Raw genomic sequence first — 144,179 nt, forward strand, 5'->3', positions numbered from 1 at the left:
GTTAAATTGTTTGTCTTATTTCTTGTTTGTTTAACAATAAAAAATATTTTGCATCTTCAAAGTGGTAGGCATGTTGTGTAAATCAAATGATACAACCCCCTCCCCAAAATGTATTTTAATTCCAGGTTGTAAAGGCAACAAAATAGGAAAAATGCCAAGGGGGTGAATACTTTCGCAAGCTGCTGTATCTTCCCTCTCATGGGCTAGAATGGTCTCACCTGATTTTGACTCCTCCCGACTGCCTTCGATTTTTTAAGACATTTATTTCCATTGTTAGAGCGGCCACATGAGTATATTGTCAATATAATGGATAATCTGTGTGCAAGGCAAACGCAGCGTTCCATTGGAAATTAATGTACTTCAGGTGTACCAAAACACAATGACGCTGTCGGTCTGATCGAGGCATCACCCTCTGAGTTTCGACAGCAACACTTGACAACGTAGGGCCCTCCGAGCGAGTTGAAGGAGAGGGTCTGGTTTGGGATCATAGCGATCGATAGAGGACTCATCTTTATATCTGTGTCATTATAGTGTCCGTGACCGCATCGGCAGCGCCATTGCGTCTAAAACCCATAGGAATCCCCACCCAGTTGAGTACTGTGATTACTTTAAAATGGCAGAAGCATGGTGGAAGCCCTCAATGGTGCTGCCCATGCCAAAATGGACTTTTGGCCACTAGAGGCCTCTATCATTCTCTACGTTTGAGATTCACCAGGTATTTGTGTGCAGTACATCATCACAGACTCCACCACACCACAGCATTGTAAGTCTATTTCATTTGTAATGGTTAAAGCTTTTTGTTGTAATTGTTAACTTGTAAAAACATAGCAATAGAACTTAATTTATCAGAAAGTCAATTGAAAATCAATGAAATACATTGCATAATTTAGATTTTGTTTTATCATTTAAACAGCAAACTTTCAAATATTTTGGCCCTATTTAGAGTCATCTTCTGTGCTATTTGAGCGGAATACACTTCATATTATTGCAATAACGATTCGATTTTCATTTTAACCAATAATATTAACCTTTGCTCCAATTGTGTGTTTAATTTACATGTGAATTTTGATTTTGCGATCAAAAAGGTTTCTTGACATTACTCAAATTATTTGAAATATTGCAATAACAATATCAGGGTCTAGCAGGATGAACACTTTGGCTGTTCCAACAGACAGGGGGAAAGGCTGGTACCTTTCCCTAATGGCACCAAACACCAAAGGACCAAAGTTTGCCTGGTTGGACCCATCAAGACTTTACTGTAATTCCTAGGAACTAGTGATACACCTTTAGTTACCATCCTGTTTCTTTTTTATCCTGATCAGTCTTTGTTAATTTCAAGCATACCCATACCATGATGCAGCCACCACCATGCTTGAAAATAAGGAGGCAGTTACTCAGTGATGTGTTGTGTTTGCCACAAACATAGGTTTTGCATTTAGGCCAAAAAGTGTATTCCTTTGCCATGTTTTTTTTTTTTCAATATTACTTTAGTGCCTTATTGCATATGCACAGGATGTATGTTTTAGAATTGTTTTATTCTGTATATTTGTATTTATGTCTTTATTGTGGAGTCACTACAATGTTGTTTATCTATCCTAATTTTTCTCCCATCACAGCCATTGAACTCTATAATTGTTTTTAAATCACCAATGGCCTCATGGTGACATCCCTGAGCATTTTTCCTTCCTGTCCGGCAGCTCAGTTCAGAAGGACGACTGTATCTTTGATGTGTCTGGGTGGTTTAATACATCATCCAAAGCATATTTATTAACTTCACCATGCTTAAAGAGATATTCAATGTCTGATTTATTATTGTTACCCGTCTACCAAGCACTGACCTTCTTTATTAGGCTTTTGAAAAGCACCCTGGTTTTTGTAGTTGAATCTGTGCTTGAAATTCAACACTTGACTGAGGGACCTTACAGATGGATGTATGGGGGACAGAGGAAAGGGTAGTCATTAAACAAATCATGTCAACTCCTATTATTTCACACAAAGTGAATCCATGTAACTTATGTGATTTGTTAAGCCAAATGTTGATCCTGAACTAATTTAGGCTTGACTAAAAAAAGGGGGGTAAACACATATGCAACGACTATACACTCACTGGCCAGTACATTAGGTACACCTATATAGTACCAGGTCGGACCCCCCTTTGCCTCCAAAACAGCCCGAATTCATGGATTCTACAAGGTGTCGGAAACGTTTGTTGCTCAATTGGTATAAAGGGACCTAACGTGTGCTAGGAAAACATTCCCCACACCAGTACACCACCACCAGCTTGTACCAGACAGGATGGGTCCATGGACTCATGCTGTTTATGCCAAATCCTGACTCTGGCATTAGCATGATGCAACAGGAACTGGGATTCGTCGGACCAGGCAATGTTTTTCCACTCCTCACATTGTTAAGTGTTGGTGATCGCGTGGCCACTGGAGCCTTCCTTTTAGATGATAGGAGTGGAACCCGGTGTGGTTGTCTACTGCGATAGCCCATCCGTGACAAGGATCGATGAGTTGTGTGTTTCGAGATTCTGTTCTGCACGCCACTGTTGTACTGAGCCCACCTTTGTGGCTCACCTGTTAACTTACACGATTCTTGCCATTCTCCTTCGATCTCTCTCATCAACAAGCTGTTTTTTGCCCATAAGACAGCCGCTGACTGGATGTTGTTTGTTGCACTATTCTCTGTAAACCCTACACTGTCGTGCGTGAAAAGGCCAGGAGGGCGGCCATTTCTGAGATACTGGATCCGGCGTGCCTGGCACCGACGATCATACCACGCTCAAAGTCACTTACATACTGACCAGACCGGACACGTCGCGTGCGCGAGCGTCGCAAAATAAATGTAGAAATCCATGTTATTCAATTATTGCACCCACACTGCTCGCGCGCGCAAACGAGCGTCTGCGTTGCCAAGGGCTAAAATAGAACTCCTTTCTATTTCTGACGCAGATCGCGTTGAAAGTCCTGCCTCTCCCATCTCCTCATTGGTTTATAGAAGCAGGTACCCACGTGCCATCTCCTCATTGTTTATACCCACATATGGGTGATTAAAAGACCAACTGTTTTGCCGGTCGTTGTGGTAATACTATGAAAGTTTAGATGCCAATCACCATATAAGTTCAAAGATGAAAAAGCCTGGGAGGAGAGATGACTAGAAACGATTCGGTTGACCGTTTTGTGTTGATTAATTGTCGGAGTAGAGGACCTTGTGCATTTCAGGTAAAATAACAACTCAATATTTATATCCCAGGACAAATTAGCTAGCAAGTTCAAGCTAACTAGCTAAATTGCCATACATGTTTAATGCTTTTTGACCTGTCCCCAAATTAATGTCATTGGTTCAGAGTTTGTTTTGATATTTTAACCTGCGTGTAGTGATCGCGTTTGGTGTAGGAGGGACAAAATAAATTTATGCACGTGGGCAGCCGGTTTGGGTTGACATTAATTTGGAACAGGTCGAAAAGCATTAAACATGGATGGTGTACCTAATAAACTGACTAGCGAGTGTATTTTTTTACATTTTTTAAAATTAATTTGTAAAGATCAAGATCAAGTATTTTGTGTAGATCAATGACAAATCACAATTAAATATATTTCAATCCCACTTTGTAACGGAAACAAAATGTGAAGAAATACAAGGGGGTGAATACTAACTATAACTAATTTCCAATGCAGTGTGTAGAATTTTGATTTTTCCCAGTGCATATACTGTAAAGATACTTTAAGGAAACCAATAGCAGGTCAATCTGGTTCATTCTGTATCTAATCCAGGCACTGTCAGATTGTGTGAAGGACCTTCTCTGTCCATTCCAGAATGAGGCCATTGACCTGGTCGCGGGTATAGATGCAATGGGATTCATCAATAATGTTTCAGGAAAACATACGATCTCAACGAATATGCTCATGTGTTGTTGCTGAAGTGTGGCTGCATGCGATTTACTGCATACTAATTTTATTTCACATCCAGCAAGCTCCACTGAAAGGGCAGGAAATCTAACCACTCTGAATTATACTTAATTTAGGGGTAGTACACATTTAGGTCCTGCTTGGGGAATTGCCACAATGACACGCTTTAAGAGTAAAATATCACACCATGCAACACAAAACAAAAGCCGTGCAAAATCAATCATACTATGTGTAAAAGGGATCTGTATGGCTTGATCTACATGGAATGCTGCTGTCACTACAATCGGGTTTATAAGTCTTCTGAGAGAAAATATTGATTGGTGAAATTAACTCTCACAATCTCATCAATACAACAACAGTCTATCTGTGCTGTTTCTAAGGTGTCATTTTTATCTTGGTGGTTTTCAGAATCGTCTGTGGCCACAACCCTTGGAAAGGGCTTTCTGAAAGCAGAACACCTGTGCATACAAATCCAGAGCAAAGAGTACAGTGACTACTCAAGCAGAGAGAAGATGGAGGTTCACCTGTATGTGTTAAGGCCAGCTGAGTCACCATCACACTGACACGATTGCTTTCCTTGGTGAATAAGTCACCATTCAGAGTCTATGGCTAATGAAGGTCTATCACTCATCTAATGTTTCAAGAGTCCTGCCTTGTTTGTTAAATCCAGAGGTGAAGGATAAAGAGACAGACTCATTAACATGAATGTAGCAAGACAACATACAGTGTGATAGACCAGCTCAATGAACCCACAAGCTAAGAGGCAGTATGGCCTGTTTTGGCTGACTGTTTGTATTTGTTTCAATGAATGCAAGCATGGCCTCATTTCCTGACATAACCACTACAACACATAATCTAGTGTTGGTGCAGGAACCAAGGGCCCTAGTCTGTAGCAAAGAGTTTGTATAGCCACTGAACACCTTTGTATTTAAGTAAACATTTCCCCTTCAAGGAGATTCTCTGAATGTGTTTTGTCCTGTAACTCAGTAGGACTGCCGGTGTGCATACTGTGAGTTAAGAGTATGAATATAAATACAGTGGACATCCCAAATAGCACCCTATTCCATTATTTTGACCAGTGCCCATAGGGCAAGTAATGCACTATGTAGGGAATAGGGTACCATTTGGGACGTATCCACAACCACTAGTTGTGTGCTGCAGGGCTCCAGGTACTGATAGTGGACCAGTGGATAGAGACCGGCGGAACCATGAAGGCTGCTATCAAACTGGTGGAGCGGCAGGGAGCTACTGTTGTAGGTCAGTGTGTAATCACAGTGCCAGACAATGTCTCATTGTAGGTAGGCTAGATTTAATCTGTTGTATCAATGAAAAGTGCTAAAAATATATACTTTAATCACAACTGTATATGTAAAGTTTTCTATGTGAATTATAATCAACTAAAAGTAATGCATATTTGCAGGTGTTGCTGCTGTGGCCATTGAGAACAGCGAGGGAGGGAAGTGGATCAAGGAGAAATACAAGCTCTCACTGCATCCCGGAGGAACTACAGATTCAAATTAACAAACAATATCTCGACTCCTTCCAAGAGCTTTGCCAGTTAAATGCTCAAACTCAATGTCATGCAGTTCCGAGCAGGGTAGGCAATCTCTAACTGTGCTGACCAGGATTCTGTTACTCTAGTATGGTGCTTTGTCCAAGAAGTCACTAAGATCATGTATTGCCTTGGAGTGGTGAATGCATTCAATTATTTTGGCTTCTATACAAGCATATTGTGTATATATAGTACCTAGTGAAAGTCTAAACAAATTCAATATAAAAATGGATTAACATTTTTTATTCTACAGATCCACATATTCAAAGTGAAAGAAATTACAGCTGTGAATCATTTTGAATAATATTCTACCAACTTTGTACAACTCTTAGGGCAACATACACGCCAGTTTATTAGGTACACTACCCTGTTCACAAAAATGGTGTAGTCCTACAGATAGTGAGTCACGTGGCCATGGCTTGCTATATAAAGCAGGCAGACAGGCATTCAGTTACTGTTAGATTGAAAGTTAGAATGGGCACAATGAGTGACCTAAGCGACTTTGAGCGTAGCATGATTGTCGGTGCCAGGCGGGCCGGTTCCAGTATCTCAGAAACGACAGGCCTCTTGGGCTTTTCGTGTACAACAGTGTCTAGACTTTACCGAGAATGGTGCGAAAAAAATTATAAAAAAAACAATTGTGACAGTCCTGTGGGCGAAAACAGCTTGTTGATGAGAGGTCAAAGAAGAAACTACAGGTTTGTGGTGGCAGCATCATGTTATGGGTATGCTTGTCACCAGCAGGGACTGGGGATAGGAGGAAAATAAAAATGTATGGAGCATAACCCAGGTAAAAAGTTATAGGAAATCCCACCTCAGTCTTCTGAAAACCTAACCCTGGGATAGATGTCTTAAATTCAACAACAATTACATCTTTGGCATTACAATTTGGGTATCAGAATGGCTTTCCAGGTGCTGAGTGTTCCTAAATAGTCCATCAATGATTCCCAACCAAATGTACTGAGCTTGAGCAATTTTGACAAAAACAATGGATATACAGTATGTTGCCCTAAGAGTTGTGTAAGGTTGATAGAATCTTATTAAAAATGATTCACAGGTGCTTCCATCAAGTATTAACTCTGGGGTGTGAAGACATACAGTATGCAATCAATGCATCCTCATTTTGTATTCCTTAGTAATTTAATATATATATATATATATATATATATATATATATATATATATATATTATTCACTTTGAAAATGTAGAGTAGGTTGTGTAGATAGATACTGTAAGAAAAATATGTCATTGAATAATGTTCTGTATAATTTTAAGGCAGCAAAATTTGAAGACTGTACAAGGGGTGTGTAGACTTTCACTAGCAACTGTATGTATAAATTGTGTCATTAAGAGGCCCTGGCTAATATGACAAACAGTTAAACATAATTTAATAACAGATTAGTGATTCATCCTATATAGAACATTCAATAATAACTTAGAAGTATTTGTTTTATAATTATAAAGTCTAATTACCAGTAAAAAGTTGTTTGATTTGATACAGAGCAGTGATTGTAAAGCTTACATGTATATTTTGAGCTAAGTGTAGTAATTTGTGATATACAGTATCTTTATAGAGCTAAAACTTGCACCTGCAATTAAACATTACAAAAATGACTGAAATAATCTTTGTCTAAAAGGAAAACTAAACATATACACTTTTCACTCTGATTATGGTATTCAACTAGAGGGATAATATAAGATCAGTCATTCAAATATCACACATCATTAAAAATCAATAATTCTCAGTTATATTATTGTATCCATCTAGTGTAGACGAGGTACATCTGACTAATACACATCTCTCATACTGTATGAATGCAGTTGTGCTGTTAAAAATAGGATTATGTAATCATACTCCTTAGCTAGCATAATATAACATCCCAGGAAGGAGTCATGAGTTTTAATCTATGCAATAGTTACAAATTGTGCAAAAAACATGTCGCATGGAAACAACACTATACAAAACAACGCTGTAAAAAATCTAATAGGCCTAATGGTGGAGTGTCTTAAAAATATCCATATTGGGTATTTGAATACATCCATGATTGTCCATACTCCATAGCTATTAAAGCAGTACCTCGATCACAATATCTGTCAGGACTCAAGAACTGGAATTGTACAGTATGGAGTACAATGACACAGAGGAAATTCTATTCCGAAACTCTGGATAGGCAAAAATGAGCCAAGCACCACAGGAATCCACATCCAACCAAGAAGCTGTTCTTTCCGGGCCAGCAGAAATTAAAATCAAATGTCTGTGAAGGCAAAAGTCTCTGTCTTGCCTCACTGCAAATTCCATGTCTCTGGGGGTGGTCATGGGTTCTCAGTTTCTCTTCTGAGGAAATTATGCTTTTTGCTTTGGTACCTTTTTACTGTAGTAGTCATGTTTGTCTTCATTGACAACAGTTTGACTGTTTCTTCTTTGATGTTGCATACAGGTTGTTTGAATTACTGTTAATTTCTGAAACAAACAAGAAACTCGCATGAAAAAAGGCTCTTATGTGTTTCTTATGTTACTCATACAAGGGTCTGTATGTAACCTAGTTAGGGTTAACGTGGCAAGAGAAGTGATGTTATTCGTATTACATAATGCATGGTGCCATATTTTAACAGTGCACAGCTGTGTACTCACTGATAACGTCCCCAATGTGTCTTGATCCACTCTTCTCTAGCTCTGCCAGAACGTTGACCTCAAATGCCAATGATGCAACACGGAAGAAAAATTCCCTCACATTTTCCCCTACAACAAGAACAGGAGGGGAAAAAACATGAAGTCACATTTGTTCTTCAGATGTTTAGACAATTAGTTAACACAAATTATAATACCGTCTCACAAACAAGTAGGCTGTATCCTGTCTTATTACTACCAGTCTCAACATTGATCTGATGTATTAGCCCACCAACCAGTCAATGACGACAAGGCCCAATACTCTGCTTTGATTTCCTCAGCCAGTTTGATGGCATCCTGTTCAATCTGAGAGTACTGAGCAGGAGACTGAGAAAATAACAGAGAGAAGAGGGAAACACAATAGATATACAAAACATATTATTATTATTATAATAATAATAATAATATACAGTATTCCATTAATTTTTAGTATCCAGTATATAGTCTGAACTTCGACTTCTGGAAGTTGACATGAGCGGAGAAAACGGATCAATTGTGCCTCTGCAGATTGTATATAAAAAGAGTGAACACATACACTCAGGTCTTTCTTTGTGCCCACCAGGAAAAGCTGGACATTGGTAGGATCATTCTCCTTCAAGGCATCTTCAAGCCACTGCCTGTGGATAAACATAGCGACATTCAAATATGTTAAATGGAATTTACAGAGCACACGTGCAGCTGAAATGTTTATTCATACTCACGTCAGTTGAATCTAATTTATTTTACCTTGCATGGCGCAAAGATGCCACATCATTTACATCAAACACAATAACAATCGCTGGAAAACAGAATTAACTTCATTAGTAAACTCAAACCTCATCAAATCTGTCCCTAAAAACATGGCAACACGTTTTAGATTGTAATAAATTATAAACATAAAAACTGTTCAAAGAGAAAGTTTCCTTACTCTGAGCTCCCCTGTAGTATGTGGAGGCAATACACTTGAACCTCTCCTGCCCCGCAGTGTCCCATCTGTAGAGGAGAGAGATATTGGTGAGTGAAGGGACACAGATTAGCTCTGGGGATTAAGACTGTAGAACACACCAGTAGAGTGAGACTCACAACTGTAAACTGAAAGGCACCCCCAACACTTCAAACCGCTCCATCTCAAAGTCAACACCAATGGTCGCCTTGTAGTTCTTGTCAAATGCATCCTTGCAAAACCTAAAAAGCGTAAATTATTAGGAAAATCCGATAACAATCTGTACTTGCAAACAACCTATAAAAAAACACAACCGACGGTATTCCAGTTTGGTGTATGCACTGCATTCCATCTGGTTATTAATTCACCAAAACGGCCCAGTTGACTGATACTGCAATCAAGTACTACGCACCAGGAATATCTAAACTTTGCTTACCTATTAATCAGACAGGTTTTTCCCACGGCCAGGTCACCAACCACTATGACCTTAGCGATTTTAAACCTACTGGTTTAAAATCGGAGGTGCCACAGACATAGAGACAATCAAAGATAACAATGAGACAACATACCACCCTCATAATACCATAAGGGCATTATGATATACTACCTGTATATCTTGAACATGAAAAGGCTTTGTGGCCTACCCACCCTACTGTGCCAGTGCGTTGCTCCTGGCAGGCAGTCTTCACTTTGGAGTTGAACTCATCTTTAGTTTGCACAGCAGCCTTCTTACTGTAACACTAGATTAAAACATAATGAACACAGCTTTATGAGATTGGTGGCCTAAGCAGCCTAGAAGGCAAAGGAACTAAGTGTGCAAGCACAGACAGGGTAGCACATTCAAATGACTGTTTGACTGCTAGCATGTACTGTATGATGCTTACCTGAGGAAGCTGGGCAATGACGCGGTCCTTTCGAACAGGAGGCAGCACACTCATGGATGGCACTCGGACAGACATTAGGCCAAGATAACAGTCAGAGGGACCTACAGGGTACAGAATGAATAAGTGGAGGGGGCAGAGAGAGACTTAGGTTTTGTCATTGCTTAATTATAATCACCTTTATAATAAAGCATTGCATGCATATCATCGCATTTGCATAGTGGTCTAGACTAGAGCAGTAGAGTAGAGGTGCTAGCAGATTATTTATTTTTTAGTCTAGTGTCCAGGAAAAATGTGGCCGTTTATAAATGCATTTCATGCAATTTTATGTGACAGGAGACTTTAGCTGAATCTTTTTTAATACCACACAAATTATTGAAATTTCAGGCTACTTTGACACTGACAAACTGAGAATGTAAGATCATTAAAAATGACCTCGTCTTCAATCCATCAATAGACTAGGCCTAGGTGTGTGGAGGAGACACACATATTGTACAATATGAGGGGGAAATTATAGCCCTAAAAAAGCTTTCCAGTTTCACTAACTCACCGGCGATGGCCGATGCACTCATGGCAAAAGCTTCTCTATCGTTTTAGTTTGGAAAAACAATGCTGTTTGCCGTTAGGCCTATTTAGAAGATGATCAAATATTTTCTTAGCCTACAGATAAGTAATTTTGTTTCAGCAGGAGCCATTTGCTTTCCAACCTGTGCTATCCCACAATTCTATACTGAACTATAAACGCAACATGCAACAATTTCACTGATTTTACTGAATTACAGTTAATATAAGGAAATTAGTAAATTGAAATATATTCATTAGGCCCTAATCTATGGATTTTATATGACTGGGCAGGGGCGCAGCCATGGGTGGACATAGGTCCATCCACTTGGGAGCCAGGCCCAGCATATCAGAATTAGTTTTCCCCCAAAAAAGGGATTTATTACAGACAGAAATACTCCTCCGTTTCATCAGCTGTCTGGTATCAGATGATCCCGCAGGTGAAGAAGCCGGATGTGGAGGTCCTGGGCTGGCGTGGTTATTTGAATTTTATTTTATTTAACTAGGCAAATCAGTTAAGGACAAATTCTTATTTACAACGATGGCCTATCCCAGTCAAACCCTAATCCAATTGTGCGCCGCCGTATGGGACTCCCAATCACAGCCGGTTGTGATAAATCCTGGAATCGAACCAGGGTCTGTAGTGATGCCTCTAACACTGAGATGCAGTATCTTAGACCCCCTGCGCCACTCGGGAGCCCCGAGTAAACGTGGTCTGCGGTTGTGAGGCCAGTTGGATGTACTGCCAAATTCTCTAAAACGACATTTTGGTAGAGAAGTTAACATTCAATTCTCTGGTAACAGCGCTGGTGGACATTCCTGCTTCTGGTGGACATTCCTGCTGTCAGCAGGACAATTGCATGTTCCCTCAAAACTTGAGACTTCTGTGGCATTGTGCTGTATGACAAAACTGCACATTTTAGAGTGGCCTTTTATTGTCCCCAGTACAAGGTGCACCTGTGTAATGATCATGCTGTTTAATCCGCTTCTTGATATGCCACACATGTCAGGTGGCTGGATTATCTTAGCAAAGGAGAAATGCTCACTAACAGGGATGTAAAAAAATGTGTGCACAACATTTGAGATAAGTAATATTTTTGTGCGTATGGAAAATGTCTGGGATCTTTTATTTCAGCTCATAAAACATGGGACCAACACCTTACATGTTGTGTTTATATTTTTGCTGAGTATTTGAAATATTGCAAATGCATGCTGTTCACTGACAGATTTGCCACGCAATCCCGACTGTGGGCAATGCCTTGTGATTGGACTACACACAATCCACAGCTAGGCTATAAAAAAAGAAGCTATTGGCCCCCTTGGGTAAATTATAGGCCTACTCCTGGTGTAGTATTGTGAATTAATTTAATTTATTTCTCAACATATGGCAGTAATTCTATAACTTTGGCAAATGTATTTCAATTTATCTACTGTGCTGTAGCACCACCAGCGCCCTTCCTTCCCATAGCTATGAGTCTATAAGGAAATAAATGATGAAGCACCCTTCCCATAGCTATGAGTCTATAAGGAAATAAATGTGGCTCAGTTGGTAGAGCATGGTGTGTGCATGGTGTGTGCAACGCCAGGGTTGTGGGTTCGATTCCCACGGGGGGCCAGTACAAAAAAATGTAATGCATGAAATGAAATGTATTCATTACTGTAAGTCGCTCTGGATAAGAGCGTCTGCTAAATGACTAAAATGTAAATGTAAGTACAACTCTGGAGAGATGGTAGTTGCAGGCTCATGTCTATCAGAGTGCCTGTAGCCTTTCTCGCACCACAGCAACTGCAAAGAGTTGGTCTCTAGGCTACAATGTTGAGCAAATCATAAACCCGGGATGGCCCAAACCAAATAAATTCAGGCGCGGGCTGAAAACCTACGTTTTCACATTAGGCTACGTGTTTAGGGTGCTATGATAATTACAGAGGCGGCAACACGAATTAACTGATCGCTTTTATTCGAATTTAAACATTGCAAACAGTGGAAATTATGTATCATGACACGAGATTACCGGATCGTTGCAAATAGGTTCCGGAACGAAACAGTCCAAAACTGAGAGGTTCCGGATCATGTTCCGACAGGATTCGGCTCAAATTAAGTACTGGGTTTTGTTAACATGACAATTATGAGCAAGAGTAGCCTATGCAACATGTGGGATGACGCACCACTACACGATTACAATTTTACGCTACTGCTACTCTCTCTTCATCATATATGCATAGTCATTTTAACCATATCTACATGTACATACTACCTCAATCAGCCTGACTAACCGGTGTCTGTATGTAGCCTTGCAACTTGTATAGCCTCGCTACTGTTATTTTTCACTGTCTTTTTTACTGTTGTTTTATTTTTTTACTTACCCACTGTTCACCTAATACCTTTTTTTGCACTATTGGTTAGAGCCTGTAAGTAAGCATTTCACTGTAAAGTCTACACCTTTTGTATTCAGCGCACGTGACAAAAACTTTGATTTGATTAGCCTATGAGTCAGTAGCAAGTAACTCGTCTGTTCTGGAGATGATCCACTAATCTCTATTTTAATCCTATTGTTCTGTGCACAAAGAAAAATGAATTACTGTTACAATAATATAGCTAATTCATATTGAACCGATAATAGATTGTAAAAAAGGATTGTTGTTCTTTATAATTGTAATCATGCTTCATCATAATTCACATGATAAGAAGCAACTCTAGCCTCTTCAAGAACCAAACACGTGGACACATTGAAACATGATCTCCCAAAATGGTTTAATAAAAACCGAAGTTGTCTACAAAGGAAAAATAAAAGCTGCTAACGAACGGAGTCCATGCTGGGATGTCACTGGAGCTACATACCTTGGAACGGGACTGGATGGAGTTTTCTCGTCACGCAGCGTAACCCTTCAGTCAATAAAGAAAAGCTTTGACTTTTAGTTTGGTTTCAAGATTTGAGGATTTACATAAATTAATTAGAATCTTTCAAAAAAGCTCACCGTATTCGTTCACACCAAATAAACCAGACCTACGGAAGTGAGTGGGAAATAACGTAGTCTGCAAATTATTTAGGTTTTTAGGCGGACCTCTGACTCAGCTCCAGGTTCTCGTTGGAATTTGGGAAATAAAGTCTTTGCGAGTTGACTCCCCCTGGCGGCAGATATCATCGGACACAATGTAGCCCAAACACGCATTTATTTTCTAATTTGTTGCATCATTGTTCATTATACAAAATCTTGTAGGCTACAATGCAACATTATAGCCATTGGCGTCATATTCCAGTGATAGAACGCTGGGTTTTCTGTCCTTTGATATTTACTACAGGCCCATGTTGCTTTGCCACTTTTTCTATTTCTTTGCTCATCGACACTTCCTGTCTCGTGGATACATGGTGTCGGGTGTCTTACCAGTAGTAGCCAATGGAAAAGTACAATTAGGCAGGATTTTAACTCCACATCTTGCAAAATACAGTATGTTTTGTTGCTTCTTTCCTGGAGGTGGTATATTCGTCTTGCATATGCACCAGCATCAATAATCTCTTTAGTTTACACAAAACAGCTCTAGAGGGCGGCATAGATCCATAAAATATTTTATCTTTACGCAATTGGACTATAATTCAAAACAGTTAAACAATGTTTTCCTTCCTTAACTAATGGTATTTATTTGTTCAACAGATCACGAAGTAGCGTTCAACAAACAAAAGGCTTTTAAAGGGCTTTAATAAGGCACATCAAATCAAATTATTAAAATCAGAGATGTCATCTTCGAGTCAAGCAATTGCTTCATAATTTATTATATGTTAAGGTATATTTTACTTTTTACAGTAATATGTATTTTTTTTTTACTATACAGAATAAAAATATAAAACGCAACATGCAACAACTTCAATGATTTTACTGAGTTACAGTTAATAAGGAAATTAGTCAACTGAAATAAATTAATTTGGCCCTAATCTATGGATTTCACATGACTGGGCAGGGGCACAGCCATGGGTGGGCATGGGATGGCATAGGCCCACCCACTTGGGAGCCAGATCCAGCCAATCAGAATGAGTTTTTTCCCACAAAAGGGCTTTATTACAGACAAAAATACTCCTGTTTCATCAGCTGTCCTTCTGGTCTCAGACGATCCAGCAGGTGAAGAAGCTGGATGTGAAGGTCCTGGGCTGGCGTGGTTACACATGGTCTGTGGTTGTGAAGCCAGTTGGACGTACTGCCAAATTCTCTAAAACGATGTTGGAGGCGAAATTAACATTCAATCCTGCAACTCCTGCAGTCAGCATGCCAATTGCACACTCCATCAAAACTTGAGACATCTGTGGCAGTACTGTGATACAAAACTGCACATTTTAGAGTGGCCTTTTATTGCCAGCACAAGGTGCACCTTTGTAATGATCATGCGGTTTAATCCGCTTCTTGATAATCCATCCACCTGACAGGTGTGGCATATTTTGGCAAAAGGAGAAATGCCAACTAACAGAAATGTAAACAAATGTGCACACAAAATTGGAGAGAAGTAAGTTTTTGTGCATATGGACCATTTCTGGGATCTCTTATTTCAGCTCATGGAACCAAAACTTAACAAAAAAATGAATGCAAAATGTAAAGTATATTTGGCAAGAGCCCGTATAGCTCTTCAAAACAAGGCACTGACCGTTTATTGTACACAGTTCTTCTACAGAGATTTCTGTCCACATCATTCAGTCTAGCGTCACATTTATACAGTGTTGGGGAGTAGTGAGCTATCTATGTAGTTCAACTAGTAATTTTACTATATTTGCAGTAGCTTGGTGGTAGTTGAACTAAATTCAAATCTTTGTAGTGTTTTCAGTAGTTTGTTACTTTTTTTGCCATGTAGTGGTGTAGCTAACTCATGGAACTGCACACCACTTTTATTTGAAAAAATAAAAGATGGGTGAAGTAGGCAATAATTTCCTGTCTTTTTTGGCATCAAACCTGCCTCATTCAAATCAAATCAAATGTATTTATATAGCCCTTCTTAGATCAGCTGGTATCTCAAAGTGCTGTACAGAAACCCAGCCTAAAACCCCAAACAGCAAGCAATGCAGGTGTAGAAGCACAGTGGCTAGGAAAACCTCCCTAGAAAGGCCAAAACCTAGGAAAAAAACTTAGATAGGAACCAGGCTATGAGGGGTGGCCAGTCCTCTTCTGGCTGTGCCGGGTGGAGATTATAACAGAACATGGCCAAGATGTTCAAATGTTCATAAATGACCAGCATGGTCAAATAATAATAATCACAGTAGTTGTCGAGGGTGCAACAGGTCAGCACCTCTACTGCTCCTGCTGTCTCTAGAGAGTTGAAAACAGCAGGTCTGGGACAGGTAGCACGTCCGGTGAACAGGTCAGGGTTCCATAGCCGCAGGCAAAACGGTTGAAACTGGAGAAGCAGCACGACCATTCACACTTGAAACGTGTTTAATTAGCTAAATTACACATTGTTACAATATGACCCCAAAGTGATCAGTTCTTGAAATTTGTAGTCTAAGTCATATAAGATGTACAATGTTTCTACAAAGTAGTTTAGATTAAAGTTGTCTGTTAACTTTGAAAAAGCAGTTAATCATTTTTTTGTAACTTTAGTAACTTTAGTTACGTAAACTATATTTTTCTTAAGGGTGGCTTTAGTGCACCTTAACTTCTTCCAGTGTGAAGAAATTGGTAGCTTGGTAAACTAAACTCAGCAAAAAAAGAAAATGTCCCTTTTTCAGGACCCTGTCTTTCAAAGATAATTAGTAAAAATCCAAATAACTTCACAGATCTTCATTGTAAAGGGTTTTAACACTGTTTCCCATGCTTGTTCAATGAACATAAACAATTAATGAACACGCACCTGTGGAATGGTCGTTAAGACACTAACAGTTGCAGATGGTAGGCAATTAAGGTCACAGTTATGAAAACTTAGGACACTAGAGGCCTTTCTACTGACTCTGAACAACACCAAAAGAAAGATGCCCAGGGTTCCTGCTCATCTGCGTGAACGGGCCTTAAGCATGCTGCAAGGAGGCATGAGGAATGCAGATGTGGCCAGGGCAATAAATTGCAATGTCCGTACTGTGAGATCCCTATAACAGAGCTACACGACGGACAGCTGATCGTCCTCGCAGTGGCAGACCACGTGTAACAACACCTGCACAGGACAATGCATCACACCTGCGGGACAGGTACAGGATGGCAACAACAACTGCCTGAGTTACACTAGGAACGCACAATCAGTGCTCAGACTGTCCGCAATAGACAGAGAGGCTGGACTGAGGGCTTGTAGGCCTGTTTTATGGCAGGTCCTCACCAGACATCACCGGCAACAACGTCGCCTATGGTCACAAACCCACCATCGCTGGACCAGACAGAACTGGCAAAAAGTGCTCTTTCTCTGACGAGTCGCGGTTTTGTCTCACCAGGGGTGATGGTCGGATTCGCATTTATCATCGAAGGATACCTGGCCCGGGTATCCTGGAAGGATATTGACCTCATTCCGTCAGTAGAGGATGCCTGGTTATTCTTTAAAAGTGCTTTCCTCAGCATCTTAAATAAGCATGCACCATTCAAAAAAAAATTGAACCAGGAACAGATGTAGCCCTTGGTTCACTCCAGACCTGACTGCCCTTGACCAGCGCAAAAACATCCTGTGGCGTACTGCATTAGCATCGAACAGCTCCCACGATATGCAACTTTTCTGGGAAGTTAGGAACCAATATACACAGGCAGTTAGGAAAGCAAAGGCTAGCTTTTTCAAGCAGATATTTGCGTCCGGTAGCACAAACTCCAAAAAGTTCTGGTACACTGTAAAGTACACCATGGAGAATAAGAGCACCTCTTCCCAGCTGCCCGCTACACTGAGACTGGGAAACACTGTCACCACCGATAAATCCACGATAATTGAGAATTTCAATAAGCATTTTTCTATAGCTGGCCATGCTTTCCACCTGGCTACCCTTACCCCAGTCAACAGCCCTGCACCCCCCCCCCCACAGGAACTTTCCCAAGCCTCCCCCATTTCTCCTTCACCCAAATCCAGATTGCTGATGTTCTAAAAGAGCTGCAAAATCTGGACCCCTACAAATCAGCAGGGCTAGACAATCTGGACCCTCTCTTTCTAGAAGTATCCGCTGAAATTGTTGCAACCCCTATTACTAGCCTGTTCAACTTCTCCTATCGTCTGAGATCCCCAAAGATTGGAAAACTGCCGCGGTCATCCCCCTCTTCAAAGGGGGAGACACTCTAGACCCAAACTGCTATAGACCTATATCTATCCTACCCTGCCTTTCTAAGGTCTTTGAAAGCCAAGTTAACAAACAGATCACCGACCATTTCGAATCCCACCGTACCTTCTCCGCTATGCAATCTGGTTTCCGAGCTGGTCATTTGTACACCTCAGCCACGCACAAGGTCCTAAAAGATATCATAACCTCCATCGATAAGAGACAATACTGTGCAGCTGTATTCATCAACCTGGCCAAGGCTTTCGACTCTGTCAATCACCACATTCTTATCAGCAGACTCAACAGCCTTAGTTTCTCAAATGCCTGGTTGACCAACTACTTCTCAGACAGAGTTCACTGTGTGAAATCGGAGGGCCTGTTGTCCGGACCTCTGGCAGTCTCTATGGGGGTGCCACAGGGTTAAATTCTCGTGCCGACCCTCTTCTCTGTATACATCAATGATGTCGCTCTTGCTGCTGATGATTCTCTGATCCACCTCTACACAGACGACACCATTCTGTATACATCTGGCCCTTCTTTGGACACTGTTAATTAACCTCCAGACGAGCTTCAATGCCATACAACTCCCCTTCCGTAGCCTCCAACTGCTCTTAAATACAAGTAAAACTAAATGCATGCTCTTCAACCGATCGCTGCCCACACCTGCCCGCCCGTCCAGCATCACTACTCTGGACGGTTCTGACTTAGGTATTTGTAGTTGTCCACATATTCTGTGTCTGGTTAGACTGTAAACTCTCCTTCCAGACTCACATTAAGCATCTCCAATCCAAAATTAAATCCAGAATTGGCTTTCTATTTCGCAACAAAGCATCCTTCACTCATGCTGCCAAACATACCCTCGTAAAACTGACTATCCTACCGATCCTTGACTTCGGCGTTGTCATTTACTAAATAGCCTCTAACACTCTACTCAGCAAATTGGATGCAGTCTATCACAGTGCCATCTGTTTTGCAACCAAAGACCCATACAGTGAGGGAAAAAGTATTTGATCTCCTGCTGATTTTGTACGTTTGCCCACTGACAAAGAAATGATCAGTCTATAATTTTAATGGTAGGTTTATTTGAACAGCGAGAGACAGAATAACAACAAAGAAAATACAGAAAAACGCATGTCAAAAATGTTATGAAATGATTTGTATTTTAATGAGGGAAATAAGTATTTGACCCCTCTGCAAAACATGACTTAGTACTTGGTGGCAAATCCCTTGTTGGCAATCACAGAGGTCAGACGTTTCTTGTAGTTGGCCACCAGGTTTGCACACATCTCAGGAGGAATTTTGTCCCACTCCTCTTTGCAGATTTTCTATGGGATTAAGGTCTGGAGACTTGAGCCACTCCTTTGTTGCCTTGGCCGTGTGTTTTTGGTCATCGTCATGCTGGAATACCCATCCACGACCCATTTTCAATGCCCTGGCTGAGGGAAGGAGGTTCTCACCCAAGATTTGACGGTACATGGCCCCATCCATCATCCCTTTGATGCGGTGAAGTTGTCCTGTCCCCTTAGCAGAAAAACACCCCCAAAGCTTAATGTTTCCACCTCCATGTTTGACGGTGGGGATGGTGTTCTTGGGGTCATAGGCAGCATTCTCCTCCTCCAAACACAGTGAGTAGAGCCGATGCCAAAGAGCTCCATTTTGGTCTCATCTGACCACAACACTTTCCCCCAGTTGTCCTCTGAATCATTCAGATGTTCATTGGCAAACTTCAGATGGGCATGTATATGTGCTTTCTTGAGCAGGGGGACTTTGCGGGCGCTGCAGGATTTCAGTCCTTCATGGCATAGTGTGTTACCAATTGTTTTCTTGGTGACTATGGTCCCAGCTGCCTTGAGATCATTGACAAGATCCTCCCGTGTAATTCTGGGCTGATTCCTCGCCGTTCTCATGATCATTGCAACTCCACGAGGTGAGATCTTGCATGGAGCCCCAGGCCGAGGGAGATCGACAGTTCTTTTGTGTTTCTTCCATTTGCGAATAATCGCACCAACTGTTGTCACCTTCTCACCAAGCTGTTTGGCGATGGTCTTGTAGCCCATTCCAGCCTTGTGTAGGTCTACAATCTTGTCCCTGACATCCTTGGAGAGCTATTTGGTCTTGGCCCTGGTGGAGAGTTTGGAATCTGAGTGATTGCTTCTGTGGACAGGTGTCTTTTATACAGGTAACAAACTGAGATTAGGAGCACTCCCTTTAAGAGTGTGCTCCTAATCTCAGCTCGTTACCTGTATAAAAGACACCTGGGAGCCAGAAATCTTTCTGATTGAGAGGGGGTTAAGACTTATTTCCCTCATTAAAATGCAAATCAATTTATAACATTTTTGACAGGCGTTTTTCTGGATTTTTTTGTTGTTATTCTGTCTCTCACTGTTCAAATAAACCTACCATTAAAAAGCCCCGCCTTAGCTCACTGGTCACCATAGCAACACCCACCCGTAGCACACGCTCTAGCAGGTATATTTCACTGGTCTTCCCCAAAGCCAACACCTCATTTGGCCTTCTTTCCTTCCAGTTCTCTGCTGCCAATGACTGGAACGAATTGCAAAAAAAATTAATCACTGAAGCCTTTTCTCCCTCTCTAACTTTAAGCCTCAGCTGCCAGAGCAGCTTACCAATCACTGTACACAGCTCATCTGTAAATAGCACACCCAACTAGCTTATCCCCATATTGTTTTATATATTTTCTTTAGCTCTTTTGCATTCCAGTAGATCTACTTGCACATCTGCACATCTCTCACTCCAGTGTTAATGCTCTATTGTAATTATTTCACCACTATGGCCTATTTATTGCCTTACATCCCTTATCTTACTACATTTGCACACACTTGTACATATATTTTTCTATTGTGTTATTGACTGTACATTTCTTTATCCCATGTGTAACTGTGTTGTTTTTGGTCGCACTGCTTTGCTTTATCTTGGCCAGGTCGAAGTTGTAAATGAGAACTTGTTCTTAACTGGCCTTCCTGGTTAAATAAAGGTGAAATAAAATATTTAAAAAAAACAGCAAGATCTGGCTAATCTGGTGCAGTCCATGAGGAGGAGATGCACTTCTGTACTTAATTCAGCTGGTGGCCACACCAGATAGTGACTGTTACTTTTGAATAATGTGTCCCTCCTCCTTTGTTCAGGGACACATTATTCAATTTCTGTTAGTCACATGTCTGTGGAAATTGTTCGGTTTATGTCTCAGTTGTTGAATCTTATGTTCATACAAATATTTACACATGTTAAGTTTGCTGAAAATAAACGCAGTCGACAGTGAGAAGACATTTCTTTTTTTGCTGAGTTTATTTTCAGAGTAGCTTCCCCAACACCTTCTATAGACATACTGTGGGGGCTATCCAGGGAAGATTGTTGAGAAGGAACTGCGGTATAGGCACTACTATGGCTTACCAAGACTCAAGGCTAACCCATCCTCTGGACCTGTCCGTTTGGTGTCCGTTTTCACTTTGATAAATAATTTGAAGAGAAGCAATTCTTGTAACCTCAATAAATAAAAATTGACCTGACTGTACATTGAGCTACTTTCCAGGGGATACATGCATTTCACTACGTTACATTTATGGAATAAATGGTCGCTGTTGAAAGAATGCCGCTCACCCATGTATTGGTGTTGACCTTGAGACCAAACAGGGAAGAATGAAAGTGAAACAGATGTATTGTCTGACAGTTTGTTAGTGTCAGATATTGATTGTACTATACTATATTTACAAAATCCTATTAGTGGAAATTTCAATAAAACTGTTGCTAAGCGACACCTGACAGAATTTGTTGGGTGGGATGTACAGCAACCAAGGTGGTGCCTGTTATCCTTGGCAGTTTGCATACAGTAGAGAAACATGCATGTATGCATGATTGTTAGCATTTTTTCTGTTAAAGAGCATTCCACATGAATCATGTAAATTCCTATATTGTAAACAATTGTATTAGCTATGATCAGAAGCAAAAGTGGCACAGTATCCTGGAAGTAATTTATTAGGGTTATCCCAGTCAGTGTGAACAGACCAGTCTCTCACTGTATGCTGCCCTGTTTGTGTGAGTGGGATCTTCAGCCACACTGGGCATAATCACCTCTTTTCCTGGCCGCCTCTCACTACAACACGAGCCATTTAGAGAGAGCTTTTTTGTTGTTATAATAATACTAATAATGAAGACACAGCTTGACACAATGCGATGAGATGTGTAACTGAACAAACACACCATCTGGTATACGGTCATGTCACTATCGGTGTCATTCACTGAGGAACTTTTTGACGTTGTTGTGGGTGCCATTTTGCTCCATGAGAGCCCTGCTCCGGGGGAAGAAGTCGGCGCGGAGAAGACGATAAAAGTAGATCAGGATCATGGTGTTCATGAGGGTCATGGTAACTAGGAAGTAGCCTCCTTTGTCCATCCAGGAGTAGTTCTGGACTATGTAATATGTGAGGTAGAACTGTGCGCTGAGCCGGAAGACGATGTAGGTGAAGAGGTTGAGGAACTTATTGATTTGGTACAGAGGGGACGACTGCTGTGATGCTAGCTTCAGCATTAGCCTCAAATGCAGGGTGACACTGTTAACCTCCACAAAGAGAGCCACCACAGCACCGGCCACATAGAGGTGCGAGTATAGAGAATACAGGAAGCACCAGAGCACCTGAGGAAGGGAAGGACAGAGAGAAAGTAGTTAAAATATATACCAACGGCACTCCGCTGTAAGGCAATTGGGATACCATAATCTTTGCAATAGTAAAACTAGGGACAAATTAACAATTTATATTTAATATACTATATGATTAATGGATCACCAAAAAAACAAAACAAAAAACACTAATCAACCAACTAGTGGTCAGAATATTGGGACAAATACTACATGACCAAAAGTATGTGGACACCTGCTTGTCAAACATCTCATTCCAAAATCATGGGCATTAATATGGAGTTGATCCATTTGCTCCTACAACAGCCTCCACTATTCTGAGAAAGCTTTCCACTAGATGTTGGAACATTGCTGCGGGGACTTGCTTCCATTCAGTCACAAGAGCATTAGTGAAGTCCGGCACTGATGTTGGGCGATTAGGCCTGGCTCGCAGTCGGCATTCGAATTCATCCCAAAACGTGTTTGATGGGGTTGAGGTCAGGGCTCTGCAGGCCAGTCAAGTTCTTCCACACCGATCGATGAACCATTCTGTAATGACCTCGCTTTGTGCACGGGAGCATTGTCATGCTGAAACAGGAAAGGGCCTTCCCCAAACTGTTGCCACAAAGTTGGAAGCACAGAATCGTCTGGCAGGGGTGGGCAATTCCAGTCCTCGGGGGCCTGATTGGGGTCACAGTTTTGCCCCAGCTAATACACCTGACTCCAATAATCACCTAATCATGATCTTCAGTTTAGAATGCAATTTCATTAAATCAGCTGTGTTTGCTAGGGATGGAGAAAAAGTGTGACAATCAGGCCCCTGAGGACTGGAGTTGCCCACCCCTGAAAGTCATTGTATGCTGTAGCATTAAGGTTTCCCTTCACTGGAAATCAGGGGCAAGCCCGAACCATGAAAAACCACCCAGACCATTATTCCTCCTCCACCAAACTTTACAGTTGGCACTATGCAATTGGGCAGGTAGCCTTCTCCTGGCATCCACTAAACCCAGATTTGTCCGTCAGACTGCCACATGATGAAGTGTAATTCATCACTCCAGAGAACGTGCTTCCACTGCGCCAGAGTCCAATGGTGGCGAGCTTTACACCACTCCAGCTAACGCTTGGCATTGCACATGGGGATCTTAGGCCATGAAAACCCATTTAATGAAGCTCCCGATGAACAGTTTGTGTGCTGACGTTGCTTTCAGAGGTAGTTTGGAACTCAGTAGTGAGTGTTGCAACCGAGGACAGACGATTTTTACGAGTTACGAGCTTCAGCACTTGGCGGTCCCGTTCTGTCAGCTGTTGATGCTCCTAGACATTTCCACTTCACAATAACAGTACTTACAGTTGACTGGGGCAGCTCTAGCAGGGCAGACATTTGACAAACTGATTTAATGGAAAGGTGGCATCCTATGACGGTGCCACGTTGAAAGTCACTGAGCTCTTCAGTAAGGCCATTCTACTGCCAATGTTTGTTTATGGAGAGTGCATGGCTGTGTGCTCGATTTTATACACCTGTCAGCAATGTGTGGCTGAAATAGCAGAATCCACTAATTTGAAGGGGTGTCCACATACTTTTGTATATATAGTGTACACTGACTGATCAGAGACACAGGGAAGCTCAGCTCAATGTGTGCCTCAGATCAGTGGCAAGATGCCCTGTGTTCAACACAACACACATCTCCCCCATACAATGGTGGGTGTTGTTCCCTTGCAGTCAGGGATGGGCACACAGGAGCATTCATTTAGATTACAGAATAGGGCCTCACTGTGGCACCTTTAAAAGGTCATTAAACAACACCAGTGAATTAAAATACTGTATCTAACCTTCAGACAATCTAGCAGTAGCTGCTGTAACAATAATACAAATATATATATATATATATACACACACAAAATAAAAAAAGGCCATATTTAAATTCTTACCAGGTACAAACTGAAACAATAAAAGGTAAATTATCTTACCAGAACATGATGAATTAAGAACTCCCAGGATCCTCTTGCATGTCCAGTTAGAATGATGTCACCTGCATCTTGTACAAAGTATCCTGTCAAAGGAGAGTAAAGAGCAATGCCTCAGTCGAGGCCTTTTTGAGCGTTCTAAATAAAATTGTATTCATCACAAACAGGTGTAGACTTAGTGAAATGCGTACTTATGGGCCCTTCCCAACAATGCCAAGAATTGTTTTCTCCATTGTTTTCATTTTCGATGTGTGTATTGTTAGATACTACTGCACTGTTGGAGCTAGGAACACAAGCATTTTGCGACACCCACAAACATCTAAATGTGTGCATGTGACCAATACAATGTGATTTGAAAAGTAAAACATGTAATAATAAATACACAATGAGTAACGATAACTTGGCTATATACATGGGATACCAGTACAGAGTTGATCTAAGAGCCATCTAATCTACATATATCAGCGGAGAGAAATATATTGGACCGTACTGGCATAGTCCATCCTAATTATCAGCACCATGGACATTTGTGTTACACTTGAAAGGAAAACACAGGGAAACCGCTTTAGACTGGATTTCAAAAATGAGTGTTGTGTGAACCTCTATATATGGCAATCTGTCTCAATGGAATGGAAGGTTTGCGGTTGTCAGGCTGGCTCTCCTCAGACCTGCAGCTTCAGTTACACATGCATGCGAGACACACAGAATAATAACACCCAACACTGGTCACATCTCGTCATCACATCTTTCAGCAGGGCTTTAGACTGCTGGGTTTTTAGGGGATTCGTTTTGGTGCCCATAGCAATCCGAAGGTGTGGCCCATCCCCTATTTGAGTCCGGTGAGATGGGCAGATCTGCATTGCTCATTCTCTCAATCTGGCTGCCACTGAAAGGTGGGAGAGTATTTATTTTCCCAGGATATCCCAGCTATTATTAGGAACAAAAGGAGCTGTCAAGCTCAAGATTCACTCCAGGCCTTTTAATTAAAAATAAAAATGGATCAAGTCAGACTGAAGCCATTATAACAAAAAGTTGAAGTGTTTACACACTCCCCACGATGAACCCCACTCTCCCACACCAGTGGTGGTCAATGTTAATGAATTCCCAGTTGACCTTTATTTAACCCTTTCACACACACAGGTCTTTTAGCAGCCATCTTAAAGGGGTAGTGACTGACCTGATGAGATGCAGATGAGCATGTAGGCCGGGGCCGTGTAGAAGGAGTGAATGTTGGTTGCCAACTCAGGCGAAATGATCACACTGGAGAGGACAGGGATACATGGTTATGGACAGTTAAGTTTGAGTTCCTCTCATTCAGACACAGGGCTCACTGTGGAGCAGGGTTTCCCAGACTTGGTCCTGGGGGCCCGTTTTGGTTTTTGCACTAGCACTACACAGCTGATTCAAATGACCAACCCATCATCAAGCTTTGATTATTTGAAATCAGCTGTGTAGCGCTAGAGCAAAAAACTAAAACGTGCAACCAGGGGAGGCCCCAGGAGCAAGTTTTGTAAACCCTGCTGTAGAGAATAGCCTGACTAAGCAGACTTAGTATCATGATCTGGTAACAGCGATTCCCCTGCTTCTTTACAAGATGATTTGTGCCTTCACAAGGTCTATAGCAAAGTCTACGGTGAGACAGTACATTTCCTTGTTAATGCATGACCTGATGATTTCTAGCAGGTCAGGGTGAAAACATGTATAGCAATAATCAGTGAACTACATGAACAGCAGCTTGTCGAATATAACTGCTTTCACTTTATAAAACATCAATTACTAGCCTAAATTGTATAGTCTGCCTATGTACGCATGTGTTGTCAGCTATGCAAGTAATGTAGGTACTGTGTAATATACACACACACACCAGTCAAAAGTCTGGACACCTACTCATTCAAGGGTTCTTTATTTTTACTATTTTCTACATTGTAGAATAATAGCGAAGACATAAACTATAAATAACATATGGAATCATGTAGTAACCAAAAAAAAAAGTGTTAAATCAATGTATATTTTATATTTGAGATTATTCAAAGTGGCCACCCTTTGCCTTGACCGCTTTGCACACTCTTGGCATTCTCTCAACCAGCTTCATGAGGTAGTCACCTGGAATGCATTTCAATTAACAGGTGTGACTTCTTAAAAGTTAATTTGTGGTATTTTTCCTTCTCAATGCATTTGAGCCAATCAGTTGTGTTGTGACAAGGTAGGGGTGGTACAGAGAAGATATTTGGTAAAAGACCAAGTCCATATTATGGCAAGAACAGCTCAAATAAGCAAAGAGAAACAATGCATCATTACTTTAAGACATGAAGGTCAGTCAATAATGAAACTCAAGAACTTTGAACGTTTGTTCAAGTTCAGTCGCTATGATGAAACTGGCACTCATGAGGACCACCACAGGAAACGAAAACGCAGAGTTACATCTGCTGCAGAGGATAAGTTCATTGGAATTAACTGCACCTCAGATTGCAGCCCAAGTAAATGCTTCACAGAGTTCAAGTAACAGACATCTCAACATCAACTGTTCGGAGGAGACTGCGTGAGTCAGGCCTTCATGGTCGAATTGCTGCAAAGAATCCACTAGTAAAATGACACCAATAAGAAGAGACTTGCTTGGGCCAAGAAACACGTGCAATGGACATTAGACCGTTGGAAATCTGTGGTGGTGTGATGGTGCTTCGCTGGTGACACTGTCGGATTTATTTAGATCAGCAAAGGGTGGCTACTTTGAAGAATCACAAATGTAAAATATATTTTGATATGTTCAGCACTTTTTGTTACTACATGATTCCATATGTTATTTCATAGTTTTGATGTCTTCACTATTATTCTACAATGAAGAAAATAGTAAACATTAAGAAGAACCCTTGAATGAGTAGGTGTGTCCTAACTTTTGACTGGTACTGTATATCTACTTGTACTACATAAACAGTGTGTGTAACATAACATGTTATGGCTCCGATCTGGCCCTAAATGGAGGATCGATTTGTAGTCCTTCAGAAGTCCCCACCTCACATAACAGGTTTTACAACAGTCATCTAGCCAGCAGGTTTTTCCAGTTTACCTACTTGCTCTCCTCAAAAATGGGCTACATCACCATTCTCATGAGTGGATATTATTTTTTTGTCTTTGGCATGACACCAATTTAGTTAGGCTAATTGACTTGAGTGGATTCTGAAGAATATTTAACTTTTCTTATGTCAAAACAGATGTGCTTTTAAACTTCCACAATCTGATTAAGGCGCCGTCTTTGCGGACTCAATATCTGCCTCATTTGCAATAACCTGACACATAGATAGTTATTAACTACAAAGGGGAACATTTACTGCCCTAATCAGCTACTCTAAACTACAAGCATAAAATGAATACATCTCGCTGCCTATGTAGTGTCGCAGAGCTCAATAAGTATTTGTTTCCTGAGAAGGCCATTGGGTAGGCTGTACTGTGGCATTTCCCTCCCAACTTGAAAATTCCTTAGTCGCCTTACATCTTCCTGTCTGAACATGCTCATCCCTCTCCTCCTGTCCCCTGTCAGTGACTGTTACGGCTCCACATACCCCTACGTAACACATCATGTGGATCCACTGTGAATGAACAATGGTGTCCCAGTGCAGAGAGTGACTCACCAGGTCACAGCCCAAGTCCCTGTCAGGAGGGAGTGGACCATAGAGACCGAGAGGTTCCTCCACTTCCAGGAGCGGAAGTCATCCACCGCCACCGCTTTGGGCACAGGCAGGTTCTGTAGTAGTCGGTGGGCCACCCGGAACATCAGAGCCCACACCAACACAGACAGTCCAGGGTGTCGCTGCAACACAGGAAGCAAGGCCTCCATCTTCTCCTCCCCCTCTCCTTTTTACTCTCTTCCTCGTTGTGCTTCGTCTGTTTTGCGTCAGCTGCTCCTCTCCACGGCTCTTCTCACGCCTCCACGGTCCGTTGGTGAGTATGTGTGAGGGGAGTGTTCTCCTCAGGACAGTCACAGTTCCAGGAGTTTGAAGGGAGTCGTTTTTATAGATGTGGTCTTTACCCCTCGTGCTCCTTTCAGAACTACTCGGAGAATAGGCGCAGCGTTTTCCACTTCTTCCCGGGCTCAGAGGGGGAGACTAGCTAGGACTCCCTTAAAACAGCTCATTCAAATTCTACAGATCTTTTCCCCCCGCTCGTAGTGTGTTGCCACTCAACCAGTCTGCTTGTGTCTGACTATGACTAGAGAGAAGGGGGAGTGGTGGAGAGGGAGTGGTGTGGGTGGCCTGCTTCCAGAAAACCAGAGAATCAAGGAGGGGCCACATCTTACGTAAAACACAAACAAGAAAGTTGAACTATATGACAGTGTTAAAAACATTATTAGGGTATAGAGTGTAATGTTGTCACTTAAATCATTACTATGAAACATTGTTCTTTGATGTTTCTCTGGAGAAACAGTCACCGTCACAGAGCAGGCTGTATAAAATGTGAATTTGAGGTTTGATACAGACATTTGTCAACTTCGACTGAGTTTGGTGGTAGCCACAGAGAGCACAGCTCTGAAACTCTCACTAAAATGGAAAAGCAAATCTATCAACTAATTTGTTTAGCTTAACAGCCAACTAACACTCCCTCACTTAGTGAGAAACTGTGCTGCTCCATAAACCACTGTCTTGTGCTCCCCCGCCACCTTGCTCCCCCCTCCACTTTTTCCATAAACAGAGCACACATACTCCCCACAGCTGGCCTCTCTGGCCCAGTTGGGGAAGTGAGGAGGGGGGGAGTAGTGGCAACATACCAGGGCCTGCACACTCAACCAACGCACCACTACATGGGGTGTATTCATTAGGGCAAACCGTAGCAAACCATGTAAGGTGGAAGAAAAATAATTCTGCATTTGTTATTGGAAAAGTTCAGGTTAGCCCCTCCTTTGAGCCTATTTGGTTCCTAGTGAACCCATGTACACATGCCTTTTACATTCAGCCCTGTGTGTACAACATGTCACACATGTGTCAGTTACAAGCCCCCACATACAGTACAAAGCAAATACTAAGTGGTTAAATTCATTAGTTCAATGTCTCAACACGCCTTCAAAACAACAGTGGCTTTCCCTGTCATTTTATGAAGACTATATGTAATTAGAGATTTGGAGGAATGCATAAAAGTTATGAAGATGCATATGTAGGATATAAAGCATGATGTTGCAGACCCTGTGTAATGTGGGGGATTTGATAGATAAATAGTTCAAGGGTATGGGCACTCAAACCTGAAACATACTTACAAATCTTGATCCATAGAATTTGAACTAAAGCACAACACCCCCACTCTCGTCCTCGTTTCATACAATAACCTTCACAAGGTGAAGGGGAAATTCCTGAATGGTACAAAATGCCAAGTTTGTATACACAAGGCAGGCCTACTTGGAAGCCCCACCCTTAATTACAATTCCACACACCTGCTGCTGACAGGGCAACAGGGGTGCATTCAAGAACTAACCTGTTGCACTTGTATTGATAATGCTATTGTAGTTAAAACAGCCATACACTCAGTGCCATTCTCTCTTAGACCCATTATGTTATCATTAGCCCCTACAATCTTGGAATTCAAGACCTTAGTACACTGGCACCCTAATTAAGGCAAAATGTGGTTGTGTCTAGTCTGTAGCTCAGTTGGAAGAGCATGGTGTTTGCAATGCCAGGGTTGTGGGTTCGATTCCCACGGGGGGCCAGCACTGGAAAAAAATAAAAAAAGTATGAGATGTATGCATTCACTACTGTAAGTCGCTCTGGATAAGAGCGTCTGCTAAATGACTAAAATGTAATGTTATTTTGGTATGTTGCTCATTCCCAGAGATTCAAAGTTCAGCATGGACACATGAAAACTAAGTCTAGGGTTGAGTGGAAAGAATGGGACAATGAGTCCCTTAAACTAGGATTGAAACTAGGGTTGAATATTGACAGAAATAAATCTGCCACATATCAGTTTGCAAACAATGAATAAAAAAAAATTCAGTTAATAAAGCTGCATACAAACATGGTTTCTTTTTGCTTTCTTGAGTAAGGCAGCTCCAAAATGCAGGTGTTTCAGCCTAGCTCAGTGCTTTTTGTGGTGGTGGAGCAGCCAGTGGAAAATACGAAGCGTAGGGGTTGGTAATGTTCTCTAGTTGTGCCGTGATTGGGTCAGTGTTCTGTCACTCATGAGGACACTACGTCACTGCAAAATCTATTGGTAAAGCTTGAAAATTCAAGCCCCTTGCCATAGAGTTATATTAGAAGTGCCCATCCAAGAAGGCTCAAGGTCATTGGCCACAGATAAAATGACGTCAAATCCCGTTATATCTACCGTAGATATGATTAGACTGATTATGCCAACATCATACTTTCAAAATCTTAGCTAGCAAGCTAGCAGTCATCATCATGAATCAAGTTGACAATCTACTTGCAAATCCTTTTCGAGCCTTTTCAATATGAAGAGAAATTAGATAAAAACGTATCGGTGCTCATCGGCCATTGGACATAAACATTACACAACAAGTTGGAAATCGCAAAATCAACTATGAGTGATTTGGAAGGAATCAGTGGCTAACTGCAAGCGTTGCAAAGCAATCATTAGCCTGCTATTCAGTGGAGTGGGTGTGTGGTCCAATCTGGGTTTAAGGGTCTCTTTTCCAAACTTAAAAGGAGAAACATTCAACACGATGGGCCAGAAAAGGTTGAATACATTGGCCATGTTGTCAATCCAGCATGACTTCTGCCGTGTTCAAAACAACTGGGAAATCTCAGACTTCAGTGAGTTCAAGACAACTGGGAACTCGGAAAAAAACGAGCTCCGACTGGGAAAATACGTTTTGAACGGTCATCAAACTCAGAATTCCAAGTCGGGAACTCCGGCCTCTTTCTAGAGCTCCTACCTGAAGATCACTGACGTCATGATTCAACATTGTTTTTTTTTTTCTCTCGAGTTCCCAGTTGCCTTGAAAGCACCATAAATCCAGAGAATGACAGACTTTGATGACAAAGTTAGATGACAAAATTTGCCCATGAAGGACTGAGGCGCCACCTTCCTGATCAAGTGAGCACAGCACAACAAGGTGAGTCCAAAAATGTCTTGTATGCTGCTGCATAAATTATATACAGTGCATTCGGAAAGTAGATACGGTGCATTCAGAAAGTATTCAGACCCCTTGACTTATTCAAGGGGTCTAAATAAATACAAATCTTCATCAATCTACACACAATACCCCATAATGACAAAGTGAAAACATTTTTTTTTTTTGAGAAATACCTTATTTACGTAAGTATTCAGACCCTGTGCTATGAGACTCGAAATTGAGCTCAGGTGCATCTCGTTTCCATTGATCATCCTTGAGATGTTTCTACAACTTGATTGGAGTCCACCTGTGGTAAATTAAATTGATTGGACATGATTAAGGTCCCACAGATTATAAGGTCCCACAGTTGACAGTGTATGTCAGAGCAAAAACCAAGCCATGAGGTCAAAGGAATTGTTTTGTAGAGCGTCGAGACAGGATTGTGTCAAGGCACAGATCTGGGGAAGGGTACCAAAAAATGTCTGTAGCATTGAAGGTCCCCAAGAACACAGTGGACTCTTCCTAGAGCTAGCTGCCTGGCCAAACTGAGCAATGGGGGGAGAAGGACCATGGTCAGGGAGGTGACCAAGAACCCGATGGTCACTCTGACAGAGCTCCAGAGTTCCTCTGTGGAGATGGGAGAACCTTCCAGAAGGACAAACATCTCTGCAGCACTCCACCAATCAGGCCAGACGAAAGCCACTCCTCAGTAAAAGGCACATGACAGCCAGCTTGGAGTTTGCCAAAAGGAACTTTAGGTTCTCAGATCATGAGAAACAAGATTCTCTGGTCTGATGAAACCAAGATTGAACTCTTTGGCCTGAATGCCAAGTGTCACATCTAAAGGAAACCTGGCATCATCCCTACGGTGAAGCATGGTGGTGGCAGCATCATGCTGTGGGGATGTTTTTCAATGGCAGGGACTGAGAGACTAGTCAGGATCGAGGGAAAGATGAACGTAGAAAAGTACAGAGACATCCTTTATGAAAACTTGCTCCAGAGCGCTCAGGATCTCAGACTGGGGCGAAGGTTCACCTTCCAACAGCACCAAGACCCTAAGCACACAGCCAAGACAACTCATGAGTGGCTTCGGGACAGGTCTCTGAAAACCTCACCCAAGTGTATAGCCCTGTTGGAAAATCTAAATGGACTGTTTGAAAATTTGAAGATTTTATATATTTTTTAAAGCATTTATTTATAATTTTTTTGGTACACATACCCCAGTTTGGGAATACCTGATGTAGACTATTCTAACTGCACAGCACACACCTTCCCAATATTGATGGATGTCCTTTGGGTGGTGGACACTTGTTGATACACACAGGAAACTGTTAAGCATGAAAAACCCAGCAGCGTTGGAGTTCTAGACACAAACTGGTGCGCCTGGCACCGTACCCCGTTCAAAGGCACTTTAACCTTTTGTCTTGCCCATTCACCCTCCGAATGTCAAGCATGCACATTACACAATCCATGTCTCAAAGTTTAAAAATCCTTCTTTAACCTGTCTCCTCCCCTTCATCTACACTGATTGCAGTGGATTTAACAAGTGACATCAATAAGGGACAGTGGTGGAAAAAGTACCCAATTGTCATACTTGAGTAAAAGTAAAGATACCTTAATAGAAAATTACTCAAGTAAAAGTGAAAGTCACCCAGTAAAATACTACTTGAGTAAAAGTAAAAACATATTTGGTTTTAAATATACTTCAGTATCAAAAGTAAATGTAATTGCTTAAGTGTACTTAAGTATCAAAAGTAAAAGTATAAATAATAAAAAATTCCTTATATTAAGCAAAGCAGCTGGCAAAATGTTATATATTTTTTTATTTATTTACGGATAGCAAGAGGCACGCTCCAACTCTGCATCATTTACAAATGAAGCATGTGTTTAGTGAGTCTGCCAGATCAGAGGCAGTAGGGATGACCAGGAATGTTCTCTGTCCTGGTAAGCATTCAAAATGTAACTAGTACTTTTGGGTGTCAGGGAAAATGTATGGAGTAAAAAGTGCATAATTTTCTTTTTGAATGTAGAGAAGTAAAAGTAAAAGTTGTCAAAAATATGAATAGTAAAGTACAGATACCCCAAAAAATGACTTAAGTAGTACTTGAAAGTATTTTTACTTAAGTACTTTACACCACTGATAAGGGATCATAGCTTTCACCTGGATTCACCTGGTCTGTCTATGTCATGGAAAGAGCAGGTATTCTTAATGATTTGTATGCTCAGTGTACAAGCCTGCTGCCTGGTGAGAGGTGAATAAAATGCTGATTCTTCCCAAATGCTCAACATCCTCATGTCACTGGAGCGCAAGATAGGAGGAAGAACATTAGCATCCTCTGTGATAGGCCAGTCCTGGAGGAACACATTTACTAACATCAAAGTCTCACTCTGTGTGTGTGTCAGGTCTGTGTGTGCACGTGCTTATGAGGGAGAAAGAGTGTGTTAAAAGAGAAGCCATTTTTTATGAAATGTTTCCATGTACACTCAGTACACCCAATTTATTAGGTACACCCATCAGGTACTGGGTTGGATCCCCCTTTGCCTCCATAACAGCCTGAATTATTTGGGGCATGGAAACATTGCTCAATTGGTATCAAAGGACCTAACGTGTGCCAGAAAAACATTGTGCATGCGGATATATCTTCCCCATCCTCCACTGAAACAGGCTTATTTTTGCTTGTCTAAGAGCTAAACCAACTCAATAGATCCCTCACCTCACTTCACTGCTGTGAATAGTCACACCACCATGAACACGGCAGATAAGAGCCCTGCACCTCTATCATGTAGACAAAGCTGTAGATAAAGTAGATAAACCACACATTGTCTGGGTCAGCAAGTCAACCTCATTATAGAACTGAACCACTAACGAGGTCGGCACAGACTGAGTCCTAAATGGCACCCTGTACCCTACATACTGCACTGCTTTTGACCAGAGCTATGGCCCCTGGTCAAAAGTAGAACACTATATAGGGAATAGGGTGCCATTTAGAACTTAACCCCCTCTCTAGTTTCCACATCTAGTAACATATTTTTGATGTGATGTGATTCTGATTTCCACCCATTGATTCCTGGCACTTTTTGGAGGTGTCTCAAATGTGATGCAGAGTTCTGTAAGATTCTCCTACATGTCCAGAGGATAACTACAAACAATGCATGCAGGGCAGAATTAGGCTAATATCCACTAATAATAATAATTTTTTAAAAAGCTATTAAGTTTTGGAAACATCTAGAATACAGTGACCCCCTCTCATATCATTACCAAGCCCTGCAATGCCAAGAGCTGAGCAAAGAAAAGAGTCCCCTCATCCAGCTGGTCCTGGGGCTGAGTTCACAAACCTGTTCTACTAACACACTGAAGCCTCAGGACCAGAACATCCAATCAATCAGAATAAACCAAATTACAACACAGTCAAAACAAAACTACATTGCTTATTGGGAAACACAAGCATAAACACAAAGCAAAATGTGATGATCTCTACAGATTGGTTTACAACCAGTCAAGCAGTTTCAGCTATTCTTTTCTTCCCACTGTTAAAGTTGCGACAGTTCGTTTCTGGTATCAGAACAAAATAGTCAGCACATAGTAACTTCTGATTTATTTGTACTTTAATTAATGCAAACACGTGTGTGGTAAATGGGTGGTTCGTATATACGGTCTCGCTGTTTTACCTCGCAGGGCAAACAGAGAAGAGAACGACACATCCTATTGTTCTCGCTTTTATACTCTGACAGAGATAGTTCCTGCTCAATGCTGGCCTGTCAGAGGGAGGAGGAGCGTGGTTTAAACTTGCTCCTCCTAACGTCGGCGTGCAGGCAGGTCCCAGCGTCGTGACGCACTTCCTGTTGCCGGTTGTAGTTCTTCTTGTCTTCAACAGTTGATTTACCCGTAGTTTATGCACTTAGCATAGCTTCCCCAGTATATTATATAAGTTATGCATACAAATAGCCAGTTCAACCCTAACACCACTCAGGTGCATACTAAGGGCTTTAATGCCCCCCCCCCCCCCCCCCCCCCACATGTGGTTACAGCAAGGTCAACAAACAGTGTAAACGGTGTAAAAGGTTTACAATGATTTTCACCAGTGCCAAGGTACAGTAATGTATAGTCTAGATCAGCATGTGGTGTTGGAAGATGTATTTGAGAATAAGCTGAAAATGTACTGCTTCAAATGATGAAGGCCTTGTCAGGGAGAACGCAATGTGTTTGTTATTGCCCGCATTAGAGCAGAGATGGAAGCAGAAAGAACAGGAGCCAAGCTTGGCATCCGCCTGCTTATCTCAGCCGAGGGGAAGGCACTCCATAATTACATGCCGTCTAGACACTGTTACCTGCAGTCGTACCTAGGAAAGGAGAGAGATAGTGTGGAGATTAACCCTCTCTCTCTCATTTACACACACACACACACACACACACACACACACACACACACACACACACACACACACACACACACACACAGTATTACTGATGACAAAATCTAATTTAGTCAAATGATATGAATGAGCATTCAATAATATCCTACAACAAAAAAGCCTTTGAGTAACCATTAAAACAGAAGAAGCTTGCTTTCAGATCCGCGTGCTTTATGTCCCAAGTTGTTCCCTGTAGGAGCAGGGGAAGTGTTGCCTGGAGACGACTTTCGATTTTTTTATTTTTTTTACAGCCTTGAGCAGAGGAGATGGAGAAGTATGAGAAAATCAAAGTGGTCGGAAGAGGAGCTTTTGGGTAAACCAAAAGTTATTAACTTTGAACTTCTTGATGAAACTACATCGCTAAGACACAGTAGCCTTATTTATATTTTTTTGTGACGTTTTATTTCTCTTACTGTCAAACTTAAGTTAAAGTTAAAAACTTCGCAGCTTGTCTATTTGCCAAAATACAGAACGCATGTAAATTGGTTCAGTCGAGTCCCGGAACGGCGCGCGCATCTTTTATTAAAAGGCCCACCCTCGTACAATTAGAATTAAGCGCTCATTCTATTTCTATGGTCGCCCTAATCAATATAGTATAATACTAGTACATGATGAGTGCAAAGCTACTGTGTTGACTTTTTAGTCATAAATGTAATGTGTTATGTTATTTGCCCATTATATAAATTGTAAAACTCTAGTTCTAAGATGTTTTTCTAATGCCCACATGCGTTACCACATGCGTTACATAGAACCAATGTCAGTGGCAATAATGTTCAAAAATGTACAAGCAAATAGGCCCACTGTAAGGGGATAGCCTACACCAGAACACACTTTTCCAACTCTTCCCCACACTACTCATTCTCCACCTTTCCATGTCATGTGTGACAGGATAGTGCACCTGTGTCGCCGGCGCAGTGATGGGGCTTTTGTGATCCTGAAGGAGATCCCAGTAGAGCAGATGTCCCGTGATGAACGCCTTGCTGCCCAGAACGAGTGCCAGGTGCTGAAGCTGCTCAACCACCCCAACATCATAGAGTACTATGAGAACTTCCTGGAGGACAAGGCTCTGATGATCGCTATGGAATATGCACCAGGTACTATCACATTACCCCCCCCCCCCCATATCACATAAGGTACATAGAAAGTCTGACACTGTAACATAGGGTGTCAAATATGTTTTGCTTGTCAGACGTTCCCCATGAGATCTTATTCAGTCTCATCAGATGTCAATCCCTGTTGTAGGGCTTCAGGAGATATATGATAAAGGGCACTGCATTATGTTACAAAACTCTGGGTGGCCTGAGAGCATGATCTATTCTACTGTAACTGTATTATTTTCCTGCTTTCTTACTGTAGGTGGAACCCTAGCCGACTACATTCAGAAGCGCTGTAACTCCCTGCTGGATGAGGACACCATCCTGCACTTCTTTGTCCAGATTCTGCTGGCCCTGTACCACGTGCACAACAAGCTCATCCTACACCGCGACCTGAAGACCCAGAACATTCTGCTTGACAAGCATCAAATGATTGTCAAAATAGGCGACTTTGGAATCTCCAAAATCCTAGTCAGCAAGAGCAAAGCCTACACTGTGAGTGGACATGACGTAGCATTGGTCACCTGACTACATAGTAATGGCCAAATACGTACTCTGATGAAATGCATAGTCATAGGCAGCACAGGCAGTAGAGTTTATCTTTTGTTTTTGTTTTATTTCTATTCAGGTGGTGGGGACCCCATGCTACATCTCTCCGGAGCTGTGTGAGGGGAAGCCCTACAACCAGAAGAGTGATATCTGGGCCCTGGGCTGTGTTCTATATGAGCTAGCCAGCCTCAAGAGAGCTTTCGAGGCTGCTGTACACATTCTTTTCAAATACACTTCATACATTGTCATTCCAATTTCATAACCTGTCCTTGCACTTTGGAATTATGTATCAATAGATCCAGAAATAGCATTGAAGTTAATCATATCTCACATTACTTTGAAGCTTTTATCTTTCTATCTCCATGCAAAATGTATTCAAATTTGTGGGATGATGCCTAAAGTTTACTGGTCCAAAAGTAAACCCATAAAAAATCAAAGCATTAGCATAGTTTGAAAATGTAACTCCTCTCCTTGGGCTTACTCACTCTTCATTATTTTACAGAACCTACCTGCCCTAGTGTTGAAGATCATGAGTGGTACCTTTGCCCCAATCTCAGACCGGTACAGTACAGAACTCAGGCAGCTCATCATGAACATGCTCAATCTGGACCCGTCCAAACGCCCACAGCTCAATGAGATCATGGCCCATCCTGTTTGCATCAGACCCCTGCTAAACCTCTACACTGATATAGGCAACGTCAAAATGCGCAGGTAATGAATGCCACAAAAGACTGTATCCCAAATAGAACACGATTCCCTATACATTTCACTATATAGGGAATAGGGTGCCATTTTGGACACAGACAAAGCCTGAAGCTTCTAGTCACCAGACTCATCATAAGAAAACAAAATGTATCTGATGTATACATACAGTTGAAGTCGGAAGTTTACATACACCTTAGCCAAATACATTTAAACTCAGTTTTTCACAATTTCTGACATTTAATCCCAGTAAAAATTCCCTGTTTTAGGTCAGTTAGGATTACCACTTTATTTTAAGAATGTGAAATGTCAGAATAATAGTAGAGAGAATGATTTCTTTCAGCTTTTATTTCTTTCATCACATTCCCAGTGGGTCAGAAGTTTACATACACTCAATTGGTATTTGGTAGCATTGCCTTTAAATTGTTTAACTTGGGTCAAACGTTTCGGGTAGCCTTCCACAAGCTTCCCACAATAAGTTGGGTAGATTTTGTCCCATTCCTCCTGACAGAGCTGGTGTAACTGAGTCAGGTTTGTAGGCCTCCTTGCTCGCACACGCTTTTTCAGTTCTGCCCACACATTTTCTATAGGATTGAGGTCAGGGCTTTGTGATGGCCACTCCAATACCTTGACTTTGTTGTCCTTAAGACAATTTGCCACAACTGTGGAAGTATTCTTGGGGTCATTGTCCATTTGGAAGACCCATTTGCGACCAAGCTTTAACTTCCTGACTGATGTCTTGAGATGTTGCTTCAATATACAGTGTGGATTTTTTTGTTGTTATTCTGTCTCTCACTGTTCATATAAACCTACCATTAAAATTATAGACTGATCATTTCTTTGTCAGTGGGCAAACGTACAAAATCAGCAGGGGATCGAATACTTTTTTCCCCCACTGTACCCACATAATTTTCCTTCCTCATGACGCCATCAATTTTGTGAAGTGCACCAGACCCTCCTGCAGCAAAGCACCCCCACAACATGATGCTGTCACCCCTGTGCTTCACGGTTGGGATGGTGTTCTTTGGCTTGCAAGCCTCCCCCTTTTTCCTCCAAACAGAAGGATGGTCATTATGGCCAAACAGTTCTATTTTTGTTTCTTCAGACCAGAGGACATTTCTCCAAAATGTATGATATTTTTCCCCATGTGCAGTTGCAAACCATAATCTGCCTTTTTTATGGCGGTTTTGGAGCAGTGGCTTCTTCCTTGCTGAGCGGCCTTTCAGGTTATGTCAATATAGGACTCGTTTTACTGTGGATATAGATACTTTTGTACCTGTTTCCTCCAGCATCTTCACAAGGTCCTTTGCTGTTGTTCTGGGATTGATTTGCACTTTTCGCACCAAAGTACGTTCATCTCTAGGAGACACAACGGGTCTCCTTCCTAAGCGGTATGACGGCTGCGTGGTCCCATGGTGTTTATACTTGCGCACTATTGTTTGTGCAGACGAACGTGGTACCTTCAGGCGTTTGGAAATTGCTCCCAAAGATGAACCAGACTTGTGGAGGTCTATAATTCTTTTTCTGAGGTCTTGGCTGATTTCTTGTGATTTTCCCATGATGTCAAGCAAAGATGCACTGAGTTTGAAGGTAGGCCTTGAAATACCTCCAGATGTACACCTCCAATTGACTCAAATTATGTCAATTAGCCTATCAGAAGCTTCTAAAGCCATGACATAATTTTCTGGAATTTTCCAAGCTGTTTAAAGGCACAGTCAACTTAGTGTATGTAAACTTCTGACCCACTGGAATTGTGATACAGTGAATTATAAGTGAAATAATCTGTCTGTAAACAATTGTTGGAAAAATGACTTGTGTCGTGCACAAAGTAGATGTCCTAACCGACTTGCCAAAATTATAGTTCGTTAACAAGACATTTGTGGAGTGGTTTAAAAACAAGTTTTAATGACTCCAACCTAAGTGTATGTAAACTTCCGACTTCAACTGTACATGTACATTACCACTGATGGAAATGTATGTATACAATATTCAAAAGACATTTTGATTTCTGGTCCAGAATTGAGAAACCACTGTCCACCGTACAGTCAGGAGGTCATGGTAGACAAGGAGGGCGAATGACCGGCACAAGGTCCTTCAGAGGTCAGTGACATTCCACCCACATCCATGATTGAACCAGTTCTGTAATAATTAACACCTTTGGTATAATATTCTGTCCTGTACTAGATGGACGGATGGGAACAGGAAAGTTGCACTCCTTCCCCCTGTCATCAGTGTACACATGGGGCAGTGGCATCTCTGCGCCTCTGCGTCTACCCATGCTCAACACAGAGGTGCTGCAGGTGGCCCTGGGACGCACACAGAAGATGGGCGTCACCAAGTCAGGCCGACTCATCACCTGGGAGGTCAGATTGGGTTTCTTGATCCCCTTATCCCTTCTCTGTCTGAATGAGGCTTGTCAACCTCAGTTATGGCTTCATATATCAATATTTACCTTAACCAACAAGCTGCCTCTTTAATATCTTCAGATTATGCATTAGATTGGTTAAAGGATGATAAGATAAAGGATTTGTTTTCAAAACAATATGAGAGTCTTATCTGGATAGTCTTTAATATCACCAGTATTCACACATTTCCTAACCACGTCCTAATGGTGCTGTGCCAGGCTCCGTCAGTAGGATCTGGTGAGCCCACTCTGCCTGGTGCAGTAGAACAGATGCAGCCACAGTTCATCTCTCGCTTCCTGGAGGGCCAGTCTGGAGTCACCATCAAGTCTGTGTCCTGTGGGGATCTCTTCACCACCTGTATGACAGGTACAGGCTATAATAACGTCTCAAATGGCACCCTATTCCATATATAGTGCCCAAATTTGGAGGGCTCTTATCAAAAATAGTGCACTATTTATGCAATAAGGCACGAGGGGGTGTGGTATATGGCCAATATACCACGGCTAAGGGCTGTTCTTATGTACAACGCATCGCGGAGACCTTAGCTGTGGTATATTGGCCATATACCACAAACCCTAGAGGTGCCTTATTGCTCTTATAAACTGGTTATCAATGTAATTAGAACAGTAAAAAAAAAACGTTTTGTCATACCCGTGGTATATACCACGGCTGTCAGCCAATCAGCAGTCAGGGCTCTAACCACCCAGTTTATAAATAGGGAATATGGTGCCATTTCGGATGCACACCATCTCTCATTGTGTTTCCTGCTGGGGACAACAGCATCCGTGTCAGGTCAGCCTCAGTAGGGGAGCTTCACTATAGGAAATCAATATTTATTCACTGTGTGTTTTTGCTGCTAAGCACACACTCTGACACACACACACACACACACACACACACACACACACACACACACACACACACACACACACACTGCAGTATAGTACTATCGTAAAGCACTGGAGCAGCATTGGAATGGAAGCTGCATTTGAACGTGTGGATGTAATCACCACTTTCACTGCACTTCTGACAAGAGAACATTCATCAGTGTTTGTCCTCCCCTACAGAATGCAATCACCACACTGCTGGCTTGGCGTTTAGGAGTTACACTTTCTCCAACCGGGATACACCATTAGTCACAGTCATAGTCTTGAGGGAGCTGTCATTAGTCTAATATCAAAAGCAGGATTAACGAACCTCTGAGCCCAAGCTCTATTTCCTGCTCCCTCGTTACCATTTATCACCGTGGTGGAGCAAGTTAGCATTCCCTTGTTAGGGATTAAAACTCACACGGTTGGCCCACACTGTGATATAAACACACCCATCAACTCATCATACCTATAATCTCCTCTATTTATTTTCAATTTGCAGACCGAGGTATTATTATGACATTTGGAAGTGGAAGCAATGGCTGTCTCGGACATGGAAATTTTAATGACGTAACACAGGTAAATGTCAATGATTTTGAGGTTTGTTATAAACATTATTGTGGTCCGTCATTCCGGTGAAAGAACACTATATTATTTCTCTGTATGTATTAATGCCCAGCCCAAGATTGTAGAGGCCTTACTCGGATACGAGCTGGTGCAGGTGTCATGTGGTGCTTCCCATGTGCTTGCTGTGACCAATGACAGAGAAGTATTCTCCTGGGGAAGAGGAGACAATGGTAAATGAGCAAGTTTTTTTTCCTGTCGTCAGTCACTCTCTGTTTCTTGGTTTATGTCAGCAGTGTCTGTGGGAGAGCTTGGCATTCTAACAGAATGTTCTGCTTTCTTCCCCCTCTGGCAGGTCGCCTGGGGCTGGGCACCCAGGACTCCCACAACTCTCCCCAGCAGGTGTGTGTGCCAGGGAAGTTTGAGGCCCACAGGGTGCTGTGTGGAGTGGATTGCTCCATGGTTATCAGCACCCAGAACAGCATTCTGGCCTGTGGCAGCAACAGGTAAAGTTACCTTCTTTTATAGACTACTAACAACATAATAACAGTCATTTGCATGAAAGTGCTGTGAAATTGCACAGGCATTCCACAAAGGTTACTATAAATGTGAGTGATCCTTTTCATTAACAACTCACTAAAAAGCAGAGCTCACATTAAAGGTAAAACATGCCCTTGATTTCCACTGCACCAACACCCTGCTTGCTTAAGCACTGACATACTGTAGCTCTTCATGGGCATGCTTTGTTGTGTTAAACTAATACATGGATTTATAGAGGTGGTGTATGACATTATCTTCTGGGCCAATATCCAGTGAGGCAGCATTATCTTACAGTGACAAACACTCTCTGATAGTTAACCCATCCACTAGAAATCCTTGTGGGCAGGAAGCAGGGTTCTATTAGAGCGAGGGTAAGGATAATGAGCACAGTGCTATCAGACCTGGGTTCAAATACTATTTAAAATCATTTAAAATACTTGATCTGTGCTTGATTGAGTTTGCCTGGTTTAATGGAGCAATATAATATTCTCAAAACTGCAAACCTTGCCTATCTGCCACTACAGACAGGATGAAGCTAACGCTCATTGTATTTGAAAGATTTCAAATAGTATTTGAATCCAGGTCTGAGTGCTATAGCAGGGAAGAGTGTATTTGTATTTATTATGGATCCACATTAGCTGCTACCAAGGCAGCTACTCTTCCTGGGGTCCAGCAAAAGTAAGGCAGTTATACATTTTAAAAACATGACATATTGTAAGGTTCTGCTTTTCTTTTCTTAGTCAACCTTGTGTTCTTTCTCTTTGTGTTCTTTTTTTGTTAATTGTTTTCACCTGTGTTCGTTTCTCACCTGGTCTCATCAACTCCCTATTTACTTCAGTTCTTTCTGTTTGTATGGTTGTGAGGTATTGTTTGTTTTTGACTGCCTACCTGTGTTTGACCATTGCCTCCGACCACGATTCCTGCCTTCTTTGAAGGCTTAATAAACATCTTCTGTGCTCTGCGCGTGAATCTACACCTTTTTCTCCCTGACTATTCATTACAGAATACCTCAACTAAATACGGAATGGATTCAGCGGAGCTACAGCGGCGCCTAACCCAGCAAGAGGAGCTTATGGAGGAAATGTTCCATCTTCTCTTCCAGCCTATTCGCTACACCTCCTTCATTCATATCCATGCCTGGAAAATATGACGGTTCACCTGGGAAACGTCAGGGATTTCTGATGCAATGCAGTAAATACATTGAGCACAACTCCACTAACTTCGCCACCGACAAGAGCAGAGTGGATTTTGTTGTGTCTCTACTCACAGGCAAAGCCCTGGATTGGGCCACCGCCATATGGACTGCCAACAGCACAGAACTCGGATCCGAGACCCATTTCCACACCTTCAAAGAGGTATTCAATCACTCTCCCTCCGGTCGTTCTATAGGAGACCTCTTCATAGAACTTCAACAAGGACGCAATTCAGATGCCGACTATGCCCTCGAGTTCCGCACCATGGCTGCAACAAGTGGATGTAATGAGGCTGCTTTACTTACCGTCTACTGAAGAGGGCTCAACAGGTAACTTCAGGCGGAGCTGGCCTGTAGAGGTGACCTTCAGGATTTAAATCAATACATTCGTATCTCCATCGACCACCTCATCGCCGACCGCCGAAGAACTCTACCACCCAGCAACCCGAAACCTTCTCTTTCCATGATTCCGTCATCCCGTCCGAGTCTTCCAGAGCCCATGCAGTTGGGCCATGCTCCTTTCCCATGTATCGAACGTCAAAAGCGGATCCAATAAGGGCTCTGCCTACACTGTGGGGGGAAAGATCATCTACTCAGCCATTGCCCTGTTTGCCCCCCCACGGAGAGATGATGCCATGCATGTAGGCATGTCCTTATTTCTAAATATCTCCCAGAAGCAATTCTCTGTCCCAGTATTGATAACCGTGAAGTGGGTTACCAAGTACGTAGAAGGCTTGATAGATTCGGGAGCAGCAGGTCATTTTATCGATTACCAGCTAGTACAAGAGCTTGACATTGATTTAACACCTGTCACCCCTCCCTTAAGGATTAACACCCTGGACGGGGAGCCATTGGGCACGGGCTTCATCACGCACCTGACACAGAGCGTCACCCGCCAGATTGGAGTCTTCCACACCGAAACCATTCAACTCATGGAACTCTCATCCCCCAAACAGCCACTCATCCTCGGACACCCCTGGCTTTGTTGTCACGACCCTGCCATCTTGTGGCAACAAGGTGAACTACTGTCCTGGTCTTCTACCAGCTTCTCCAGTTGTCTCAGGCTACCCTGCAGAGCCACCACCATTGAGGACTCTGCCTTGATAGTGCCACCCACCATACCATCTGAATATGCCCAGTACAGCAATGTCTTCAGCAAAATCAAGGCCTCCACTCTGCCACCACATCGCCCAGGAGACTGTGCTATTGACTTACTCCCTGGAGTGTTCCCACCGAAGGGCCGTGTTTACCCCCTATCTATCCCAGAAAATGAGGCAACAGAGAACTACATTGATGAATCATTCAAACGGTTTCATTCGTCCTTCTTCCCCGGCTGCGTCCAGCTTCTTCTTTGTTGGAAAAAAGGATGGTGGTCTCCATCCGTGTATTGATTATCGTTCCCTGAATGACATCACTGTCAAGAACCGTTTCCCTCTTCCTCTGATCACAGCGACTCTTGAACAAGTCGACCTGCGAAGTGCATATAACCTTGTCTGTATACGTGAAGGCGACGAATGGAACTCGACCTTTATCACCGCTCGAGGACACTATGAATACCTGGTCGTGCCCTAAGGCCTTACGAACGCCCCCGCCATCTTCCAATCCTTTATGAACAAGGTTTTCCAGGATATGATCAACCACTTTCTCATCGTCTACATTGATGACATCCTGATTTACTACCTGAAGGAACACATACAGCATGTGCAAAAGGCTCCTTGACCATAACCTTTATGTGAAGACAAAAGAGTGCCTTCCATGTAACCTCTGTAAACTTCCTTGGCTTTGTACTGACATGGATGAGCATGGATGAGAACAAAGTCACCGCCGTCAGTAACTGGCCCAAACCCACCACCATTAAGGAACTCCAACGTTTCATTGGGTTCTCCAACTTCTATCGCCGGTTCATTCGGAACTTCAGTTCTACGGCCGCTCCCCTCACTGCCCTTACCAGGTAAGGTTCTGCTTTTCATTTCTTAGTCAACCTTGTGTTTTTTCTTTGTGTTCTGGAACGTAGCCCTGTTTCTTTGTGTTCTGGAACGTAGCCCTGTTTCTTTGTGTTCTGGAACGTAGCCCTGTCTTTCATTTTTGTTAATTGTTTTCACCTGTGTTCGTTTCTCACCTGGTCTCATCAGCTCCCTATTTACTTAAGTTCTTTCTGAGGTATTGTTTGTTTTTGACTGCCTACCTGTGTTTGACCATTGCCTGCGACCACGATTCCTGTTTTCTGCGAAGGCTTAATAAACATCTGCGCTCTTTGTGTGTGAATCTACACCTTTTTCTCCCTGAGTATTCATTACACATACATTCATAACAGATCTCACAACCTATTAAGTGTGTTCCCTTAAGCCTCTACTCTACTAACACATATCTACAACACAAAATCTGTGTGTATAAAGCGTATGTTATCGTGTGTTTGTATGCATGTGTTTGTGTTGCTTCACAGTCCCCACTGTTCCATAAGGTGTAATTTTAATATATTTTTATTTTTTAAATCTCATTTTACTACTGGCACGAGTTACTTGATGTGGAATAGATTTCCATGTAGTCTTGGCTTTATGTAGTACTGTGTGCCGCTCATAGTCTGTTCTGGACTTGGGAACTGTGAAAAGACCTCTGACATGGTTTGTGGAGTATGCATGGGTGTCCGAGCTGGGGGCTAGTAGTTCAAATCAAATGTTATTTGTCACATGCAGATGTTAATGCGAGTGTAGCGAAATGCTTGTGCTTCTAGTTCCGACCATGCAGTAATATCTAACAAGTAATCTAACAATTTCACAACAACTACCTTATACACACAAGTGTAAAGGAATGAATAAGAATATGTACATAAAAATATATGGATGAGCGATGGCCGAACGGCATAGGCAAGATGCAGTAGATGGTATCGAGTACAGTGTATATACATATGAGATGAGTAATGTAGGGTATGTAAACATTATATAAAGTGGCATTGTTTAAAGTGACTAGTGATACATTTATTACATCCAATTTTTTATTATTAAAGTGGCTAGAGATGAGTCAGTATGTTGGCAGCGGCCACTCAATGTTAGTGATGGCTGTTTAACAGTCTGATGGCCTTGAGATAGAACCTGTTTTTCAGTCTTTCGGTCCCCGCTTTGATGCACCTGTACTGACCTCGCCTTCTGGATGATGTTGTCCTTGATGATCTTTTTGGCCTTCCTGTGACATCGGGTGTTGTAGGTGTCCTGGAGGGCAGGTAGTTTGCCCCCAGTGATGCATTGTGCAGACCTCACTACCCTCTGGAGAGCCTTACGGTTGTGGGCGAAGCAGTTGCCGTACCAGGTGGTGATACAGCCCGACAGGATGCTCTCGATTGTGCATCTGTAAAAGTTTGAGTGTTTTTGGGGACAAGTAAAATTTCTTCAGCCTCCTGAGGTTGAAGAGGCGCTGCTGTGCCTTCTTCACCACGCTGTCTGTGTGGGTGAACCATTTCAGTTTGTCCGTGATGTGTATGCCGAGGAACTTAACTTTCCACCTTCTCCATTACTGTCCCGTTGATGTGGATAGGGGGCTGCTCCCTCTGCTGTTTCCTGAAGTCCACGATCATCTTCTTTGTTTTGTTGACATTGAGTGTGAGGTTATTTTCCTGACACCACACTCCGAGGGCCCTCAGTTCCTCCCTGTAGACCATCTCGTCGTTGTTGGTAATCAAGCCTACCACTGTCGTGTCGTCTGCAAACTTGATGATTAAGTTGGAGGCCTGCATGGCCACGCAGTCATGGGTGAACAAGGAGTACAAGAGAGGGCTGAGAACGCACCCTTGTGGGGCCCCAGTGTTGAGGATCAGCGGGGTGGAGATGTTGTTTCCTACCCTCACCACCTGGGGGCTGCCCGTCAGGAAGTTCAGGACCCAGTTGCACAGGGCGGGGTCGAGACCCAGGGTCTCGAGCTTAATGACGAGTTTGGAGGGTACTATGGTGTTAAATACTGAGCTGTAGTCGATGAACAGCATTCTTACATAGGTATTCCTCTTGTCCAGATGGGTTAGGGCAGTGCGATTGCGTCGTCTGTGGACCTATTGGGGTGGTAAGCAAATTGGAGTGGGTCTAGGGTGTCAGGTAGGGTGGAGGTGATATGGTCCTTGACTAGTCTCTCAAAGCACTTCATGATGACTGAAGTGAGTGCTACGGGGCCATAGTCATTTAGCTCAGTTATCTTAGCTTTCTTGGGAACAGGAACAATGGTGGCCCTCTTGAAGCATGTGGGAACAGCAGACTGGGATAAGGATTGATTGAATATGTCCGTAAACACACCAGCAAACGGGTCTGCGCATGCTCTGAGGACGCGGCTGGTGATGCCGTCTGGGCCGGCAGCCTTGTGAGGGTTAACACGTTTAAATGTTTTACTCACATCGGCTGCAGTTAAAGAGAGCCCGAAGGTTTTGGTAGCGGGCCATGTCGGTGGCACTGTTTTGCCCTCAAAGCGAGCAAAGAAGTTGTTTAGTTTCTCTGGGATCAAGACATCGTGATCCGCGATGGGGCTGGTTTTCTTTTTGTAGTCTGTGATTGACTGTAGACCCTGCCACATACCTCTCGTGTCTGAGCCGTTGAATTGCGACTCTACTTTGTTTCTATACTGACGCTTAGCTTGTTTGATTGCCTTGCGGAGGGAATAGCTACACTGTTTGTATTCGGTCATGTTTCCAGTTGCCTTGCCCTGCTTAAAAACCGTGGTTCGCGCTTTCAGTTTTTCGCGAATGCTGCCATCAATCCACGGTTTCTGGTTGGGGAATGTTTTAATAGTCGCTGTGGGTACAACATCACCGATGCACTTGCTAATAAACTCGCTCACCGAATCAGTGTATTCATCAATGTTATTGTCCGACGCTATGAGGAACATATCCCAGTCCACGTGATTGAAGCAATCTTGAAGCGTGGAATCCGATTGGTCGGACCAGCGTTGAACAGACCTGAGCATGGGCGTTTCCTGTTTTAGTTTCTGTCTATAGGCTGGGAGCAACAAAATGGAGTCGTGGTCAGCTTTTCCGAAAGGAGGGCGGGGGAGGGCTTTGTATGCGTTGCGGAAGTTAGAATAACAATGATCCAGGGTTTTGCCAGCCCGGGTCGCACATTCGATATGCTGATAAAATTTAGGGAGCCTTGTTTTCAGATTAGCCCCCAGCTATAATAAATGCAGCCTCAGGATATGTGGTTTCCAGTTTACATAGAGTCCAATGAAGTTCTTTCAGGGCCGTCTGTTTCTGCTTGGGGGGGATACACACGACTGTGATTATAATCGAAGAGAATTCTCTTGGTAGATAATGTGGTCGGCATTTGATTGTAAGGAATTCTAGTTCAGGTGAACAAAAGGACTTGAGTTCCTGTATGTTGTTATGATCACCACGTCATAAGGCATACACCCCCGCCCTTCTTCTTACCAGAGAGATGTTTGTTTCTGTCGGCGCAATGCGCGAAGAAACCAGGTGGCTGTACCGACTCTGATAAAGTATCCCGAGTGAGCCATGTTTCCGTGAAACAAAGAACGTTACAATCTCTGTCTCTCTGGAAGGCAACCCTTGCTCGGATTTTGTCTACCTTGTTGTCAAGAGACTAGACATTGGCGAGTTGTATACTCGGGAGCAGTGCGCGATGTGCCCGTCTACGGAGCCTGACCAGAAGACCGCTCCGTCTGCCCCTTCTGCGGCGCCGTTGTTTTGGGTCACCGGCTGGGATCCGATCCATTGTCCTGGGTTGTGGACCAAACAGAGGATCCGCTTCGGGAAAGTCGTATTCCTGGTCGTAATGTTGGTGAGTTGACGTTGCTCTTATATCCAATCGTTCCTCCCGGCTGTATGTAATAAAACTTAAGATTTCCTGGGGTAACAATGTAAGAAATAATTCATAAAAAAACAAAATACTGCATAGTTTCCTAGGAACGCGAAGCAAGGCGGCCATCTGTCGGCGCCTTGCAGATTGTTCAGACAGCTCGTGCATTAAACATGTCAATACCTCTGACAAACACAAGTAGTGATGAAGTTAATCTCTCCTCCACTTTGAGCCAGGAGTGATTGACATGCATATTATTAATGTTAGCTCTCTTTGTACATCCAAGGGCCATTACATGATTTGAATGATTTGTCCCAAATACAATGCTTTAAGTTTTTGAAATGTTTAGGACTAACTTATTCCTTGCCACCCATTTTGAAACTAATTGCAGCTCTTTGTTAAGTGTTAAAGTCATTTCATTTGCTGTGGTAGCTGACGTGTATAGTGTTGAGTCATCCGACTACATAGATACACTGGCTTTACTCAAAGTATGTCGTTAGTAAAAAAAAGTAAGGGGCCTAGACATCTGCCCTGGGGAATTCCTGATTGTACCTAGATTTTATTGGAGAGGCTTCCATTAAATAACACCCTCTGTCTTCTGTTAGACAGGTAATTTTTTATCCACAATATAGTAGGGGGTGTAAAGCCATAACACATACGTTTTTCCAGCAACAGACTATGATTGATAATGTCAAAAGCCACACTGAAGTCTAACAAAACAGCCCACACAATCTTTTTATCATCAGTTTCCCTCAGCCAGTCATTTGTATCAGTGTGCTGAAAGTTTGTTTATTTGTTTATTGTAAAATAGCATTGTATCTGGTCAAACATCATTTTTTGGTTGGTAACAGGGTGATTGGTTGGCTATTTGAGCCAGTTAAGGGGGCTTTACTATTCTTAGGTAGGGGAATAGCTTTTGCTTCCCTCCAGACCTGAGGGCATACACTTTCTAGTAGGCTTAAATTTAAGATATGCCAAATAGGAGTGGCAATATCGTCCACTATTATCCTCGTAATTTTCCATCCAAGTTGTCAGACCCTGGTGGCTTGTCATTGTTGATAGACACTTTTTTTCACCTTTTCCATACTTACTTTACAGAATTCAAAATTACATTGCTTATCTTTCATAATTTGGTCAGATATACTTGGATGTGTAGTGTCAGTGTTTGTCGCTGGCATGTCATGCCTAAGTTTGCTAATCTTGCCAATGAAAAAATCAAGTAGTGGGCAATATCAGTGGGTTTTGTGATGAATGAGCCATCTGATTCAATGAATGATGCGGAGTTTGCCTTTATTGCCCATTTAATTTAAAGTGCTTCACTACTTTTTTACTATCATTCTTTATGTCATTTATCTTTGTTTCATAGTGTAGTTTCTTCTTTTTATTGAGTTTAGTCACATGATTCCTCAATTTGCAGTACGTTTGCCAATCGGTTGTACAGCCAGACCTATTTGCCATCTCTTTTGCCTCATCCCTCTCAACCATACAATTGTTAAATTCCTTATCAATCCATGGGGATTTAACAGTTTTTACATTCATTTTCTTAATTGGTGCATCCTTATTAATAACTGGGATAAGCAATTTCATGAATGTGTCAAGTGCAGCGTCTGGTTGCTCGCCATTACACACCACAGACCAACAAATATTCTTCACATCAACAACATAGGACTCACTACAAAACTTCTTGTATGATCTCTTATACACAATAAGAGATTGTATTGCCCAGACACCTGTGGTTTAGCTACTTCCTGCCCTCCTTAACTCTCTCTTACTCACTCCACTCCATACTGAATATTTATCTGCCTACACAGAACAAGAAACTCCCCTTCAATGAATTCTTACAGAACATGACAAAGCATTTCTTAACTTTTCTCCTTACAATTTTGTAATGTGATATTGTAGAAAACACATATCAGCTGATAAGGTCAACTGGATCTACTTTTAAGTTATCAATGTTTCCCTTTTGATACGTTTCAAATGTTCTTTAATTAAATGGCCAGAGTAGTAGATTGGCACTTTTGATAGTTTTCCAATAATTGTGTTTGGACCAATCAGATCTTTTGCATGCCAATAATTGGGCAAAAGATCAGAATTAGGCTGCCTGTGTAAATGCAGCACCTTTATCAATTACATTTAAGCCTATAAATGTGCTGCCATGAAAACAATTGCGATTCCTCTAAATGTGCTTGGTTAGGTTCAACAAGCTGGGGTTGGATAAGATCATTGCTGCAGAGGAGCCAGCCCCCTGTGACCAGATTGAAGAAGTCTACTTGTTCAGTCCTGTCCAATCAGCACCTCTGAATGTGGACAAGGTTGTTTACATTGACATTGGAACAGCCCACTCTGTTGCTGTCACAGGTGAAATTATATTTTGTCTTCACCTCGTATGCCTGACATGTCACCATGCAGTTCCTGAACCCATCGTAACTAGAAACCCAAAGTTCCTATGTTGCTGCAAGGACGTGACATCCCTGTGTCAAGCTTACACAGTAAAACATGTAACTGTATTGTAATACCATTATCTACTATAGGATGAATGTGCTTCTATGTGTCCTGTGACAATACACAATAACAATCTTCACACATTTATTCCCCCTGTTCCGTGTGTCCAGAGAAGAGTCAATGTTTCACATTTGGCAGTAACCAGCATGGTCAGCTGGGCTGTAGCTCCCGCCGGACCAGTCGTGTGCCCTACCCGGTGCCGGGCCTTCAGGGCATCACCATGGCAGCCTGTGGGGATGCATTCACTCTGGCAATTGGATCAGGTGAGTAAGAGGCATTGGCAATCAGGGAAGATGCTTTAAGCAGACATTTTCACTTTATATAAAATATTGGAGAAACGTGATGTCCTCAGTAAACTTAGATAACGCACTTTATTAGAAGAGCTAATTGAACACTGTACCAATCTGTTTCTGTAATGTCTTTTGTAATTGTGCTTTCAGCGACTGCTTTAAGGTCCTTAATATGTTGTAACAGGTGTGTTAGACATTTTCCAAAGGGTAGAGAGTTGTGGAAAATGACACAGTACATGTCAGAATGTGTCAATGATCAGCTCGACGTCCCATAGGGAGATGGCAGGCACAGTCACCTCATTGTTCAGGGCTGTCTTTGATCAGATCTGCTCTCCCAGGGATAGATAGAGCCATTGTGCAGTCAGGAGAGGAGAGGAGAGGGATAGAGGGGAGGAGAAGAGAGGGCTGTCAGTTAAGGATTGTGCAGATTCATGAACCCTGGGGTGCGCTGAAGAATGTAACTATTCTGTTCTCTCTATCTTGGTGTAGAAGGGGAGGTGTATACCTGGGGAAAGGGAGCCCGTGGCCGCCTCGGAAGAAAAGAGGAGGATTCTGGGATACCAAAGGCAGTGCAGCTCGACGAGAGTCACCCGTTCACGGTGACATCAGTAGCATGTTGTCATGGCAACACTCTGCTGGCAGTGAAACGTAATATTTTACCTATTACCTTTTTGTCAAAGAAAATTATGTGAAATTGCCAGTAGCACATACTGTATGTGGTGAAATCAAACAGCAATCACTGGGATGAAAGAAAGGTAAAACTTGAAACAAGCTTCTTTAGATGTGGCTGACAGAGATCCATGTTTTTTCCTTGTAGAACATAAGGTCTGAAAGAGCCTATTTGTTAATAGCTTGATAATTAGCTAACCCCACAGTGCAGATTTTCCCGTGGCTTTCTCCCAGTCAGTCAAATCAGAAGTGAACACCATGCCCCATGTTTGGCTTTTTGTGTCTCCATCGCCTCAGGGTCTGTAGTAACAGAGGCTCATTAACGGTGGGTGAGACAATCAGTTGTGCCTTGCTTTCCACAAGCAATAAAATGAACAACAGGGGCCTGCCTCCCTGTCATGCTTAGCTCCTTAGGCATTGGGGAGATGAGCTGGGGTTAGCTCTGTTTATAAACCTGAATGTAACAAACCAGTGTATCTGATAATAGGCATCCTCTGTGCCATTTCCACAAAACCAGGCAGAGGGTTGATTAGGTTGTATGTCTCTATTTACACCAGTAATAATTTACTCACATTTCACTATTCCCTTACACTGTACATTTATAATTATTGATTTCAGGTTGTTGCATGCAGTTTATGGATCTTCATGTAATGTGAATAGTTCCCCAACCTCAATAAGATAATGTATTATCCAGCCTGTGATGAATGGTCCCTCATCAGGATAGTGGATAAGCCAGCAATTCCTCTGCTTTAAAACAATGATGGTTTCCCAAAAGCACCCTATTCCCTTTGTAGTGCACTACTATTGACCAGAATCCAATGGGCTTTGATCAAAAGTACTGCACTATATTGGGAATAGGGTGCCAATTGTGTCACAACCAATAGCTATTAAAATGTCGCATGGAATAGACTAAAGCAACCCTCCCATTACAAATAGATGCAGATTTAGGAAAGATTAAATTGCACTTAAAAATCTCGTCAGTAAGTAAGAGAGACATCTCTAGTCTTTGGAAGAGACCCAAGTCCTGTTGCAGTGTAACTCTGACCTGGCTGTGTTGTAGTGCGTACCATGTGGTAGTGACCTGAAATGCAGACACAGCAGCCAGAGTGCCCTCACACAGGTCATTTCACCCACATTTGACTTCCATTGGTTTTGCTATTTTATCAATGTATGAGTTGTACATTAATCCAGATGCAGTATGACTAAATGCATGGTAGACAATGGCAGTGTGTGGGCATTAGAAACATTATTGTGTCACCACACCTACTGCATTGTGTCTAAGTGAAGTAATCAAGATGAAAATGTGGGTGTATCGATATCTAAAATACAAGAGTGAAATAATTCAATACCTGTCCTGAAAGCTTTTACAAGACTCAGGCCCCTTAAAGTATGTAACTGTACACATGCATTGTGTAAGATGGTATATTCTTTTAGTGCTAATGTAAGTGATACGTTGGTGGCTTCTGATTACTCTTTCTCAGCTTTGCTTGAGGAGCCAGTCCCCAGATGATACAGCTCTGAAAACCATCCCACCACCGTCCACCCCTTCAGTAGCTGTCAGGAGAGAAACAGTGGCACAAGGTGAAAGACTGCTAGCCTCCTCTGAATAACCTCTTCCAGTGGCCTGTCGTTTACTAAGCTATGAGAGGATTCCTGCACATCTTACACAGTTTCAGTTGCCCTGTCTCAAGTCAGTTTATATTTTTTAAATATTATGTTTTTCATACAGTATTATGTAAATGGTGGGGCTTTATTAATGGCACAATTTATGGAACAAATGCAAAACAATCCTATTTAGCATCCTGAGCTTATGTAGCTGGTAGCTAATAGAATTCTTTACCAAAAGTATTGGAGTGAGATTGCAGAAGGAATTGGGGAGCTGTCCTGCTGTAAGGTTTTGTCCTCTCTCACCAGTGAGGTTAGCATGATAAAACGCACAGTTCCAGGATGTCTAACTGGTTTGGTAGCTTTATTTACCCAGTATTGAGTTAGACAAAACAATGTGTGTGAAGAAGGAAGGCTGCTCGTTTAGGACTGCCACTACCGTGTGAGCCTACTAACTGACTTGTCAGTCAAATGAAGCAAGCAAGTAAGGCACTACAAATCTTGAGCACGTTATCAGTGTGCTTTTAGGATTAGTGTGCAATTGGTTTAGAAAGTTTTGTTTAGTATCATAGTAAGGTACTTTTAGACCACACATGAACAGTGACATTTTCTTTAAGACGGTTGACTAAAGGAGGCCACTTCTATTGTAAATGCATTTCAAGTCACATAGACCTTTCAACCCTCAAGAGTTCAAAGATTGTTTAAGATGTTGTATGTAGAAGTGCCACTAACAGCATGGCACAGGTGTGAGAGACACATTAAGAGTCAATATTGGCTCTTCAGCTGTGTGTGTGTCGTAGGCATGAGCAAGTTTGATATGATGTGCTTAATTAGAACCCTTGATGCATCCCAAATGGCACCCTATTCTCTACATAGTGCACTACTTATGGGCCCTGATTAAAAATAGTGCACTATATAGGGAAAAGGGTGCTATTTGGGACGCATACACTAGCTTGATCCTACTCTGGAAAGCCTCCAAACAGGCTGGGATGGTAAGTGCTCCAGACAGAGTAAATCAATGTTATTGGCCTGCTCCTTACTATCTTATCTCTCTGTCACCCACTATAGTATTAGCGATGTAGTGGTAAAAAATAGGTGGTTAAACTGATCACCGGTCACAGTGAAAAAAGTAATTCTCCATATACTTTCAATGCATTTTCCACCAAAATGTGGGTAAACTGTAGTGCAAAAAAGGTGCATCACTGTCTGGTATCCAAGATGATTTCTAAGCAGATTTTTTTTGTTTTCCATTTTTGGAAGAAATGTGAACATGATTCATGTTAGTGCTTTGCTTGCAGTGTTGCCAATTTTGTCAGAACAATCCTCTCCATTTACCTTGTGTGGTACCACTGACACACAATTTTTTGTGAGGAAAAAAACAATCATTATGTAACAAATAACTATTTATATTTGTGCTGTTATTACATAGTTACTGCCTTTTGTTGTTGGTATATGAATATGCCATTTTATAAATTCTGTCAAATAAGAAGGAATAGTCTTTTCTTGTATTTCATTGTACATAATGCACCAGATAATTGATAAACACTGGATATTACGCCTATTGTATGTAATACAATGTCCACTTTTCTTTAATATCAACCAAATTAGAAATTAATAAGGGACAAGAAATTTGAAATCGATGTTCTTTGTTTGGGTCGCTATTTCATGTCAGATTACTTTAGTCAAAACTGAGTTAAATAATTTGTAATGATTGTGAAAACAGTTTATGAAGAATTGAGGCAGCAATAAATCAGGAGTTAGAAAAAGTTCAAAACATATATTGGTTTGTTCATGATATCTATAGCTCTACTGTGTGTGTGTGTGTGTGTGTATATATATATATATATATATATATACAGTGCCTTCAGAAAGTATTCAGACCCCTTGACTTTTCCCACATTTTGTTACGTTATAGCCTTATTCTAAAATGGATTAAATAAATAAAAAAGTCCTCATCAATCTACACCCAATACCCCATAATGACAAAGCGAAAACAGGTTGTTATTTACATAAGTATTCAGACCCTTTGGTATGAGACTCGAAGTTGAATTCAGGTGCATCTAGTTTCCATTGATCATCCTTGAGATGTTTCTACAACTTGATTGGAGTCCACCTGTGGTAAATTCAATTGATTGGACATAATTTGGAAAGGCACACACCTGCACACATGTTTGGAACAACCAAGACTCTTCCTAGAGCTGGCCGCCTGGCCAAACTGAGCAAACGGGGGAGAAGGGCCTTGGTCACGGAGGTGAACAAGAACCCGATTCTCACTCGGACAGAGCTCTAGAGTTCCTCTTTGGAGATGGGAGAACCTTCAAGAAGGACAACCATCTCTGCACCACTCCACCAATCAGGCCTTTATGGTAGAGTGGCCAGACGGAAGCCACTCTTCAGTAAAAGGCACATGACAGCCTGCTTGGAGTTTGGCAAAAGGCACCTAAAGACTCTCAGACCATGAGAAACAAGAGTCTCTGGTCTGATGAAACCCATATTGAACTCTTCGGCCTGAATGCCAAGCATCATGCCTGGAAGAAACCTGGTATCCCTACGGTGAAGCATGGTTGTGGCAGCATCATGGTTTGGGGATGTTTTTCTGGCACTGGGAGACTAGTCAGGATCGAGGGAAAGATGAACGGAGCAAAGTACAGAGAGATCCTTGATGAAAACCTGCTCCAGAGCGCTCAGAACATCAGACTGGGGCGAAGGTTCACCTTCCAACAGGACAACGACCCTAAGCACACAGCCAACACAACGCATGAGTGGCTTCTCAAAATATCCTTGAGTGGCCCAGCCAGAGCCCGGACTTGAACCCGATTGAACATCTCTTGAGGGCCATGAAAATAGCTGTGCATCCAACCTGACAGAGCTTGAGAGGATCTGCAGAGAAGAATGGGAGAAACTCCCAAAATACAGGTGTGCCAAGCTTGTAGCATCATACTCAAGAAGAATAGAGGCTGTAATTACTGCCAAAGGTGCTTCTACAAAGTACTGCGTAAAGGGTCTGAATACTTATGTAAATGTGATCTTTCCGTTTTTTTATTTTTATATAAATGTTCTGAAAACCTGTTGTAACGTAACAAAATGTGGAAAAAGTAAAGGCGTCTGAATACTTTCCGAATGCACTGTAGATATAGAATTTCTATAGAGTCCCTCAATGGAGGTGTCATAATACCCATAAAACCTAGCGGTCAAAGAAGGAAATGGTTCCAATCGTTTTTCCACCATCAATTTTTCCCATAGGGGAAATTTCCCATAGAAACACTTAAAATAAGGTCTGTGTTTCATGTAGGCTTACCCTGGCGTGATGTTTTGATAACCATGTATATCTCTCTCGGACATGGTGACTTTAATCAATATATTCGGCTCTATTTACTTTCAGATTCGAAGTAGACATCACACAAAACTACATATCCCTGCAAGCTCCTGCATGTCATCTCTAGCTGACACCTTTACTAACAGGTATTGTGTCAATTCAAAACTTGCACAAGACAGTTCACAGAATTGTCCATTTAAAGAAATGTAGCAAATGTATTAATTTCTTAATTTAGCTGACGTTGGGTAGTTAATTCAGAGATTCTTACCTTTGCCTCGAGTCGGCAGTCTTGTCCAGATCATCATGACATTTGTAGTTCTTTATGATATCAACATTAGCAGCTAATTAGCATTTCATTTTGGGGGGATAAATACAGGCAAATTATTGATAAAAGTCACCTTGTCCTAGGGCCTCCCAGAGTGGCGCAGCGGTCTAAGGCACTGCATCGCAGTGCTAGAGGCGTCACTACAGACCCGGGTTCGATGAGTCCCATAGGGTGGCGCACAATTGGCCCAGCATCGTCAGGGTTAGGGGAGGGTTTGGCTGGGGGGGGGCTTTACTTGGCTCATTGCGCTCTAGCGACTCCTTGTTGCGGGCTGGGTGCCTGCAGTCTAAACTCTGTTGTCAGTTGAACAGTGTTTTCTCTGACACATTGGTGAGGCTGGCTTCCGGGTTAAGCGGCGGGTGTTAAGAAGTGCGGTTTGGTGGGTCATGTTTCGGAGGATGCATGACTCGACCTTCGCCTCCCGAGACCATTGGGGAGTTGCAGTTGAGACAAGATCAGAAAACGGGGTAAAATACAAAAAAAAGTAACTTTGTCCTAGAAAGATTTACAGGTTATGCAAATGTCAGGCCAGGGTAAGCCTACACAAAACACAGCCCTTATTTTAAGTGTTTCTAAAATCCCCTATGGAAAAAATGTATGGTGGAAAAACGATTGGAACTATTTCCATTTTTGACCGTTAGGTTTTATGGGTATTATGATTCATACTGTGGTACTCTATTGATGACAGGGTCTATGATTTAGTAATACCACAATGCTGTGGCGGGTTTCCGCCACTTATTTGATGAAAGCGCACGAGACTGTGCCTGTGTAATGATGTAATCCTGAAGCAACAAGGTTGGCGATGACAACCTATAGCTATTGAATAATTCTAAATGTGCACAATTGTAAAGATTTTTAAGACAAGTTATTGGCCTGCCATTTGAAACCACTTCCGACAATTATCAAAGTCAATGTTTCATATCGATTATCATATTTATCTGCAACACCATGAATATCAGGCTCTTCTTTTTCAGTTGCACCACCAGAGGGCAGCTCTTCCTAATTAGTAATTCATGTGTCTACTTAGGCTCAATTCATCAATACATCTTCTATTCTGAGCAGGCTTTAGGATATGCAAAACAAATATTTAACTTTTTTATTGAACATTAGACATCTGTACCTTTTTTTTAAATGAACATACACCTTTCAAAATATTTAATTCAAGCCAATTAATTTGCAGGTGAAACCCTACCTTATTTCCATTAATTTTAGATTGATATCATTCAACTCATAAAAAAGAGACTTGAATTAAATAGCTGACAAATAAAACAAATCAGAGGAGATATCATTGACCCAGACCACAGAAAAGCAAATAGGCTATGTTGATTTCACGTTCGACTCCTCCCGCAAGAAAAATAGTAGGCGGGGCTTTGTACCTAAGCAGATGGGATGAGAGCATTGTCTTCAATCTGTCAGTGTTACCTCTGCTGAGAGACATATGCCGAAGATTTTCCTGCATTTCTAGACGCAGAGGAAGATTGTCAGAAGAAGACATCGTCAGGTTTTTATGCAAAAACGTTTGTACTGTCGAGGATTCCCTTTGTTTCCATGCACTCGGTCACCCTGTTGCTGGAGAGACGGCGGAACTGAATCGGTCTATACTCTCGTCTCGTAAACCGATTTGTCACTGGCTGGCGATGGGGACATGAATATCGGAGAATTTCTCTGTTGACGGCCATCAAAAGAGAGACACTGGTGACATCATACACTACAGATCCTGCGTGATTTGGGGTATTTCTACTAATACTGCAGCAATGCCGGGGTTTGATTACAAGTTTCTGGAGAAACCGAAGAGACGTTTTCAATGTCCATTATGCAGTAAAGCCATGCGCGAGCCTGTTCAAGTTTCTACGTGTGGCCACCGATTTTGTGACACCTGTCTACAAGAATTCTTAAGGTAAACTGCGCGTGCGTGCGTGCGTGTGTGTGTTCCAGATCAAACGCTATTAGCCTATTGGATTGCAATAATGATTTTGCATTTTAATGTGTTCTGTATACGCAGCCTTAAAGAACACTGAAAAAAATTGTTTTCAAACTTCTCCCTGTATCTCTCTCGCTCTGTGTGTGTGTGTGTGTGTGTGTGTGTGTGTGTGGGGGGGCTACATGTGTCTTGTCTATGGGTCACACTATAGGAACTAACCATAAATATCAAGTTTCAGTTGGGAAGTATATATGTAAACAGACCCTGTAGGCGTGTCCTTCCTTTGTAAGGCCTTTGCACTCACAGGTGAAGCAAAATTATAGGTAAAGGAAGTGGTGGTGACTTAAATCCTTAACAAAAAATTAAGAGGACATATTATTATATGGGACAATATTCAAACGTTTTTGAGAAAGATCATTTAAATACATTTTTACTGTATTTATTGGTTCCTTTTAATTTTGATAAGAGATTAAAAACATAATTTGAAGGTTATTTGTTGATGTAAAAATCGAAATGTACCGATTTTAAGGTTGTCATATTTGGGGTGGGGTCACAATAAATTATTTCCCCCAAAAAATGGAGTAGAAATTTGGTCCCCTGCTGAAAAAGTTTGAATACCACTGCCTCACCTACCCAGCCTATGGTATTGAAAATGTTTACAACATATTTCACTCATGTCAACTTTATTCCTCTAGATTAGCCAAATTATTTATTTTGGTCCAAATATGATTGTATATTTCTGAATGTGATATCCTCCGGGTAGATATGTGTGGTATATTATGATACAGTAGGATGACACAACAGCCATTGGGGGTGTTGTTTATACATGCAAATCTTTCATAACGTCAGTTTCTTTATTTTCCATAACTGAATTCAAATTGGCCCAACTGGCAGAAGTCTGGGAGCCACCAATGAGAACTCAAGCTCTAAAAGGCCATCAAACAGAAGAGAAAACAATTGCTTGTTTGCATCATCATTTGACACAATGCAATTGTAATATTGTGCATATAGGTTTCAGATAATAATAAACAGTCAAAGATTCAATGCTGTGATGAGGAAGAAATGTTTCAGTAGTTGTTGGTTTTGCAGACTTTGCTGCCATTCTAGCTGTAGTTGCCTACCATGACACATGTAAACAATTATCTAATGTTAAGACCTCAGGATCAGGGACAGACAGAGAGAGGGGAGCGGCACGTTTGAGGTTGTCTGTTTGTGTGTGTGAGCCTGCATGGAAATATATCTGTGTGTGTGTGTGTGCATGTTTTGTTAATGTGTGTGTATTTTCACCCGGGCAGGCATAGAGGACCCTGGCCTGCCTGTCTGTCTCTGTCTGTCTCTGTCTGTCTCTGTCTGTCTCTGTCTGTCTTTCTTTCTTTCTTTCTTTCTTTTTGCCCTGAGGCTATGTGCCTGCCTGGCTGGGTTTTGGGTCAGGGGGAGGGGGCAGGGTGGTAGGGGTGCTGGGGAAGTCAGCAGTGGCGCTGCCTTGGATGAGGGGGGATTAGACAGATTCCTTTATTGGATTAAGGGCACAAGTGTGCTGAGAGACTGGCGGCCCATTCACTCGGAGGTCATCAAATCTAAATCAGTTTAGATTTTTTTTATTTGTCACATGGTTCGTAAACAGCCGATGTAGACTGACAATGACATGCTTACAGGCCCATCCCAACGATGCAGAGAGAAAAATAGAGAAATAATCACACAAGGAATAAATATACAATGAGCCATGTCTGAGCCCGAGAGAGGTTATGTCCCAAATGGCACTCTATCCCCTATATAGTGTACTACTTTTGACAAGGGCCGATATGGCTCTGGTCAGAAGTAGTGCACTTCAATATATAGGGGATAGGGTGCCATTTGGGACAGAGCCTCTGTCTCGGTCACATACAGTGTAAAATAGCTGCAAAAATTAAGATTTAGTTTTGAGACACTTTAGTTCCTCATACACCTTCACCACTACCACATCCCTCCATTGAAAGATGACTGAAATACTTGGGGTCTTACTTTATGTACAGTACCAGTCAAAATTTTGGACACCTACTCATTCAAGGGTTTTTATTTATTTTTACAATTTTCTACATTGTAGAATAATAGGGAAGACATCAAAACTATGCAATTACACATATGGAATCATGTAGTAACCCAAAAAAGTGTTAAACAAATCAAAATGTATTTGATTTCTTCAAAGTGGCCACAGCTGATGACAGCTTTGCACACTCTTGGCATTCTCTCAATCAGCTTCACCTGGAATGCTTTTCAACAGTCTTGAAGGAGTCAACTGTTGGACCAAATAAACTCAGCAAAGAAAGAAACGTCCTCTCACTGTCAACTGCGTTTATTTTCAGCAAACTTAACGTGTAAATAGTTGGATGAACATAACAAGATTCAACAACTGAGACATAAACTGAACAAGTTCCACAGACATGTGACTAACAGAAATGGAATAATGTGACCCTGAACAAAGGGGGAGTCAAAATCAAAAGTAACAGTCAGTATCTGGTGTGGCCACCAACTGCATTAAGTACTGCAGTGCATCTCCTCCTCATGGACTGCACCAGATTTGCCAGTTCTTGCTGTGAGATGTTACCCCACTCTTCCACCAAGACACCTGCAAGTTCCCGGAACTTTCTAGGGGGAATGACCCTAGCCCTCACCCTCCGATCCAACAGGTCCCAGACGTGCTCAATGGGATTGAGATCCAGGCTCTTCGCTGGCCATGGCAGAACACTGAGTTATGGGGGGGTAGAAGGATTACTTTATCCTATCTTCCCTGTAACACACAGTGTTGAGATTGCCTTTAATGGGTTTGGGTTTGTGCCCATAGGCGACGTTGTTGCCGGTGATGTCTGAGGACCTGCCTTACAACAGGCCTACAAGCCCTCAGTCCAGCCTCTCTTAGCCTATTGCGGACAGTCTGAGCACTGATGGAGGGATTGTGCGTTCCTGGTGTAACTCGGGCAGTTGTTGTTGCCATCCTGTACCTGTCCCGCAGGTGTGATGTTCAGATGTACTGATCCTGTGCAGGTGTTGTTACACATGGTCTGCCACTGCGAGGACGATCAGCTGTCCGTCCTGTCTCCCTGTAGCTGTCTTAGGCGTCTCACAGTACGGACATTGCGATTTATTGCCCTGGCCACATCTGCAGTCTTCATGCCTCTTTGCAGCATGCTTAAGGCACGTTCACGCAGATAAGCAGGGACCCTGGGCATCATTCTTTTGGTGTTTTTCAGAGTCAGTAGAAAGGCATCTTTAGTGTCTTAAGTTTTCATAACTGTGACCATAATTGCTTTCCGTCTGTAAGCTGTTAGTGTCTTAACGACTGTTCCAAGGGTGCATGTTCATTAATTGTTTATGGTTCATCGAACAAGCATGGAAAACAGTGTTTAAACCCTTTACAATGAAGATCTGTGTGCCTTTCCAAATCATGTCCAATCAGTTTGAATTTACAACAGGTGGACTCCAATCAAGTTGTAGAAACATATCAAGGATGATTAATGGAAACAGGTTGCACCTGAACTCAATTTCGAGTTTCCTAGCCAAGAGTCTGAATACTTACAGTTGAAGTCGGAAGTTTACATATACCTTAGCCAAGTACATTTAAACTCAGTTTTTCATCATTCCTGACATTTGATCCTAGTAAAAAAGCCCTGTCTTAGGTCAGTTAGGATCACCACTTTATTTTAAGAATGTGAAATGTCAGAATAATAGTAGAGATTTATTTCAGTTTTATTTATTTCATCACATTCCCAGTGGGTCAGAAGTTTACATACACTCAATCAGTATTTGGTAGCATTGCCTTTAAATTGTTTAACTTGGTCAAACTTTCGGGTAGCCTTCCACAAGCTTCCCACAATAAGTTGGGTGAATTTTGGCCCATTCCTCCTGACAGAGCTGGTGTAACTGAGTCAGGTTTGTAGGCCTCCTTGCTCGCACACGCTTTTTCAGTTCTGCCCACAAATGTTCTATAGGATTGAGGTCAGGGCTTTGTGATGGCCACTCCAATACCTTGACTTTGTTTTTCTTAAGCCAATTTGCCACAACTTTGGAAGTATGCTTGGGGTCATTGTCCATTTGGAAGACCTATTTGCGACCAAGCTTTAACTTCCTGACTGATGTCTTGAGATGTTGCTTCAATATATCCACATAATTGTTCTTCCTCATGATGCCATCTATTTTGTGAAGTGCACCACTCCCTCCTGCAGCAAAGCACCCCCACAATATGATGCTGCCACCCCTGTGCTTCACGGTTGGATGGTGTTCTTCGGCTTGCAAGCCTCCCCCGTTTTCCTCCAAACATAACGATGGTCATTATGTCCAAACAGTTCTATTTTTATTTCATCAGACTAGAGGACGTTTCTCCAAAAAGTACGATCTTTGTCCCCATGTGCAGTTGCAAACCGTAGTCTCTTTTTTTATGGAGGTTTTGGAGCAGTGGCTTCTTCCTTGCTGAGCGGCCTTTCAGGTTATGTCAATGTAGGACTCGTTTTACTGTGGATATAAATACTTTTGTACCTGTTTCCTCCAGCATCTTCACAAGGTCCTTTGCTGTTGTTCTGGGATTGATTTGCACTTTTCGCACCAAAGCACGTTCATATCTAAGAGACAGAATGCGTCTCCTTCCTCAGCGGTATGATGGCTGCGTGGTCCCATGGTGTTTATACTTGCGTACTATTGTTTGTACAGATGAACGTGGTACCTTCAGGCGCTTGGAAATTGCTCCCAAGGATGAACCAGACTTGTGGAGGTCTACAATTTTTTTTCTGATTTCTTTTGATTTTACCATGCTGTCAAGCAAAGAGGCACTGAGTTTGAAGGTAGGCCTTGAAATACATCCACAGGTACACCTTCAATTGACTCAAATGATGTCAATTAGCCTATCAGAAGATTCTAAAGCCATGACATAATTTTCTGGAATTTTCCAAGCTGTTTAAAGGCACAGTCAACTTAGTGTATGTGAACTTCTGACCCACTGGAATTGTGATACAGTGAATTATAAATGAAATAATCTGTCTGTAAGCAATTGTTGGAAAAATTACTTGTGTCATGCACAAAGTAGATGTCTTAACCGACTTGCCAAAACTATAGTTTGTTAACAAGAAATGTGTGGAGTGGTTGAAAAACGAGTTTTAATGACTCTAACCTAAGTGTATGTAAACTTCCGACTTCAACTGTATAAGGTATTTCAGTTTTTTTAACTTTTAATGCATTTGCAAAAAATTCTCTGTCATTATGGGGTATTGTGTGTAGATTGATGGAAAAAGGCAATTTAATCAATTTTAAAATAAAGCTGCAATGGAAAAAAATGTGAAAAAATGTAAGTGGTCTGAATACTTTACGAATGCAATGTATAGGGAATAGGGTGGCATTTTGGACGCATGCAATGTCAGTGACTTACAATGTGAGTGACATTATTGACTTGGTAAGCTTGTTAAACTCTAGTGCCAAACATAGCCAAGAGATCTGGGCCTCTGTTTTCATAACACATTGTTTTCTCAGCCTAGAAAACATCACACTTATTTTGACTGGTATTTTATCCTCTAAAACATTTTGATGCCTCATGAGGTCTGTCCACTCCTACTTTACTTCTTTCTTCATCTGTCAGGATCCTATTGGTCCAGCTGACAGGGGGTTTAGGCTATTTGACAGCCACTTCACCTCTCCATCGATCTCACACACTTTTATCTAGTCAATTGATTAACCCAGTAAAAATCCACACGTAGCAGAGTTCACTGAGTGTATTTCCATTGGCTAAGTTAGCACACTGTGCAAACTGAGGACACAGACCATTGCACACGAAGGGATTGCACAAGGTACAGGTGAGATCATTTTGGAGCAAGCACCAGTATACCAAAGCTCTCTGAGGTCATTTTGATACATTCTGTACAGAGTAGATCCCCCTCCCAGTGAGTCCTAGCTTTAGTGTACAGTATCTGAGATCAGTCCAGGCTTGCCAGCCTGCTTTCACTTTGACACTGATAGTTCTGCCAGCGTCCCTGGGACCCACCTGGATTCACCACTCTTTTGCAACAGGCCATAAAAAGAGCTTTTTTTTCATGTATTTTTATTATAATTATTTAAAATGTTTTTCCCAACCACCACCCACCTCTTCAAGAACAAAAATAAATGTTGTTTTACAGCTTTTTCTTTTGTTGTTTCATGTACATTTTACATACATGGCACTTTTTTTTTCACAGTAGTTGCATAGCAATAATAAAGTTATTTTGATATACATTGCATCTGGATAGATAGTACATATGACTGAAACACGATGTATAATGTATAACTATTATAGAACATGAGCTTTTAAAAAGAGCTTATTACTTTAGAGCGTGAATCACCAAATTGACACTTCCACTTTTAAGTATAAATGATCTATGGCTACATCTCTCTCTCCTTCCCCTCTAGCCAAGTTTCATCTTAAACTTTTCCTCATGGGATCCTTTGAAATAAGTGGCCTCCACACCCTTGCTTCAGGTTTTACACTTTTCATATGCTATCGTACAATAACGTTTCCCTTTTCTCTGACAGACCCACTACTTTTGACTAACACAATAATAGCTTTATTTGCTGAATCATGTCTTTGTGATGAAAAGGTTTCGCTTGCCTGTCAGTCTGTCAGCATGTGATGCTAATGGGCTGTGTTTCCACCCAGGGAAAGAGAGGGAGGGAGGAATGTTTAAATACAACAGGCCAACAGGCAGAAGCCCTGGAGGCTGCCTGGCCCAGCTCTGATGTAGAGTCATGGGGTAGTAGAGCAAGCACAGACCTGAGGCTTATCACTTCTGCAATCAACTGTGAATCACATGCCTGTACCACCGTGTATGCTGGTCTTGATCTGTGTCCCAAATGGCACCCTATTCTCTACGTTTGGCCAGGGCCCATAAGGCTCTAGTGAAAAGTAGTGTACTGTATAGGGAATAGGGTGCCATTTGGGACGCAGCCTTGGTTGGCGACGGCAAAACCCTTATCATGGGCCTTGGCAATTAGCTCAATACCTCATGAGCAAAGGAGAATGAACACTCAAACGATACAAAAAAAACTATTATCCCCATGATATTGGGCAAGAGCAGCCTTACATGCCTAACCCATCCCATACATGGAGTCATCTATCTTGGGTTAGTGTGTGTGTGAACCAAGGCAGTGTCACACGCACGTTACTGTGCCATCTCTGTGGGAATGATACAGTGCTCCGGCCTGGTCTTGACAGGGGCAGTTATTGGTTTGTTCTGCCCCATAACTTCTTCCAGGATATGTTTCCGCAACACTATGGTAGCCTACTGTAACGTCTTCCTGGATGGGCCTCCTCAACACTATGGTAGCCTACTGTAACTTCTTCCTGGATGGGCCTCCTCAACACTATGGTAGCCTACTGTAACTTCTTCCTGGATGGGCCTCCTCAACACTATGGTAGCCTACTGTAACTTCTTCCTGGATTGGCCTCCTCAACACTATGGTAGCCTACTGTAACGTCTTCCTGGATGGGCCTCCTCAACACTATGGTAGCCTACTGTAACTTCTTCCTGGATGGGCCTCCTCAACACTATGGTAGCCTACTGTAACTTCTTCCTGGATGGGCCTCCTCAACACTATGGTAGCCTACTGTAACTTCTTCCTGGATGGGCCTCCTCAACACTATGGTAGCCTACTGTAACTTCTTCCTGGATTGGCCTCCTCAACACTATGGTAGCCTACTGTAACTTCTTCCTGGATGGGCCTCCTCAACACTATGGTAGCCTACTGTAACTTCTTCCTGGATTGGCCTCCTCAACACTATGGTAGCCTACTGTAACCTCTTCCTGGATTGGCCTCCTCAACACTATGGTAGCCTACTGTAACTTCTTCCTGGATTGGCCTCCTCAACACTATGGTAGCCTACTGTAACTTCTTCCTGGATGGACCTCCTCAACACTATGGTAGCCTACTGTAACTTCTTCCTGAATGGGCCTCCTCAACACTATGGTAGCCTACTGTAACTTCTGATTTCCTCTGCAGTCCCGTGGAGCTTACAGTCTAATTGGTGTGTCTCCCAAATGACACCCTTTTCCCTCTTAAAGTGCATTACTTTTAACCAGGGCCTATAGGGATCTCATCAACAGTAGCATACTATGTAGGGAAAAGGGTGCCATTTGGGACGTGGTGATTGCTTTGTGCTGTTTTGCTGATGCAGGCTATAGGCCTACTAATCTCTTTTTCTCTGCTCCCTGACTTTTCTTTATGGCTTTCCAATCTCCCACACATGTAATAACACTGAAGTCCCTTTGATGCAGCATCACCAGTAGGGCTGACCCCATTTAGTCGACTGGTCGATTGTTTGGTCAATAAGCTGTTGGTCGACTAAGATTTCTTAAGTCATGCAGTCGCAAAAAAAAAAATGTTTCATGGTGCACAAGACACCTGTCTGATTCGCGCCAGTCTCTGTGGGCTGATCCATTGCGGAGGCCATGGGGATGGCACAGTTCATCATTCTAAGACATGATGTGATACTAAAATTTGTATATGGTTATATTATGTAAAAAATAATGGTGCAACACTAATAAATCTAATTATTTTATATAATGCACTTTCTCCCGCATTGGATATGGTCACTGTCCACGGTTCTGAAACATAATCTTCAGTGCACTGTAGAATTGGCACCTTTCCCTATGTTGCTATGTGCATAATAGCAAAGTTAACCAGCATATTTGTCAGAAGGTGAGTGTAGCTGGTGCATAAAGTCAGGCGCAGGAGAGCAGAATGAGTGAGCAACATACTTTACTCAAAAAACAAAGGCACAAGGTAAACAAATACACTTGACCAATAACCAACGGTAAACATTACGCACGGTGAACACAGCACCCGTGGAAAAACCAGCCATCATGAACCGAACTGAACATAGAAATAATCACGCACAACAAACATGGGGGAAACAGAGGGTTAAATACATGGAATTGGATAATGAAAACCAGGTGTGTAGAAAATAAAGACAAAACCAATGGAAAATGAAAGATGGATCAGCGATGGCTAGAAGACCGGTGACGTCGACCGCCGAACGCCACCCGAACAAGGAGAGGGACCGACCTCGGCGGAAGTGGTGACAATATTGCGATTGAAAACAATGCGGGGGAGACAGATGCAGCAGAGTCGAGGACACAGGACATTTCATTTGGTTTATAATCAATAGCCAAACTGTTAAATGTGCCTGGCTTTATAAATTATCCATATCTACAGAAAGAAGACAGACCTTGCTTTTTGTTTATTAGCCTGCTGATTCCGTGAGCACCAAGCCTCATGCAAAGGCAAAATGTCGGATAAAGCAATTTCACAGATTCAGCTGTTTTTAATCTTTGCTATGCTGTAATAAAGGCTTTCATTTTTTTTCTCGTTAGAACAGCCTGGTATTGCTTATCATTTATTTAGTGCTGTTTACACTGTTTCAAACAGGCAGAAAAATTATATTGTAATCTAACAGCTCCTATTTGTCGCACATAAAATGTATGCAGCTCTCACTCCTATGCCCTCCTTTTTCTTGATCTCCTTATTTGTATTTTTACAATTATTATTAAGATCATCATTATAATAATCAGTAATGTCGTTATCATTAGTGGTCTTTGTATACTAGCCTTGTATAACCACCATCGAGCTCTAGGCCTAAGAGTCCTGTTTACTCTTAATACCGTAACTTACTTTCAATATATAGGCTACTGTATCAATCAATAGATCATTTCTTTTAACCTTGTGACCATTGGGCTCTTTCTTGAGTAATTTGTGTGTCTTAATTATTTAATCGAACAGTGTGCTTAAAGTATCAGACGAGCTCTGTGGATATGTAGTTGATTTTATTCAAACACATATGGTATGTCTGTCTATATATGGAAAAATAAGTCTAAACATTTCGATCAACTTATTGGTCGAAGAACAGGATGTCTCTTTTTTTTTCTTTTTTTTTTGTTGTCTGGGACAGCTCTAATCACCAGCATTATCAGTGCCTCTGCTGCCTCCTACTTCCTCTCTCCTTCCTCACATCCCGCTTTTTCCTTCCATCCCTTCCGCAGTCTGGGAAAGAGAGTTTGCAGCAAGTAAACAGAAAGCTTATTGCAGTGAGGAAAGAGTTTGGAGGGAAGAAAAAGGGGATGATTGATTGTGGTCTGAGACAGTAGAGAGAGAGAGGGAATCTGGGTGAGCAACATTGGTCTCCATCAAAGCCAGATGAATTGACTTCTGTCCATTGTGTGTGCAGATTGATAGGGGAACGCAGAATAGAGACACTTTTGGCCAGGGAGTTATCTAGTGTCTCTTAAAGGACTAAATGGGGTCGGGGAGTACTGGTGCCCAGCTCTGTGTGTGAGCCAGGCCTGCTCTGGCAGCTGGGCCTTTGAAAAAGCGTGTGTGTTTGTGTGTGGGTTCAGCCGGACTAGTAATGAATGGTTCAGTGAATGAGGATATCCAATCCCCAGCCCCACACACCACCTCTAGTCGCTTCACAGAGGCCTTCATAGACCCTCACAGTTGTCCAAAGGCATTTATGTATGTATGGCAGACGAGGATACAGAAGGGGATGCGGAGTGAAAGGGATTTTTGCTTCGTCTATTGCTGAGCACAACGTAGTTCACTGCTTCGCTGAAGGGGGTTTAGTTAGCGGAGTGAAATCCCCCAGGCCTCTGCTCTGGTCTACTCTGCTCTACTCTGTTCTCTGGGTGGGTGGTGAAGACCTCTCAAAGCTGAATATTGCTGTTCCAGCTGATGAACTGGGAATGATGGAGTCTAGAATCCGGCTAGAAACACTGGGGCAGTAGTAGCCCATACAAAGGAGTGGCACCTAGACACTGATCTTGGGTCAGTTTTGTATTTTCCTCCCACTAATGGTTCAGGTAAGGATTGATGGAGGGGAAGCTGATTTATTAGATCTGTACCTAGGGGAAAGGAGAGAAACTACCCCAGAGCTAGTACATAGAGGCAGTTCCTGATATACAGTAAAGGAGAGGCAGGGTGGACACACACTGACATGGAAATATCCCAATGTAGGCTATCCCTATTGAGAGAAACTAAACCAGTACTTCCTCACACGTGCATGGACTTTGAAGCGATCCATTGTGTGAAAGTCCACTGATCTTTTCAAGTTTAACATGTCAGTTACACATACAGTATGAATTATAGCTTTGCCCTTCAGAATGACTCCATGACCTATATGGTGCTCATTCACCCAAATCAACTGGTACAGTAGTAGTTACTGTACATGGACACTGATTTGATGGCCTACACAGATATGGTCAATAAAACAATACTCTGTCTGTATTCCATAGGTTTTTCAGAATTAGGTTAACTCAGGTAACCTGGGGAATGCATTAATCCTTTGTTGTTTGTAATGGATGACCTCACTAAAACAACAAACCAACAAGGTTGTATTTTGTCAACCTGTATGGAATACAATACCTGGAACGGAACTTCACCACCAGGATATTTCTATTGCCCTGATAAGAGGTTTCTGTTGTGGGTGTGACTGTAAAACAACGTCTACACTTGCAAAGGTGATGATGTGTGCTTGTGTTTACGTGTGAGTGTGGCTGGGCGTGAGTGTATGTGGTTGAAAGAGTATTGTAAACTCACTGAACATTTTGTGTGTCACTCACATGGCGTGATATACAGTGCATGCTGAAACCTGAAGACACCCATCCATTTAACTTTAGGGCACCATCTTTTCTCATTCAGCTCCTTGGCAGAACATAAGCCTTACTGTTCTCCAAGCGTTTTCCCATAAGACCCCCTGTACCATGAGAGGAGTGATATGGATGTGAGCCAGGACATTGCAGGATGATGTCATTGTATGGGGTCTCATGGGAGGAAGCTGAGGGGCTTTAGACGTCCAGCTGTGATGATGACATCGCTGAGAGAACGTTATCGGTCTGTTTCGCACAGTTGCAGAGTTCCTTCACACAGACTCTCTCCACATGGACTGGACGGCCCCGTTGCTATTGTCAAACTCTCTTAGTGGGAACTAGAAGTCATTTGGTTGAATGTTCTGCAATAGTAATTTTCTATGCCTTGGTCACTGGCGTAAGGGCTTGGTGATGCTAATTGTTGGTCTAAGCTAGGAAAATGTGAGCAAGTCTCTGTCCTTTTTTCAGGGCAAAATTTCACACCTCTCAAAGAGGGAAAGCACTTAAAATTCTTGTCTAGCCTCTCTAAATGCGCTGACAACATTCCTGCGTCAATGCTCTTATCTTCCCAGTTCTCTTTATCAACATTTGTGTGCACGAAGCATCCCTAGAGCAGGTTTGGGACTTGCTGAGACTTGTCCATGGCTATAGGAGGTCTTATTCAAACAGCTCGGAATCTGGCAGCTCTTCAGGCCAAACAAAGGTGGTAGGCATTCCAGTTATGTAGCGGAGCACCTTGCCCCTCACACAGAGAGCATGCTGGGGCCAAGCTGCCAGTCCCAGCCCTGTCACTGGAGCCTGAGCAGTTGGCAGCCCTTCCAGCATGGCCAGTGCCTACATGTGCATGGGTATGCATGTAATGTGAAAGGGCAAATGTAAGGTGTTTATTGTGAAACATACTAGCCCTCACGTTAAGACTACATCGGGATTAATGGACAATGTACAGCGGAGAGAGTCTGGGTTAAGATTGTGGGAACTGGGATGCGATGAGGGCTGTTAGGAGGTGGATGGATGGGCAGATTACCCTAATGACCAATTCAAGGTTACACAGCGGACGTGGGAGGGTCTGCTTGGCCATGGCACAGCTTGTGCTTAGCTGTTCGAAACCCATTCCACTGCTCGGCTACATCACCGCACTGCTCCCTGTTGAGCTAATTGACTTCCCCCAATCTATCTGTGTTGTGCAGAAGTCGCTGCACTGGCTGTAAAGCTGACAGCCCCTCTGCACATGACCACATGCACACACATGCTCAGACACCCACATATATTAAGCTAGTATAATGCATTCATTAATGTATACAATTTCTTCCCCAAGAGAGGCTACTGACTACTTTCTATTAAACCCAGTAGTCCTGAGAACTATTGGAAGCGTGTCTGTGAGGGGTAGCTGATGTTGTGAGAGGCTCATTAGCGGCAGGCGACTGACTGACTGGCTGGCTGACTGGCTGACTAACTGACTGACCATTGGTTCTGGTTGCTGAGTGGACGCCCAGGCATGTGAGGAATCTGTGTCTGGGCTCTGAAAGGAGAGCAGCTGGCCAGTGGGACTGGAACGTGGGGAAGGCACCTGTCTCAGTGAAAGGGTCCACTGTAGACCAGAACAGGTGTTGGCATAGCAGTTTAGCTTTTCACTAAAAGCATACACACACATCCTGAATTATAGTCATTTATTCGGGAGAGGCCCCTTCAATGTTAAGGTCATTGCCATTCAACCCTAAGCCCTTCCGTTCAGCCCCCTCCCCCTGGCCAGTGAAAGGGCCGTTGTGATGATGGCTCCCTTCCTTCCTTCCTTCCTTCCTTCCTTCCTTCCTTCCTTCCTTCCTTCCTTCCTTCCTTCCTTCCTTCCTTCCTTCCTTCCTTCCTTCCTTCCTTCCTTCCTCGCCCTACCTTAATATCAGCTAGCTGTACTTACTGTGTTGGACAACTAACTAAAACCCCAATGACCATCCACCACCACCACTCTCTGTCTGTGTGGCATCCTCCCTTCTCTCACACAGCTCATTTCAGATATGTCAACAATGCACAGCCTCCTCCAATCCTCCCTTCTCCTCCCCCTGCACAGATGGGCTATTGATCCTATGAAAGAGCCCAGCGGAGGAAGTGACTAGCTCACGTTCGTGGCCAGATGCATCATTCACTACCGCTCTGTTTGGGATGAGAGAGCATTTGTCTCATTGCAGCCTCTCGTCTCATTCATTTCTTAATTAATTTCCCATTTCAATTTGGCTTTTGTTCAGTGTCGCTCCTTTCAGTCATCATCCGGACCCGTAAATCAATACCGTTGAACAAGAGAAACCTGCTGAATTTTCTCTCTCTCTCTCTCTCTCTCTCTCTCGCTACCTTTAGCACTCTCTCGCTACCTTTAGCTCCCTCTCTACAGTCATAGAAAGCAGGGACAGACTTGTGTAATACTAAACTGGGCCATTGTGCTTTGTTTATGTTTAGTAAAATTCACATGGCTAATCGTTCTCCCTCGTCGCACTCTCTCTGTCTCTGATTCCAAAAGCAAATGCCTCAATGTTGTCACTCCTGGCAACAGGAGCAGCTTATAGAATGCATACAACAGAAGCACTGCTTTCTAGGTGTTTCGACACAAAGGAGTCTTTTTGACGTCACTGCCTCGCCTGGCTAAACAAAGAAAATACATCGTCGAAAAGAGGAGTGGACAGCAGCTTGAGCTGCAGCTGAATGCTGGTTTCAAACATGTATGGCTCAAGGAGAAGGGGACAGAGGGAAAGATATGACTGGATTTCTCTGGCAGGATGTTTTTGTCTCTGTCTGAATGTTTGTGGGCTTCAGATTCAGGCTGATAAGGGAAACAGGAGCCACAGCATGTCCAGAGACGAGCTTTCTGGCCTTATCAGGTGTGTGTGTGTGTGTGTGTGTGTACATGTGTACGTCGCCGGCTAGACAGCAGCCCCCTGTCTGCTTACTGAGCTCTCTCTCACACAAAGAGCCTCACCTTCCCTCACTGTTACCATGGCCACAGCCAGCACAGGGCCCTCTCAAACTGTCACCAGCAGTGAGGTGCACAGCTCAGACACACTGACTTGAAATGAATTGGCTTACTGACAAAACAAGAAAAATAGCTTTTTCCTAAATGTCAGATAAATGGAAATGCAGGTAGAGCAGAAATATAAATTATTATTATGTAAGGCTGTTTTTGCTCTGAAGTGTCACCATAGAAAAGTGCCAGGGTAAGGTGTCCTTTTGATCACCTTTTGAAAGCAAGCAGAATTTAGTGAGGGAGTTTGAAGAAGGCGAGGAAGAAAGTTTGGACAGTTTTGTGGCTGTGAGCGAGGAGGAAGCCTGTGATGAGTGACTCATGACAGATGAGGGAAGAGAAGACGCGTGGTTGTGTTCTGTGCCATCCGCCGCAACGATGACTGTGCATCCCAAAGGGCACCTTATGCCCTTCATAGGCCACTACTTTTGTCAAAAGTAGTGCGCTATGTAGGGAATAAGGTGCCATTTGGGAATCAACCTATTACTCATGCAGAGGCAGGTCACACTGCCAGGCAGGCAGGCACAGCGTGAATCCACAATCATTAACTTCTCCACCTTGCACTCCTCCTCAGATGACCACGCCCTCACACAAGTTCCTCACAGCTTTACTTCTGTGGAGGAGTTGAACAGAACTGATAACATGGTGTTTACTTATCTACAAGTTATACCTTGAAGGCACGTTAGGACATAAGGTTCAGCAATTGGTGTTTATAGTTTTGTTTATTTATTTCTCATGGGGAATCTTTGATGTTTTCCTGATTGAAACATCTCTCCTTCTCTTACCCAACCTGCTAATGAATGGGTTCAACAACACTAAAGGCGTGGCAGAATCTTTCCACAGATGTTCTGTTGGGATTGAGCTAAATTAAGCCTCCCACACGGCACAGATGAAAGTAGTATACACACAAATCCTGGTATCTCACTCACCCACATAGGCTTACTGTACATTCAGAAAGTGAGATCAAGGGACAGAGATCAAACCCTCTGACCTCACTGTTGGTAAATCCATAAATAATAGACCAATCTCTATGGATAAAGCACTAAGCACAGTAGATCACCTATATTCTATGTAAACCCTATCAAGGTGAAGAAAGGAGAGCAACTTGAACTTGGTGCTGTTCCTTTTTGTATCAGCAGCTCCTAAAAGGTGACAAGAAGGACATTCCTTTTCTCCATTGTTCCCTCCAGACACAGATACAGCCTGCAATGAACCACTCTGGTCTAACAACCAACGAAAGACTTTATGGTTGTTGTGGGCATTGAGTATGAAACAAGAGCACAGTGGTGAATCACAGGTCAGATAGGTTAGACACAGAAAAAATATTTATTTCATCAGTCCTCAATATTATCTTATTTGTCTAATTTACTCATCTATTGATGTGCCATAGAAGCAGGGTATGAATAGCTTGATGTTAATTAATTCACTGCATACCTTGTCCCAAAGGGGCAGCAGGTAGCCTAGTGGTTAGAGAATTGGGCCAGTAACCGAAAGGTTGCTAGATTGAATCCCCGAGCTGACAAGGTAAAAATCTGTCGTTCTGCCCATATTACTAGCATATTACTACATGTTGCATGTCTCTATGCAGGCTTGAGAGCAGATGCAGACTAATCAAAAGATCTGTAGTCCATAAGATATTATTGGTAGCAGGGAGGGATTATGTGTCCAACCCACCTGCTGTCCCTGGGGCAGTGTGCTGGGGAGAAGCAGTATGGAGTTGGTGAGGTAATCCGCCTTTAGCCACCAGCTCCCTGGATTAGCACAATGCTAATTTTGGCCTGCCACCATGTGATCCTGTAGGCAGGCCATTGTTGTTCTCCATAATTTGTGTCCGTTTTTGTCATCGCCTAAACTTTTCAATGGACCAGTGTGACAAAAGAAGTTGACACAGGATTAGAGGGTCAGGACACTTCAGACCATGTTGCCTGCTTTCCTCTGTGTAGTCTCTCTTTCTGTAGGACCTCATTACATTTACATTTAGTCATTTAGCAGACGCTCTTATCAAGAGTGACTTACAGTTAGTGTGTTCATCTTAAGATAGCTAGGGGAGACAACCACATATCACAGTCGGTGTAAGTAAAGTTTTCCTCAAAGTAGCTATCAGCAAAGTCTTTGCTAGTAGGAAAAGACAAGTTCCATTTTTATTTTTAATTTGTTTATGACTCATCCTTGCTCTGTGCGAGGAGTAGGAACAACAGTCACTGTTATGGGTGCATTATTTCAGTGATGGACGAAGCACTGGTTTCTACTACACCATGGAATAGATGGCTTGGCTGTCCAGGCAATCAAAGGAGCTCTGCCTGCCTGACTCGCCTTATGCCTCAGTGAGCACAGAATAATGGTCACTAAGGAGTGTGCTCAACCAACAGAATGACTAAATGACAGTATAATGTGCTCTGTCATGTCAGGGAGCAGGTAAATCAAGATGAACTGGGCTGGAGGGTCGATGAGCCGTCACTTGTCACAAGTGGCACTGACTGTAGTGTAGAACGTTGGACAAAGAACATTTTCAATGATGCCTAATTTAGAAACTAAACTGCTAAGTGGCTTGAGATAAATATATTACCTGTAGTTGGCCAGCTGCCAGTAATACTTTATGGAGAGAACCTTTTGTCTCAGCTTGGGAGTAACCGATATCAGTGTGGTTTTAAAACTCTTCACATGCGCTCAGGGGGAAGATTACTCTTTGGGGATACATGCTGATGGAGGAAACTAACTAGCCATGGGCTTATTCATCACTCTCAGTACTCTGTGTCCCTGGTATATTATCTCTGGACCTAGTTTGTAGCTATGGACTCGAGGCATTGTATTTCGCCAAACACTCATTTCTAGAGGTTGATAGCTGCTCTACTCACAGTACTCTTGCTGTGTTGTTTGGTGGTGGGATGCCTTCTGGGGGAAACCTCTACGGTATACTGTATGTGTCTGCTTATTACATCATACTTCAGTTTTGGTTATAAATATCAAGGCAACTTTTGTGGTAAGTAGTGAAAAGTTCCATTTTAATCTCTGGCAGTCTTACAGCTATTTGCCTTTGTTAGAATATGCGGTGGATTGACTTACTCTCTCTCAGGGATGCTGTAGTCTTTATCCCTAAAGTAGGCTGTCCCATGAGGTCTCAAATATACTTCATTTCCCAACGAGGAACCATCTCACCTCTGCATTAAGGAGCTGATACCTCCAGCTAATCACAGGCAGTGCTTTAAGAAGCATTCCTTTATCCTCCAGGGATGGAATAGTAGTCTTCTGTTTCTCTCATCCCTCAAGATTAACACCAAACCTGCGCACTTCTCATCTGCCGGATATCCTGATGGTGAATACCTGAGATTAGTGAAGCGTTTGTAAGAGGAGTCTGAATACCTCCTGTGAGTTTGAGAGGGGGGCAGGGTGTCACCTTTACCTCTCAGATTTACTGTGTTGCTTTACTTTCTGGCTCCAGTAGCTGACTCAGGTTGGGCCCTGGTCAAAAGTAGTGCACTACATAAGGAATAGAATGCCAATTGGGACAAATCATCAGTGTTTGAGGAGTGATGGCAGGACAGTCTCTCAGTCCTATGCTATGTGTGTGTGATAAGACGAAGTGCCTCTTTTAATAAGCCAGTCAGCACCCGGGCTAGTCATAAACCAGTCTCTGAGCCCCTCTGCCCAGCGTTGGTTAGCATTCTTCAGGATTACTGCGGTGGCACCACAACTTTTCAAAGGCAGCAGGCCTCGCTCATTGCAGATCACCCCCACAGCAGACATCTGCCCCCTGAAGCAAAGCTACAATTAGATCTGTCATTAAAACGGCTCAAATTTACATGTGTGAGGAAATTCATTTACTGTGTGTGTACCCTAATTTGAATCCAATATGTGTAAACTGAAGATTACACTCTTTCTTCTAGTGCCCCAGTTTACCAGAGTTGTGAGGGTAGTAAAGAGAGCAGGAACAGACAGTACTGAGAAGAGTGTGGTGTTTCACACCTCTAATACCTTGACAGGAGCTCTTAGCACTTCTTCAGAGGCTAGTGGCTCCTTCTCACATGTGTGCCATGTCAAACCCAGGACCTTCATTGGCCCCTGGTGGTAGCCAAGCCCTGTGAGAAGCTCAGCCCACCCCCCTCCACTACCTCTACACCCTGGGTGCATCTCAAATGTTACCCTATTCCCTATATGTAGTGTACTATATTGGGTATATGGTGCCATTTGGGATGTAACTCAAACTAAAGATCAAAGACAAGCCTCTAATTTGTATGCCCTCATCAAGCCCCCATTCTTAGATGGGTTCTCATGGGTTCAACTGAACTGCTCAGAGCAGTGATACAGCTGGTCCTGCATGGTGGTGTATGTACAGTGTGTGGCTCTAAGGGGTTTCTTGGCTGTGTATACTTTGTCTATGCTGTGAGTGTGTTGACTATGAGGGCGGCTGCAGTCATGCGTGGTGTGCAGTCAGAGCCCTGCTAGCTCTCAGTAGGATTGATGGGACTGTTCTCCATCTCAACCCCCACCCTGGACCCAGATCAGCAGGAGTTAATGAAATTGAATTGATTTCCTTGTACCTCTTGCATGCAGGCAGCATATAATCCTGGGAAGAATTCGGGTGGGGAAATGATCTGGGAAGGCATTCAGGGCTCTAAAGTTTGACCAATTTGGCCGCATATCCGACCAAATATTTTCCTGTGCGACCAGGAGTTTTATTTTGGGACAACTGTGAAACTATGAAAAACATTTCTCAGATAATAATTGTTGTAATGATAAGGCTTTGCTGCACGATTGAGTGCCCTAGAGAAACAAGCAAGTGCAGATTGGTTAGCGTCATGGTTGCACCCTTACTACAGAGAAAACAGCATGCTTCTAACCCAACCAGGTCAAAAGATCTGACCCATATTACCGGCACAAAATGTTTATCTTCCTATAGTGCAGGGTTTCCCAAACTCGTTCCTGGGCCCCCCCGGGTACATGTTTTTACATAGCTGATTGATGAGTTGGTGATGAATCAGGTGTATAGTGCTAGGGCAAAAAGCAAAACAAAGATAAACCAAGATAGACCACAGCTTGTCGTTTCCAATGGGAACAAATTAGTCATAGTGGTCATAACAAGCAAGGAGGTGGGAAGAGCCAAGCACACGTTAGCAATATCCTATTGGCGCGTTCTGGTATACATCTGCATATTTCCGTTAGGAAATGCCTACTCTGTTGTGTGTGTGTGCAATAACAAAATTCGCCATTGCGCTCCTTCTAAACAGTATGATTTAAAAAAACTTTTGCAAAGGGTAAAGTCTACAAAACTTAGTCCACTCTGTTCATAACATATTTTTAGTTTTGGGAACCCAAAACTGTATTGAGATCAAATGTTTAATCGATGACAAAATGTGCAGAATGTCTGCCGAAATCCATCTCGTTCCATCTTCTCCCACTGCCCGCTAGTAGGCTTCCTCTCACTACCATATTTGGTAGTGAGTGGACATGCCAACCAGATGCTTCACATTTATACAGCCAGTGAAATATCTGTCTCATTGTTCTATCTGTGACCAAAATGTGCACCCAGGGGGAGGGCCCCAGGACCAAGTTTGGAAAACCCTGCTATAGCGGCTCGCTGGGACAAAACTTTACATTCATAAACCATGTCGGGGTTCATCCTACAACTACTTGCGTGTTTTTAACCATTTGTTTACACTTTGTTCAGTCATGTTACTGCATTGGCTGGCTAACGATCTCGTAACTTTACCACTATATCCAAACATTTGGGACCCCAGAAAGAAAGGAAAAGGGATTGCTTCTTCAGGACATCAATAGAGAGAAATAGTAATGGTGTCTTTTTGTTGGCACTAACTCCGCCATGGTTCGTTGGACAAAGCCTATGGGGAAAATGACTGGAGTTTTTGTAGGGTTTTTGGATAGACGCTGAAGATGAGGTCTGTGGTAACACAGGCTTGGGAGATCTTATACGTTTTGTTCTATGAGATAATCTTCAGCAGCTAATGTCACTTATTTTGAAGAATTTATGTAATAAAAAAACACATATAAAACACATAAAGGCTTCATAATTCATAAAGGTCATGTTACCTCAGACCTTATTTTTGGCATTTATTCCAAAACCCTATTCTTTCCCTATCCATTTTTTCCATAGGGATGGCTGAACGATCCAGAGGTAACTAATTTCCGGGTTTTACGACTACAAACTGGCAAGCTCCATGATCATATAGCAGAGAAGTGGAGGAAGAAAGAGGCCCAACTCGGCAAAAAATCGGTCTCCCGCCAGCATGTGCTGTTTTTTTTTTTCATTGTTTTGCCCACCAAGCAAGGAGTGTTTTGCTATGTGAGGTTTATTTGATCTAATAGAAGTTTTGTAATGTTTATGTTGTTACGAGTGTACTGATATAAGTAGGACACGTGTGACATCCCGGCATCTTTGAGAAAAAACACTTTGTGTCGGAGTTGTCTCAAGATGGTAGTGCTGAGCGATTTAATTTCGGTAATTTTTTGTTGACCGACGTCGGTTAAATTATTAGAATTTCATGTCGTTAGTTTTTTTTTCTGCGAGCTCATCTCTAGAGATATATCAGATCCAGCCTGAACTGTGCAATGTAGTAGGGAGTTGTAGTTTCCAACAGGCCAATATTTTACATAGTTTAGCGCATAGAACTTTACATAGTTTAACGCATAGAACGTGGTAATTAACTACAAGGACCATAAACCATTGCGCATCTACTTATCCGGTGTCTTTCTTTTACGCCTGCTACAGAAGACACAACAATGCACTATCATGAGGGGATATAGAGAGCAGCTATTAGTTTGTGTGGTATCTCTACCAGAAAATACATGATCTAAGTGATTGATAGTTGGTATTCAGCAGTCATAAAAGTATGCCTTATTTACTATGAAGAACTACTAAAATAGTGATTTTGTCTGACAGCATAGGCAGCAGCTCTATAGAGATGATGATTTGGAATGAAATAATAAAGTAATCAAATAAAACAAATGTAATATACACAACTGAAATATTTTATTAAAGTTATGTTAAGTGATAAGCAGTAATGGGCAGTCACTACCATCATGGGACTTTTATTCATTGTTTTATTCTGTGTTACCATGATTATTTAAATAATCGACCCGACCTCAAGCACTAACCGCTCAGCACTACGAGATGGCTATGCATGTTCATGGCATGAGGCTAGTAGCATAGCATCTCTCCATTGAATACAGGTGGTTCACATCAACAACCCTCATCGAATATTCAAAAAATGATTACAATAATGAGATGTATACACCAATCAAAAGAAAGGATAGGCAGGAGCTAGACAGACCGCCGTGCCGCTTTGTGGATAACGACTCCCATTGTTAGGACGGAGAGACGTATCTTGTCAGTATATCCATAATCTTTGATCATGGCAATAAATTAATGACAGTTCTCTTGCATGTCATCATCAAACCTGACGTTTTTAAAGAGACAGTGTACAATTTTCAATGTAATGCATCTCAATAGTAAAATAGTGCTTTTACACAATGTAGAAATCTAATATTCCACAAATGACTTTGTAATTTCAATGACAGGTATTTGTATCAACATTTTAGCTTTTATAATAAACTGTGTTTGCGGTGTTACATATTCGTTTCTAGGGCACAACATGTGCTTCAAAAGTAGCTAGAATTCATACAGGCCCAATATATCCTGTATCTCAATCAATGTAAAAAAAAAAAAATTCTGTTGCTCCTAAATTTCATGTGGTGCTCCTAACATTGTTAAGTTGGTAGCAATGACATTTTTTTTATTTAGAGCTCTGAATACATTACATTTGCTAATTTATTTATCCAATTCAAGTACCATCCATGTACATGTAGGCTAAACAGTACAGTCCTTCCCATTGGAAGAGGATTCATTACAAACCCAATGAAGCACATAACCCTGCCAGCTGAGCTATAGATCCCCAGTCAAGGTTAGCCAGTTCAAGCGAGTTCAAGGAAACCATAAAACAAATCAGTTAACAGTATTTTCAAACGATTGACTATTACAAAAATACAAAGTTGACAAGAAAGGGTTTCGTATCGCGAGGTCTGCTGAGAAGTGCTGGGTTGGCAGTTGTGGCTACGTGAAGATTCTGAGGCGCTGGTTCCCCTGATGAAGACTCCATGTCTATAGCACAGTCACATTGATGGAAGGAGATGGCAACAGGGATTGTGAGGGAGTGTAAACTCCGTCTCCCCTCCTATCACACACTTAACCATGGATTATGGCGTCTCAGAGACTTGAGCCAATTTGCAGATGGCTGTATCCCTCCCTCTCGCCCTCCCTCCTTCCGTTCCCCCTCTCATCTGTGCTCTGGCAGGTGGCTGGATGCTTTTGGGAGTCAGTGTTTTCTGTTACGCCGGAACACAGTCGACTTGCATCAGAGCTGTGCCACTATGAGTCACAGTGTATCCTAACGGTGTAGAGCAGACGCTCATGGATTCAAACCGATCAACCACCTCAGATCCCCGTCTGAACAGTGTGCAGATCCTATTCCATGATGTATTCTCGGGGAACTGCCTGTGGCTCAGAACAGACGTCTGATATCATAAAAGTCAAAGAACTAGCCGTCTGTTCCTTTTCTTACAAGGATGTCAGCGAACATAGCTTTGCCCATTTTTTGTTGTCAGTTTTGACGTGCTAGCTTGTTCCCCTAAGCTCTACTCGGGGAAAAGAGCTGCTGCCATGCATGCAATTCACAGCAGGATCCAAAAGCTTGATTATGACAATATTGCAATTCTAAAACCCTTGGAAAATATACCTTAACACAGTATTACCCTTGAACAACTGCCTGCGTTAGTGCTGTTAAACAAAGATGGCATTTGAAAAACAAATTGATATTACGATAACCTTTGAACGTGCCAGTACTGTGTGAATTAGCTGACAGATGGCTTGTGCTCACAAATGTCAGCACACTGAGTGTTTGGAGAACTGCAAAGAAAAATGAATGTCGTTACGTAAGCAGCGTGAACTCGTGCCATCACTTGCATCTAAACAACTTCCATCTTTGTGCATTTTTCTACAGAGCTGTCCCATGATCAATACCTGCGTCTGTAATGGCACCCTTTCCCATATATAGTGGTATACTTTTGACCAGGGCCTGTAGGGCTCTATATGGGAATAGGGTGCCATTTCAGACACAGCGATGCTTACCTCAGCCCGCTTCTTTGTCCCTGGGAGAAGAAACTACCTCCACTTTCTCTATGCATGAATGACATCACCGACACAGAGTGTTAGTGCACTATATAGGTAATAGGGTGCTATTTTGGATGCACCCAATGTGTCTTTATGGTCCACCTGACCCCCACTGGACTTTCATTAAACACAACATTGTATCCTTACCAATACTGTTTATGGATCAAAGTATTGTATATTTCTGAGACACATCCACCTTGTGTGGAATAAAGAACTGCCTTGGTATAGGCCTAGCTCATCTCTTGGGTGGGGATGCTCACTGTCTGAATGCTATGTCTGTAGGCTATTTAAACACAGTCGTTTTCCCTATGGGTTTCTTCTACCTTAGTAAACGCCTTTCATCCTAGTGAGGAGAGAGGGTGCCATTTGTGACACAACCAATCTCCTTTATAGTGCACAGGGCCCATAGAGCTCTGTGTACTATATAGGGAATAGGGTGTCATTTGGGACACATACAGTATGTTGAAGGGAGAGCAGGAGGAGCAAGAGAGCCATGGAAACGCTGCCAGACAACTACCCACACATTTGTCGTTGTAGAATGAGGCCTAGTTGGCTTTCCTCCACTTGCATCATTTGTGCTATTGTTGCAAAGAACAACAGTAGAAAGACTCATGAAAATCTCTTAAGAGTGTCTGTCTGTTTTTAGAGTAGATACAGAAAATGTAGTGTGTGGATCCAAACTGGATCTTGAGGAACTAGGCCTAATACCTATAAAGCTGAATCAAGTCTTGTTGACATCAACTGATAGTCAGACATGGTCAGTTCACATTAAGCTGTCACTGACTGGACATGGACATTGCAAATACCAATGATGTGAGTCAGATATGATTTTACAAATTACATTACAAAAAAACAAGCAAATTACAAAAAATAAAAAATAAAATAAATGTAAAAACATTTTAAAAATACTGTAAGTCGCTCTGGATAAGAGCGTCTGCTAAATGACTAAAATGTAAATGTAAATTTGCTGTACAAGCATGTCCTCTGTGCCTCAGTCAATCAAACCCTGATTAAAAAAAGTCAAAACATAACAAGGAGTATGTACTCAACTAAATGAAACCAAAATAAACTTCACAGCATGTTGATTCAAACATGCTTCCTTGCTGCACATAAAGTACTGTAGCCAACTGTATGTTTGGATTTATCCCAAAAACCCTAAGGATATGATTGGCCTATCAAAGGTCATGGGTTTCTGCACGACATAATCCTCTTGAACTCTGTTTAACTCATCTCTGATTCATTTTCAGAAGTGTGAAATTTCGCACAAGTCGTCATGCTACAGTAAACTAAACTCCAGAATTCTCTGAACCAGTCAGGTAGTGAGGAGTTAACCGGTGATGTCATTCATGCATAGAGAAAGTGTAGGTAGTTCTTTCTCCTCCCAGGGACAAAGAAGAAGGCTGAGGTGAGCCTCCCTGTGTTCTCATATGGGTCCAGGTCAAAAGTAGTGTGCTATGTAGGGAATAGGCAGCCATTTGGGATGCTGCCCCTGCCTTTGTCCAGGCTGTAAACTGAGTCAGCATTTAGCGGGAGCAGGGAACATTACCCTCCCATCGTATCGGGTTCCATAGACAGAAACACCTGCTTCACCCCATGTCCTCCACCTCCTTCCTCATCCAGGAGATCCCTCTGATTGTGTCAAAAGAAATGGCACACTATGCCCTATATCGTGCACTTATTTTGACCAGGGTTTATAGGCCTCTAGCCACAAATAGTGCACTATAGGGAATAGCTAGCCAAAAATAGTGCACTATAGGGAATAGGGTGCCATTTGGGAAGCACATTCTGACTGTTCTTTGGCTAGGGGGCATTCCTTCACCCGGTCACTGCCTAATGACTCTCCCGCCATCTCTCCCTCCACTGTCCTACAAACCTCTTCACTCATGTGGATATGGACTGTACTTTGGATCACTTCTCTAATCTCATTTGCCTCTTCTATAAATAAGAAGGTATTTTGTCAAATGTGTTGGAGGCTCTTTATCTTTACATGAGAGTCCTTTAATTATCTCTAAATGCTACTACTGGGCATCGTAAAAACAACAGAACATGTAGTTGACGACCGGTCATTTCATTTAACTGGCAAGTGTTAAAATCTTCTCCCCTTCAGCATTGCATAGGATAGGTTTATTGTGTATATATTATATTGTCCGAGACAGAATGGCCTTTAGGGTTGTGTTTCTGTAGCGTGAGGCAGCTTGATGTACAAGTACACCTCCTGGACAGGAGGCTAGTCTGTCAACGGGCTTGTAAAGGGCAGTTATAATGACAGTCTCATTACTGTTGGAAACTACAGGCTGATAATTTGATGTGAGTTGTAACACACACATACACATTCATATACATATACACACACATTCATATACACACACATTCATATACACATTCAAAAAACTGTTGGATTTGGGAGATTAAGGGAACTCCTGCTGAGATGAAACAAGATTCCTGTTTTCTCCCAACATTCTGGCAGCAGAAGCATGGAATTGGGATCAGCTGGGAGACTGAAAGCCAGGAAGCCTGAATAAAGGGAACTGATGGCATTTAAGATCTTGTTTGTGTAGCATAGTTAATCCACTTCTTTACTTGAAAAGATTTGGCATGAAGATGAACATAAAACCTCAGAGTAAGCTTCCAGAGAAGACCAGCAAGCCAGGCCTGATACAGTTACTAGCCAGACGACCCAGTCAATTTTCTTGATGAGATCTCCGAGTTTGAAAGGACCTCTTCTGAGTCCCAAATGACCTATGGGTCCTGGTCAAAAGTAGTGCACGATTTAGTTAATAATGTACCATTTGGGATGCATACAACCTCTCACGGTAATAGTAAAACTGTCTTTTGGACGTTAATGTGTTGTAGACGTCCTGCTTTCCAGAACTCTCAGAAACTCCTCTGAGAGGCGTTTGTTTAGCTCTCCACAGCCATGCCCTCTATTATTGTAAACATAGGGTCAGGGGTCTCCCTGGTAGTCAAGAGATCAGGCTTCAGGGTCATTCTTAGGCCTCAGTCGGTGAGGTAGCAGCCATCAGGAGCCATCTCCTCTTTCTCTGTGTGTGATGGCTGTACTGCACTGTCTCTGACAGGCCGTTTGCAGTCTTCTGCAGGCCAACCAAACCTGGGGGCTTTGTCTTGTTCTTCTCAGTGGCCATCTGCCTATCAGGAGGCATATGGAGGGTGACCTTCAGTCCTCATCACTATCACTGGGCTCAATGGATTGCTGTTTAATCTGCTCTCAGGGCCTACAAGAGGTTTTGAGGGCAAGAGATGGGGTGCAATTAGTGTCTGGGGAGTGGGGGATGGGGGATGTTCCAGGGAAATACTAGGGTGATGCTGGGGGGGGGGGGGGGGGGGGGGGGACTTTCACTCATGGAGGGAAATTGGGAAATGACCCTAATTAGAGCTGGGGAGAAGGCTGTTGTCTATCCAAATAAGTGGGGTGATTTTGAACATGTAATTAGCTGTGGGGCATACTCACCTGGCCTTCTGCTGTTTTGGTCCAGGGGCCTGCTGGATCTGATGTTGGCCTCCCTGTGCTGCAGCACAACAGCTGTGGAGCCTAGGCTACTCTCACAGTATGAGAGACAGGGAAAGGATGGGAACCCATTGACATTTTAATGTGCTGATTATATTAAACACGCTATTTGTATTTATTATGGATCCCCATTCTACATGGGTTCCAGCAAAATGAAGGCAGTTATACAATTCTAAAAGCATTACAACACTAAGTGTGTGCCCTCAGGCTCCTACTCCACTACCACATATCTGCAACACTAAATCCATGTGTACAAGTGTGTAAAGTGGTGTATTATATCACGTGTGTGTGTGTGTGTGTGTGTATGCATGTGTCTGTGCTTATGTTTGTGCTGCTTCACAGTCCCCGCTGCTCCATAAGGTGTATTTGTATCTATTTTTTTTATTCTAATTTTACTGCTTGCATGAGTTACTTGATGTGGAATAGAGTTCCATGTATGTGGTTACTGAGCTGTTCTGTCTGCAGTGCTTTCCCAACATAAGTGATTGGTTAGTTTGTTGTTTATCAGCCTCTCACTCTGTATAATCATTGACTTGTACAAGTCAGGCACTGTTACCTCTGCCCTGTGTATCCTAGTAGGCACATATTTCTCTCCCATGAAACTGTGTCCTAGTTGCAGTGAAGCTGTTGCTATCAGTAGTGTTGTTGGTTTGTGAGTCAAGTGGACAGGGTGCAAGGACCCTGCGGGTGACCAGGCTGTACTGTATGTATGCAAAGGACTTTTCCCTTTTTTCAGTGTCACAATATAGTTTATCCTCTCACAGCCGCACAGTGCTGAGTGATTGGAAGTGGGCATTGAAGTAGTCAAGGGCATTGAACGGTAATTAGTGCAATCTTACTCCACTGTAAGGAGGCCTTCAAGTAGTCATAGAAATGGTTTGTCAAGAGAAGGGGAAGACTTGTATAGAAGCTATTATTATTCCAATGCCCCCACCTCTCTCTGCTAATGTGCATTCACAAACAAGCTGGCTGGAGAGTCGGGTAGCATTATGAACAGCGGGCCAAGCAGATGAATGCGTGGCTGCAGGACTTTCTCTGCGAAGCAGGGAGGGAATCATCCTGACAGCCTGTGACGATGCTCTTTTCGCCTGTCTGCCTCTGTGTCAGGTAGAGCAGAGGAGCTGGTCGGGTAGCTCCTTTAGCTGTAAACCCTGCTTTCCTGCACTGCTTACATCTCCCCTGTCTAGTCCAGCAAGGAGCACCTTTCTCTCTGTTTCTATTTCCTTCCTCTATATGGGGAAAGAGTCACTACACAGCCCCACGTCCCAAATGGCCGCCTATTCCCTATACAGTGCACTACTTTTGTGGGCCCTGGTAAAAAATAGTGCAGTATGTAGGGTGTTGTTTGGGATGTAGCCCACAGCTCTGCGTCATGCAGTCCGGCCCTGTGGCTCTAAAACGCATCATCAACATCAAATAGATGAGGCTCTAATGACGGAGATGAGTAAATGATTTCACAGTACATAGGAGATGTTCTGCTGACTGGGCTCTCTCCCCTGGTGATCAATAATGGGGTTTTTTAAAGCCGCATTGTTGTTTATTAATTGCTTTCCTGCTGACAAAGTGACCCTAATGGACTGGAGTTACCGCTGCCTCATAATGCATTAAACACACCTCCATCTCCCCGTCATCCCTCTGGTCTGTTGTTCTGTGTGCAGCTGATTCCACAGCAGCTGGGGAGACAGGCCAGGCATTCCAGCCAGGGCAAAGTGCAGGGTGATCATTGATCATGTGTCCCAACATCACATGGCCCTGGGTCTCTGGTCCACTCCCAGGGGCCTCAGGCTCTGTCAGGTGACATTGAGGCCAACTAGACTACAGGGTAACAAGGGCCCTGGTCAATAGGCACATTGTATGCATCCCAAATGGCAACCTATTCCCTAAATAGTGCAAAAGTAGTGCACTACATAGGGAATAGGGTGCAATTTGGGAAGAACCCATTGTAGGACCCTGGGAGCAGAGACCACTACCCTCCCTGCCCCCTTCGGGCTGTTTGTTTTCCCATTAATCTATTACTGTACTTTAGAGAATGGAGAGGTCAGGAGAAGTTTGTTCATTAAAAGATGTCTTTCTGTTGTTTAGCTCGTACATGGTAGTAGGACAGATGGAGCTTCAGGGCCTTGTTGCTTTAACCCAAAACACTGAGGTTATTTTAGTCTCTCTCACACCCGTGGGCAATGAAAATGTATGCAAAGCAAAGGAGCATTTCACCATTCGTGTTACAGTACCTCTATCAATGTGGCCATTGTTGCAACAAGATGCCTGTCTGGCTGCGGCCTATGATAATGACATTGCGATCTCATGTATGTGCACTGGGCCACGAGGAAAGGGATGTACGTCCTCATGTCACTGACTGACTGACCCTCTAGATCCCCCTGATCCCTGACCCAGCCACCCCTATGGCTCAGCAGGGGGCCTGCAGCCAAGCAGCCCACCACTACACTACCGACACATCTCTTTAAAGGGTGCACACATCGCACCGAATGTGGATTTCCCGTTCGTCTACCGATCGTTCAGCGCGCTGTTGACATCTGACTGGCGACATTGTCACGCGATTCTACATGTAAAATCAGTTTGCAGTCAGTTTGCGAGTACTCTCGGCAGGCAAACGCTATTGGTATGTTTGAGCCCTAATGCATCTCAGGGGATCAGCCACTGATGGCCTTTTTAAAGTTGCTCTTTGTGTCACTGATTGACTGGCTTTGCTGTACAGTAGATCTATGGGCTCAGCACGCAGTAAGCCCACTGCCTGCCTGACTGCCTATAATACTGCAGTGACGTCATCTCCGTTATTTACCAGAGTGAATATTTCATGGTGACATCAGGACTGGGGACGTGCTGCGTTGTTACCTGAGGGCCACCCATCTCATCTGGCCCCTTGGTAAAAGGCCTCTAAATCAGGGCAGGGAATTAGTTTTTTTGTGGCGCTGCCTGTGTGATAAACCCAGAGATCTCAGATCTTATTTTGGGTTTTATTGCTGTTGGAAGGAGGGAGGAAGGGAGGAACAAAGAGAGGCAGCAGCTAGTCGCCCAGACATGCCACCAGCCTCACTGGCAAACCAGCAATCAATATTTCCTGAGGGAGGGTACAAAGACCAGGCTTACCGCCCTCTTCAGCCGCTTCACACACACTCAGTTTGTCATCCCCCTGCCTTCAAAAAGAGGGGTAAAAATGAACACCTTTGACATGAGAGAGAGAGAGGGGCGGGGGCGAGCGAGCGAGCGAGAGAAGCCCTTAATGTATTATGGATAGACAGTTCAGGTTCTAATGTGTTCTCTTTTCCTCTCCAGTAATAAAACTGTGAATTTGTGGAAATAAATCCCTAGAGGGAGGGAAGATGAAAGGGCAACTACATAAAAGCTAGTGGCTCAGAAACTCATCTGGCTTTATTGTACAGTGCAGTGTGGTTAAGATGGGTGTGTGAGAGCAGAGATGGGGGTGGTGATGCTTTTGAAGGCAACTAACGTGTCTTTTCCTCCTTGTGTCTTACAGTGAGGGGGTCTTCAAGTGCCCAGAGGACCAGCTGCCCCTGGACTATGCCAAGGTACGGTTAAAACCCTCTTACCCACTTTCTCACATGCGTATTCAAGTTTGAATATGATCTGTGTGCCAGTTAAGCAATACTTTAGCCTACAACCATAGTTAAGCCTACAACCATGCCCCAATCAACATAATTCACCCTCACTTTCTGATGTCTCTGGGCTACCCATACAACACACTGATTATGAATGTCCTAGTCAGGCTGAGATGAGGCCTTATTTTAAATGTGAATCGGAAGGGCTGTGACCCAAATGGTACTATATTCCCTATATAGTGCACTATTTAGACCAAAAGTAGTGGACTATATAGGGAATAGGGTCCCATTTGAGACACCGCATGGACACGTGAGTCACCATGTCCCTTGCCCCAGACCCTTAGACGAACAGACAGACAGAGGGCTCAGGCAGCTAGCTAGCCATCCTAGTATAGGCCCACTAATTGTGCTAATGAAGGACCACAGGCTACTCATTCCTCTTGGAATGTCAGGTTTGATGGCGGTCCGTTTCTCAATGCACAAAACCTTCGCACACTACTGTGGACATGGAAGTTTTAGAGTTTAATACAGTACCCATGAAAAACAAATGAGCAGACATGATTACTCAGTCGGAGAGCGGCTGGAGAGTGGTAAAAACACTCTCCTGTCTAGCAGCCAAAGTCAAAGGTTGTGTTTAAATGTTTTAACTATTGCATTGCTGGAGAAAAGCAGGGTATTGGGTTGATCTTCAAATCACTAAAAGAGTAGCTCTCCTAAACCTCTTCATCCGGGTTCCACTGAAAGAATACCACATCTAAATCTCTTTAATTCAACTTTTGGCTTTTTACTCCATCTTTTCTTTTAAGCATTTAATCAGATTGTACTGGGGGGAAAATATGGTGGCAGTCTCTTCATAATAAAAGAATCACTCTCTTACAAACTTGATTTCTCCATTGTGCCACAGTGTGCAGCGAAAGGATAAGGACTTAATTCTGCTCTGTGCATGAGAGACCCCAAGCTTAACACTTAACAAAGCAATAAAAACACCATTGGTCACTAATTCATCATCTCAGTTACTGTACAGTCTCACTGGCTAGTTTTGCCATGAATGAAAGAATTGCCCATACAGTAGGCCCATCATGCTCTATACTAGAACATTAGCATGCTAAAGTGTGTTAGGAGTTCAGAGGCAGTAATCCAATGAGGTGGTGAGTGTGAGGTCAGTGGGTGCTGAGCTGTGACTGCTAGCGAAGCACTTATGGAGACTGTAGTCACGACAAAGAAGCAGTACACGGGTCCCCACAGTGAGGACGTGCTCATTGTACATCTGTCAGACACTGTTATTTACTGATGCCTTCATAGCCTTCCAGTCACCTGTGAATTACCCCCTGCTGGTGACTAGGGATGCATCCCAATTGGCACCCTACTCCCTATTGACTTCTGTTGACCAGAACCCTGTGAGCCCTGATCAAAACTAGTGCAGTATATAGGGAATAGGGTGCCATTTGGGACACAGTCCAGCTCCCTGGGTACAGCTCATTACGCTATGTCCCTGTCCTTGCCCTCCCCTGAACACAACTCAATTCTAATAATGCTCTAATTTCACCCAGGCAGTGCAACATGTCATTCAAATATGTCCCTGTTGTCAGAGAGGAAGCAGAATGTCAGTAATATAAAGGGATGGGTTCTGCTGTGAGACTGCAGCTGACTGACTCTTCCAAAACGCAGACAGACAAAGTCGAAGTTAGCACTCCAAAGAGCTTTAGTTCCCTGATCCGCCAGGGCCTATGTTATTAAAAGGTCTTTATTGCAGTCCCCCGCAGACTCCCAGGCAGGAACAATGAGGGAACGTTAAGGTTTACTTTAGAGGATTTGGTTTCTTTGTCATCTTGGCTCAGCGCATGTGACTTCCAGTAGGAAATAGTATTGCGGTTATCTGCTTCAATCACTCATCATGCATTATTATGCTGCGGTACATGCTGCAGTAGATTGTAAGAGACAGTGCTGTTCTGTAGCACAATAGTTGCTTTATTGGTCCATTTGCACAGATAGCCTATTCTTTATTTGTTGCTGTCATAGTACCCAACCTGAAACACAACACACACATCACAGGCTGCTCACACACCAACACACACACCAATTATCTGCCATAGTACTGTGCTCTTTTCAGATGACAAGACTCTTCTGTGCTATATATTTTGGGTATTTGAAGGCAGTGTTCATTACAGCATGGTTAATGTAATATATAATTCATCCTCACTAGTTAAACTACTGTAGCACACAGCTTTTATTTGCGATGACATAACAGTTTGTGTAAGTTACTGGACCAATAAAGGCTGCCAAGTGAGAGTGAAAAGTTTTACCTCAGATCTGCTTTTGGTTCTAATGTATTATTCACTGGACCCTTTTTAATTCCACTGCACATTTACCTTTTACAATTCTGACTTTTACAGTTCTAATAGGGTACCAAGACCATAAACATTTACAGTGTACTTATTTATGTATAAATAATATTTAGGCTATGGTAAAACCATAGTATCTCAATGTTTTGACTCATAGCCTATAGAGAAAGAGACCGCCTCTTGTATGACGGCGTGTGACTACAGTTGAGCTGTTATTTGTTTTTAGGGACAGCTTTGACATTTTGAGGAAGTTCCTTTTCTCCTCATGTGACAAAGGCAGCCTGGGCACCATAGGAACAGAGATGCATGCAGTGCTGCCTCACATGGGTTGTGTGTGGCCTCACATGGGTGTTGTGTGGCCTCACAGAGGATACTGTCCTGTAGGGAGCGGATTTGGCTTGATTGGATAGAGAAGGACCTCATCCTGATCAGTGACTATGGGGTGTTCTCTCTCTCTCTCCCTCACTCTAATTCTCTCTGATGTTTTCAACATTTCATGAACTATAATTCCATAAACATTGCAGTATATATTCTTGTGTTCACAGAAGTTTAATTGTTATTCCTAATATTCCTGTGGGGCTGATTCATTCGTCATTCATGTCACATGTCCATGACTAGTACTTTGAACTTCCTCTTCTGCTGTTTGGCTGCTGGTCACTCAGACCCTCTTTGTCAAGGCTTCATTGTATTAGTAATACACTTAGTTAGGCATCAACATGATAATCATTACTAGACTGCTGGAAACACCCTTTGTCTTACTTGGTCACACACTAGATTAGTTTGGGTGTTGCCATCGGTGCGGCCACTATTCCCCCACTCTGTCCCCATAGCATAACCACACCATCCAGGGTTTATACTGCAGTTAACCCAGTGTGACCCGATGCCTCTGCTTTGCAATCAGCATTAAGGAGATGTATTGGGGCCCTGCGGCAGACTAGCTTCCTGTCCAGGGGGTGTACTTGTACATCAACCTGCCTCATGCTACAGAAACAGGAGATAGGCTGGGCAAGACCGTATCTATCCCAGTGTGAGCCAGTGCTGATCACGTCCTCATGGTTGTGTCATGGCTACAGATCTACCCTGACCCAGAGCTAGAGCAGCAGATCCTGGCTCTGCCCATCCGCTGCATCCACAGTGAGGAGGGCTGTCGCTGGACCGGACAGATGATGCAGCTCCAGGTCAGTAGCTGCCTGCCTGGCTTTCTTACCTTTTTTTGGTTTGTTTTACCCTTCTATCTCTCTACAGTATCTCATCCTCTACCTTGCTCATCCTGTCTAAGCCACCACCTTTGTGACCAAAGCCCTGTGTCTCCTGCCTCCAGTGTGTCGTGTTGTGTTATCTGCTAGCTGAAGCCTGGCTAAATGCTAAATGCAGGCTGAGAGAGCGTGTCTGGCTGCTGACACATTCCTCTCTCCCCCCTCCCTCCGTCTCCCTCAGGGCCACTTCTCCACCTGCGCCTTCAATGTGATCCCCTGCCCCAACCGCTGCTCCATCAAGCTGACACGCCGTGACCTGCCCGACCACCTGCAGCACGACTGCCCCAAGCGCAAGGTCAAGTGCGAGTTCTGCGGCAGCGAGTTCACCGGGGAGGCCTATGAGGTAAACAACAACAATAAGCAGAGACCTACTTTTAATTTTATTTCAATATTTTTACAGGGTAGCACTTACAAGTAAACAACCTGGTTAAGGCCACATTTTTCACTGAGTGAATAACAATCTTTTTAGTGTCTACACCAGAATGCCCAGTATGTAAATGACACTCGCTTTCGAAGGTGGCAGTGTATTCAGAAAGAATGTGTGTTGGCGTGAGGGGAGAGAGGTAAAACTGTGCACATTTCATACTGTGTGTTTTTCTCTCAGTCCAGGAGAAGTAGTGAGTCAGGGTTAAAGTTAGCCTCTCTCCCTCTAACTAACACCTCTGTTACTGTTTACATGCTGACCCTCTTACAGAAAGGCCCAATGTGGCCTTTCTGTTTTATACAGGCCCAATGTGGCCTTTCCACCATGGCTCAAGCTTTTTATAGAATAATTATTTGTTCATTTTCAGTGGCAATGGGATCATAAAATTGATGTATACCAATTACTTTTTTATCTGACCAATTGTGACCCACCACCTCGATTCGGTCTTATGTAGCAAAATTTGAAATTGGATTTTTTACATTGTATAAAAGTAGACACTGCAAACTAGTAAATGGTATATCATACACTGCAGTTGAGGAACAATGGGAAGGTAATTCTGCTTTGAAAGTTGATAAACTTGTAACACCACTTTTTTAGAAAATGGCCCTTGAATGTTTTGTTACACCTACTGGACCTACTGGAGAGCTCTTCTTTGTCTACACCCATTCAGCATCGTTCACACCCTCTACATTTACATTTTCTTTTACATTTTAGTCATTTAGCAGACGCTCTTATCCAGAGCAACTTACAGTAGTGAATACATACTTTTCATTTCATGCATTTATTTTTTTATTACATTTAAAAAAAAAATTTTTTTTTTTAAGCCTTAGCCCCACTCATAGCTAGCCACCATGTATGAATCTGCAGGTAGCTAAAGCTAACCAACTAGGTTCAATGTTAAATTCAGGGAAACAATGTTGAGAGCAGTAGCAACACTTTTGCAGTTCTCTATGATATCATTAAAAAAAATCCACAGTAGCAAGGATTATCTACACATACTGAGCAGCTCATGTTATAGACAGAACAATGCTACATGGCAGACCAATACAAACTAATCTCTCGGCATGTCCAGCCCATCCATTATCTCAGCTAATCATGGCTAGCAGGAAGGTTCATGACTTTTTCTGTGGCTAAACCAACTAGGCTAGCAATTTAACCATTGTATTCGTATTTACAGATGGAATACAAGTGTGTTATTAAGGCACATGAAAGTTCACATGTTCCAGAAGGCATTTCTGCCAATAAAACACATTTTCATAAAATGTTTCAAAATACATTAAAATGCCTCTCCTGTGAAGTAGGGACGTGTGACATACACCTAGCTTCTTGAAACAAGTCACAATTATGATGAACTGCACTGAAAGCTTGGTAGTTTTGCGGGTTGTGATGTCACTGCTGTGTTGTGACCTGTTTGTGTGTCCTGTCTTTTCTCCCAGAACCACCAGGGTATTTGTCCCCAGGAGAGTGTGTACTGTGAGAATAAGTGTGGCGCACGGATGATGCGTCGGCTCCTGTCCCAGCACAGTCTGGCTGAGTGTCCGAAACGCACGCAGCCCTGCAAGTACTGTGGCAAGGAGTTTGTCTTCGACACCATCCAGGTTAGTCAACAACACCAACACACCTCCTCTGACCGAACAAGCTCTAGGACTTCTTCCTTCCCTACATTCTCCTGCGTGTCTTGTTTTACAATCACATTTGTCATCACGTGATTAATGGGTACATTTTCTTTCCCATCAATGTAGTATTTGTATTGGAAGGCTAGACCTAAATTAGTGCCCAAACTCAGACCTGTGAAAATGAAGTGTTTTGAAGGTTTATTCTGGAGGGTTTTTATGAGTCCTTCCCCTGTTTGACTGTGTGTGATGAAAGAACAGTGCAGTCTGTCGTGGATGAAGGAGGGTTCTCAGTTTCTGTAGAGCAGGATGGCACTGGGCCCATGGCTGCATGAACACTGGCTTTCATGGTGCTCACTTCTCTGTGCCAGCCCGCAGTGTGTGCTTGCTGCTGTTTGTGCTGGCTGCGCCCACCTCCGGCAGCACCTGTCTCTGCACACATCCTGTCCTCAGGCCCAGCAGCCGGCCAGCCACTCCCACTCTCCTCTTCTCTCATACCCACAGTTTATTCATCATGTCTCCCTCTCAGAGCACATGCTTTATGATGCAGACATCAGCTCCATAATCAACTTGTTTATCCCATTCATACATTTTAATAGACAGCCATTTGTTCAATATGATACACAACATTTTTTAATTACTCACACTGAATCTGCTGTGTAAAGTACATAATGTAATAAATGAAATAATAAATGTATCTTTTTTTCTGCCCTACAGAACCATCAGTACCACTGCCCTCGTTTTCCAGTTGCATGCCCAAACCAGTGTGGGACCCCCAACATTGCCCGGGAGGACTTGGCCAATCACGTGAAGGAGAACTGTGGCAGTGCCCTCATCCTCTGCCCCTTCAAAGATGCTGGCTGCAAACACAGGGTAAGGCTGACCTGCTGCAATCTAGCTGCTTTTTATTACTTCAGACCCTCAAAGAGAAGAACATTGATTTTAGCTTCTTGCAAGAGGCATAGTTAGATTTTTCATTACTGCCCACTGCTTTATTGACGTCAGGTTTTATAATTTTTCCACTCTCGGGTTGTTTTTTGTGCATGTTTCCAAAATTATATTTGGATTATTATGCTTCATGCTCCGGTTGGCGTTGAAACCCAGTAACTTATGTCCAAAGCGATGATTGTCTCCAACATACATCACTGTCTGCCCGTCCTGCCTCTAGGCTCTATTTTAATGAGAGTCACACTTCTCCTCCGCTCTGACAGCGTATTTTTGTCTATTTTTGAAACTGACGTCAATCTGAGAAAATGTGGCAAGCTCCCAGAGTCAAAGAAAACAGGCTTCATGCTTTGTGTTGTCAGCTTCTGTCCTTCAATTTGAAATGGGAGTGAGTTTGGAAAGCTCAGTGCAAAGCAATGCACATGGTCTGACAAATGCATAAATGACTCTCTCCCTGACCATGAAGGCATCAGGCGAGAGAGTACAACCAAGAGTGCAGATGTTCAGTACACCAAACACAAATGTGTATGGCAGGGCTCCCAAAAGAGCAGCTGATCAGCAGACAGACAACATTCACTTACTGTAGGAGGCTTGCATGTGAAACTCAAACAGACAAAACAATCTAGTGTGATGTGCATACTGTACCACATTATTAAACACAACACATTTCTATACAGAGTTTGTACTATACAGAGTTTCACCCTCCTTGCTACACACAGTGACCTCTACCTAACCAGTCTCTCCTCTCTCCTTGCAGTGCCCAAAACTAGCGATCGGTCGTCATCTGGAGGACACAACCAAGTCCCACCTGACCATGATGTGCAGCCTGGTGGGGCGCCAGCGGCAGGAGATCCTGGAGCTGCGGAGGGAGATGGAGGAGCTGTCAGTCAGCAACGATGGAGTGCTCATCTGGAAGCTCAGCGACTACTCCCGGAAACTCCAGGAGGCCAAGCTCCGGAACAACCATGAGTTCTTCAGCCCACCCTTCTATACCCATCGCTATGGCTACAAGTTGCAGGTGTCTGCGTTTCTCAATGGTAACGGCAGTGGGGAGGGCTCGCACCTGTCCATCTACATCCGGGTACTGCCAGGGGAGTACGACAACCTGCTTGAGTGGCCCTTCTCCTACAAGGTGACTTTCTCCATCATGGACCAGAGCGACCCGTCGCTGTCCAAGCCCCAACACATTACAGAGACCTTCAATCCTGACCCCAACTGGAAGAACTTCCAGAAGCCATGCAGCACCCGCAACTCGCTGGACGAGAGCACCCTGGGCTTTGGCTACCCCAAGTTCATCTCCCACGAAGAGATCAAGAAGAGGAACTATGTCAGAGACAACTCCATCTTCCTCAAGGCTTCCATAGAGATCCCCCAGAAAATTATGGCCTGAGTGAGAGCTGGTTTTTGGTTTATTGGAAGGGAAGGGAGGGTGAAAGACAGGCTTGAGACTGATATGACATTTACCTTGAGAACTTCACCACACATCCTTTAGACACTGACTGTCCAAATCCATACAGCCACTCCACTACAGGACTTAGAGCTGCTAGTCTGTTGGGTTGTGTTGGAGGACTAGACTGGAGGACCCCGCTATATTTAAATGGAGGAGAATTCTAAGTGTTTGGTATGCAGAAACCATCACTTTCTGATTCTTATTTTTAAGTGTTTGTTTTCTAACATTTTTCTTCTCTATCTGCAACAAAAAGCCTTGGAAATCAACAGTGCCTAGAGTTTATTTTAAGTTGTATTTTGTTGTTTTTCTGCAGCACAGGTAAATATTAAGGAAGGATAGAGCGATGTTCTGGAGGTGGAAGGCGTCCTTAAGCCTTGTGTGTTCGGCTCTGGTTTGAACCATCGTATCTGATCATGAGCGGTCTAAAGAATAGAGCAAACCTCAGGCTATTGGAAGGAGCTCATCACACTCTCAAACCCAACTGCCTTCTGTTTACATGCTCTAACAGTATCTCCCACTGATCCCTTAACAAATGCAAAGCTCTTGGTTAGCGAATTTGAGATTGCTGTTAAGCTTATTGTCAGCGAACAATATTACAGCTGTGAATTAAGTTTGTTTCTTCTTGTCATTGTTCCATCACTCGCTGTCTACAGTTCGTCATTCTCTAATGCTTAGAATGAGAGGATCATGATCTTTAGACAAAAAACAACAATCATTTGTCACAGGCAGATCTCCTGTGCGGTCCTGAGAAGATAGATACAGTAGATGGGTTCCTGTGCGTTGTTGGTCAAAGGTGCTAATGTATGACGGTCTTTGAATGTGTAGAACTGAATCGAATCCACTCAGTCTTGTCAAGAGGCGATATGGTACATGTGTACTTAAGTGTGACGGGAAAGCCGTGAGGGCTGGGTCTTAGTTGGTAGGTAGGCAGGTAGGCACGTCGGTAGGGGAGAGATGAGCTTGAAGACATCAACAGAAAAACATGCATGTTTCAATGCGATTCAACGTGGATCTGTACTGTAACCTGGATTCTTGAAATCTTCTCCCCCGATACTGAGGGCTTTTTTGCAGTGGAGGACCTGTTAAATGGAACCAAATTCTTTTTATATTTGCAAAATGGGAGCAACATTTGTTGATAATATGTCATAGACAGAAAGACATTGGAGTGAATTAGTTTAACGGAGGTCTGTGAACTGCAGTGCATTGTTTTTAAGTCAGCCCAGTGGGGAATGGGGGCTGTTTAAAATATGGTTTATGCCTTGGTTCCCACCTGAGAATGACATGTGGGTGCCTCAGGACAGACTGCATCTCAATGGTGTGGTGCTGCTGGTTACCATGGCCACCAGTGTGCATCTTCACCTCAGCACATAAGCTGGTCATGAGGAGAGGTTGAAGAGGAGCAGCCATGTGCAATACACCAGTCAGAGGCCCCATCAGGCCAGTAACACCCGCAGTGGAGGACTTGATCAAACATTCATGACATATGTGAAATAATACTGATGTAAAAAATGCAGAAGCCCATTCTGTCATTTTTATTCCACATAAAAAATCCTGGTTTCTTGCTATAATACCAGCCAATATTTTACAGTGATTTTAAAAAAGTTAAAAAAAAAATATAAAAAAAAACATTTTGTAAGGTTATGTATTTTGTGAAGTACTTAAATGTTTTGTACAACTTTTTGTTGGCGAGTCGGGTTGAGCTTAGGAATTTTATGGACACTTTTTTTTAAGTTGAATCTCTTCTGAATCTGAATAATTGTTTTGTTTGTTTTGGATCTCATATTCTGTCTGTATTACTTTGTCTTTAAAATGATTTATTTTAAAGAGCATCACGTAAGCTTGATTGACTAGATGGAAAAAAATTTTTGGAGTGCTTCTCAATTTCTCTTTTAAAATAAAATACTATCTATTACATCTTGCTTCACTATGCTGCTAATTTACTCTTTATGTCGTTGTACAGTATGTCTGAGTGTTTGCATCACCTACTGACTTCTTAGCTTTCATCCTCATGAATTTTGTCAGGCAGTTTGGCCTCTCAGCTGAGCCTTTCCCCACCAGAAAATGTTTTACTGATCACATTGATGATTCTGCTCCTCTTGTAACACACAGTAAACCACGCTCGATACAGTGCCTCTCAGCTGTCTCGTAAGCAGACAACTTGTCTTAAACTACAGCAAATGCTACCTTAACTCCTACTTCCTTGATGAAAAGGTGCAATTTCTGTCTGAAATTCCTGCCTTTTTCAGCACTTCAAGTTTATCAATAAAATCTCTTGTCCCTCATTGTTTCACTTGTTTTAGTTAGTCCCTTACTGAGCACCCACTCCAAGCATCTAGTCTGAATTGAATTTTCACAGTAGTGTTGTCTGAGGAGCAGGCCCCATCTGATTACAACACATAAAGCCCTCCTCCTGGTCGCTTCCCTCCCTCCCTTCCTCGCTCTCTGGTCCAACACGTCCAGAGATGGAGGGAACGGAGGAAAGGGGGCAGAGAGAAAGGAAGCGAGGCAGACGCTTGCCCTGCTTTGATGTGATGCCAGGAGTTTGCTGTAGCTCTCAGCTTGAATGATGTTGAATGTGGAGTTTAGGGAAGGGGAAAATTAGCTTTTACCTCCGTTAACTTAAATATCCCTCAGGAAGGAAACTCTTTCTTCACTTGTTTTAGAATAGTTTGGGGAACTCTTTTCTCCAAAGTAAAACTTTGAAGTTACATAAAGGGTGATGTGGAATGGCACATACACTCCACTGTCAATTCTCCAGGATATTTGGACATAGTCCTACTTACATTTCTCTTTAAATGGCTACTTATTTATCATTATGGGAAAATTGTTCCCATGACAAAATATGTTTCCCTGCTGTGGGCAATGTTTTCAGTGTTATGAGTTTCACCACAAGGGGTTCTCTGGGTAGGACAATCCCCTCTGCCTGTCACCAGACTAATGGCTTTCCACAGAGAGAATGGCTTCATTTTGAGCAGCCTTATACAAAATTAAACATAATAACCAAAAGCCATACTGACAGCCTCAAACTTTCCTGGCGCTGGGAGTTCAAACAACAGCCTAGCTCGTGCTGCTCTGGGGCTGTACAGCAGCATTAAAATAGAAAAGGCTAATTACATGTTAGCTTCATGTTTCCCATGCCGACAGTAGTGGAGCAGAGTAGTCACGTGTTATGCAGCCAATGCTCAATGTACTATACAGTACTGTCCTTTGGCTTCTCTCTCTCATGTGACTTTTCGCCTGGTAAATGAGCCCTCGGGTAGCCTACACCCAAGCTCTCACACTACAGTGTTGTTCCCTATAGGTTAGCTTACCCAGCCTTTGGTCAACGTGAGGAACATGAGTGGAGTGTCAGGGCAGGTTGGGTGAAAGGCTGAGTAAAGAGGGAGGACCCAGCACAGCCCATAAGGCTTTCCTCTGCCATAAAACACATCAAAGAGTTGTGGTGTGGGTTTGTGTAGTGATGCCATGCTGTCGTCTCCCTCATGTTGAAGTTAAACAATGACTGGTGTGGAGCAGGATAGAGGTTAAGTGGAGTGGTGTGTGGCTCGGCCCGGCTGGGTCCTTCAGCGGTGAGAAAACACATCCCCTGACTGATCAACATCTGAGCTGAGAGGCTGAGGAAACAGCCCAGCACCGCAGTGCTCTCCTAAGAACTCTATCTGACAGATGCCTTGCTCCTTGGCTACAGGCAAAATGGTTGAAGACCTAGCTGATCCAACAGAGGTTTTCCAACTGTTTTTATATACAGTACTGTACTATACCCACAATGTCAAGTGCTGGTGCTGGTAATTAAAAAAAATCTGATTGTGGATATCATGCCACTTAACTCAGAATATGCATACAGTAATTCATTCACTTTGACCTAAATTGATTCTTTCCTCCTCTGTCCCACATGTCAAATCTGTGATGTTCAGTGTTGTGGCTGACTGTCCTCATTAGCACACTGGCTCTTTTTCAGTTGCAGCTTTCAGATAGATCAGATAACTGCCCCAGGAGCACAGAGAGCAGCCCTCTCACTCTCTGCATACTGTAGCTGAGCAGAGCTCCCAAGACCAGAGACCTCGGGATAGACACTGCTTTGATTCAGGGAGTTATTCAATTGAAACTGAAATATCTTCGTGTTTCATACAGCACTACTGTTGTTGCTCAGTCATATATATATATATTTTTCAAGACAACCACAATTGTTGCTGCTCTCCTTACTTCAATGTGAAATAGTGAAACTACGATGAGAGATGGGGACATTGATAACTATCCAGGTGCTTTCACTCAACGTTGCCCTTGATCCCAAACAAACCAGACAACATGATGTTTATCTACAATGGACATTTAAAAAAAGAAAATCACCTTTATTTAACCAGGTAGGCCAGTTGAGAACAAGTTCTCATTTACAACTGCGACCTGGCCAAGATAAAGCAAAGCATTGAGACACAAACAACAACACAGAGTTACACATGGAATAAACAAACGTACAGTCAATAACACAATAGAAAAGTGTATATACAGTGTGTGCAAATTAACTAAGATTAGGGAGGTAAGGCAATAAATAGGCCGTAGTGGTGAAGTAATTACAATTTAGCAATTAAACACTGGAGTGACAGATGTGCAGAAGATGAATGTGCAAGTAGAGATACTGGGGTGCAAAGGAGCAAAAATAAACAACATAATAATATGGGGATGAGGTAGTTGGGTGGGCTATTTACAGTTGGGCTATTTACAGGTGCAATGATCTGTAAGCTGCGTTGACAACTGATGCTTAAAGTTAGGGAGGGAGATATGAGTCTCCAGCTTCAGTGATTTTTGCAATTCGTTCCAGTCATTGGCAGCAGAGAACTGGAAGGAAAGGCGGCCAAATGAGGAATTGGCATTGGGGGTGACCAGTGAAATATACCTGCTGGAGCGCATGCTTACGGGTGGGTGCTGCTATGGTGACCAGTGAGCTGAGATAAGGCGGGGCTTAACCTAGCAAAGACTTATAGGTGACCTGGAGCCAGTGGGTTTGGCGGCGAATATGAAGCGAGGGCCAGCCAATGAGAGCATACAGGTCACAGTGGTGGGTAGTATATAGGGCTTTGGTGATAAAACGGATGGCACTGTGGTAGACTGCATCCAATTTGCTGAGTAGAGTGTTGGAGGCTATTTTGTAAATGGCATCGCCGAAGTCAAGGATCGGTAGGATAGTCAGTTTTACGAGGGTATATTTGGCAGCATGAGTGAAGGATGCATTGTTTCGAAATAGGAAGCCAATTCTAGATTTAATTTTGGATTGGAGATGCTTAATGTGAGTCTGGAAGGAGAGTTTACAGTCTAACCAGACACCTAGGTATTTGTAGTTGTCCACGTATTCTAAGTCAGAACCATCCAGAGTAGTGATGCTAAACGGGCGGGCGGGTGCGGGCAGCGATCGATTGAAGAGCATGCATTTAGTTTTACTTACATTTAAGAGCAGTTGGAGGCCACGGAAGGAGAGTTGTATGGCATTGAAGCTCGTCTGGAGGTTAGTTAGCACAGTGTCCAAAGACATGGTAAAGGGCCACAAACCACACTGACCAAACTGATAACAACCATTGTCAATGATCATGAGTCATGCCGCCGTACAGGATGGCCACCTTTTTGCAAGCTCTGGCATTTTGTGATTCTTCTGGCATTTTTATTTACTTTATTTTCACAAAATGTACCCGTTATCATTTCTTATAACCGACAAGAACAGTTACCCCAATTCCGGCTTCAACTTCGACTCATCTGCCTTAGGCTCAGGTCAGTGGAAGTCTCGACCCATTGTTCACCCCTCTTGGAATACCTGATGCTCAAATGCTGACCCTTCTACCTCCCAAGGGAGTTTTCAGCTGTTATCGTGACTGCTGTATACATTCCACCTCAGGACAAGAAAAATAACAAGCTGGCACTCAACGAACTGTATGAGGCTATAAACAGGCAACAAACCTTAAATCCATAGGCTGCTTTTCTTGTGGCAGGAAGTACCCGTGACTCGCGCCATTGAGAAATGGTCATCAGAATCAGAGATTATGCTACAGCAGGGTTTGTTGCTCAATATGCGATAATGTGACTAGAAAACGTTGTATACAACAGCCAACTTTCCAGGACATAGACATGTCTTATATGGGCAGAAAGCTTACATTCTTGTTCATGTAACTGCAGTGTCCAATTTACAGTAGCTATTACAGAAACAAAATACCATGCTATTGTTTGAGAATAGTGCACAACAACAAAACACTTTTATCATGCCAACTGGTTTGATACATTCACCTCTGAAGGTAAATAATATTACATTCAGTAATCTTGCTCTGACTTGTCATCCTGAGGGTCCCAGAGATAACATGTAGCATAGTTTTGTTTTGATAAAATCTATTTTTATATTCAAATGTAGGAGCTGCCCCCCCCCCCCCCCCCCCCCAACTTACCTGATCTAATGTGTTATATTCTGCTACATTAATTTCACATTTCCACAAACTTCAGAGTGTTACCTTTCAAATGGTATCAAGATTATGCATATGCTTGCTTCAGGTCCTGAGCTACAGGCAGTTAGATTTGGGTATGTCATTTTAGGTGAAAATGTAAAAAAAAGAGTCCCATCCTTTAAGCTAAAGGAGAGGACTACTGCACGCAGAGCTATCACAGACAACCCTGAGGCTACGACTGAAGACAGGAACAAATACAAGAATTCCCGCTATGACCTCTGCAGAGTCATCAAACGAGCAAAGGGACCATATAGGAATAAGGTAGAATCATATTACACAGGTTCCGACACCCATCACGTGTCAGGAGCTACAGTCCACTACAGAGCTACAGTCCATGGATGACCCAGCCGTGATCTGCCCAACAATGCCTCTCATAATATGCACGCTTCAACAATAACACCCTGCCGGGTGTGAGGGCCCCCACCGACCAGAGGACTGAGTGATCTCGCTCTCTGAGGAAAATATGATTAATTAGGTCACTCGCAAGGCCGCAAGGCCTGACGGTATTCCTCAGAGCATGCGCAGAACAGCTGGCAGGCATATTCACGGTAATTTTCGACCTCTCCCTGACCCAATCTGTAATCCCCACATGTTTTAAGATGACCACCATCATTCCTGTTCCCAAGAACTCTAAGGCTTCCTGCCACAATGACTACGGCCCTGTAGCACTCACATCTGTAATCATGAAGTGCTTTGAATGGCTGGTCATGGCACACATCAACTCCATCATCCCAGACACCCTTGACCCACTCCAATTTGCATACCGCCCCAACGGATCCATAGATGACAATCTCAATTGCACTCCACACTGCCCTCATCCACCTAGATAAGAGGAGTACCTATGTGAGAATGCTGTTCGATGACTACAGCTCAGCATACAATACCATTGTCCCCTTCAAGCTCGTCACCAAGCATAGGAACCTGGGTCTGAACATCTCCCTCTGCAACTGGACCCTGGACTTCCTGACGGGCCAACCCCAGGTGGTAAGGGTAGGCAACATCACCACTGCTACGCTGGCCCTCAACACGGGTGCCCCACAGGGGTGTGTGCTTAGTCCCCTCCTGTACTCTCTGTTCACCCATCACTGTGTGGCTATGCATGAGTCCAGCACCATCATCAAGTTTGCTTATGATCCGATGGTGGTAGGGCTGATCACCAGCAACGACAAGACAGTCTACAGGGAGGAGGTCAGTGATCTGGCAGTGTGGTGCCGGGACAACAACCTCTCTGTCAACGTCAGTAAGATCAAGGAGCTGATCATGGACTACAGGAAATGGGAGTGTCGAGCACACCCCCATCCACATTGATGGGGCTGCAGTGGAGCAGGTCGAGAGCTTCAAGTTCCTCTGTGTCAAAATCAGTAAGGACTTAAAATGGTCCACATTTTAGTTGTGAAGAAGGCATGACAGAGATTCTTCCCCCTGGGAGTCTGCCTGTAGATGGTAAATCGTTTAAAGCCCTCTGTCCGAACGTGGGAGTTGGGAACGGTAGCCTGTAGCCTCTGATGTATTGGTCTCCCTAGGCAGACTGCGATGCATCCAGCCAATGAGTGGTTGACCTGCTGTTTTCTACCTCTCAACAGCCAGCCGAGCAGGACCAGAGGCAGTGACCTGGAACCAGAGGCCACGTGTGCATCCCAAATTACATCCTTTTGTCAAAAGTAGTGCACTAAATAGGGAATGGGGTTCCATTTGGGACACATCCCAGGGCCTCCCTGACAGCCTCTCCTTTCAGCAATGCCTGCCTGGATCAATGACTGACCTGCTTTACTCATTGGGGATGGGGCTGGGAGAGGAGGCTGTGAGAGGGAGGGGAGAGCTCCGAGGCCTCCCACTCCCTACCTCCCACTCCCTCCTGATTTCAATCAATACACTGTAAATTGTGTTCTGAGGTTTGGGTCTGCATGACAGGTTAGGAGAGGGATTTGTGAAAATACACATGCAGTGGGTGCAGTGTGTGATTAGGATTTTAAAAAGCATTTGTTTGTGTTTTTATGTGCATAAAGCGGTGAATGATACTCTTAATTTATGGGTGGAACATGTTTTTTGGGCTCATTCTAAATTCCCTTGTATTTTGCAAATATCTGCATTAACAGCCATAGGGGCAAGAAGTGCGGGGCAAGGCTGGGTGGTAGTCAATGTGTAAGCATCTCACATACATTACTTGTCCTCCCGACCTCACACAAAACTGTTAAAACTTTAAACTTATGTTAGAACTTACCTCTGTTCTTGCCCCAGTTGGAAACACTAAAACAGATTACTAAAGTTTTGTCCTCTCACTTGCCCTCTGCACAAAGGCAACGCATACGTACAGAGGTCAGGACCTAGGTCACCTGCTCCTAGTCTGCTCCGGGTATTGGGTGGTCAATGTCAAACATTAGGGATAAAGGACATCCAGCTCAGGCCTTCCCTCCCAGGCCTCACTGACAGTCCGGTGGATTGAAGGCTGTGAGAGGTGCTTGCTTTCTGTCTCCTGTATGGGGGTCAGATTAACCAGTATCTAACACCTCTATGAGGATTCCCCAACGACTCAGATGCAAACAAGCAGTGCGGTGTCTAACTGGAAAGAAGCCATTCAGCCCATCAGATTTAGAGATAGACAGGACTGGAGAGAGCAGGGTAGACAGATATATACTGCATATGACTGGGAATACATTAGGAAACTATGTCATATCCTCATAATGCCCTGGTTAGTTAAACAATTTCATCCATAATGTTTTTGGATATGCATATTTAAGTAAGTCTCTTTGAGAGAAAATAATTGCATGACAAAAAACAAACAGAAAAACAACAACTTAGTATACATCAAGATCCATCCTACTACAGCTGCATCATGATCCATCCTACTACAGCTGCATCAACATCCATGCTACTACAGCTGCATCATGATCCATCCTAATACAGCTGCATCATGATCCATCCTACTACAGCTGCATCATGATCCATCCTACTACAGCTGCATCATGATCCATCCTACTACAGCTGCATCAACATCCATGCTACTACAGCTGCATCATGATCCATCCTACTACAGCTGCATCAACATCCATGCTACTACAGCTGCATCATGATCCATCCTACTACAGCTGCATCATGATCCATCCTACTACAGCTGCATCATGATCCATCCTACTACAGCTGCATCATGATCCATCCTACTACAGCTGCATCATGATCCATGCTACTACAGCTGTATCATGATCCATCCTAATACAGCTGCATCATGATCCATCCTACTACAGCTGCATCATGATCCATCCTACTACAGCTGCATCATGATCCATCCTACTACAGCTGCATCATGATCCATCCTACTACAGCTGCATCATGATCCATCCTACTACAGCTGCATCATGATCCATCCTACTACAGCTACATCATGATCCATCCTACTACAGCTGCATCATGATCCATCCTACTACAGCTGCATCATGATCCATCCTACTACAGCTGCATCATGATCCATCCTACTACAGCTGCATCATGATCCATCCTACTACAGCTGCATCATGATCCATCCTACTACAGCTGCATCATGATCCATGCTACTACAGCTGTATCATGATCCATCCTACTACAGCTGCATCATGATCCATGCTACTACAGCTGTATCATGATCCATCCTACTACAGCTGCATCATGATCCATGCTACTACAGCTGCATCATGATCCATCCTACTACAGCTGCATCATGATCCATCCTACTACAGCTGCATCAACATCCATGCTACTACAGCTGCATCATGATCCATCCTACTACAGCTGCATCATGATCCATCCTACTACAGCTGCATCATGATCCATCCTACTACAGCTGCATCATGATCCATCCTACTACAGCTACATCATGATCCATCCTACTACAGCTGCATCATGATCCATGCTACTACAGCTGCATCATGATCCATGCTACTACAGCTGTATCATGATCCATCCTACTACAGCTGCATCATGATCCATGCTACTACAGCTGCATCATGATCCATGCTACTACAACTGCATCATGATCCATCCTACTACAGCTGCATCATGATCTATGCTACTACAGCTGCATCATGATCCATGCAGCTACATCTGCATCATAATCCATCCTACTACAGCTACATCATGATCCATCCTACTACAGCTGCATCATGATCCATGCTACTACAGCTGCATCATGATCCATCCTACTACAGCTGCAGCATGATCCATCCTAGTACAGCTGCATCATGATCCATGCTACTACAGCTGCATCATGATCCATGCTCCTTACATATTTCATACCGTTTAGTTTATTGGAGAATAATGTTTTATTCACACCATAAACAATGAGCAGTTACATACAGTACAGTACATTCTCTGCACATGCAAGAGAGTCCGTACCCCCAGATATAAAAAGACTGACTCTCTATCTCACAGTAATTAACACAGAAGCTAAAGCCCCACAAAACTGACAATGGTGTGATTAAGGACCCCTCTGTGGAAGACAATAAGGCTGTGAATCGGAGGGGCTGGTGTGTGTGTGTGTGTGTGTGTGTGTGTGTGTGTGTGTGTGTGTGTGTGTGTGTGTGTGTGTGTGTGTGTGTGTGTGTGTGTGTGTGTGTGTGTGTGTGTGTGTGTGTGTGTGTGTGTGTGTGTGTGTGTGTGCGTGCTGAGATGACAGGCGTGAGTGTCACTTTCAGAGGAGAGGGCCTGGGCTGTCATAGTCAGGGAGGACTGACTGCATTGTACTCCATAGAGAGAACACTTCATCTCTCCCTATAGAGTGCACTACTTTTGACCAGGACCCTTAAGGCTCTGGTCAAAAGTAGTGCACTGTATAGGGAATATGATACCATTTGGGATGCAGGCATAGGCTGTGAGAATCCTATGGTTTTGAGGTCATGAGTAACGACAGTAACAATATTCTCCAGTCTGTACACTCAGTACTGTACTGTCTATCTATTTATATATATGGTCTGCTACAGCATGACTGCATGGGATGCCCTTGAAATGCTTCTCATCCTGCATTAGCTCTTGTGTCTGTAATCTGTGTGTTTGGGTTTAACGATTGTCACTCTAGAATCCACAACAGCAGTGTTGTGCCTGCTGTGTAGGATAAATCTCTTTGGGTGGAAGTCAGTCGTCCAACAGTCAGTTAATCTAGACTCTGGGATTTAGCCTTTAAGTGACTGCTCTGTAGTTCTGACCAGGGCTGGCTGTAGCCTTTTGGGGGGCCCCCACTTTGCGGAAAAACATTATAGTGTGCAGTTTTACAGTTGATTTCCTGTGAATTTACCCATTTTACCATGGGGTGGATAGTGGATAGACGTTTTTCATGCAATTCTACACATTTTGTAATGACTTATGACATGTTAATATGATATCTGAGTGAGAATGACTAACAAGATCAATGGTGGCCATCTGGAGGTCAGGGCCCCTGGACACATGCCCTGCGTGCCCGGTCGGTATTCGGCCATGATTAATACAAGTTTAGATAGCTGGCTAGACTAACTACCAATCTAAAAAATGGTTAATTGAGTGACTGTCAGTGACTGACATAACAAGAGAAAACTGCTGATGCACAACCAAATTTCGAAATTGCACCTGGTGTATTCTACTATTCATACTCTCAATAGTAAGTGAGAGCCTGACTAAGTTCTCCCCCAATTTTTTTTTTGGAGGGGGGGCCTTAAGTGACCACTTATGCCTGGAACTGCCCCTGTTCTGACCTCACAACCCATAATCTGGCATTATGGGGAAGACAGAGCAGCATGAGGCCACAGCGAACAAAGACACACAGCAGATATTTTACAAGGCAAGATAAGCAGCAGCTAGCAGTAGCATAATATTGATGCATAGTGTTCACTCCAGACAAAACAGAACTACTTCCCAAATGGCACCCTATATCCTACATAGTGTACTACATTTGACCAGGGCCCATAGTGCTCCGGTCAAAAGTAGTGTGCTACATAGGGAAATGTGATGCCATTTGGGATGCAACTTTGAGATGCTCTAAGGCCTCTATTGTAGCTGTCTCTATACCAGATTATGTTTTGTGGCATCGTTTCTCTTTCAAAAAGCCTAAAATTGAAGGATGAATTATTTAGGCCCTATTTGTAAAAGGTGCAATTTCCTGGTTGCGAAAATTCTAATAGTTCGCCTAATTTCAGTTTATGTGATAAAAACATAATTGTGCTGTGAAATATATTTTCAATAACCAAAAAGTAAAATCTGTTTGAAGCTGGTGTACAAAACCAAAAGAAGCAAAAATGTAACTTAAGAACGGGAAGCATAAAAATAGCGCACATAGAACAGATCTCTCTCTCTCTCTCTCTCTCTCTCTCTCTCTCTCTCTCAACATTCACTGATACCACAAAGCCTGTTCTATGCTAATTACCAGTGTTTTCATGCTCTGAGTTTATTACACTCCTGCTGTCAAGAGGAGGTTAATCCTATTATCGCCACTTTCATCATAACCATAACATCTACAGTAGATTTCCCTGTCTCTCCACACTGCACCTAAACACACACATACCTACACGTTTGTTTTACTATACTTGTGGGGACCAAACAATTGATTCCCATTCAAAATCCTATTTTCCTTAACCTAACCCTACCTCTAACATTAACCGCAAAACCCTAACCCTAAAACTAAACCTTAACCTTTACCATAATTCTAACCCTAATTGTAACCTTAACCCTAAACCATAAGCCTAAATAAGCTTTCTTCCTTGTGGAGACTGGCGAAATGTCCCAACTTGTCCAACTTGTTTCACTATCCTTGTGAGGACTTCTGGTCTCCACAAGGATAGTGAAACCAAACCACACACACAACCGTCTGTGTGAAGTATTAGAGAGGAGTTATCTGTAACTAACCTATGACACTAATATGATATGATATCATAGTACAGTATACGTCTGGGACTCTCCGCCTACAGCCAGGAATCAAGCCAGCCAGTGGTGTGACATGTTCAGTATGCCACCAGTGGAACTGAGAGCTCTCCAACCTGTTCTCCCACCCTGCCTGCCTCAATTACACTTTCAATTTCACATGTCCCAAATGTTATAGTTGTTCTCCTGCAATGATAGGAAGAAGAGGTCAATCTCCACTGGCACTTGAAATAGTTTCAAATTGCTGTCAGTGATTACAAAAGGAACATTTGATTTTAATTTTGAAAAAAGGGAGGAAACCAGAAATACAGAGAAAATAGAAAATCTTGAGCAGATGGTCAAAGGAAGATTATCCACTGAACATGGCCTGCCTGGCTCTGAGCCCCTAATGGGAATACTGTCATTTAGAGCAGGGATGGGTAAACTTTGATGGGGTAGGGGCCACAAAAGTCTGAACTCACAGTTTACATACCCACATCCACACTATTCTAACTCGCAACAGTACGCTGTGATCCCGACTAACTTTTTTTCCCAAGGGCCTTCAAAAAGGGAGCCAGTTGCCCATCTCTGATTTAGAGTAATCAGTAGAGGAACAGGCAATACTATGTTGATATACAGTAGAGGAACAGCCCACTCCACCATTGCCAACAATGAAGAGATGGCGCAGTGCATGTTATGTCTGTTTGTCTGTGTGTGTGTGTTTGGAACCATGTGTGGGATGTATGTGTGGGTGTATGTGTTGGAGTGCTTAGACTGTTGTGTGTGTGTGTACGTGTGGGCGCGTGTGTATGGTAAGGGAGGTGGTATATCAGAAAAGAGTGATTTGATGTTTTTATGTATTGAAACATGCAGCAGCACCCATACTTATCTTAAACAGTTTTCCTATATCTGTGCTGAGGCTAAAATTCCCCCATGAGCATCTGCTACAGGCACTGAACCCACCCAGGCCTGTATGAATCTGCCTCACATCTCACACTATCCCACAGTATCAGTCTGAAGCCGAAAATAAAGTAATCAAAAAAATAATAGTGTGGATTATGTATAATGTCGTTTTCTGGAGGATAACATATAAAAAGATCCATCTTAACTGTAAATATACAGTCATACAATGTGGGGAAGAAAAAAGCTTACATTTTCACAGGGGGGTGGGGGTTGCCATAGTTTTCATAAAAGGGTTAATTCAATGGTAAATACTGTATACTGCCCACTCTGCCACATAACCTGCCCTCCAGGGTCGCTATGCTATATGAATCAGTCTCCTGCTCTCTCCCCTGCCAGCTCTTCCTTCAGGGGGAAAGTCAGGTGGGTTTACCTGAGGAATGACCAGTTTCGGTTGGCCGGTGGGTGTTGATTTTGACCATCTGACAGAGGGAGTGGACTGACTGACTGTGTGAGAAGAGAAAACATCAGCTGGGAAAAGGTAGAGTGGAGTGAGTGGTTGCCAGGGTGAGCATACTCTGTTCCACTAAACTGGCCTCTGATAGGCCAGAGCTGCCACTGAGAGAATGAAATCCAGCCAATTGAAAACAATTGATGTTTTGTTGCCGGTCCAAGCTGTCCCGACAAAAAGCTGACTTTTGTTGGCAACAGGACTGGCCTTCAGGTTTAAAAAGGTGACACTTCAAAAACAACACTGGTCATTCAGCTCATTAGTTAATTCTGTGTGAAGCAGAAAGCCTTTTCTCCACAGAAACTTCACAGTTACGTGTGTCATCTTCTTAGAATGGACTGGGCACCATTTACAACCTCCCAGCAGCCAGCAGCCAATGTTAGTAGAAAAAGGAGATTGTGGATATTATTACTTATTTAACAAGAGCCTGATCAAATTCTAATTGAGTCGCTGCTTGTGAAAAGGATGTAGCTGGAGCTCCTTCAACCTCAGTGTGGTGTTTTTTGGCTCTATTTACATATTTTATTGAATCAGAGCCACTTCGCAGACAGACCTCATTTCGCTCCTCATCTAGAAAATAATTAGATAACAATATCCCCCCTTTGATTTTCTGCTTTTTGAAGTCAGGGTGCTATTCAATCCGTATCGGGGAAGTTCAGCGTTACAGCCTGATTGAAATTTAAAGGCAATGTTCCCACGTTAGCGGACACTGCATTCACGCTAAATGCTACATATGTCAGCTCAATCGGAAATGACCATTACATTTCTAACGCGATACTGAGCAAATAGAGACCTTATTCTAGTCAGTGAGTGAATCCAATTGCAGTACACTGTGACATTTGGACTTGTACAAAGCAGGTGAAAAACAATACAGTTAGCATGTTCCTCTCAGCTTGGTATCCATCAGCATTTTTCAGTTTTGCTTCTATAAATGTCTCGCTGTCTCACCCAAAAACGGTTAAAGAGGATGCGATGACAGACTTTGATCTTCTTGTGGTGAGAAACTCTAGAGAGAGTTTATTGTATGTACAGTGAGGGAAATAAGTATTTGACCCCTCTGCAAAACATGACTTAGTACTTGGTGGCAAAACCCTTGTTGGCAATCACAGAGGTCAGACGTTTCTTGTAGTTGGCCACCAGGTTTGCACACATCTCAGGAGGGATTTTGTCCCACTCCTCTTTGCTGATCTTCTCCAAGTCATTAAGGTTTTGAGGCTGACATTTGGCAACTCGAACCTTCAGCTCCCTCCACAGATTTTCTATGGGATTAAGGTCTGGAGACTGGCTAGGCCACTCCATTACCTTAATGTGCTTCTTCTTGAGCCACTCCTTTGTTGCCTTGGCCGTGTGTTTTGGGTCATTGTCATGCTGGAATACCCATCCACGACCCATTTTCAATGCCCTGGCTGAGGGAAGGATGTTCTCACCCAAGATTTGACGGTACATGGCCCCGTCCATCGTCCCTTTGATGCGGTGAAGTTGTCCTGTCCCCTTAGCAGAAAAACACCCCCAAAGCATAATGTTTCCACCTCCATGTTTGACGGTGGGGATGGTGTTCTTGGGGTCAATGGCAGCATTCCTCCTCCTCCAAACACGGTGAGTTGAGTTGATGCCAAAGAGCTCCATTTTGGTCTCATCTGACCACAACACTTTCACCCAGTTGTCCTCTGAATCATTCAGATGTTCATTGGCAAACTTCAGATGGGCATGTATATGTGCTTTCTTGAGCAGGGGGACCTTGCGGGCGCTGCAGGATTTCAGTCCTTCACGGCGTAGTGTGTTACCAATATTTTCTTGGTGACTATGGTCCCAGCTGCCTTGAGATCATTGACAAGATCCTCCTGTGTAGTTCTGGGCTGATTCCTCACCGTTCTCATGATCATTTCAACTCCACGAGGGGAGATCTTGCATGGATACCCAGGCCGAGGGAGATTGACAGTTCTTTTGTGTTTCTTCCATTTGTGAATAATCACACCAACTGTTGTCACCTTCTCACCAAGCTGCTTGGCGATGGTCTTGTAGCCCATTCCAGCCTTGTGTAGGTCTACAATCTTGTCCCTGACATCCTTGGAGAGCTCTTTGGTCTTGGCCATGGTGGAGAGTTTGGAATCGGATTGATTGATTGCTTCTGTGGACAGGTGTCTTTAATACAGGTAACAAGCTGAGATTAGGAGCACTCCCTTTAAGAGTGTGCTCCTAATCTCAGTTTGTTACCTGTATAAAAGACACCTGGGAGCCAGAAATCTTTCTGATTGAGAGGGGGTCAAATACTTATTTCCCTAATTAAAATGCAAATCAATTTATAACATTTTCGACATGCGTTTTTCTGGATTTTTTTGTTGTTATTCTATCTCTCACTTTTCAAATAAACCTACCACTAAAATTATAGACTGATCATTTCTTTGTCAGTGGGCAAACGTACAAAATCAGCAGGGGATCAAATACTTTTTTCCCTCACTGTAGCTTACTTCTGGGTGCAATCGCCAGTAGCTGTGCTGTAGCACTGTTCAAATGCTCTATGCTACTCAACCATGTCACATTCTCCTTACATTCTCATTACAGCACGATGCTAGCTGACATTAGTAGAGAGAACATCAAAGCCAACCAACACCAAGGGAGCTCTTTCTCTCTCTCTCTCTCTCTCTCTCTGATAATGATCCTCAGTACACACATGACAACACCCAAATACATTACACTATCTCTCATATAATAATTGACCTCCTGATAATGAGCAGTTGTATTTTAATGAATATATCGGCTAACGACCCTAATCTTGTTTTTTTATAAAGGTTTTTTTATTTGCCATTTTTTATGATTATACAGATAAGACAGAACAGGCAGAGGGCAGAACACACACGGATCGCCTACCAAATCAAACCCACACAGGCTTGATATACAATAACAACCCTAATCTAACACGAGGTGGCAATGCATCCTGATTTGTGCATCTCAAATAGCCAGACGTTAATTGTCAGCTGCTCATGAGTAATTGAATTGAGCGGGCACACTTAAACAATGGGCTTTAATTGCATTACTCTGTTGGGCCATGACAACAATGGGTAGACTGAAACCTGCCCCCTCAGAAGTGCTAATTAAATATGTAAATCAGTAATATTTGGCCTTAACGAGCGGAGAGAATGAATGTCCTGTAGTCAGACTACTCTGATCCATGTAAAGCAGGATTGCGAAGCTTTCCTTTCACTGGCATTTAGTATGAGACTGAGGCTGAGCCCCATCCAGTTCCAGCTATCATCTGTGGGGACTTGATCTGATTGCCACATACATCGCCACATGTTCAAAGAGCATGATGATATTATGGGCTCCATTTTGAATGATTTAGTGAACTAATCCAAACTTCCCAGGTTTTACTGGCTCACATGTCTGAGTAATGTGTCACGCTGGGTGGAGAGCATGAGAGAGTGGAGGACCATGGGTAGTAAGAGGTCACAACTCTCCATGAATTCCCCATAGGAGTTCAACCTCTCTCTCTTCCTCCTCCATCATTTTTCCCATTCTCCTTCTCCTTTCAGCGCTGCTTGGAGCCAGCATCACATATACATACATACACATCACATGACCCACAAGTCACTGATGCTACATGGAGGTGACATTGACTGGTTGGGTTACCATCCAAAACATTATTGCGTCCCAAATGGTACCCTGTTCCTTATGTAGTGCACTACTTTTGGGACACCGCCATTTGATTCTCAGATTTAATATTCACCACTTTATTCATCATGCATGAAAACAGCAGTCTGGAACTGCTGTTTTTGGTCACACAAGGAGGAGCCATTTTCATTTGGCTTGAAAGGGCAATAAAGCACTGACTTACTCACTTGCTTCACCTAAACATACACTGAATGTACCCCTAAAAGATTCTCTGATGAAAATGAACCTCAGCTAAGCAAGCCGATATAAACATTAAGAGAAGTACTATTCCTAGATATTTTAGGCCGGTCCCACATGCATGTAAATTGATCACAGCTTTTATAAACCAGTCGTGTTCCACATATGGGTCTGGATCTGTTCTAGATTAAGATGCAGCCACGTGTCGCTGGTGTAGTAGATACAGGATCTGCATCCCAAATGCACCCTATTCCCTATAGTGTACTACCTTTGGCCAGAGCCTATAGGGAATATGGTGTGGGAGAGTCTTTGGCTTGTGGGATCCAACACCATTGTCTTGGTGGACTGCCTGACTGAACCCTCCCTCCTTTCCACAGAGCTGTGATTACTGCTAATTCGCTGTACAGAAATAATCCATGGTGAAGATCACTCTGTAATTAGCCCTGTGGAAAGATGGACGGAATTTTCCCTTTTCAAGAGAATACATTGGAAGTTGATAGTGCTTTTTTATGGCATTTGCAGCTCTAGGATTTCAGACACCTCCCGTAATCCTCAATGCCGTTTGGAAATTAAACATATTTGTCAGTTGAAATGTTAGTGTCCATGTCAGTCTGTGCCTTTGTTTATCAGCATTTAATTTGGAAGACCATTAGAAACTAAAGAGAAGGGAAGATTGCATTCTGTGCTATGAAACAACAAAACTGCCATAGAGATGAGTCTCTGTGTCTCTGTGTCCCAGAAGCCTCTACAGAACCACAATCATGTTTCCCAACCCTCCCACTCCCTGACAGTCAGTGTCCCAACGGAAGAACATTGAGGAGACACAAGAGAAAGCCACAAGGAGGGAGAATACACAGCCCTCTATCCCCCCAGCCAAGAGTCTTGTCTTTTACAGCCCATTTTACCGTTCATTTGGCTGTGGTGCAGTCCAGGCAGACGACTCTGAATCCGAGCTCTCTGCTGTCCCCCTACCTAGTCCCTACCTGCATCCCAAATGGCACCCTATTCACTATATAGTAGTGCACTATATAGGGAATAGGTGTCATTTTGGAAGCAACCCCTGTGTTTATGGGTACAGGGTAGCGTAGTGGGTGCTAGAGGCTGGATCAGACCAGGCTGCGGGAGGACAGAGGGGGAGGGGGATGGATACGGGGACAAGGCGGTTAAGCAGCGGCTAGCGGTTCTCAGGGCTGATGGGACACAAGGGAGCCCTCCATCACTAACATGGCTCCCCATCCTGTTGTGCCTCAGCACTCTCTCCCTCCCTCCTTCAGTGTCTGTGTGTGTCAGGTTTCAAGCACATGGAGTGCATTATCTGTGTGCCGCTAACAGGGCGTCCACTACACACACACTCACCGTGCCCTCTCTGAGCCTTGAGCCCGGGCCTCCCAGCGCCTGGTCTGACGGCCCCCTGGGTGTGAGAATGTCCCTCTTTGTTTTTTCTACAAACACAGAGTAGATTTAAGAGTTGTTGTTGCAGGACACGGCAGGTTTACTACCGCTCAAATCCGTGTTGTAAAAATCAATTAACCGGTTAAGAAATGTTACTGGAATGTGGAGACACTCGTTAATAATGGTCAACTGTTGCATTTGGAGTAAACATCTCTAATTGAGTACAGTTGTGATGGATATTTTCATCAAATACTCTGACTCTGAGGTCAGTTCATTTGGCTGACCAAACATCAAAAGACAACCAAAACCACAGCTGTGGACAAAAAGGATGAGCTCAAAACTCCTGGTTGGATTCTCTTGTCAGTTTTATGTCATAACAGGGAAATCCCTTCTGATTCCTGTCGCATATCAGCCATGTTCATCTCACTGTATCAACAGGCACTGAGGCACCACTCCCTCTCCTTGGCTCCTTCCCAAATGGCACCCTATTCCCTATATAGTGCACTACATTTGACCAGGGCCCACAGTAGTGTACTATATAGGGAATAGGTAGTGTACTAGTAATGTACTATATAGGGAATAGGGTGCCATTTGGGACGAATGCCTTGACTCTAATGTAATTGAATAACTCTCCAATGTCCTCCCCCTTTTCCTGAATAAGCTGCCGTCGCCACACTCAGTAAGCCAAGGGAGGAGAGCAAAGCACTGTAACGTGGTCCACTCCTCAATTACTCTGTACATTACTCATATATTGATTTAGGACTTTATTAGTGGAGGGAAAAATACGAAGGTGTATCCATCTATCAAGTTGGATTGTTCCCAACATTCTCACTCTTTAGCTAATGATTTCACTGTCCTTCGTTGTATACTCTCCCCTTGATTCACACATTCCATCTGCATAGACTCACACATCATCAGCAGGAGAACAGTTAAACATTAAACAATGTTAAACTTAACAGGGAAAATCAGGGACATTTCTGCTCTTGTCAGCCACCCTGAACTTGATGGACACCTATTATCTCACATCATTACATCAGTGACCCTCTTCCTCTGTATTCAAATGCTTGGCATGAACCTCAGGTACCTCACTATTCTTGGCTCTGGTCAAAAGTAGTGTACTATATTTGGAATATGGTGGCATTTGGAACTCAGCTTGTACCTGTAGCTGAAAAAGCAGCAAGGTGCCCTTCCACTTTAGCAGTGCATTATGAAGAGGTTGAGACAGGAATATGAGAGCTCAGTCAGCTTACCGGGAGGTAGCACCTGTTCCCCTGGTCTACAGCACTGGTCTACAGCACTGGTCTACAGCACTGGGAGAGGAGAGGGGTGGAGGGATGTGTGACTTTGAGAGAGAGGCCATTGTGTTCCAACCCACAGCCTGCAGTGTAACGCTAGGTGTCCAATTTCAAGCTGTAATCAGTGTGCAGCTGAACACAACCCGTCACTGCCTTGGGAGTTAAACGAAGGGAGGAAGCGGTCTTATGAATGCTGTAAGGGGTTTTACTCCAGTAATGTGTAAAAAGCACCATGAAGCTATCTTGTCATTAACAGAAGGGAGAGGAGGGCAGAATTCATAAGTGTAAGAAGGGGGACTAGACCTCGGCAAGTGACAAAGTACTGCAATTATATCAGCTGCCTGCCTGCCTGCCTGCCTGCCTGCCTGCCTGCCTGCCTGCCTGCCTGCCTGCCCGCCTGCCTGCCTGCCTGCCTGCCTGCCTCCCTGCCTGCCTGCCTGCCTGATCAGTTTGCCTCTCAGGTGAGATCAGATCACCACACTGTCTTCCTCTGCCATGACAATGATGGCTGCCTGCCTGCCTGCCTGCCTGCCTGCCTGCCTGCCTGCCTGCCTGCCTGCCTGCCTGCCTGCCTGCCTGCCTGCCTGCCAGCCTGCCTGCCTGCCTGCCTGCCTGCCTGCCTGCCTGCCTGCCTGCCTGCCTGCCTGCCTGCCTGCCAGCCTGCCTGCCTGCCTGCCTGCCTGCCTGCCTGCCAGCCAGCCAGCCAGCCAGCCATCATTGCCATGGCAGAGGAAGACAGTGTGGTGATCTGATCTCACCTGAGAGGCAAACTGATCAGACTTCTCCTATTCTGCACCCTGGAGCGGAGAGCTGTGTCTCTGACACATTTCTTCCGCCTGCCTAGACAGATCCCTGTCTCTCTCTCCGTCTCCTGCCTGCCTGCCTCTCTCCTCTCCTCCGCATCTCCACTGTAAATGCATAATCATAGGGTGGCTTATGCAGAGCCCGCTCAAAATAGATAATGATGTGTAATCTCTGTCGTGATGGGCACCTCAGCAACAATGTACATAATGATGCCAGTGCCTACGGGGAACGTGGGTGAGGCTGGCTGACTGGCTATCTTCATGCATGTTATTTTCTGTAAAGCTGCCTTTTTAGGTCTTCCCTTCTTACAACGTCTCTTCCTATGTCACAGTGAAGGGCTGTAGGTGTGGAGGAGGACAGAGCTAATAAGGTTGGCCTGGGACATCGGGACTTGAATGACGCAGACAATGTTATCTTTAGTCTGAAACGCAGTGCTGTGGGTGAGGTCACCATATATTCTCTCTCTCCTCATTCTCTAACACTTTCTTCTATAATAACGAGTCTGTGTATGACTTTTGTTTGCCATGTGAGATATGGGGACTTGCATTTGTTTTTCATTTCTTGGATTGATGATTAAGAAGTGCTGGATGCATACATCATGAGGTTTGTTTTGTCAAGTGTTGAAAAAGTTCCAGTATTTTTCCTGGACAGAAACAAACTACCATGTTGCTTTCATACCAATTGTAACTGTGTTGTTCATGGGCCAATAATAGTAACTTGGAACGTAATCCAAAGTTAGTAATACCAGGGTGTGCTATAATGTTGGTATCATCTTACAGCTAGTAAAACATAGTAGATTTTAAGGACCTCAAAGTGACAGTTAATGCCCACCACCCCATAACTATAGAGTGGAGAGACATGAGGGTCAGTGCTGGGCAGCAACCATCCAATTAAATCACCCTGCATATTTTTGGGAGGCAGTTGTTGTTAAATTTGATAGCTTTTCTTGGGTTGGTTGAACACAAATTATAACAGACAAATCAAAGGGGATTAATCTAGCTATTATGCTTACTGCACTATGCTTTTTCAGATACCCCATAGTATATATTTTAAAGGTCCCACGGTTTCATTTCATTTCTCACTCAGATATTCATATTCACAAAGCCAACTTGACAAGCGGTATTGTCTGGAAACTGTGCTATTTCAGAAATCAATATACAACAGGCAATACATTTCTATGCATTTCAATAGAAAAGGTTGGTGTCAGTAGAGAGAGAATGAGAGAAAGAGGAAAGGAACTGCTCTATTAACAGCTGCAGTCTCTGAGCCCTTTTCAATAAAGCTACAGCTTTTCCTACTACCAAACCCACAGCTGAATTCAGTTGCATTTTTATTGATTTACAAAAGGCTGGATAAACTGTCAGGGAGGATTGTTATTATTGTGGAAGCTTCAATTACTCTGGGAGGAAATGCAATACCTTGACCTTTTATTTCTCACTGCCACCTCCCGTATGTTTCTCTCTCATGTCAACTTCCTGCTCGGACTCTTTTCACACAGAGATAATCTATGTTCTCACTGTAATCGTGATACAGGTAGCCTAGTGGTTAAGAGCTTTGGGCCAGTAACCGACTAGGTGAAAAATCTGTCGGCGTGCTCCTGTAAGTCGCTCTAGATAAGACCGTCAGCTAAATGACTAAAATGTAAATACACCAATCTCTCAGACATGGGCGCTCCATGATGATGAGACAAAGTTCTGAAGAATGTGAGAACAGAGAGAAAGAGACAGACAGGGAGAGAGGAGAGAGAGAGTGGCTGGTTGAGGAAATATACTTGTGTGGTCAAACAAAGAGAATGAGAATACCCCCGAAAGAGGTTAGAGAGAGGGAACATCGAGAGAAGTGCCCCCATGTGCACAGTTACTGCTGGGTGATCGACTCAATAAGTAATATGTCAAGAGGCAGTGAGAGATCTGGCAATAATGGTGTAATGACCTTGAGTGGCCATAAATCTGAGGCAGCGAGGCCTCCTGCAGACAGCTGAGGATGAAGGAGCTGGGGTGGGGAGGTTGTGACCTGTCTTTATGAACCTGCTGGTGACAACTGGAATATAGATGAATGAAGGCTAGAGGAGGTGGCACCGTCCTCTGCCCCTCCCCCTACCCATCCTCTCCTCTGTCAGCGGCCCTACTACTCCCCCCACACAGATACAATAGGAAAGGTACTACTCCCCCCACACAGATACAATAGGAAAGGTACTACTCCCCCCACACAGATACAATAGGAAAGGTACTACTCCCCCCACACAGATACAATAGGAAAGGTACTACTCCCCCCACACAGATACAATAGGAAAGGTACTACTCCCCCCACACAGATACAATAGGAAACCACTTGTAACACCAACAACCAGCAACCTCCACCCAGGAGGATCTTCTCGTGGTAAAACTCATGGATGATCTCTCTCTGTGTCTTAGCCCCACTGGACAAAAACAGCAAACAGCAAACTGGGACAGAGCAAAAGCGTTGTGAAAACAGGGCCTCTCTCTCACCACCCACAAAGCTTGCACAGTAAACAAGCATCCATGTTTGAACTGCAGAAGCCAGAGAGGAGAGGAGGAGCTTGTCTGCGTTTCAAATGGTACCCTTTTTCCTATATAGTGCACTATGGGCCCTGGTCAAACGTAGTGCACTATAAAAGGAAAAGGGTGACATTTGGGATGCATTCTTCATCTGTAACGTGAGCAGCCCTGCAGCCTGTTAGCAGATTGAGTTCAGCCTGCAGATGGACACAGTGCTCCGTCAACACAGACCCCTTTCCTCCCACCAGGCAGACAGGCAGGGAGTGCCCTAACCTTTCACCCCAGCAGGACGCCTCCATCCTGGGATGCTCTCCTGCCCCCAACCCCCTCTCCCTCTTCCTCCCCCTTCTGCTACCACACTGCTGTTTGGACAACATGAGGAACACCGGGAGAACGGCCATCTGTCTTCAAAATGTCCAGATCACACAGGAAATACCTCATGTCTTCATCTGCCGTCAGCTCGTCACAAGTTGCAGAAACCCCGCCCACCCACAGAACCTGCCTGGCTGGACACAATATTGATTATTCTGAGAGCTTTACGACATCTGTCAGACGTTGAATTAAATGTATGTATTGGCAGAGCGATGGGTTTGCATCCCAAATGGCACCAGAGGTCAAAAGTAGTGCAAAAGTAGGGAGTAGGGAATAGGGTGTCATTTGGGATGCAAACATGGTCACAGGGGTGAGTTAACCCCCTCTGCCCTGGCATGTTGATGAATAAATCCAAGTGGATGATGTCTAATGGGTCCCTGTAATCCCCCGGTGAAATGTTGAACATTGTCATTTTGAGGATGGGATGGGGCAGGCAGATAATGACATTGTGAATCATAATCTAATCCCCACCTGTAATGAATGCACAGGGATCTCAGTAATCCAGGCTCTGCTGTGCAAAAGCAGGTTCATACACGCAAATAATTATGGTAAAACTACTGAACAGGCTTCCAATAAAGGACAAAACACACCATGCCAATAAAGGACTAAGCAGCGTGCCGTGTTAGAGATCACCTGCTGGGTGTCAACGAACAGTGGCCATTCAACATGTAGAATTGTCGGGAAATTAACAGAAAATGATGGCTGATGTTCTAGTCAGAGGCGAAGGGACGGCCACCAGCAGCTTTTAACTGTTTGTTGACACAGTGTGTTTGGTCTTTAAGCCCTCATTCTGACCCATATAGTCATTGTAGAACAGGTCCCACAGCACTCTTTGAATGACTTACAGTCTAAATGAATGATCAGTGATTCATGGACTGGCTATGCCCTGGGAAAGAGTACTTTGATCATCTCTCTGTCGGTATTAGGGGGACTCTGGGATGACCGACTGCCTCACTGAATGGGGCATCACTTCACATGCACTTGGGAAAAGTGGAGCTGAGTTCATGGAATAAAACCAGCCACAAACAGGAGAGACATTTTACTATTAAGTTGCCGAATTCAAGCTTTCACAAAACATCATGCAATAGTGGTAAACTACAATGTTTAACAAACTGCCTCGTAAATATGCGAGGCCATGGCATCAGCATTTTTTTCTCCAAAATGCTTTTCCTATACTAAAGTCATCAGCTACCAATGTTTGTTAATCATTTAAAGGTCCATGTTTTGTGCAAGAAGGAGACAGCTTCCAATTGAACTGATACACAGATGCAGGCAGGCATAAAAGCACCGGTGAGGGTTGTCATTTCCTCATGAATAAAACACTGGTTCCATCAAATCAAATCAAATTGTATTTGTCACATGCACATGGTTAGCAGATGTTAATGCGAGTGTAGCGAAATGCTTGTGCTTCTAGTTCCGACCATGCAGTAATATCTAACAAGTAATCTAACCTAACAATTTCACAACAACTACCTTATACACACAAGTGTAAAGGAATGAATAAGAATATGTACATAAAAATATATGAATGAGTGATGGCCGAACGGCATAGGCAAGATGCAGTAGATGGTATAGAGTACAGTATATATATATGAGATGAGTAATGTAGGGTATGTAAACATTATATAAAGTGGCATTGTTTAAAGTAGCAGGTGATACATTTATTACATCCATTTTTCCATTATTAAAGTGGCTAGAGTTGAGTCAGTATGTTGGCAGTAGCCACTCAATGTTAGTGATGGCTCTTTAACAGTCTGATGGCCTTGAGATAGAAGCTGTTTTTCAGTCTTTCGGTCCCCGCTTTGATGCTGTCACGCCCTGACCTGAGAGAGACGTTTTTCTCTGTTTAGTTAGGTCAGGGTGTGGTATGGGGTGGCCATTCTAGGTATTTATATTTCTATGTTTTGGCCAGGTATGGTTTCCAATCAGAGGCAGCTGTCTATCGTTGTCTCTGATTGGGAACCATACTTAGGCAGCCGTTTTCCACCTGTGTTTTGTGGGTAGTTGTTTTCTGTTTTGTGTTTTACCTGACAGAACTGTGCGCTTTCGTTTCCATTGTTTATTATTTTGTTTAAGTGTTCTGTTTAATAAATATCATGAACACGTGCCACGCTGCATCTTGGTCCCCTCATTGCGACGGTCGTTACAGAACTACCCACCACAACTGGATCAAGCAGCGTACCCGGGAGGAGATGGATTCCTGGTCTCTGGAAGAGTGGGAGGAGAGAATAGACTGGACTTGGGGGCAAGTATTGGACAGATATAGAAGCCTGCCGGGGAGGCAAGGAAGGAAGCACGAGAGGCAGCCCCCCCCAAAAAAACTTGTGGGGGGGGGGGCACACGGGGAGATTGGCGGAGTCAGGGTTGAGACCTGAGCCAACTCCCCGTGCTTATCGTGGTGAGCATGTGCCTGCTTCTCGCACTCTCCCTCCAGTGCGCCTCCACAGCCCAGTACGTCCCGTTCCAGCTCCACGAGAGAAGCCTCCAGTGATGATCCACGGTCCGAAGCCTCCAGTGATGATCCATGGCACGAAGCCTCCAGTGATAATCCATGGCCCGGAGCCTGTAGGGATAATCCATGGCAAGAAGCCTGTAGAGATGATCCATGGCCCGGAGCCTGTAGGGATGATCCATGGCACGAAGCCTCCAGTCATGATCCATGGTACAAAGCCTCCAGTGATGATCCATGGCGCAGAACCTGTAGCGATGATCCATTGCACGGAGCCTGCAGCGACGGTCCCCAGTCCGGAACCTACAGCGACGCTCTCAAGTCCGGAGCCTTCAGCGACGCCCTCCAGTCCGGAGCCTTCAGTGACGTTCTCCAGTCCGGAGCCTTCAGTGACGCTCCCCAGTCCGGAGCCTCCAGCGAGGCTCCCCAGTCCGGAGCCTCCAGCGACGCTCCCCAGTCCGGAGCCTCCAGCGACGCTCTCCAGTCCGGAGCCTTCAGCGATGCTCCCCAGTCCGGAGCCTCCAGCGACGCACCTCAGTCTGGAGCCTCCAGCGATGCTCTCCAGTCCGGAGCCTCCAGCGACGGTCCGCAGCCCGGAGTCTTCAGCGACGGTCCGCAGCTCGGAGTCTTCAGCGGCGGTCGGCAGTTCAGAGCCTCCGGCGATGATCCACGGTCTGGTTCCTCCGGCGACACAGAAGCGGGGGGATCAGCGGGCGGTGTGGGGGCTACGCCCCGAACCAGAGCCGCTGCCAAGTATAGATGCCCACCCGGACCCTTCCCTATAGGTTCAGGTTTGCGGCCGGGAGTCCACACCTTTGGGGGGGGGGGGGGGGGGGGGGGGAGGTACTGTCATGCCCTGACCTGAGAGAGCCGTTTTTCTCTGTTTAGTTAGGTCAGGGTGTGATATGGGGTGGGCATTCTAGGTATTTCTATTTCTATATTTTGGCCTGGTATGGTTTCCAATCAGAGGCAGCTGTCTATCTGTCACGTCCTGGCCAGTATAAGGTTAATTGTTTTGTAGTTTGGTCAGGACGTGGCAGAGGGTATTTGTTTTATGTGGTTCGGGTGGTGTGTTTGTGTAAAGGGTGTTTGATTTAGTATTTCCGGGTTTTTGGTGGATGGTCTATGTGTTTGTATTCTATGGTTAGTCTGGTGTGTGTGTTTCTATGTTTGGTTAATTGGGGTTGGGACTCAGTTGAAGGCAGGTGTTGTCTATCTGCCTTTGATTGAGAGTCCCATATATTAGGGTGTGTTTGTGTGTGTGATTTGTGGGTGATTGTTCTGTGTTGAGCCTATGCTTTGCAGACTGTCAGTTTATCGTTTGTTTTCTTGTTTGTTGTTTTTGTATTCGTGTTGATTTAATTAAATGTTCAAAATGAACAACTGCACACCTGCTGCGTATTGGTCTACCTTTTCTGATGACGATTTCGCATTATCGTCAGAAGACGAAGATACTTGTGACACTATCGTTGTCTCTGATTGGGAACCATACTTAGGCAGCCTTTTTCCACCTGTGTTTTGTGGGTAGTTGTTTTCTGTTTTGTGTTTTACCTGACAGAACTGTGCGTTTTCATTTCCATTGTTTATTATTTTGTTTAAGTGTTCTGTTTAATAAATATCATGAACACGTGCCACGCTGCATCTTGGTCCCCTCATTGCGACGGTCATTACAGATGCACCTGTACTGACCTCGCCTTCTGGATGATAGCGGGGTGAACAGGCAGTGGCTCGGTTGGTTGTTGTCCTTGATGATCTTTTTGGCCTTCCTGTGACATCGGGTGGTGTAGGTGTCCTGGAGGGCAGGTAGTTTGCCCTCGGTGAGGCGTTGTGCAGACCTCACTACCCTCTGGAGAGCCTTACGGTTGTGGGCGGAGCAGTTGCCGTACCAGGCGGTGATACAGCCCGACAGGATGCTCTCGATTGTGCATCTGTAAAAGTTTGTCAGTGTTTTTAGTGACAAGCCAAATTTATTCAGCCTCCTGAGGTTGAAGAGGCGCTGCTGCGCCTTCTTCACCACGCTGTCTGTGTGGGTGAATCATTTCAGTTTGTCCGTGATGTATACGCTGAGGAACTTAAAACTTTGCACCTTCTCCACTACTGTCCCGTCGATGTGGATAGGGGGCTGTTTCCTGAAGTCCATGATCATCTCCTTTGTTTTGTTGACATTGAGTGTGAGGTTATTTTCCTGACACCACACTCTGAGGGCCCTCACCTCCTCCCTGTAGGCCGTCTTGTCGTTGTTGGTAATCAAGATTACCACTGTAGTGTTGTCTGCAAACTTGATGATTGAGTTGGAGGCGTGCATGGCCACGCAGTCATGGGTGAACAAGGAGTACAGGAGAGGGCTGAGAACGCACCCTTGTGGGGCCCCAGTGTTGAGGATCAGCAGGGTGGAGATGTTGTTACCTACCCTCACCACCTGGGGGCGGCCCGTCAGGAAGTCCAGGACCCAGTTGCACAGGGCGGGGTCAAGACCCAGAGTTTGGAGGGTACTATGGTGTTAAATGCTGAGCTGTAGTTGATGAACAGCATTCTCACATAGGTATTCCTCTTGTCCAGATGGGTTAGGGCAGTGTGCAGTGCGATTGCGTCGTCTTTTTTTTTATTGAATTTTTTTTGAGTGGATCTAGGGTGTCAGGTAGGGTGGAGGTGATATGGTCCTTGACTAGTCTCTCAAAGCACTTTATGATGACGGAAGTGAGTGCTACGGGGCGGTAGTCATTTAGCTCAGTTACCTTAGCTTTCTTGGGAACAGGAACAATAGTGGCCCTCTTGAAGCATGTGGGAACAGCAGACTGGGATAAGGATTGATTGATTATGTCTGTAAACACACCAGCCAGCTGGTCTGCGCATGCTCTGAGGACGCAGCTGGGGATGCCGTCTGGGCCTGCAGCCTTGCGAGGGTTAACACATTTAAATGTTTTACTCACGTTGGCTGCAGTGAAGGAGAGCCTGCAGGTTTTGGTAGCGGGCCGTGTCAGTGGCACTGTATTGTCCTCAAAGCGAGCAAAGAAGTTGTTTAGTTTGTCTGGGAGCAAGACATCGTGGTCCGCGACGGGGCTGTTTTTTCTTTTGTAGTCCGTGATTGACTGTAGACCCTGCCACATACCTCTTGTGTCTGAGCCATTGAATTGTGACTCTACTTTGTCTCTATACTGAGGTTAGGCTTGTTTGATTGCCTTGCGGAGGGAATAGCTACACTGTTTGTATTCGGTCATGTTTCCGGTCACCTTGCCCTGATTAAAAGCAGTGGTTCGCGCTTTCAGTTTTGCGCGTATGCTGCCATCAATCCACGGTTTCTGGTTGGGGAATGTTTTAATAGTTGCTGTGGGTACAACATCACCGATGCACTTGCTAATAAACTCGCTCACCGAATCAGCGTATTCATCAATGTTGTTGTTCAACGCTATGCGGAACATATCCCAGTCCACGTGATCGAAGCAATCTTGAAGCGTGGAATCCGATTGGTCGGACCAGCGTTGAACAGACCTGAGCACGGGTGCTTCCTGTTTAAGTTTCTGTCTATGGGCTGGGAGCAACAAAATGGAGTCGTGGTCAGCTTTTCCAAAAGGAGGGCGGGGGAGGGCTTTATATGCGTTGTGGAAGTTAGAATAACAATGATCCAGGGTTTTGCCAGCCCGGGTCGCGCAATCAATATGCTGGTAAAATTTAGGGAGCCTTGTTTTCAGATTAGCCTTGTTAAAATCCCCATCTACAATAAATGCAGCCGCAGGATATGTGGTTTCCAGTTTACATAGAGTCAAATGAAGTTCTTTCAGGGCCGTCGATTTGTCTGCTTGGGGGGGAATATATACGACTGTGATTATGATCGAAGAGAATTCTCTTGGTAGATAATGCGGTCGGCATTTGATTGTAAGGAATTCTAAGTCAGGTGAACAAAAGGACTTGAGTTCCTGTATGTTGTTATGATCACACCATGTCTCGTTAATCATAAGGCATACACCCCCGCCCTTCTTACCAGAGAGATGCTTGTTTCTGTCGGCGCGATGCATGAAGAAACCATCTGGCTGTACCGACTCCGATAGCGTGTCTCGAGTGAGCCATGTTTCCGTGAAACAAAGAACGTTACAATCTCTGATGTCTCTCTGGAAGGCAACCCTTGCTCGGATTTCGTCTCTACCTTGTTATCAAGAGACTGGACATTGGCGAGTAGTATGCTCGGGAGCGGTGTGCGATGTGCCCATCTACGGAGCCTGACCAGAAGACCGCTCCGTCTGCCCCTTCTGTGGTGGCGTTGTTTCAGGTCGCCGGCTGGGATCCGATTCATTGTCCTGGGTGATGGACCAAACAGAGGAACCGCTTCGGGAAAGTCGTATTCCTGGTCGTAATGTTGGTGAGTTGACGTTGCTCCAATAGTTCCTCTCGACTGTATGTAATAAAACTTAAGATTTCCTGGGGTAACAATGTAAGAAATAACATTAAAAAAACTAAATACTACCTAGTTTCCTAGGAATGCGAAGCGAGGCGGCCATCTCTGTCGGCGCCGGAAGCCAGATATGCCCACAGAGAGGGTTACTTCATTATCCAACAGCATGGAACATTTATTAGATAACAGTACTGACTGGGCTGTGTGTGTGCATGCACATGCACTGTAGTAGCCCACACAGAGTTAGCATTACTACACTTACCTCACCACACTGCAATAACAGTCTCACAAAGTACATTATTATAACCAGGGGTTAGGGTTATGGTAAGGGTTAAGCCAGAGTTCAGCGAAAGCCTAGGGTTAGGATTATGCCAAGATTATGGTTAGGGTTAGTACTTTTATTTTACATTCCATCCAGCAGATGTTGGATATTAATTTGACCAGTATTGTTGTAGCAAAAATAATCCTGCCGCAATAGGATTTTAACATTCAGTCCATAGTGTTGCTTGATTGGTGGTTAAGCTATTAGTTGGATTGAAGTAGGCTACATAAAAAGTGCAATACTGTTAATATAACCATGTGTTAGTGAAGGATTTTCAGTTCATTTATGTAAATCACGAAGCTGATCAGCATTTCCTGCGGCACAAGAATATTCTCTGCAACAAATGAGTGATTGAATTAAGATTGTACATCTGTACTCCTCTTTGGACTCGTAAGATGCTGGGGTTGCTCTCTTTGACCCAAGGTGCAGGAGCCCGGCTCCGGGTATCCTCGGCTGAATTTAACCACTGTTTATAACCCTCAGTAATGGCACATAGACAACCCTGGGCTCATTTAAAACACTGAGCTTAACAAGCAACCTCAGCACTTCCCCCAAAATTGTTAACATACAGTATCAGCATTTTTTTACCACACGTTTTTCTTTCCTCCCCATTCTTTCCTCTGCTCTGAGAGGGGGTTGTGCCAGAGTTTACAACAAGCGATGCTGCTTGTGGTCTTGGCAGGCCCGCCAGGACTTCCTGATGCCCAGGGAGGTCTGACAGGATGCTTAACAGGGGAGGTCAAACGATCACAGAGGGGCTGAGAATGAGGAACGAGATGAACCAGTGTCCTCGGTCTGCAGAGGTCTTTCATCAGGGAGGTAATATGTCACTGTCACCACCAGAGAACCAGGAAGTATAGGCTGCATCCAAAATGGCACCATATTCCCTATATAGCCAATGACTGGAACGAACTGCAAAAATCACTGAAGCTGGAGACTCATATCTCCCCCACTAGCTTTAAGCACCAGCTGTCAGAGCAGCTCACAAATCACTGCACCTCTACATAGCCTATCTTTAAATAGCCCATCCAACTACCTCGTCCCCATACTGTTATCTATTTTATTTATTTTTGCTCCTTTGCACCCCAGTATCTCTACTATTACACTCATCTTCTGCACATCTATCACTCCAGTGTATAATTGCTATATTGTAATTATTTCGCCACTATGGCCTATTTATTGCCTTACCTCCGTTATCCTACCTCATTTGCACACACTGTATATAGACTTTTCTACTGTATTATTGACTGTATGTTTGTTTATTCCATGTGTAACTCTGTGTTGTTGTTTGTGTTGCACTGCTTTGCTTTATCTTGGACAGGTCGCAGTTGTAAATGAGAACTTGTTCTCAACTGGCCTACCTGGTTAAATAAAGGTGAAATAATAAAATTTAAAAAAATTGCCTATAGGCCTCTGGTCGAAAGTAGTGCACTATGTACTGTAGGGAATAAGGTGCCAGTTGCAACACAGACATAGCGATCAAGTCAGGGTGTTCTGCTGGGTGTCCTGCAGGGTGTTCTGCTGAGTATTCTGTTTGGGTGTTTTCCTTTGTAGTCTGTCCTTGTGGGCTCTGTTGTTGTTGGGCAATATGGTAACTAATAACTACAACACCACATTTACATTGGAAAGCAACAGAGTATTTGAAGGTGCTGCTAGGTCTAGCTCTCCACGTGTCTAGTATCTGGCATGTACTGTATATGACCAATCCAACCGCTTCGGAGTATCAGCAGCTATAAGGTACAGTGGCTTGCGAAAGTATTCACCCCCATTAGCATTTTTCCTATTTTGTTTCCTAACAACCTGGAATTAAAATAGATTTTTTGGGGGGTTTGTATCATTTGATTTACACAACATGCCTACCACTTTGAAGATGCAAAATATTTTTTATTGTGAAACAAACAACAAATAATACAAAAAAACTGAAAACTTGAGTGTGCATAACTATCCCCCCCCCCCCCCCACTTTTTGCAGCAATTACAGCGGCAAGTCTCTTGGGGTATGTCTCTATACACTTGGCACATCCAGCCACTGGGATTTTTTGTTCTTCAGGGCAAAACTGCTCCAGCTCCTTCAAGTTGGAAGGGTTCCGCTGGTGTACAGCAATCTTTAAGGTATACTACAGATTCTCAATTGGATTGAGGTCTGGGATTTGACTAGGCCATTCCAAGACATTTAAATGTTTCCCCTTAAACCACTCGAGTGTTGCTTCAGCGGTATGCTTAGGGTCATTGTCCTGCTGGAAGTTGAACCTCCGTCCTAGTCTCAAATCTCTGGAAGACTGAAGAATTTCCCTGTATTTAGCTCCATCCATCATTCCTTCAATTCTGACAAGTTTCCCAGTCCCTGCCGATGAAAAACATCCCCACAGCATGATGCTGCCACCACCATGTTTCACAGTGGGGACCATGTTCTCGGGGTGATGAGAGGTGTTGGGTTTGTGCCAGACATAGCGTTTTCCTTGATGGCTAAAAAGCTACATTTTAGTCTCATCTGACCAGAGTATCTTCTTCCATATGTTTGGGGAGTCTCCCACATGCCTTTTGGCGAACTCCAAACGTTTTTGCTTATTTCTTTCTTTAAGCAATGGCTTTTTTTCTGGCCACTCTTCCGTAAAGCCCAGCTCTGTGGAGTGTACAGCTTAAAGTGGTCCTATTGACAGATACTCCAATCTCCACAGTGGAGCTTTGCAGCTCCTTCAGGGTTATCTTTGGTCTCTTTGTTGCCTCTCTGATTAATGCCCTCCTTGCCTGGTCCTTGAGTTTTGTTGGGCAGCCCTCTCTTGGCAGGTTTGTTGTGGTGCCATATTCTTTCCATTTTTTAATAATGGATTTAATGGTACTCCGTGGGATGTTCAAAGTTTATGATATTTTTTATAACTCAACCCTGATCTGTACTTCTCCACAACTTTGTCCCTGACCTGTTTGGAGAGCTCCTTGGTCTTCATGGTGCCGCTTGCTTGGTGGTGCCCCTTGCTTAGTGGTGTTGCAGACTCTGGGACCTTTCAGAACAGATGTATATATTTTGACATCATGTGACACTTAGATTGCACACAGGTGGACTTTATTTAACTAATTATGTGACTTCTGAAGGTAATTGGTTGCACCAGATCTAATTTAGGGGATTCATAGCTGTCAAGTCCTGACCATAGTAAGTTGTTATTTTCTATAGTAGAGTGGTCAGGGCGTGACAAGGGGTGTTTTGGGTGGTTGTTCTATGTTTTCTATTTCTATGTTGGGATTGTTTGGGTTGATCTCTAATTGGAGGCAGCTGATTCTCGTTGACTCTGATTAGAGATCATATTTAAGTAGAGGTTTTTCTCTTCCTGTTTTGTGGGTTATTATCATTTGAGTAGTGTGTTTTCCTCTCTGCGCCACGGTTTGTTGTTTTTGTGTATTCAAATATTTTTTTGTGTATTGCATTTAGTTTCACAATAAATAAAATATGTGGAACTACGAACACGCTGCGTTTTGGTCCGATCCTTCAGATAGCCGTGACAATAGCAAAGGGGGTGAACACATATGCATGCACCACTTTTCAGTTTTACATTTTTTTGAATTTTTTGAAACAAGTTATTTTTTTTATTTCACTTCACCAATTTGGACTATTTTGTGTATGTCCATTACATGAAATCCAAATAAAAATACATTTCAATTACAGGTTGTAATGCAACAAAATAGGAAAAACGCCAAGGGGGATGAATACTTTTGCAAGGCACTGTATAGAGACAGGGGCACAACACTATGTCATCATGTGATATCTCTGTTGCGGGTCCATTGAAAAAAAGGACACTGTACGTGGTGCTGTAGGGTGGCGTTGGTCGCTGGGCAGGCTGCCTCAGGAAGTATTTGGAGGAGAATTCTGCATCCCAAATGGCACCCTATTCCCTATATATTGTATTATTTTCAACCAGGGCCCTACGTAGTGTACTACTTTGACCAGGGCCCATAGGGCTTTGGTCAAAAGTAGTGCACTATATACGGAATAAGGTGACATTTTGGACACAACCTACTGTATGTGTCTGGAAAAGGCGTCTCTCGCTGCCAGATAACAGCATGGCTAATGAGCTCATAATAAACTCAGCCTGAGCCCATGCCAGCAGCCTTGGCAGGAGGCATTACTCAGTCAGAGTTTACAGTGTGTCCAGTGTCAGCCCTGCTACCGCTCCCCAAACAGACTGCTCAATTAAAACACAACAGTAGACCTACATTCCGGGTGCATTCTGGTTGGTGGTCAAGAGGCCTAGTGGTTATTGTTCAAACCAATGGCTCCTCGCCAGCTCGATGAGATAGTGTTTGGGTGTTAGACATCACATACTGTATACTCACTTACTACAGTCTGTAAACCCCTGTGTGTGTGTGTGTGTGTGTGTGTGTGTGTGTGTGTGTGTGTGTGTGTGTGTGTGTGTGTGTGTGTGTGTGTGTGTGTGTGTGTGTGTGTGTGTGTGTGTGTGTGTGTGTGTGTGTGTGTGTGTGTGTGTGCGTGCGTGTGTGTGTAAGAAACAGAAAGCAATAGCCTCCTGGATGTGCGTGTGCCTCGCTGTGTGTCCCACTGTGTGTTGAGTGAGATAAGTATGTTGTTCAGAACCTTGCCCCAACCAGGGGGCCATGTAGGCAGGAAGTCCTAGCCCACATGCAGGAAGTGTGTAAACTAATCTGAGACAGTGGAAACAGGAAGTGAGTGATGGATTACAGGTTGTCTGTGATGGAAAGAGTGTGCTTGCTTCCCAAATCAAATCAAATTGTATTGGTCACATACACACATTTAGCAGATGTTATTGGTGGTGTAGCAAAATGTTTGTGTTCCTAGCTCCAACAATGCAGTATCTAACAATTCACAACAATATTCACATACTGTATCTAAAAGTAAAAGAATGAATTAAGAAATATACAGTGTCAGTCAAAAGTTTGGACAAACGTACCCATTCAAAGTTGTTGTTTTTTTATGACTATTTTCTAATAGCAAAGACATCAAAACTATGAAATAACATATAGAATCATGTAGTAACAAAAAAAAGTGTTAAACAAATCAAAATATATTTTAGATTTTAGATTCTACAAAGTAGTGTCATTTCTTTGGCATCATTAAAGGTGAAGACTGTTATTTTATCAAATCAGTTCTCTGTAATTATTATTACGTGATTAAACGAATGATATAAATTTAATTAACTAGGAAGTCGGGTCATCACGGAAAATCTTCAGATTACAAAGTTATAATTTTCCGAATATAACTTCAGATATTTTTATCTGATCAATTAGTCTTCTATTAATGAATTATTCTCATTCCTAACGTCGTAAATTGTTGGTTATCTGCACAAACCCAGCCTAAACTATGACTCATCCATACACCAATTGGCTTAATAATTTATTTGCTAACGAACTAAATAATCACAGAAATGCATAAACAAACAAACAAACAGTAGATATTGGTTACTAACAATGACGGCTTGGTGGACAAAGGAAAGGGGGTGTAGACCGATAAAGGAGCGGGAAAGACAAAACGGCTTCACTACACAGTTGATAATTATATTCATTGAAATGCTAAGCCTTTGCATATGAACGCTCGCTCATTCGGGAATAATTGCAATCAATATATTTACACCTATATGTTGTTGTTGTCTTCTCTGTTAGAATCGTAGGTCCATCTGCTGGAGAGTCAGTTCATCAGAGAGTGGTTGTAGGTCTATCGGCAGCTCCTGATAGTGTCTGTTGTAATGGATACGTCAGGCGTCCATTGTTCTTAGAATAGATGTTTCGGCGGTTGTCGGTATTCGCATCCCAGGTTTACATAATTTCTAGCTGCAGACTAGTTATTAGTATCTAAGATTTGCTTTTATTCTGTAGGGATCGATAGTCTCAGAGTTTAACCATTGCCAGCCGTGTAGTTAATGCGCCACGTGATGTGGTTTTCTAGTCTTGGTACTCAACTATTTGCAATCACAGCTCATGCTATGGGTTTGCTTAGTCTTGGTACTCAAACCTGTGCCACCTCAGCTTACACTGAGGTATGCGTGGTCTGAAGAGGATTTCCTCAGGAGGGGGTTTTATTCGTAACAATAGAAAAGGTGGTTCCATGACGCCAGATCATGTCTGTGCTCATGGGGTCTTGGCCGGTGATTAGTTAAACTTTACAGGGAATACAATTCTCTCAAAATTAAAGGTTAACATCACATTACATCATTTCACAAATAGTTTCATCTATACTCATTAATTTTATACAAGAATTAGATGCAAACCCCATAATTGAGAAATGTGCACATTCAGAGATATAGTTATGTGTTTCCTGCCGTTCATGAGGTCACAAAATAAAACACACTCAACATAACTGTCCCTTAAGTGTCCACGGACCATTTCCAAACTCTCAAAGGTGGACATATTGTTTAAAACTCATTAAAACTCACCATTTTGAGGATTTAGGAGTTTGGCCAAGTGAAATCCCTTGTTCACTCTGTTGTCTCTCTCTCTCTACATGAAAAGGGGGAGAGAGTCTCCGCCAGGAATTTACGACCTGAGATAATAGAACCTGGGTGCAGGAGAGAGTGAGAGAGGGGGAAGCCACAATCTACACCCAAAAAGGGCCACATCATGACAGTAGCCACCATTTGCCTTGGTGACAGCTTTGCAAACTTTTGGTATTCTCTCAACCAGCTCCACCTGGAAGGCTTATCAAACAGTCTTGAAGGAGTTCCCACATATTCTGAGCACTTGTTGGCTGCCTTTCCTTCACTCTGCGGTCCAACTCATCCCAAACCATCTCAATTGGGTTGAGGTTGGGCGATTGTGGAGGCCAGGTCATCTGATTCAGCACTCCATCACTCTCCTTCTTGGTCAAATAGCCCTTACACAGCCTGGAGGTGTGCTGGGTCATTGTCCTGTTGAAAAATAAATGATAGTCCCACTAAGCGCAAACCAGATGGGATGGCATATTGCTGCAGAATGTTGTGGTAGCCATTATGGTTAAGTGTGCCTTGAATTCTAAATAAATCACTGGCAGTGTCACCAGCAAAGCACCCCCACACCATCACACCTCCTCCTCCATGCTCCATGGTGGGAACCACACATGCGGAGACCATCCGTTCACCTACTCTGCGTTTCTTTGCAGCAATCTGACCATGAAAGCCTGATTCACGTAGTCTCCTCTGAACAGTTGATGTTGAGATGTCTGTGAATAATTTATTTGGGATGCAATTTCTGAGGCTGGCAACTCTAATAAAGAAGACGCAGAGGTAATTCTGCGTCTTCCTTTCCTGTGGCGGTCATCATGAGAGCCAGTTTCATCATAGCGCTTGATGATTTTTGCGCCTGCACTTGAAGAAACTTTCAAAGTTCTTGTGTTAAAGTAATGATGGACTGTCATTTAGCTTTTCTTAAAATGGAGTCGTGATCTGATTTGCCGAAGGGAGGCGGGGGAGGGCCTTGTAGGCATCCCGGAAGGGGGAGTAACAGTGGTCGAATGTTTTTCCAACGCAATTACTACAGTCAGTGTTGATAGAACTTCGGGAGCGTTTTCCTCAAATTTGCTTAATCAAAATCCCCAGCTACAATAAATACAGCCTCAGGATATGTGGTTTCAAGTTTGCATAAAGTCCAGGTGTAGTTCCTTGAGGGCCGTCGTGGTATCGACAGGGGCGAAAATCTGATATAAACTTTGGAGGGGACAATTACATTACATTTTCTCAAGAGCAATTCCTGAGGGGGACACCAAAAGTAGTGCTGTAACACATAGCCTACATTGTAATATGGTAAATGTATATTGAGGAACCAAAGAAATAAGGTGTTTGCCGTACTCATAACTACCGGTACCCAAAACTACACAACAAATCATAACAGCAATACCATTGCCGTTAACAAATCTTAGTTCAGTCACCAGTTTAAGTTGAGAGTGGGGGTATCCATGGCATTTTCCAATTATGTTCCTATTTTACAAGTCCAAAAAATTGAGAACCTTTCATAATGTTGCCAAACAAAGACTCAACGAACTTACCTGAGACTCCCTGTCTCTGCCAGTCTGTCCCTGCATATCTGTCCCCAACTCTGCTGTCTGTGTGCCATCTGTTGCCTGCTCTGCCTAATGACATCATTGTGAAACATTTCCATTAGAATTTCATTTATTTCTTATGAACATTTTATCAACTAGTCTTTGAGATATTAGGCTACTAGGGTTCTTACTTTGCGTTTTGGTGTACTGAAAAATACTCTGATGTCCGTCTTTTATTTTTCTGCCATTTTTCTACCTGGCTGGCTGGCTGGCTACACACACACACACAGTGTGTAGGTTATTTACAGTAGGAGATGGGCTTCTATCATCTTATCTTCTATCATTCTATTTGGGCTTCGATCTAAAAGGTAGCTTGTCAACAAGAGTTGACAGCTGTATGAGTTTACCATTTACACAACATATGCTGCAACCTTTTGTAATTTTAATAGTTTGTTTCATATTGGCTGGCTTCCAACAATAGCTGAATTTGCAAAGCTAGCGAGCACCAATTCCGTTTCAGTGGTGTTTGCTATAATCTTTGCTACCCGGGTTAAATAAAGGTGAAATAAAATAAATACACGTTCCCTTGCGACAATTTAGCTTTTGCAACGAGACCATTAAATATATTTAAGACAATGGTAGAAGAGAGTGTAGTTCTGTTCAGTTTGGACTTCAGTTTATCGCTAACCTTATCACAGGGACTTTGAAGCACTAACTTACATCATCTGCATGCTGATCTTGGAATAAATTGACGATAGCAAAGATTCCATCTTTGACGATGCCACATAAATGGAATAGGTACTAGCTAGCTTAATAATTAATATTTGCGCGCTAGCTCTGCATATTCAGCTAGTGTGTGTGTGAACCCTGCCAACATAAAACAAAACATTGCATTGGCGCGATTGACTGGATGAACCTCACATCAGTTACGTGCATTGAGTGCCTTTCAGACAGTAGATATGACCCCTCTGTTACCTTGCCAACTAAGGAACTGGCAGTGGATCAAACCATTGTGAGGCAAAGGGTGGGGGGGGTTGCAATCTTTTGAAACTTAAAAACGCGCTATTAAGTGTCTATAATCAGCACAATTGCTTTCATTGCGTATTATTAATATTATTTAAATTACATAGTTATGTTTCAGTGATATATTGGGGGGGACAAATCATATTTTTCCCAGGATGGGGGGGTCGTGTCCCCCCCCGTCCCCCCCGGGATTTCTGCCCCTGGGTATCGACTTGAGTGGGAATATACACGGCTGTGACTATAACCGAAGAGATATCTCTTGGGAGGTAATATGGTTGGCATTTGATTGTGTGATATTCTAAGTTTGGTGAACAAAAGGACTTGAGCTTCTGTACGTTCTCACAATCACACCATGAGTAGTTAATCATGAAACATACATCACCGCCTTTCTTCTTCCCGAAGAGTTCTTTAATCCTGTCTGCACGAATAAAGCCCAGGTCAAAAGTAGTGTACTATATAGAGAATAGGGTGTCATTTGGGATACAGAGCAGACAAGGTATATACTGCATCTCCCACTCAATCAGGCACATGGTCTCCCAGATTTTATGCACTGTGGATGGGGCAAGACAGGAAGAAGAATTGCTGTGGCCACATTGGCGCAGTCAGTTCATCTGGCTTTTTTAAACTAGTTTGGAGAGTCACCAAACAATGTGTGGCTTGGAATGGATCTCTGAGGCATTTGTAATTACAAAACATTTTCCAAATGAAATGTGCAAGATTTCCCTTTGTTTTTTGGCAGGAATAATTTGGCATATTGAATCTGAATTGTCAAGGAAATAATTGTCTCAGAGTGCAACCGAAAGTTTGGAGTTCAATAGCTTGAAGCTCTTTTACTTTGAATTAGTCAAAGACTTTTAATTTTCATCCACCAGATTACTCCAGAATGTTCTGTTCTCATTATATTGACATATATTTAATCTTAAATCTATTGAAATCTTTACTTTGCTGAAAAAAACATTGATCTGTCTGTATTGCATGTCTATAGGCATTATTCTAGTCAACAAGCTCAACCTCTCTGTAGCCCTTTACACTCGTACCAGTACACAGGTTGAAAATGGCAGATTTGGGAATTTATAAACGCCTACATTGGAATGCAGTGGCTTTACAGTAACATGCTATACATGTTGTCAGAGCTCTGTTTCTGCGCTTAACAGCGCTGTATGGGTTTTGACTGACAGCCGTTCTGAATTTGTGCACCGCACGCAACAAGAAGTTGCCCCTATCCCTCCCGGTAATCGGGCAACGTGTGCACATTCTTTTGTCTGAGTGAGTGAAATGCTGTAAATTAAGAGGACTCGATTTATTTTGAAAGATTAGGTGTTGATGATTATAATAAATACCGCTTTGATATCATATAAGCAAGCCAAACACCTGTGAGTCCAAATGTGCACTTCACATTTCCAAATAAAAAAACTCACGTCATATACATCGTCAACGTTTCTGTGTCTCTGAATTTCCTTGTGAAAGCCTAACACTGTAAGATTGTGTTGTATTATTTAGCTAGTCATTTTGGCAATAGAACAAGCTTTCAAATCATGCCCACCTGACCCAGATTGTGATTTATAATGGACCATTTTTGGATTGCGTACGCAACAACAGCAATTGTGTGATTGTGGGGAAGCAGAGATGTGTTCCAAATGAAAAAACGACAAGTTTGCTTGCTTTAGTTCCTCAACGGCACAGCTAGGAAAGCTCAAAAAAGTACCTTATAGTTGAAAAATCTTCTTTGAGTCATAAAGGTGAATTAAATTGCTTAGGATGTGTGCACACTTGGGAGAGGTGTATGGCCACTTGGAGACGCCAGTTAGTCCTCTCACCTTTGTGATTTTTTTTGTCTTATGTTGCACCTATCCCACATTTTCCAGGAATAGTATTATCATGTTACTGAATGTATCCAGAGTATTTTCAGATTTTGTTATCAACAAATGTAGCAAAAAGTACAGTAAATGTAAAATACACATAAAATCAACAGTGTAATGTTTGGTTTCAGTCTTGTGTCAGGTGAACTGTTGTGTACTCACCTTTGGTCTAATAATTTCCACATTACCTCCAAACTGTTCCCTTTCAATTGCTACCATGCTTATGCATATGCTTTTCATACCTCTTCTGTAAGAAACATTTCAATGTAGCCCTATCTAATAGGCTGATTGCCACGAGTGTAAAGGGTTAATGGAATTGTTGTTTTGAGTGACAGCTTCAGACAGTTTGGCTGGCCTTAGTGTGATGAGGTTCATTGGTTCAAACAGGTCATACTAACTCAGTGAAACGTGCCTGTGGTCAGGGCAGTAACAGTTTCCCAGACCATGGTGGTCTGATGCCTAGGTCATGGCTACTTGTGCTGCTCAGCAGAGACAGGTGCCACTGCTGGCCACCACATGTATCTATAGACACTTCACCTGCTGCTGACAGGACAGGACAGGAGACCTAGCAGGCAGTTTAGGTCAACTGCCTCATAGAGACCCAGTATTGTCCCAAAATGCACCCTATTCCCTATATAGTGCACTACTTAGGGAATAGGGTGCAATTTAATTAACACTGACAAGAGAGACTCCACACAGTAAGTGAGTGATGGATTACAGGTTATTCCACACTCATAGAGGTATGTTTCCGTGTCAAGAAGATCCTGGCCAAACATAGCCTCATGGACAATCGATTCCTCAATGTCGAAAAGGGCTTATTACAATAAAGAACACACATGATGCAGTGCTTCATCAGCAGTATGCTCTGAAATACAGACTGTAAGCTTCAGGCTGTAGTCTTAAAAGTGGTGTTGAAAAATATTGTTGCTCTATTTTGAAGTTTTATGTGTTTCTTGCTGGTATAATATTAGGGTATATGGTCTAAGCAGTAAAACATAAACTCTTCTATAGTAGTTTAACAATTGTTTCTAAGACCTACTGTAGGGACATAGAACACAGGAACAATGCCTTGAATCTGAAATATCAAGAATCATCACATTGAATACTGATAACAAAGAAAAAGTTTAAATAGCCCCAGGGAATTTGCATTAACAATTTAGCCATAATCCTCTCAGTATACATTAAAACCTGCTCATTAAATGTGTCATACAAGGGCTAAATGTGACAATATAGGCAATATTCTAAGTTGACACTTGACATAAACCATCCAGTTGGCAAATAAGCCACCTAACCACCCTGCTGGGTTTTGGTTAAAAAGGAAAATACAATTTGCATGTTCAGAAGATCTTGTGCCAAGTTGCCCCCCTCCAACTGCAGAGAATGGATTGTTCATAATTAATTTGGGAGTTAATTAAATATGGTTTGGGCGGGTCTGGGAGGGAAGAAGGGAGAGGGACGATGGGTGGAAGTGGTATGGTGCCTGTCGCTATTTGTGCTATGCTGTGCTTTCTGTCTGTCTGGCAGCAAGTGGGGGTCTTAATGAGCTCTCTGCTTCAGAGAGATAACCCTGTTACAATTACCTCAATTAACAAGTCAGTCCATACCTGCTGATGGGACTAATACACCAGTGACTGAGCTGGCTGGCTGACTGACTGGCTGAGCTGGCTGGTTGACTGGCTGAGCTGATTGGCTGGCTTGCTGGCTGGCTGGCGGATTGGCCAATAGTTTCACTAATCAAATAAAATCACATTTTATTGGTCACAAACACATACATTTTTTAGCAGATGTTATTGCAGGTGTAGCAAAATGCTTGTGTTCCTACCATATATACATATGAGATGAGTAAAGAAGTATGTAAAGATTATTAAAGTGACTAGTGTTTCATTATTAAAGGGACCAGTGATTCCATGTCTATGTGTATACCGACAGCAGCCTCTAAGGTGCAGGGTTGAGTAGCCAAGTGGTAGCCATCTATGAGTACTGTACCTCCTTCATGCAAGAATATCTCGCAATAAATTACACACACATTTCCAACACTGCAGACATTGCAGATCTCTGTTTTCATCAGTCTTATAACAGCATTAACACACATGTATGATGTCACACATTAACAGTATTACCACAGCAGTAGGATTTCAGTTGATGGAAGTATTTATTCACCATGTTGTGTTTGGTAATCTGATG

The 144,179-nt window shown here is 43.3% G+C and overlaps 4 protein-coding genes and 1 long non-coding RNA gene across 9 annotated transcripts; 3 read left to right on the plus strand and 2 right to left on the minus strand.

Annotated features, from left to right (window-relative positions):
* The first annotated feature begins 2,343 nt into the window (after positions 1–2,343).
* On the plus strand, positions 2,344–6,626 carry LOC106581196 (uncharacterized). The gene is made up of 4 exons (XR_006760993.2): positions 2,344–3,224; positions 4,320–4,437; positions 5,073–5,168; positions 5,332–6,626. It is a non-coding gene; the product is annotated as an uncharacterized LOC106581196 (long non-coding RNA).
* Positions 6,627–6,835: 209 nt separating this feature from the next.
* Positions 6,836–13,956, minus strand: rab34a (RAB34, member RAS oncogene family a). 3 transcript variants are annotated; one of them, XM_014163091.3, is made up of 12 exons: positions 13,473–13,955; positions 13,336–13,380; positions 9,939–10,039; positions 9,703–9,794; positions 9,491–9,556; positions 9,195–9,296; positions 9,040–9,104; positions 8,859–8,910; positions 8,668–8,749; positions 8,369–8,459; positions 8,097–8,204; positions 6,836–7,925 (listed from the first exon to the last, which is right to left on the minus strand). In XM_014163091.3, the coding sequence occupies exons 3-12, from the start codon at positions 10,011–10,013 to the stop codon at positions 7,858–7,860; spliced, it is 801 nt and encodes a 266-aa protein (XP_014018566.1). In that variant the 5' UTR covers positions 10,014–10,039; positions 13,336–13,380; positions 13,473–13,955; the 3' UTR covers positions 6,836–7,857. The 3 variants fall into 3 exon arrangements, with proteins under 3 accessions (XP_014018566.1, XP_014018567.1, XP_082822763.1); XM_014163092.3 differs by lacking the exon at positions 9,491–9,556 and having other exon boundaries at positions 13,473–13,954; XM_082966637.1 differs by lacking the exons at positions 9,195–9,296; positions 9,491–9,556 and having other exon boundaries at positions 13,473–13,956.
* A 7,023-nt stretch (positions 13,957–20,979) lies between these two features.
* LOC106581192 (TLC domain-containing protein 1) lies at positions 20,980–29,634 on the minus strand. Of its 2 annotated transcripts, none has more exons than XM_014163087.3 (5): positions 29,533–29,634; positions 27,917–28,537; positions 25,468–25,550; positions 24,294–24,376; positions 20,980–22,343 (listed from the first exon to the last, which is right to left on the minus strand). In XM_014163087.3, exons 2-5 carry the CDS (start codon positions 28,120–28,122, stop codon positions 21,942–21,944), a joined length of 774 nt encoding a protein of 257 aa, XP_014018562.1. In that variant the 5' UTR covers positions 28,123–28,537; positions 29,533–29,634; the 3' UTR covers positions 20,980–21,941. The 2 variants fall into 2 exon arrangements, with proteins under 2 accessions (XP_014018562.1, XP_014018563.1); XM_014163088.3 differs by having other exon boundaries at positions 27,917–28,576; positions 29,533–29,628.
* A 6,359-nt stretch (positions 29,635–35,993) lies between these two features.
* nek8 (NIMA-related kinase 8) lies at positions 35,994–57,983 on the plus strand. 2 transcript variants are annotated; one of them, XR_001323036.3, is made up of 16 exons: positions 35,994–36,067; positions 36,643–36,848; positions 37,111–37,343; positions 37,477–37,608; positions 37,900–38,108; positions 40,117–40,199; positions 40,284–40,462; positions 40,723–40,870; positions 41,876–41,952; positions 42,053–42,170; positions 42,293–42,443; positions 51,650–51,813; positions 52,068–52,220; positions 52,737–52,895; positions 54,398–54,497; positions 57,904–57,983. XR_001323036.3 is itself a non-coding variant. In XM_014163085.3 (15 exons), exons 1-15 carry the CDS (start codon positions 36,021–36,023, stop codon positions 54,424–54,426), a joined length of 2,088 nt encoding a protein of 695 aa, XP_014018560.1. In that variant the 5' UTR covers positions 35,994–36,020; the 3' UTR covers positions 54,427–56,010. The 2 variants fall into 2 exon arrangements, 1 of the variants encoding a protein (XP_014018560.1); XM_014163085.3 differs by lacking the exon at positions 57,904–57,983 and having other exon boundaries at positions 54,398–56,010.
* A 1,547-nt stretch (positions 57,984–59,530) lies between these two features.
* LOC106581191 (TNF receptor-associated factor 4) lies at positions 59,531–100,943 on the plus strand. Its single transcript, XM_014163086.3, has 7 exons — positions 59,531–60,059; positions 90,918–90,969; positions 94,415–94,519; positions 94,779–94,940; positions 96,458–96,619; positions 97,352–97,507; positions 98,337–100,943. Exons 1-7 carry the CDS (start codon positions 59,917–59,919, stop codon positions 98,967–98,969), a joined length of 1,413 nt encoding a protein of 470 aa, XP_014018561.1. The 5' UTR covers positions 59,531–59,916; the 3' UTR covers positions 98,970–100,943.
* The last annotated feature ends 43,236 nt before the right edge of the window (positions 100,944–144,179 follow it).

Source organism: Salmo salar, chromosome 20 (assembly GCF_965601325.2).
Source record: "Salmo salar chromosome 20, fSalSal1, whole genome shotgun sequence".
Lineage (NCBI taxonomy): Eukaryota > Metazoa > Chordata > Actinopteri > Salmoniformes > Salmonidae > Salmo > Salmo salar.

Coding starts and splice junctions, on each gene's coding strand:
- rab34a (XM_014163091.3), bottom strand. CDS start 10,013: ATGTCTGTCCGAGTGCCATCCATGAGTGTGCTGCCTCCTGTTCGAAAG. Junction 9,795..9,938: donor TCATTGCCCAGCTTCCTCAG/GTAAGCATCATA, acceptor GTTTTAATCTAG/TGTTACAGTAAGAAGGCTGC. Junction 8,205..8,368: donor GGCCTTGTCGTCATTGACTG/GTTGGTGGGCTA, acceptor TTCTTGTTGTAG/GGGAAAATGTGAGGGAATTT.
- LOC106581192 (XM_014163087.3), bottom strand. CDS start 28,122: ATGGAGGCCTTGCTTCCTGTGTTGCAGCGACACCCTGGACTGTCTGTG. Junction 25,551..27,916: donor GGGACTTGGGCTGTGACCTG/GTGAGTCACTCT, acceptor TGTCCTCTCCAG/TGTGATCATTTCGCCTGAGT. Junction 22,344..24,293: donor TCTTAATTCATCATGTTCTG/GTAAGATAATTT, acceptor TCCCTTCCTCAG/GTGCTCTGGTGCTTCCTGTA.
- nek8 (XM_014163085.3), top strand. CDS start 36,021: ATGGAGAAGTATGAGAAAATCAAAGTGGTCGGAAGAGGAGCTTTTGG. Junction 41,953..42,052: donor ATTTTAATGACGTAACACAG/GTAAATGTCAAT, acceptor ATTAATGCCCAG/CCCAAGATTGTAGAGGCCTT. Junction 52,221..52,736: donor CACTCTGGCAATTGGATCAG/GTGAGTAAGAGG, acceptor ATCTTGGTGTAG/AAGGGGAGGTGTATACCTGG.
- LOC106581191 (XM_014163086.3), top strand. CDS start 59,917: ATGCCGGGGTTTGATTACAAGTTTCTGGAGAAACCGAAGAGACGTTTT. Junction 60,060..90,917: donor TGTCTACAAGAATTCTTAAG/GTAAACTGCGCG, acceptor TGTGTCTTACAG/TGAGGGGGTCTTCAAGTGCC. Junction 96,620..97,351: donor TTGTCTTCGACACCATCCAG/GTTAGTCAACAA, acceptor TCTGCCCTACAG/AACCATCAGTACCACTGCCC.